The 137978-nt window shown below is 42.0% G+C and overlaps 35 protein-coding genes across 35 annotated transcripts; 15 read left to right on the top strand and 20 right to left on the bottom strand.

Moving 5' to 3' along the window:
• Positions 1-2431: 2431 nt before the first annotated feature.
• EAF02_004546 (uncharacterized protein) lies at positions 2432-5216 on the top strand (the record flags this gene model as incomplete). The annotated part of the gene is made up of 2 exons (XM_038900594.1): positions 2432-3711; positions 3761-5216. The coding sequence occupies 2 exons, from the start codon at positions 2432-2434 to the stop codon at positions 5214-5216; spliced, it is 2736 nt and encodes a 911-aa protein (XP_038759106.1).
• Positions 5217-7017: 1801 nt separating this feature from the next.
• EAF02_004545 (uncharacterized protein) lies at positions 7018-8978 on the bottom strand (the record flags this gene model as incomplete). The annotated part of the gene is made up of 4 exons (XM_038900593.1): positions 7018-8118; positions 8169-8373; positions 8437-8828; positions 8877-8978. The coding sequence occupies 4 exons, from the start codon at positions 8976-8978 to the stop codon at positions 7018-7020; spliced, it is 1800 nt and encodes a 599-aa protein (XP_038759105.1).
• A 13232-nt stretch (positions 8979-22210) lies between these two features.
• On the top strand, positions 22211-22801 carry EAF02_004544 (uncharacterized protein; the record flags this gene model as incomplete). The annotated part of the gene is made up of 3 exons (XM_038900592.1): positions 22211-22223; positions 22399-22497; positions 22596-22801. 3 exons carry the CDS (start codon positions 22211-22213, stop codon positions 22799-22801), a joined length of 318 nt encoding a protein of 105 aa, XP_038759104.1.
• Positions 22802-25433: 2632 nt separating this feature from the next.
• EAF02_004543 (uncharacterized protein) lies at positions 25434-26444 on the top strand (the record flags this gene model as incomplete). Its single annotated transcript, XM_038900591.1, has 1 exon — positions 25434-26444. The coding sequence occupies one exon, from the start codon at positions 25434-25436 to the stop codon at positions 26442-26444; it is 1011 nt and encodes a 336-aa protein (XP_038759103.1).
• Positions 26445-30852: 4408 nt separating this feature from the next.
• Positions 30853-31815, top strand: EAF02_004542 (uncharacterized protein; the record flags this gene model as incomplete). Its single annotated transcript, XM_038900590.1, has 1 exon — positions 30853-31815. One exon carries the CDS (start codon positions 30853-30855, stop codon positions 31813-31815), a length of 963 nt encoding a protein of 320 aa, XP_038759102.1.
• Positions 31816-32669: 854 nt separating this feature from the next.
• Positions 32670-35331, top strand: EAF02_004541 (uncharacterized protein). Its single transcript, XM_038900589.1, has 4 exons — positions 32670-33106; positions 33154-33434; positions 33481-34469; positions 34517-35331. Exons 1-4 carry the CDS (start codon positions 32829-32831, stop codon positions 35057-35059), a joined length of 2091 nt encoding a protein of 696 aa, XP_038759101.1. The 5' UTR covers positions 32670-32828; the 3' UTR covers positions 35060-35331.
• Positions 35332-35350: 19 nt separating this feature from the next.
• Positions 35351-36499, bottom strand: EAF02_004540 (uncharacterized protein; the record flags this gene model as incomplete). The annotated part of the gene is made up of 1 exon (XM_038900588.1): positions 35351-36499. The coding sequence occupies one exon, from the start codon at positions 36497-36499 to the stop codon at positions 35351-35353; it is 1149 nt and encodes a 382-aa protein (XP_038759100.1).
• Positions 36500-36998: 499 nt separating this feature from the next.
• On the bottom strand, positions 36999-40154 carry EAF02_004539 (uncharacterized protein; the record flags this gene model as incomplete). The annotated part of the gene is made up of 7 exons (XM_038900587.1): positions 36999-37240; positions 37304-37565; positions 37619-37755; positions 37810-38660; positions 38717-38754; positions 38803-38920; positions 38971-40154. The coding sequence occupies 7 exons, from the start codon at positions 40152-40154 to the stop codon at positions 36999-37001; spliced, it is 2832 nt and encodes a 943-aa protein (XP_038759099.1).
• Positions 40155-40723: 569 nt separating this feature from the next.
• Positions 40724-46285, top strand: EAF02_004538 (uncharacterized protein; the record flags this gene model as incomplete). The annotated part of the gene is made up of 2 exons (XM_038900586.1): positions 40724-44766; positions 44815-46285. 2 exons carry the CDS (start codon positions 40724-40726, stop codon positions 46283-46285), a joined length of 5514 nt encoding a protein of 1837 aa, XP_038759098.1.
• A 1365-nt stretch (positions 46286-47650) lies between these two features.
• EAF02_004537 (uncharacterized protein) lies at positions 47651-49398 on the bottom strand (the record flags this gene model as incomplete). Its single annotated transcript, XM_038900585.1, has 3 exons — positions 47651-47772; positions 47830-48865; positions 48922-49398. The coding sequence occupies 3 exons, from the start codon at positions 49396-49398 to the stop codon at positions 47651-47653; spliced, it is 1635 nt and encodes a 544-aa protein (XP_038759097.1).
• Positions 49399-50600: 1202 nt separating this feature from the next.
• Positions 50601-51329, top strand: EAF02_004536 (uncharacterized protein; the record flags this gene model as incomplete). The annotated part of the gene is made up of 3 exons (XM_038900584.1): positions 50601-50688; positions 50842-51054; positions 51103-51329. The coding sequence occupies 3 exons, from the start codon at positions 50601-50603 to the stop codon at positions 51327-51329; spliced, it is 528 nt and encodes a 175-aa protein (XP_038759096.1).
• Positions 51330-51881: 552 nt separating this feature from the next.
• Positions 51882-53075, top strand: EAF02_004535 (uncharacterized protein; the record flags this gene model as incomplete). The annotated part of the gene is made up of 2 exons (XM_038900583.1): positions 51882-51992; positions 52173-53075. 2 exons carry the CDS (start codon positions 51882-51884, stop codon positions 53073-53075), a joined length of 1014 nt encoding a protein of 337 aa, XP_038759095.1.
• A 629-nt stretch (positions 53076-53704) lies between these two features.
• EAF02_004534 (uncharacterized protein) lies at positions 53705-54925 on the bottom strand (the record flags this gene model as incomplete). Its single annotated transcript, XM_038900582.1, has 1 exon — positions 53705-54925. The coding sequence occupies one exon, from the start codon at positions 54923-54925 to the stop codon at positions 53705-53707; it is 1221 nt and encodes a 406-aa protein (XP_038759094.1).
• Positions 54926-56916: 1991 nt separating this feature from the next.
• On the top strand, positions 56917-57338 carry EAF02_004533 (uncharacterized protein; the record flags this gene model as incomplete). The annotated part of the gene is made up of 2 exons (XM_038900581.1): positions 56917-57049; positions 57109-57338. The coding sequence occupies 2 exons, from the start codon at positions 56917-56919 to the stop codon at positions 57336-57338; spliced, it is 363 nt and encodes a 120-aa protein (XP_038759093.1).
• A 1049-nt stretch (positions 57339-58387) lies between these two features.
• EAF02_004532 (uncharacterized protein) lies at positions 58388-58987 on the top strand (the record flags this gene model as incomplete). The annotated part of the gene is made up of 1 exon (XM_038900580.1): positions 58388-58987. One exon carries the CDS (start codon positions 58388-58390, stop codon positions 58985-58987), a length of 600 nt encoding a protein of 199 aa, XP_038759092.1.
• Positions 58988-59922: 935 nt separating this feature from the next.
• On the top strand, positions 59923-61515 carry EAF02_004531 (uncharacterized protein). The gene is made up of 4 exons (XM_038900579.1): positions 59923-60284; positions 60403-60871; positions 60930-61096; positions 61158-61515. Exons 1-4 carry the CDS (start codon positions 60210-60212, stop codon positions 61272-61274), a joined length of 828 nt encoding a protein of 275 aa, XP_038759091.1. The 5' UTR covers positions 59923-60209; the 3' UTR covers positions 61275-61515.
• A 347-nt stretch (positions 61516-61862) lies between these two features.
• EAF02_004530 (uncharacterized protein) lies at positions 61863-63787 on the top strand. Its single transcript, XM_038900578.1, has 3 exons — positions 61863-62105; positions 62290-62713; positions 62816-63787. Exons 1-3 carry the CDS (start codon positions 62040-62042, stop codon positions 63580-63582), a joined length of 1257 nt encoding a protein of 418 aa, XP_038759090.1. The 5' UTR covers positions 61863-62039; the 3' UTR covers positions 63583-63787.
• Positions 63788-63899: 112 nt separating this feature from the next.
• Positions 63900-64733, bottom strand: EAF02_004529 (uncharacterized protein; the record flags this gene model as incomplete). The annotated part of the gene is made up of 3 exons (XM_038900577.1): positions 63900-63939; positions 64079-64181; positions 64592-64733. The coding sequence occupies 3 exons, from the start codon at positions 64731-64733 to the stop codon at positions 63900-63902; spliced, it is 285 nt and encodes a 94-aa protein (XP_038759089.1).
• A 365-nt stretch (positions 64734-65098) lies between these two features.
• On the top strand, positions 65099-68416 carry EAF02_004528 (uncharacterized protein). The gene is made up of 3 exons (XM_038900576.1): positions 65099-66095; positions 66152-67573; positions 67631-68416. Exons 1-3 carry the CDS (start codon positions 65737-65739, stop codon positions 67923-67925), a joined length of 2076 nt encoding a protein of 691 aa, XP_038759088.1. The 5' UTR covers positions 65099-65736; the 3' UTR covers positions 67926-68416.
• A 62-nt stretch (positions 68417-68478) lies between these two features.
• On the bottom strand, positions 68479-70797 carry EAF02_004527 (uncharacterized protein). The gene is made up of 3 exons (XM_038900575.1): positions 70465-70797; positions 70283-70390; positions 68479-70228 (listed from the first exon to the last, which is right to left on the bottom strand). The coding sequence occupies exons 1-3, from the start codon at positions 70666-70668 to the stop codon at positions 68729-68731; spliced, it is 1812 nt and encodes a 603-aa protein (XP_038759087.1). The 5' UTR covers positions 70669-70797; the 3' UTR covers positions 68479-68728.
• Positions 70798-71334: 537 nt separating this feature from the next.
• EAF02_004526 (uncharacterized protein) lies at positions 71335-75181 on the bottom strand (the record flags this gene model as incomplete). Its single annotated transcript, XM_038900574.1, has 5 exons — positions 71335-72048; positions 72098-72292; positions 72351-73125; positions 73293-73339; positions 73796-75181. 4 exons carry the CDS (start codon positions 75179-75181, stop codon positions 72128-72130), a joined length of 2373 nt encoding a protein of 790 aa, XP_038759086.1. The 3' UTR covers positions 71335-72048; positions 72098-72127.
• A 1581-nt stretch (positions 75182-76762) lies between these two features.
• Positions 76763-77793, bottom strand: EAF02_004525 (uncharacterized protein; the record flags this gene model as incomplete). The annotated part of the gene is made up of 4 exons (XM_038900573.1): positions 76763-76790; positions 76862-77325; positions 77385-77580; positions 77657-77793. The coding sequence occupies 4 exons, from the start codon at positions 77791-77793 to the stop codon at positions 76763-76765; spliced, it is 825 nt and encodes a 274-aa protein (XP_038759085.1).
• A 1528-nt stretch (positions 77794-79321) lies between these two features.
• EAF02_004524 (uncharacterized protein) lies at positions 79322-81093 on the bottom strand (the record flags this gene model as incomplete). Its single annotated transcript, XM_038900572.1, has 4 exons — positions 79322-79400; positions 79456-80840; positions 80889-80967; positions 81017-81093. The coding sequence occupies 4 exons, from the start codon at positions 81091-81093 to the stop codon at positions 79322-79324; spliced, it is 1620 nt and encodes a 539-aa protein (XP_038759084.1).
• Positions 81094-83457: 2364 nt separating this feature from the next.
• On the bottom strand, positions 83458-84422 carry EAF02_004523 (uncharacterized protein; the record flags this gene model as incomplete). Its single annotated transcript, XM_038900571.1, has 3 exons — positions 83458-83706; positions 83848-83896; positions 83962-84422. The coding sequence occupies 3 exons, from the start codon at positions 84420-84422 to the stop codon at positions 83458-83460; spliced, it is 759 nt and encodes a 252-aa protein (XP_038759083.1).
• Positions 84423-85675: 1253 nt separating this feature from the next.
• EAF02_004522 (uncharacterized protein) lies at positions 85676-88339 on the bottom strand (the record flags this gene model as incomplete). The annotated part of the gene is made up of 3 exons (XM_038900570.1): positions 85676-86749; positions 86812-87897; positions 87956-88339. The coding sequence occupies 3 exons, from the start codon at positions 88337-88339 to the stop codon at positions 85676-85678; spliced, it is 2544 nt and encodes an 847-aa protein (XP_038759082.1).
• An 851-nt stretch (positions 88340-89190) lies between these two features.
• Positions 89191-91755, bottom strand: EAF02_004521 (uncharacterized protein; the record flags this gene model as incomplete). Its single annotated transcript, XM_038900569.1, has 1 exon — positions 89191-91755. One exon carries the CDS (start codon positions 91753-91755, stop codon positions 89191-89193), a length of 2565 nt encoding a protein of 854 aa, XP_038759081.1.
• A 2982-nt stretch (positions 91756-94737) lies between these two features.
• EAF02_004520 (uncharacterized protein) lies at positions 94738-97222 on the bottom strand. The gene is made up of 5 exons (XM_038900568.1): positions 96771-97222; positions 96508-96701; positions 95585-95718; positions 95404-95520; positions 94738-95343 (listed from the first exon to the last, which is right to left on the bottom strand). Exons 1-5 carry the CDS (start codon positions 97064-97066, stop codon positions 95023-95025), a joined length of 1062 nt encoding a protein of 353 aa, XP_038759080.1. The 5' UTR covers positions 97067-97222; the 3' UTR covers positions 94738-95022.
• Positions 97223-98163: 941 nt separating this feature from the next.
• On the top strand, positions 98164-99332 carry EAF02_004519 (uncharacterized protein; the record flags this gene model as incomplete). The annotated part of the gene is made up of 6 exons (XM_038900567.1): positions 98164-98217; positions 98277-98489; positions 98573-98795; positions 98844-98959; positions 99008-99182; positions 99235-99332. 6 exons carry the CDS (start codon positions 98164-98166, stop codon positions 99330-99332), a joined length of 879 nt encoding a protein of 292 aa, XP_038759079.1.
• A 1532-nt stretch (positions 99333-100864) lies between these two features.
• On the bottom strand, positions 100865-102524 carry EAF02_004518 (uncharacterized protein; the record flags this gene model as incomplete). The annotated part of the gene is made up of 2 exons (XM_038900566.1): positions 100865-101775; positions 101834-102524. The coding sequence occupies 2 exons, from the start codon at positions 102522-102524 to the stop codon at positions 100865-100867; spliced, it is 1602 nt and encodes a 533-aa protein (XP_038759078.1).
• Positions 102525-106540: 4016 nt separating this feature from the next.
• EAF02_004517 (uncharacterized protein) lies at positions 106541-108084 on the bottom strand (the record flags this gene model as incomplete). The annotated part of the gene is made up of 6 exons (XM_038900565.1): positions 106541-106949; positions 107009-107107; positions 107175-107261; positions 107321-107616; positions 107684-107763; positions 108000-108084. The coding sequence occupies 6 exons, from the start codon at positions 108082-108084 to the stop codon at positions 106541-106543; spliced, it is 1056 nt and encodes a 351-aa protein (XP_038759077.1).
• Positions 108085-110117: 2033 nt separating this feature from the next.
• Positions 110118-110632, bottom strand: EAF02_004516 (uncharacterized protein; the record flags this gene model as incomplete). The annotated part of the gene is made up of 2 exons (XM_038900564.1): positions 110118-110138; positions 110195-110632. 2 exons carry the CDS (start codon positions 110630-110632, stop codon positions 110118-110120), a joined length of 459 nt encoding a protein of 152 aa, XP_038759076.1.
• A 2883-nt stretch (positions 110633-113515) lies between these two features.
• EAF02_004515 (uncharacterized protein) lies at positions 113516-114148 on the bottom strand (the record flags this gene model as incomplete). The annotated part of the gene is made up of 1 exon (XM_038900563.1): positions 113516-114148. One exon carries the CDS (start codon positions 114146-114148, stop codon positions 113516-113518), a length of 633 nt encoding a protein of 210 aa, XP_038759075.1.
• Positions 114149-114651: 503 nt separating this feature from the next.
• EAF02_004514 (uncharacterized protein) lies at positions 114652-119552 on the bottom strand (the record flags this gene model as incomplete). The annotated part of the gene is made up of 5 exons (XM_038900562.1): positions 114652-115584; positions 115639-117020; positions 117063-117489; positions 117538-118838; positions 118862-119552. 5 exons carry the CDS (start codon positions 119550-119552, stop codon positions 114652-114654), a joined length of 4734 nt encoding a protein of 1577 aa, XP_038759074.1.
• Positions 119553-124063: 4511 nt separating this feature from the next.
• On the top strand, positions 124064-125639 carry EAF02_004513 (uncharacterized protein; the record flags this gene model as incomplete). Its single annotated transcript, XM_038900561.1, has 4 exons — positions 124064-124127; positions 124204-124533; positions 124657-125099; positions 125199-125639. The coding sequence occupies 4 exons, from the start codon at positions 124064-124066 to the stop codon at positions 125637-125639; spliced, it is 1278 nt and encodes a 425-aa protein (XP_038759073.1).
• Positions 125640-126295: 656 nt separating this feature from the next.
• On the bottom strand, positions 126296-129286 carry EAF02_004512 (uncharacterized protein; the record flags this gene model as incomplete). The annotated part of the gene is made up of 1 exon (XM_038900560.1): positions 126296-129286. One exon carries the CDS (start codon positions 129284-129286, stop codon positions 126296-126298), a length of 2991 nt encoding a protein of 996 aa, XP_038759072.1.
• Positions 129287-137978: the final 8692 nt, after the last annotated feature.

The raw sequence follows: 137978 nt of genomic DNA, 5'->3' as shown, positions 1-137978 counted from the left end.
TCACACTACAGATTGGAGAAGAAGGAAAGCAAAAGCAATGTTATATGTTGAGTGTCAGATTGAATATCATAGGTTCGGAATGAAAAGATTAGATGAAGGGAGTTATCCGGTTTTTTGAGTGTTTCCCAACTACAACCTACAACCTCCAAAAGTACATGATCTATCGCATTTTATCGTTAATCGGTCTCGTCGGTATCTCCAATACACATGACATACATGATATTCATGATTAATATGAGTAAGTTGAGTGGTTTGATAACGAACGCGTTTCCTATGAGAGCAAAGCAAAGCTCCATTATGAATTAAATAAGACGACTGGCTGCGCTGTCATCAATCCATCCATCAATCATCACCATCACCATCGACCCCATAAAGACTCCACTACCTATCTATCTTCACCTCCCGGACTAATTTGATTTCGACATAACAGAGTGATACTTGTTGATATTCGACACTTGACACTTGACACTTGACACTCGATATTCAATACTCTCGACACTTGTTTACTTTTTAGTCTATCCGTATCAAATTTAATCCATACTTGCATCAATATGTAAAGAGGGAGAGCATTAATTTCACTCTTCTGTTACATTCTCTTCTTCCTTTTTCTTGTTTTGCGACATCCATATATCTATCTAACTCTCTATCTGTATATCTATCCCACCTTTCTCCCCATTCGAAGGGTTTTATTTCATCATATATATCTACAGATACACACATATACACGTACATACATATACTTTGACTACTCTCCTTCCTCAATCTATACCTACCCAACTACCTACCTACCTACTTACTTACCCATTCCATCTCACATTGCATTGTTGATATATCTATATACAACATTTCTCAATTCCACAATCCAATCTCACCTCACCCATCCATTCAATCACTTCCACGAATATTCGAGCAAGTAGTTCAGCTTCTACTGCAGTTTGACAGCTGAGACTCACAACCACTTCGCCCTCATCATTCCGCTGGCCTCATCATATCCAAGAGGTGTTGAAAACACACAATTTGGGGACTTGACACGACTTGAGATCCAGGTGGTCATCAAAACCAAGGAAATCGAGCCCAAAAGATAAAAATACGCGAGGAACTTATTATTTCGAACTTTGCCATCGTCTTCGTCTTCGCCTTCGCCTTCGCCTTCGCCTTCGCCTTCGCCTTTGCCCGGATAGCCTTAGGTACAACTTAGAATTTGGGTTTAAGAAATCAAGAAGAACAGACCCTGATTCAATTCTTTTCCCCCCTCTTTCCCAATTCTCCAAGTTTTTCCCCAAGAGAAACCCTAAATTTCAATTCAACTCAATTATCAAAAAATTGGAAAATAATTAGGAAGGGAAAGAAAAGGATTGGATATCATTTTTCGAGGTATTATTTTCATATAAACTCGAACTGCGGCTCATTCCTTGCTCGTTCCTTCAAAAAACCCCCCAATCCAAATTCGAGACAATCAATACGTACGGAACGGAAACGAAAGAGTCATAAGTACCTATCTTATTTCTACCCGTCGGTCAAAACTCCTGCGGAACCCACTATCAACATAACTTATGACCTAGTTACTTATTAAAGTCTATCTCGAGTCCCCAGCTAAAAAGTACCCCCAAACTTTCTACGCTTTCGACCTTTTCTCCGTTTTCTACCTTTTCCACGAACCTTCGAACGAATTTCCTACCTCTTCACCCACGAAACGATCAGACCGCAACGAAATACTCCCAAAGACTTCAACATAATTATAATATTGGCATCGGATAGTCCTCGCAGATCATAAAAAGATACGAAAATGGCAGGGACAGAACACGACTTGCTTAGGCAAGCTACACAAGCAATGATGGCAAGGTATGATTACAAAATTTTCGATTTCGCGATTCTTCCACTTTGTCGTCATAGAATACATATACATACATACATACACACACACACACAATAGAGGTATTTATACGGCAGCGCTTCTTTGAAGCTAAATCACATCATACCTTTGGGCGACACAAAGGACAAAGGGGAATGTGGACAAATACTTCCTATTTTCTCCTTTCCCGCTCTTCTCTCCGTTTCTTTCAACTCCACTCTCCATTTTCATCTCAACGTCTTTTGCACATGCTGAATCACTAAACGTCAAAGTTGACGAGGGGTACGGTTCCGGTTGTAATCGGGATTCCTTATCGAAACGGCAATCGGCGTACAGGTACAACTTTTTTTTTCTTCCAAAAAATTAATCAGAAGCAAGAGGGAGAGGGAGAAAACATCCATGTCACAAGAGAGAGAAATTTAATATTGGTTGAAGGTTTTCTGATTTGGTTGCTTGCTTGTGAGAGAAGAAGCAATTGATCATTCCTTACACCTTTACCTCTACATCTTTCTTCAATTCTACAATACTTTACTTTACTCTACTCCACCCTACAACATCTTTCACGATCGTTAACACACAATGCCTTCACTTCATGGTCTTTGGTCGCATATTAATGTTACTTTGGCTAATCTGACAAATAACAGAGATGATGATGGTGATCACATCGATTCCGATACACCCCGCTCTGGTGTCGCGACCCCACAACCAGATCCTTCAGACAAGCGAACTCCTGGTATCTTGCATAGCTTTTATGGACAGGTTGGTTTAGGTTCTTCCTCAAGTCAAAATCCTTCGAAACATACATCACATACATCACAAAATCCTAACACAGGTGATCTTGAGAGTTACTATACTTCCCCACGACAGAGATTTGAAACAGGGGATGCGTTGTTAAAAGTCACTCCAGGTTCCCTCAATGAACCCAGGATTGATTGTGAAGTAGAGAAAGAAAACTCACTACTTCCACCACATGAACTTTTGGGTAGTTCTCAAATATCTAAGCAACAATATCTCTATCCGACACCGCCTGTTTCACATCCGTCCTCACTACATAAGGTGAAATTGAGTGATGCGAGTTTTGAAGATATTGGCAATAATGTACAGAAAACGGCAGCTCCTACAGATCGAGATTGTATTTCGGAATCAATTCCGTCACATGCAAGAGCTTCGTCTATGACACCATTGTCAAACATTGTCACTCCATCAAATGTTCATGCTGCACATTTTTCAAATCCAAGCGATACCCCTTCCGAGCACAAACTTAACACTCCTCCATTAACCCGATTGAATTCTGAATTCCACAAGTCACCATCTTATGATCGACTCAAGAAGCTAACTTGTGATGGATTAAAGAGCATACCATCAACACCCACTCGAGCTTTATCGAATCAAACCTCGAAGTCAGATCAAAGTGTTATGAGCACAAATTCTGAACATATCGCACAAAATGGCAAATCAGGCACGAGTGAGCGACCGGCTACTACTTCTCGTACTGATAGTAGTTTGGGAGGAGCAGTGGTACCACCAAAGGGCAAACTTACTGTGAAGATTAACGAAGCCAGAGGATTGAGAAAGAGCGTGGATCCTTACGTTGTAGCCGTTTTCCAACGAAACGAGCTGGTATCAAAAGGACCACAATCAGAAGAGGATGATGAGGATGATGGCAACTCACATAGCCCCGGCGGCATTCCGATTGGTGGCATTCCGATTACGCGAACTGGAAGTGACTCCGGTCGTTCCATGGCAATTCCAATGAAGAGTAGGCAAAGCAGCAATACTAGTTTGTCGGAATACAGAGATTTTAAGAACAAGGGCCGAAAAATGTTTACCCACCCAAAATGGGATGCTGAAGCTGTCTTGTAAGTGTGTCAGGATAGATTAGTGGCTCATCTAGCTAACGATCCTTAGTGATGTTGTTGGCTCAGATACAAGAGTCAATATAACCATTTACGACCGAGCTCAACAAGCAGAAGAATTTTTGGGTCATGTTGATCTTCAAGCCAATCTTGTTGAGAATATCGATGCTCCAGTTTCCGGCTGGTTTCAACTTCGTGGCAAAGACATGACATCGAATGCAGGAAATGTAGGCGAGGTTCACGTCGAAATTTCCTTCCAGCGAACAGAGAAGAGACATTATGGACCAGATGATTTTCAGATTCTGAAGCTTATCGGAAAGGGTACATTTGGTCAAGTCTATCAAGTACGGAAGAAGGATACAAAGAGAATCTACGCTATGAAAGTTCTTCAAAAGAAGGTTATTGTTCAAAAGAAGGAAGTTGCTCACACCGTTGGCGAGAGAAATATCCTTGTTCGAACAGCTACAGCCGATTCTCCATTCATTGTCGGTCTTAAATTCTCCTTCCAGACACCAACAGATTTATATCTTGTCACAGATTATATGTCTGGAGGCGAATTGTTCTGGCATTTGCAAAAGGAAGGAAGATTTGATGAGCAGCGTGCCAAATTTTACATTGCGGAACTTATCCTAGCACTTGAACATCTTCACAAACATGATATCGTCTATCGGGATTTGAAACCAGAGAACATCTTGTTGGACGCGAACGGACACATTGCTTTGTGTGACTTTGGTCTATCGAAAGCGAACCTTACGAAGAATGCCACGACTAATACATTCTGTGGTACTACAGAGTACCTTGCACCTGAAGTTCTTTTGGATGAAGCTGGATATACAAAGATGGTTGATTTCTGGTCTCTAGGAGTCTTGGTGTTTGAGATGTGTTGTGGATGGAGTCCATTCTATGCCGAAGATACACAACAAATGTACAAAAATATCGCTTTTGGTAAAGTTCGATTTCCAAGGGATACTTTGACTACCGAGGGTCGAAACTTCGTCAAAGGATTACTTAACAGAAATCCCAAACATCGTCTTGGAGCCACAGATGATGCTGAAGAATTGAAGAGACATCCTTTCTTCCAGGACATTGATTGGGATGCTCTTACCAAGAAGCTTATCACTCCCCCTTTCAAGCCAAAGTTGAAGTCAGAGACCGATACATCCAATTTCGATCCTGAGTTCACCAATGCTTTGAATGGTGCATCATCACTCAACGCACGTGCAGCTGCCCTTGCTGCAGGCATGGCAACATCAACACCATTATCCCCAGGCATGCAAGCAAACTTCAAGGGCTTTACATTTGTTGATGAAAGCTCGATTGAAGAAAACATGAGAGATAGAGTCAAAGACGAATACGAGGATCGAATGGATCAAGACCATAATGATCCAGAACGTGATTGGGAGGACCCATTTGATATTCCTGATAAATCACGCGTGGATCGAATGAGTGGTGTAGTGAGGAATCACAATGAAGATGAACGAATGTTCAATGGTGATGACTTCCATTGATCCTTTGTTTATTCCTCAACATGACCTCATCTTATGTATTTAAGGATCTGGTGCAGACAAGTTTTCTTTTTGTGTCAGCATACATATACAATCTTCCTTTTTATTTTCCAATTCGGGTTTGGTGAATGGAATGGGGCTCATGGTGTGGTGCATGCATGCTTTCCATTGTATCTTACTTTGTCTTTCATGGTCTTCTTTACTTGTTCGCCGATTATTTGGTGGGTTCATTACTGGAGATGATTGATCGATACATAATCTGGGGAATCTTACCTTACATCCGTTTACATACTTATGATGATATCTTTCGAGTGGTAAGAGCATGGGCTTGGCGTAATTGATGGATGATTGATTGCGTGTGCTTGTCTCCGCGCTTGATTTTTTGCATTGGGATGGAGTTGAGTTATTTGCACTGCATAAGGCGCATGATTTGTATCAATTTGCTTGCTTCTATATCTATGGGAGTATGGATGAGAGGATAAGGGTGGATTGATCAGTGGTGGTATGGATGAGTGTAGTGGAGAGGAAAAGAAACGCAACCCTCAAGAAGCATTGGGTGTAGTACGAGCATTGACGATTGCATTCTTATTACAGAACATGTTGTTCAGGATGTGCGGTGGGAGATGGAATGAGGTGTGTAGTGGAAATGGGGCAGGAAAGAGAAAAGGGATATAATATTGATAGAAGCTTTTAGGCATGAGCGATTAGAGAATGCGGATTATGATTAATGAGAGAAGGCAGAGAGGGGTGAAGCATTGGAAGGGATGGAAGAGAAGATGATATGAGAAGAAAAAAAGTCCTGAGAAGTTATTTATTTATCTATCGGATTGTATTGTATCATTCGTGTTTATGTATGTATGTTCATTGATTTGATCTTAAGGGGTAAGGTGTGAGGTTTCATGTGATGTGTGATATGAGGTATGATGTGAGATCTTGGGCATACGAGCAACTGATACAGGGATATCAGAGGGGTAGCTGCATGTATGTCGATTAGCAAGACAGTCTGTTGCCCTTCTGTCTGCATGTCAAGAATGCTTGCTCCGAACCATATCTCATGGTCAAAAATATACGGTAGTATCTGTCGATCACTAATCCATCTGGTTTGCATTTCTTTGTCCTCGAATATGAGGGAAGATCTATCGAAAGTTGTAGATCTTCAAGATGTCTGTCCCGAAATCTTCGGGCAGATTGTGCAGTAAGTAGGTAGGTACATGAACGTTCACTCAATCTTAATTCTTCGCCCACCCCAATCCATGGACTCGGAACCCTCGTAACTCTCACGTCAACTTCTAGAATTATATTGGGATTGCCTCAATGGATAGCAAAGGTTTGTGAGATCACATTCCCGGATGAGATAATTGATCTTGGGAGTCGGGATTCTTTCTCGGGTTTGGTTTGTTGTTGATTAATTACTTGATGGTTCCTCGTGTGCAAAGCGTGGTAGTATATTTTGTTTTTAAGTACTGCGGGATGCTTTGTCGGGAATTTTAACTTGTTACTTTGGCGAATTCGTCGACGCCAATGTCAGGTACTACGCTCGTTCACAGTAGCGCTGATGCACCCTCATAAAGACATCTAACTCACTGTTTCGCCACTGTTCTGTTCTTTAGAGATTTACAGACAGGAGGAAAAATATGGAGACTTACTATGTCTTGAGTATTCATACGACTTGTAGATGGGGTTTTGCAGGCTTGTCACAACATATCCGGAAGTCTAGATGTGACTTTCAATACTATTCTCATGGTCTCTCATTACATAGGACCAATATGATTTTACAATCCACAACAACGCAACCATCAAGTGCTCATTGCCTCCGGCACAATTTTCCGGTTGCATCCTCAACCCATTTATCACTGCCCACACATGTTGGACAATGGAATACATCGTCACCATCGTAAGTCTTCTTCACTTCTTTTAACTTCGGTAGACTCTCACCGTAAAAATCCTTCAAATAATCCGGATCAAATCTATCCGCTTCATTCATATAACATCCAGTATCAGGCGCCAACTTTTTCAACGCTCCGACTTTCGTGTATGTCATATCGTCCCTAATCTCTTGTGCGATGGCCTCGTCGGTATCTGCAGTCCATCCGCGCGCTACGACATTGTGTATGTATGAAGATCTCCATGCGGGATTCAGGCCTGAGCTTTCATCGGGAACAAACACTTGACCACCTCCAACTAGAGAGACAGAAGTAAAAGCAAATTGACCTTGTGATCCAGCAGTTACATTCAGCATCTCATTGAGATTCGTCAAAGAAGATGTCAGGGCTATACGGTCCAAAAGACGCCCACCGAAAGCCCCAGTTCCAACACCTGCTGCACTCTTACCACCTGAAAGTGTCTGGTAGTATTCTGCGTATGTAGAAAACTCTAGGTAGTTCGGGTTGATAACGAGACTTGTGTTATACTGCTCAAGTTTGGACATTAAAGTTTCAAGTATTTCCTGGGTTTCGGAAAGAGTCTTTCCTGACACGGCTATGGCATGTTGATAACCGGTTGTGAAATTTCCAAAAACAGGCGCAGAGTTCTGCACTGCCCAACTTCCATACCCAGAAAGACCAGCATCATTGAGATCTGGATATGCAGAGTATATCAATGCCAAGGCTGTCATGAATGCTGGGATTTCCGCATCGGTCAGTGGGGCAACGGCTAGTGTTTGTGCAGAAATTGATGTCGTTGGATACGCCTTGATAATTGTTGACACGACCACTCCATATGTTCCACCTCCTCCACCTCTAATGGCAAAGAAAATATCTTGATTGTGACAGTTATTTGCAGTAACAGTCTCTCCACTTGCAAGGACCACTTCAGCTTCGAGTACTTGATCGGCACCAAGACCATAATCGCGAGATGCAGGTGAGTGGCCTCCTCCTTGAAACCACCCTCCGATGCATCCTACAGTCTATAGCAATATCAGCCTTATATCGATTGATTTTTGGTCATTCAACATACCGGATCACCACCTCCTACAACAACTACATTTCGTTTCGTGGCCTCTGCATAGACATCTTCCCAGACATAACCTCCAGCAATCTTAAATGCACTCCCTTTCCAATTCGAAGATTTACAACCATCGGAAGGTAAATATGTATCTTGAAAGATGATACCTTGTCTAAGATATCTGATCCAAACTTCTAAACTACCATAACCAGTGGATCTATATGGGAAGAATTAATTACTTAGATTTTACTATTCGAAAGGAATAAGATCGATCACCTACCTACCCAGTAGGTCATGGCCAGTATTTCTAACCACCAACCTGATATTATTTTTCCTAGCAAAAGCTACTCCCTTAGCAACATCTTCAGGCATCGTCGCATTTACAACATATCGAGGAGCATCTCCAATCGAGCAATTTCCTGGAATCGCTCCTATCGCAAAATAAATTGGTGGGCAGGAATTTTTGATAGGGGTATCTAGAGCAATTGGATCATTTGCAACGAGCTCCTCGTCGGACAATTCTTTCACAACCCTAGAACATGCGTCTAAGTTTTGCTGTGGTCCCGGATAACAAACAATCGCTGCTGGTTTTGCTTTGATTAATTTCCCAGATATGGACGCGTTCAATGAGTGCCATGAGTGTTGTGAGGGCCAGCAGCCATCAGTTGGTCCCTATCACTAGTCAGGAATGGTATTGTCTATAGATCGGGGTAGATGTACACATTTACAGTCTCTTGAGTATTCCGATTTTATATGACCACCAGAATCCGTCGCCAAAATCAGAGACACGAGTGCAAAAAGACACAAAATGAATCGAAGCATTCTTATACCTGTTGAGAAAATTACCTTTATGTAAAATTCAAAATGGGATTTGGTATTGGGGGTTTAAAAGTACAATTCAGCACCTCGGTCTACGTGCAAATACCGTAATGAGACATATCACGCAAATCTACGCCCCAAGCATCAGAAGAGGAAAGAGACAAGCATATTTTACAGCCACCCGAGCTTTAACTTCAGCTGGTCGGATAATTAACAGCGCATCAAACTACTTCTATGTTGATACTATATAATATCATAAGAATAAGAAAGAAGCCAGTCAAATATGATACAAAATAGGAATAAATTATTTGGAGTATCTTTCAATCATTTTGTACAGTTTTTGATTCGAGCGATTGTCATATAAAATCGAAAGATCATTTTGAAAAGAAAATGTCTTTTGAAGGTGCGGTTTCCCCGTCCAGCTAGAGCTTCATTGATGATCGAGCGCTGACCTCGCAGCTTGGAACAGGGCGATTTCGTCACGCAAGTGCAATCTTGACATTAAATTAGATTTTGAGTGCCGCGAGAGTCGGGAACAATGACAAGTAATGGGTATTAGGTATCACGCTTCTATCGTGAGTGTCGCATTTGGGAAGGATTGAAGGAGTGCCATGCCATGTATGTCTCCTCGATTTAGCCGACATCCCGCTTCCGCGCACGGTCCCCTACTGCCCCTTTATGAATGTGTGTATTGTTGATCTTTCTTTTGGAAATTCCAGTTCTCTTAAAATTGATTAGTATCGTTCTCTGATTTACTATCTTTCTTCTATTTTTTGAGTCTGTCAACTTTCTTTATCTGTTGGAGAATTCTAGTCTGTCAAATCATTGAATTTTGAGCATCTTTTTGTACAGTCTCTTCCGTTTCGCTGGATTGCTATGCTATCCAATGCTGTCTTTATATTTCCTACATTTTCACTGCTCGTCATTGTTTTGTCTGAATCAAGTCTTCATCGACATGTTCTTCCTTATGGCCCTATATTATCTTGCAAGGTATCTTAGTAGTGTTTAAATTGTTACCATCTTCTAATCTAGACAAATCCAAGAGTCTACCGCTCAAAGGTAAAGGCCAATCATAGCTATCTCTTTTGATGTTTTTCGAGGCGGAGGATCAGCCAGGGCGCAGGAATTCCTAGTAATATTAGAGAAGATTCATTTCGACTCACTCGCGAGATAGAGCTCACCTTTATCAATTCGTATATCTCGAAGAAGAAGAGGCATTGCAAGATTTTCAAGAAGCGCCGGTCGATCAAACAAGACATCTGGAACGACAGGTGGATTAGATTTGGCTTCGGTGCCATAGAAACATGGATAATTCCTTGGGCATAAATTGAGAAGGAGGCATAAACTCGGACTTGGAAGAAAGAATTTCATGTGCTCGTTGAGACCTTCACTCCCAACCCGCAGCCGCGATCGAGGACGACCAAAAAACGAAGACGAAGATCCACGGGGGTGCAGAATGGAAAGTCATACAAGCGCATGAACTTGAATTCTTCACACCCTTACCATCATTTGATCAAGCATATAATAATATCAAGAACACCTGAAGCAAGCGTGGAATCTCAAACAAAAATGTAGTGTACATGCAGTATACTATATTCTGAGAGTTGCTTGTCTGTTTGTACATTCGAATTGCAAGCTTCTACTCTATGACTATCCATGCATACGGTGGTCAAGAGTAAACCTACTTTGCACTCATTTTGGGGGAATGATAGATACTTCGCTCTAGAATAGTAGAGATTTAAATCAACTCTGCAGTTGAAGAATAACTTACTAGGAGGTCTTCGGGTCTCAAGTATCAAGCTTTGCGACTATAGAGTTCCATATCCATATCCCCTTTCACTGTCTGATGCACCGTAAACATCTCCACAGTAGTTTGCTATAACTCGCGAGCGCTGTTCTACTCTATCGAGACTCGAAAAATCGACGATGAGATCAAGGATGAGGGCACGACTTAATATGTCTTTGAAGTATAAACAGCTAGCCATCTGAGGAGATAATTCGCAGGAGATGATGAGCTCATTCCAGCGGATTCCCCCTCCCACCACTTGTGAACTCTAGCTATAATGCATGTATATATCTACCATGTCACTTTTTATATGTTTATTTTTTATAGGTTTGCTTCTCCCACCCCCTCAAATAAGCACAACACACGTACCTAACATCTTAATTCCATCTCTCCCAGGCCCTCCGCAGGTATTATACATACATCACGCTCTACTTCAAGCGAACCAGAGAATCACAGCTTCAAAGTTCAATAACCTCTATCGATATCGAACTCCGCTTCCCTTCCTTTCCATGGCTTTTCCAAATCCAGTTAAACAGGTTTTTGTAAAGACAATCCCAACCCCATCAATACCATAGGAATTGAAGATTTCCGTACGTACATCTCACGCTGGGCACCTCTTACCATTAACATACCATTCTTATTTATGATTTCATTCACATACCCTAGAATTACAAATCCTGCCATACCAAAGCCATTCGTTTCACCCCCTCCTGCGTTCATACCATCAATATTCTCACACCCTACCCTACGTTCATAATGTATCGACATTCTGCTCCGAGTTATAAAGCAAATCTTACTTAATACATGGTGAAAGAAAGCTAAAGAGTCGAAGCTTCCTGTGATGAAACGAGAATCTTGAAGCGAGAAGAGAAAGACAGGCATGGTGTGGTATATGTTATTCACTCAGTATTCAACAGTTCGGACTGAAGTTTACAAATCAAAACCTCAGAACATACAATTACTGCTTAGTATTGAAAGTGTTTCAGATGTGAGATATTTTGAATGATTCGGTTAATTAGAACAACGAATTTTTAGAATCGACAATGAATTCTCCAAGATCACAAAATTAGAACCTGAGATGGACTACAGGCCGGAATATTGGAACACTGCGTTCATCATATTTAATTCGTCTATATATTGTTTGGATCCTGTATAAGGTGTTTGAATCTGAACGATTATTCTTATGTTGTTATAGAGAATCAGATGCGATTAATATGATATGTAGTAGGCACAGGCATAGGCATGGTGATTATCGTAAGACGAGCCGTGTTGTGTATCATATATGAAGTCTTAAATTTAGCTAACAACTGTAACCACCAATTATGATTACAATACCTCTCCTCCGTCTCTCTCATACACCCAACGGGATCATCGAAAGAAAGCGAAACGTGAAAGTTCCCGAGGTATGTTTCAAATATATCATCCATTCAACTTGTGTCGTGCTGTACTCTACGCAAATCTACCTAACTCTAGATAAACATCAATCAAATACTGTTTCAAACAGCAAGCCATGTCAGCTCTCAGCTCCTAGCTCATCTTATCCTATAATATAACAGCAGATGAAATATCACGTGTCTTCCCGTCTTTTCGTGTCACCATTCATCATGTGTACTCGATATATGTATGCACTTGCATTCCATCTCACAAAGCACACTCATTTTGTATTCCCTTGGCTGATCTCACTTTAATCCCTCGCCACCCTCCCCAATGCATGTGATGAGTCTTCGCCTCCCCAACTCAATTTCACGATCCCCCATAACCCGCCTCTATAATCCGCATGAACACGCAAGTAAGATCCATAGACTGTGGGGGTTACAATAGGAACTTGGGGGTTGTATCTTATACATGTATTCAGACTATGTACTCTATCCCGTCCTGACCGCTAGATCGATGAAACATAATTTGAGGATGGGGAAACGAAAAAAAGCCATAAGCTTATGATATAGAGCGGGTATGACGCGTGAAGTAAATAAAGTAGGTAAGTAGTGCGTAATAAGTGACAGACTCGAGAAGCTAAGAATATCCGGGGCAGTACAAAGACGAGTAACCTACCATACAGTCATCCATCTACCTGACTCTGACTCTAACTTCTAGGTCCAGTATCCAGTTACAGAACGAAGAATCACCAGTTGAAGATCGCAAGTGACTCAATCAACCATCACCGTCATATCATGACTTAAACTGCAAAATCATGTATCAGTCATATGTCATGTCATTTCTTCTCCTACTCTAAACCCACTCACCACTCAACACAATAACACAACACACTCCCGAGACTTCGATCACAAATATCCAAGAATCGAGGATTCCGAGAACTTTCCGGCTCCAGATCACACTAGTTAATCTTTTCAACGCCAAAAAGAGAACAAAAAAGTAGATATCCACTAGCAGTTGTTAGGTTCTTAAAGCCTAGCCGTCCTAAATAGTCTTGGACTGAGAAAAGGACGTTAATTAAATCAATCAATCAATCAATCAGAGAACAAAAAACGATAAAATAAATAAACGGAGTCAGTCACCTGTACCCGCGACGACGTGGCGCAGTTTATCCATCCATCTTATCCACGTCTTTATCCACGTCCTTTATCCATAGGGCTTTACTTGCTTGCTTGGTTACTTGCAGATACCGGTATTCACCTATCCTAACCCACTCCGCCCCATCCAACATCCAACCGGCGAATCCGAAGATTCCGATCATCAGTCAATCTTGTGGATGAACAAAAGATTTTGACACCGTACAGTACCCATCATATTATCTGTGACCTGTCGGACTGACTTCGCAAATCCACTTACATAATTTTGAGTAGGGCGATTCGTTCGATACGCATATGAAAGTCGATCTTTCATATCATTTAACTGGAATGTAAATTTTCTTACATTCTGCATTCTACCTGTTTCCAATTCCTGGGTTCCAGCCAGTAGATAGACGTCAGATTCCAATAGTGATGAGAAAAACTTATCCATTCGCTTGACGAGTCGCCTGTCAATAGGCTACCTCCCTCGCTCCCTAGTACATACCTACATATACACATAGTCTAGAAGACCATAGTGAAAGACACACATACACACATGCATACCCAAATCCACCTTTTGTATATCAAAGTGGAGAGGATAACCTACCTACCTACCTACATACATATCGATAGTGTCTACCGGCGAAGACGGGATACATATGTGTAAGTAAAATTCTGTATGTCTGCAGTCATGAATTAGTAGACTATGCATTCCAGACGAGTCGATGTCCTTGAGATTAGGTTGACAACTTGATATGAGTGGATGGATGGCTTTGATTTCCGTATCTACAGCGCGATCGAGTAGTTTGAGGTTACCAATAACGTGGAACGTGATGAGTGAGCGTGGAGCTAGTAACAGATACTTCTGAAATCTCGATTCTCTTCCTACTTAGTGTCTACAATAGGTAGGACTACTCTGACGATTTCAATCATTTGAGACTTCACACGGAGAAGAGTTGAGGGATGCGATATTCGGTTATTAAAAGAGACATCTATGTATACTATTATGATTACGATAGATCTACCATATACCATACAATTTCGTTGATTACCTAGCATTTGATCCAGAGTGCGGATGATAATAATATCATATCCAATCAAACATCTACCACAAATCCCATAATCTTCTTCGTACTCATCCATGGAACATACATCGAATTCTTGCCACTCCGATATACCTACCTAGGCAAGTAAGTATCATGCCCCTCATTTCACCCATCCACAACTTCTCACCCTCTCTCCGTTCCCGATGTACAGAGCACGATGTACGATACATTACAATGTCCACCCAGGCTGCGCAAATCATAGGATCATAGAACCATAGATCATCATAGAAACGGCACAGGCACACGAAGGGTAGAGGGGATCCATTATTAGGCTTCAATTTTTTTCTTCCTTTCGGGGTTTTCAATAGTTACCCCGCCAATGCATATACCTACATATTTTGGCGTGAGCGTGGGGGATTGGCAGAGGAGAACATGGATCGGATAGGATAGGATGGAATGGGATGTGATGGGATAGGAGGGGTAAAGAAGTGTATTTCCAACTTTATGATGATGATTTTTGAAAAAATCTTATTTTTGATTTGATAGAAACAAATGGGATTCTTTCCCGTCGTCGAGTAGAGGGGAAAGATTCTTTGAGATTCTATCGGTAATCATAAATCCTATCCCGTTATACATCATTAGGCGATGGAGAAGATGGACGATCCAGAGACCCTTTGTTCGCTGTACTCTGTAGATCCAATCCCAAAGTATCAGGATTCAGAAATCAGGGTTTCCGCTCAGCGAGCTTGCCATGAAAAAATTAATCTTCCTAATTTCGATTTCTAAAAAAAAGTAGTATCTAGACTCCTCTGTCGCTCGTCACTCTCGAATCTCCCATCGAGTGAGAAAGAACTTTTCCAGACTACTGACCTACTCCGTATATCATACATGCGTGGTTTCGAGCGAATCGAAACTTCAGAAGCCTCACATTGGATGCTTGGGGCTAGGCTGTGCGGAAGCTAGAGAAAGGCTAAGCGTGGATGATCTTTTGTTCACGAGGAGTCTGGAAACTCTCTCTCGTTGTTTTCGGATTGGGGCTTGGGGCTTTGCTGCGAGGGTGAGGATCTTGGATTTTGGGTTTGGGGAGTTTGGATGGTTATTTTTGATTGGATTGGATTGGATTGGGTTGGGTTCTTGGGAGAGATTAAAATATCGGATAGACGGATGAAAAAGAAGGGAATATATTGTACATACAAATATACATACATACATCATAAAAGAACCATCGGAAGAATATGAACAGAATGCAGAATAGAAGGAAGAATGGAAGCTTTTTGTTTTCCTCGGGTATCTGAGGAATCAATGATACAATACTACATGAGAAATTTTCCGATATACATCCGATCGAAAAATGATATCTATTCGGATATCAATAGCATCCATGGATACCCAACCAGTTTCACAAATCCGTGATAGGAAATATATACCTCTTACTTCTATAGTATACACTCTTCGTTTTGATATCTGCAATTGTCTAATTCGATTCCATAGATTCAGTGTTCAGTGTTCAGCAAAATGAACCGCATCTATCTATCTATCTACCTAAGATACTACCCAGAGTGGCAGAGTAGTAATAAGAATATCCATCCACCCATCCATCCATCCATCCATCCATAAATAACAAATTACTAATCAGGGTCCTTTTATTCCCACCCTCGAATCCCTTCCTGACTCTAGAATCCAATATACCCAAGTACTCCGTAAATCCAGTTACTCCCCAATCACAACATAGCACATATCGATTTTTTATTTTATTTTTCACACATTCATACCCTAGACATCTACATATCTAGGTCCCCCCCTCCCTCCCTCCTCTACCATCAAATGAAAATAAGACCAAAAATAAACATGGTCACTCACCTGGCCTGTGTAACAGCACAAGCATACCTCGTTCCTCCACGGACCTCCCTTCCTCCCTCCATACATTACATGACATGGTACTCCATACAAACCAATGCACCAGCGTGCGCAAAAAGCTTTTCGATTCACCGATTGATTCATCGATTTAAATTTCATTTCGACCCTCTGCTAACTATCCCGTGCCTACGAAGTATGTGTTCCTTCCCGACCCTGTACCTGTCTCTGTACCTAGATTTCCAGGTTCCCTATCTGTAACTGAAGTTCTCGAGTCCTCGAGTCCCATACATACATACTCCGTACAAATCATGGAAAATACAAGAATTATCCCTTCTCCTAATCTTTTTCGATAATTACTCGAGAGCACAAGATTCGAAATTCTCAGGGTCCTTTGGGGGTGTCGCTAAGCGATCCAATGGTGTGATATTGGATATTTATCTACAGTACAGTACTATTCAATACTTGATATTCATGATTAGATTAGATTACACCCTACCTATTCATCTATTAAGATTTAAGATGAAAGAAAGAAAGAATAAATCTAGATTCATTCCTAAAGAAAGCAAAGTAAAGCTAACTACCCACTCAAACAATAAAACAATTGAATAACTTCCGAGCCGACGCGGAAATTTCGAGATTAAGGATCGAGTATTCGATGATAGCGCTAGTTGAAACTTTTTAATTATTATTATTAATGAGAGGTGGTATTAGTTATAGAGTGGATTGATTTATATGTCTATATATTGTATATTAGGTATATATAAGTATATATTAGTATATATTAGTTCTAATTAATTATTTGATATTTATTTCATCTATATAAGAAGATAAGGCCCCGCAGAGGAGCGAATAGCCCCTGGCATTGAAGTTAAATTGCTAAATTCGGTCGCGACGATCACGCCGCTCAATAGTTCCTTATCTTAGCACGTCTAAATACCCTTAGGGAGGTCCAAAACAGACGTTAATTAATATAAAAAAAAAAAAAAAAAATATAAGAAGATAAGTATATATCGATAGTATTAAGTATAAGACGATTCGAATTCGAATACGGATTTAAGAGTCGAGAGTCTTTTAATAATTAGATATTTATTATTATACTATATAATAATATCCTAGATATATAATATAATTATATAGAGTAGAGAGTTCGCGAGAGAAATACTAGGCCTAGATATCTATCTACTATAATATAAAATAAGTCTAGATTTCCACCCTTCTCTAGATCTATCCCTAATCAAATCAAATCAATCTAACATACTACTCACCTACTTACCACCTCCCAACCTATCAACCTCATCATCAAACCCAAACGTCAGACAATCTCTAATAAATCAATCCCGTCACCTTCCGCATCGCATGTAACATTGTGACTTCTCTTCCCTTCCCACCCCTTCCACGTGCCTTCCTGCTTCAAACATGTGAGGAAGGGAACGATAGATAGGTACCTAGGTATAGGTAGATAGAACCGACTACGATTCGATTCCAGGATCACATATATTTCCGTGCATATAACCTCGGAGGTATGTAGGGTAGGTAAAATTTCATCTCCACTCACCTACCTAGTCACAATTTCACATACTTCCCGCGGGCGGTTGGCTGAATCATGAAACTTGAGTGATGGATGAATGGATGATGGATGGATCGGAGTATTTTTCTTAATAAGTTATAACGGGATTTATTTTGGGGTAGGGTATGTATATATGATAGGGTAGGGTATATATCATTCGTATGTATGGGATGGGATGGAAGAGTACAATGGTATCACACAGTCCACGTTCCCTGGTACTGGTACTCCGTCCAGAAACCGAGACTGGTAACCCAACCCAGAGATATCCATCTCTATGCGTAAAAAACGTGTACTCTGTATAGTCGATAGATAGATGACAATTTCGTATTCGATATATCGTATATCGTACATACACATACTTACATACATACATTATACATACATACTGTACTCACTTCACTCACACATCAATAATCTCACGGAGGAGAATATCTCCGTAAATATGTATACTGTACTGTACTGTACTGTACAGCCAGCAGATAGACCCAGATAGACCCAGAAAGATACTTTGTACGGAGTATAAATACCAATCCGACAGATTCAGATCCAGATCCAGATCTAGATGCAGATTTAAAGTGGCAGTGGCAGGACAACTTACAAGATGTACATACATACATACATACAGTGCATCCAGTATCCATCATCCAGCCTCCAGAATCATCAAAAACCTACTCCATACAATCAACCTACCAACCATCCAGCCCGTAGATGGATACCCCTCCCTCCCTCCCTCTCACCCCAAACCCACCTCGACTTGTAAAAATTTCGAGGGTCCAGTCCAGTACCCTCTTCTCTTCATACACCGTAGCGCCTCAAATTTCAAACACGTTTTAAAATAATCCGCGAGAAGGTCCAGGGTCTATTAGTCAGTCAGTCATAGGAACATTGAAAATTTACTTTAACTTTATATTATATTACATTACATTACCACTAGTATACTTTGTACTCTGTTCTGTCGAAAGATTTTTATCACTTATCGACGTTATCCGCTAGTGATTATGTAATGTGTGAATACCGATTTCGATTGGGATTTCGATTCTTGTTTGTGATGGGGTGGAGGGAGTGAGTGGGAGAATGGGAAAAGAAATAGGTACGTACTGTGTATAGGTATATAATCTGGGTACAGAGGGATATTTTCTCCGATGTTGTGTTTATTCTATTACAGACTGTAGTGTAGTATTTGAAAGAGGAAAGGAAAAATAAAAATGAATTAATAAATTAATAAATTGTATACAAAAGCATGACTATACTATTCCCGAAGATACTAATCATGACTGGGTTTGTTTATAATGCTTTATTAGTCAAGTCAAAGTATTGTAATCTGAGAGTTCTTGAAATTGTAAATTGTATTTATTTTGATAATGAAATATAATAGGATTTAAAAACTCCACCAAATTTATTTTTAAAATAAAATAGATGAATTTATAATTCAACTTCTAATTGTTATTATATTAATGAATTTTATTCTTAAATTCTAATTGAATAGTTTTTATATTTGATATAATTTATAAAGTTATTGATATTCTTACTTATGTACAGACTACATTTCCCGGCCATGATTAACATCTTAGGGGATACTATATCATATCATAATTGGGTTAAATCATATATACTACATTTAGATTAAATCATATCTATATCTATCTATCTAACTAGATATATTAAATATTTTCATCATTTCACCTACAATAGTAACTCTGGTATCTAGTTGAAGGATTTTTGTTTCTTCCCTCAAATCCCAAAAAATCAAAAAATCCATCTTTTTATTATTAAAAAAAGCTAACCAAATGTCATATTCATGCTATGCAACACCATACACACCACACCATGCAAAGCCCTGCTCTGCGCGCACCCAAATGTGAATTTGGTGCATATGGAAAGCTCGAGACGTGAGGCTGCTTGAGCGTGCGTAGCGTACGTGAGTGGTGACAGGCTAATACCGCCAAAAGATACTGTACTGTACTGTACTGACTGGAGCGAGCCAGTTGCGCCGGTTGATAGGTTTGATTCATCTGTCATACTCCGTATATACGGAGTACATACCGTACCTCGAGACGTGAGTCCTTCGTATCGGGGGAAGACAAATCTGGAATTGAATTGGATGACAATGATAATGACAATGATATTGACATCGATTGCGATGCAAAAGCCTCTTTGTCATTGTCACTGTCACTGCCACTGCCACTGCCACTGCATTGGACCTCTTGATGTTCATGGCTTTGGAATCGTTTTCTGTGGGGATCAGTAGCTGGTCTTTGCCTTTGGTTTGATTCAATAGTTTTTGTGCTGTGGGGATTTTTTTTTTTTTTGATTTTTTTTGAGTTTACTTTACTTTAGTTTAATTTAGTTTAGTTTCCGAATAAAACAAAATAAAACAAACTAAAATAAAATAACCCCATTTCCACACACACACACGCAAATTTTCCCGTTGCAGGAGGCAGAGAGAGCTAAATCGATATGGTTCGGTATAAATATGGACAAACATGGATATGGATATGGATATGGATATGGATATGAACACGCCGTTTTTCCTCAGGGTGGATAGGGAAGAAGGCGCAAGCAATGATAGCCTATGAAGTACATATGAATGAAGTATGAATGAAGTATAAAGTATGGAGTCCGAAGTAGTGAGAAGGTTAGTGAGTGTCAAATTGTCAATGTCATCTTGAATTGGTATACAGACAGATAGACAGAGACAGAGACAGAGACAGAGACAGGGATGAATCTCTCCCGATCAAGTGCAACTCCGTATACCTAGGTAGGTACGGTATTAAATATTAATGGATCTTTAGAATCCTCCAAGGGGTCTAGAAAGTCGAGGATTGGAAATCAAAAACTTTGCATAACTAATTTGCATATTTGCATAAAAATTTCCCATCAGCCGGCCGGTGTCAAATGATCTTCATTCATTTATTCTAAGTTTAGAAATATACTGACTGGTATGGGATGGGAAATTACAACTGGTAGGAAGGGTTGTCGCGATTCGCGAATGGTGTTACCGTTGTTATTGTTATTTTGTATGGTGCTTATTAGATGGAGATGAAGATGGTACTCCGGACGGGGTGATTGCGATTGATGGATGGAGCTGGATTGATCAATTGAATCATTAATATAATAGGGTGAGTCAAATAACCATGTTCCTTACCAGTCTATTCATTACTATTGTACACTGTACCACAATCATAAAAATGATACTATTCTCAGAAAATTGAGATGGCGCTGAAGAGATCTGTCAAACATCATTGGAAACATATACTTTCTTCGTATGTATCGGTCAAGAATGAATAGGTTGGCTTTTGCTTGTATGTATCAGATTCATACGTAACTGGGGCAATGGAGAGAAATCCGTCTCCCAAGAAACCCAGAAATCCAATGAATGACTCAATATAAGCGATGATTTTTGGGATGTGAGACTTTCTTCACAATCATAGCGGATCATGTTTACCCTTTCCCCAGCCTTCTCTTCTCGTCCCTTGACGTTGGTTGGTAGGTATTCTTACCTACATCATGAGCGACATACTTTTTTGTTCCATCTCTACGGCACTGCATACGGGTTCCCATGCTCGCCATGCCCAAGCCCAAGCTCCCAGCTGCAAGTGAAAAAATGAAAAATAAGCATCATCTTGAATGTTGAGAGGGGGTTCATTGTCGCATTTGGGACCAGTCATATGGAGATGTTGGTGAGTAGGCTTGCAGCTGGGCCCATCCTTTTGATGCCACGCTGGGAGTGTCAAGTTCATCTCTTGGTCACCATAAAATAAAGTGGCCGGCGTCCTCTCTCTATCTGTACATTGTGTAGCGTACGTACCGTTTCTAGTATACTAGCTAGTATACCAGCTAGTACACCAGGGGATAAATGAATAAAGTTGATTGGGAAGGTTAAGGTTAAAATTTGTGATTGGGATATAGTTTCCCGATGGGATTGGCTGCGTGAGGGAAGCACATGGACTGGTTTCACAAGTTTGGGGAGGGGGTAAATGGTAAATGGTAAATGGTAATAAATCTTGGAACTTGGATAACTCTGACCTTCCTTCTATGCATTTAGCTGCTTGGGTTGTGATTGGGATGATGAGAGGAGGATGAGTGATGGATGATGGATGCTGGATGATGGATAGACTGGATGACTCGCTGGATGATGGAGGATGGATGGATACATCGTGGGTTCTTCAATGACGCAATTGGTATACCTAGTAGTCTAACATCATCCTCTTCCTATTTTAATCAATCAAGATGTGAAGATATGTCATGATTGACGTATTCGCATCTACCTAGGTGAGTGAGCAAGCTTGTAATAGAGTGATGAGCCATGGAAGAAAGGCAAAAATAGGCAAAAGGTAAAAGGTAAAAGGTAAAAGGTAAAAAAGGTTTGGTATCAAATCTTGAATGGGAGGGGGAACAACACCATCATACACATTACACGATGATCAGATCAATGGCACATCTTGTTTTGCCTCTGGTCATTTGCGCCAATGGAAATGAAAGGTAATTGAAGGTTAGAGATGGATGATGGAGAGAGAATCATTGAGCGAGTGTGGACGAGTGAGGACAACCTTTTATTACTAAGGCATTTGAACCTTGGTACAGAGCAAAATCAAGAATCGAACATTGATCTGACCCACAAATATGAACGATGGAGCCAATGATACTTGATCCATAGCCCATTTCATCAATTCTCTACATGATGTCTTGACTTTGCACGGCTTGGGACAAAGAAGCAAATCTTACCGTGGTACGAAGTACTCATCAGCACCTGATGGTGAGCTTACTTTGCCTCCAACAAGACTACGCGTAGTTGTGGACGAGGTAGCTATCGACTACCCAGAGTATGAATGGGTGAATGGGTGAATGGGTGAGGTGAATGTTACTTGGGTACTGATACTGATAATGGTACTGATACTGATACTGATAATGGTACTGATACTGATACTGATAATGGTACTGATACTGATACTGATAATGGTACTGATACTGATACTGATAATGGTACTGATACTGATAATGGTACTGATGCTGATACTGATACTGATACTGATGCTGATTCTGATTCATCACCTACCTAGTAGACAGTTCCTGAACTCAACTCGGGGTTTGCCATGATTTTTGATTTTACTCATGCTCATTCCTCATTCCTTGACTACCGCCACCGTACCACTCACTACCAGCTCGCTCTACCACTTCTTGTAAGTTGTCACGGTGATTGATTTGACGCCCCTTGGATCTAAGTTCTAACAACCAAATCTTATCCTCCCTCACCCCAATTTAAAACCGTTGACCGTTGACCGTTGAAATGTTATGGAAAGTAATTTCCTCCCAATTCATACTCTGCCATCGCTGACCAGCGACCAGGGCCTCCAAGTTCCGGTGATTTATCCACGGTGTCTGCGTCGTCTACGGAGTATGTGTGATGATGTGAAAAATTAATTAATATGTACCCAAGGAAAAGTTACTTCTTTAGTCCGATCTAGGGAATGATATAAAAGGACCAGGACACATAAACCATTCAATCCATCCACCAATGAATCCATATGAAATGAAAGAATTGATTCCATCCACCAGTCATCACCAAGTGCCAACCAACGAAATCCTCCAATGATTTCCACCTTGAGATCTCCCCGAGTAAATGAATACCTAGTAATGAATACCTAGTAGTCCCCTTCACTCAATTCACCACTCACCACCCATTCTCACCTACCAGGGATTCCTCCACTTGAGCCACTCAATCATGAACCTTGCTCAACCCGTTTTAATTACCAACATTGAATGAATCGATTTTATTCATAAATCATAAAATGGGCAATTACAATGACAATTACCTAGGGAGGTCCTGTGTCTCCATGTAAATCATCCATATGATCCAATCACTCTCAAGCGCCTCGACAGATATCGTTGGGAAGAGGTAACCTCGACTTCTCTCCCAAATCCACTTTCTGCATAAATGGACTGGAACTGAAGATATGTACCTAGGAGGTAAACAAGGACAAGAACAAGAACAAGAACACGACCAGATTCTTTTAGTCCATTTTGCGAGTGGAGAGAAAGACAGGAAAGGAAACTCGGTTCTTCTCTTCTTTTAGTTTACCTCTTTTTTTTTTTTCTTTTCTTCTCCATTTGTTTTTCTTTCCTCTCTCTTCTCTTGGATACCCTCTCTCTACCCTGCAGGTATTCTCCTCCTCCACTTTTACGCACAAAAATTGATTTCACAACTTCTTCTCTGATTCGAAGGTCGAAAGGAATATCCATACGCCGGCCCACGGGTACCCTCACCTAATAATATTCTACCCTTCCTCTCCCTCCATCTCTTCCACCTCGAATACCTTTTCCACTACCACCACCACCACCACCACTTCTACCTCTACCTCTACCTCTACCTCATCTCTGTTCCATCTATTTTCTTCCTTTTCCTTTGAATAGGTTGGAGAAGTTTTTGAAATCATTCAAGTCCTCCTTGATCTGTTTCTCTTTCCAAAAGATTTCCATCCTATTCGACTGAAAATTCCATCTTCTTTTCTCTACCGCATTTTCCCATACAATCCGCTCAACATATACGACCTCGAATAATTTATTCTACGATCCGACACTCCCGTACTTCCACGCTCCCATTTCAACGTCAGATCTACAGGTCTACAGGTCCTACATTGCCTGTCTCTATTAGGAACAAGACAATACCATCACGAAAGGAAGTTGCATCGGTTGAAAGAAATCTCAAATTCATTCAAAAGATTATCCTCTGAAGACTTCATTGTCAAGAAAAGGTTCGTACTATTTTTATTCTATTTTTTTTATTTTACATACAACTTCAGCTTGTTTTGGATTCCTGGAACACCGTCATATCATTCACATTCCACCTTTCCGAATATACCACAACAACCTGCGAATGGTCTACTACGACGGCGTACAGACATACACACATCATTCGAATCTGACCACTTCCCTCGTATTAATTGCCATCCTTTTGTCATCTTGTCAAACACGTCAAATCATCTCTCTTTACAACAATATTCATTCATCCTCCGACCTCTTCTTTCAACTCTTCGGAGTGCTCCTCGACATTCTCCAGTTTATTTATTTTTGCCTCTTCGGCCATTCCCAGATACAAGTCGCATCTTTGTCACATCATCATAGTCTTTGATTTTGGTGTATCAGACTTAGCACAGACTTCATTTCACAATTAACATTAACATTTATTGAATGTTTACTAATAATTCTAAAGGATTAACCTAGAATTTCAAGGACTCGATATTCACTTTGCACTGTTTTGCACATTCGATTCGATTAGTCTCAAAAGTTTGTGTTTGGCTACCCGAACACTCGTCAACTTTCCACTTCAACTATTCTCGTACCATAAGGAATACTTGTTTCTCAATCACCCCATCCGCAATCATCTTTTCAGTCATACCAAAAGTTCTATTTAATTATCAACTTTTACTTTGAACAAAATCGATTGATGGCGCATACACAACAATAAATTTCAACCTCACTCTTCTACAAACATCCTTTGTCAACCCGACAACCACGATAGGATCTCTTTCAATCCGAAGCTTCATTGTTTAGTAGCATCAGTCAATTCGCTTGCTTGCTTGGTCAACTAGCACACTTTCTACTACTATTACAAATCTCAGCAAGAAATCCTTCTTCTTGCTCCCCGACAAGATTCCAGAGAATCTCGTCGGTCCCCTCGAAACTTCGCCCGTCATGGTTCCCGGAGGTGTATGTGCTCATCTGGAATATCAGATCGAGGACATGACAGACTATGTGGCAGAAATGACACAGAGACTTGTTGATCCCCACACAACAACTGTTGCACCAGAATTCCGCAAGTTCGTTCTCGGACTCCTTTCATCCACTCGTCTTCCTCACACGACCATTCTCCTTGGTATGAACTATCTTTCCAACCGCATTCAACAACACCCAAAAATTGTTTCAAGAGGCGGTTCGATGTGGAGACTTTTGACTGTTGGCTTGCTTCTGGGAAGTAAGTTCTTGGATGATAATACCTTTCAGAATAAGTCCTGGTCAGAAGTCAGTGGTATCGCAGTGACCGAACTCAACAACATGGAGCACGCTTGGTTGGAAGCCATCGAGTGGAACTTGTATGTCGATCTTGATAACAGCGACGCCTACCAAGCATGGTTGGCAAACTGGAGCCTTTGGTCTGCAGACAGAAAGAAGGTAAAGGCTGCTACTCTCGAGCGCCTTTCCGCTCCACCCACACCTTTGGCTCCTATCGATACCAATGTTTCGCGCCGTCCATCCAACGCCAACTACAGAGGCTACCCCAAGAGTGCTACACAAGAGCGACAACAATACATTCACTACGAACATCCTGCTTGGGCCAATCATTCATATCCTACCCCTCAGCATACACCACCATCTGCTCCTGATTCGGGTGTCACTACTCCAGAATATTTGAGTGCTACCAGTACGGCTCCTCAATATGATTGGAATGCTGCTGCGTACAGCCAATACGCGAAAGCGTGCATGGCTGCGGCAAACGCTCCTTATGTCATGCCCGATATGTCTACTCGATTCCACAATCAATGGCCTCACCACTATAGCCCTCACCATTACAGTCCTTCACATTACTTTCACCAATACAGCTTGAATATCTGGAACCCTCAGCCTTCAGAATATTCTTCGCAAGGAAAACAGCAATACTTCATGCCTCACCACGCATATGGAGGACACCAAGCCGTTGTTGGTTAAGTAATCCTCAATCATTTATCGATCTGCTTAGTTCTATACACCGGAATACACACGGCATAAATATTTGTCGTCACAAAAGTTCTTGTTTTCAATTATTTCCTTTTAGCGGCTTTCTAAAGCACATATTACGTTTACAAAAAGAGGTGTCGCCATCGGTCTACCTAGTTTCCTTTCATCAAATTCAAGGGTTACTCGATAATAAACTACACGGAATTCATGTCCGACTATCACGATCTCGAGTTGCGTTGCGCCTTCCGGTGGCCGCCTCGATCTTACGACTTTACTTCTTTTCAACCACACTCGACGGCGTTACATCAAGCGAATCTAGACATTTTCTTGTTTTCTTTTTTCTTTCTTTCTCAAAATGGGTTGGGCATGGGACCTGGAAGGTTTCTGGTCTGGTGTTTGGGTTTCCAGGCTTGGGATTGTTTACTAACTGAATTTCTCGCTTTTTCTTTACACATTTTGCTTTTTAGACCTTTGTGCTCAAGTTCAGAGCTATACAAAAAATTCATAGCAGTCACGTTTGGGCTCGCTATTGCAAAATGTAATTATGCACAGACTTTTTCTATTTCTTACTTTTTGGGTCTTGCTTCTCAAGAGCAGTCTTCAAAAAGTAAGCTTCTTGTACTATGTTTTTTGTTATTCTGGATCTTTCGCCGACTTCTCATTAATGTTGGAGAGTTGACTTGCACAAAAATGGCTGGGTATACGGGATGGATTGCGTTTGTTTTCGATTTCAATCATGTTTTCCACTGGTTCACAAATGACGAATAAAATCTATTCTGATTTTGATGAATCCAAGACATGGAGAACATCTGGGTGGAATGCAGGTGGTTAAGGCACGCAAATTTGACATCTTTTCATGAAAGATTGGGTTACTTTAGGAAGGAGGGAAAATTCTATTGCCGTCGAGGTTCGACTATCTCCTGGCTAGCTACGCCACACTTCAACTTTTCTCCTACAAAGATGGGTTTAGTCAAAAAGACATTTTGGCTTGTTTGCTTGCACGTGGCAAGTACTTCGTAACAAAAAAAAAAGGGCATGCTTGGGTCAAGGGGGTTCAATATCAGTTGGGGCTCTGGATACAAAGATGGATTTTTCTTTTCTTTTTTTTCCTTTTACGAAATGATTTTATGATGGGTTCTCGATATCCTGAGTTGTTACTCGATTTTTTCCGACTTTTTTTTTTTTTTCGAGTGGTGAAGGGTGGAATTGAATTGAATGGAATGGATCTGATTGTCTTCTACTTTCTTGTCTTTGTGGAAGGGGGTGGGAGTAAGAAAGTTTATTATACCATTTGGGAGGTTTGCATGGAATGGATTGGGATTGAACTTGATGCATGGATGGGCTATATAGATTGAGGACTTGGGAAATTGAGGGCTGTTGTGGGTGAAAAGATATGATAATTTTGATCGTCCCTCACTCATAACGAATGATATGGAGGAGTGAGGAAACAAACCTTTGAGATTCAAAGGAAGGCAAAAGACGATTGTGTAAAATCTTTTAGATTAATTAAGAGTTTATTGCCTTTGACTTTGTTATATTTGAATTGATAATTGTGATTGTGATTATATTTTGATGTGTTGAATAGGTAGACATAGGAACGAACTTGTGATGATGATATCGGTGTGAGGATTCTAGAAGTAATGGGAGATTTTGAGACCAGATCTATCATGTGATTGGTGATTGAGGGAAGTAATTCTTATTGCTAATAGATTGATCGATGGATCGATGATGGGAAGGAGAGTCGATGATGAGAAGGAGAGTGGTCGGTTGAGTCTAGGGAGGGGAAGAATAGAGAAGAGAAAGGGGAAGGGGAAGGGGAAGGGGAAGAATTGGTAGTACTGTCTGTAGTGGTAGTGGTTGTATGAAGTAGTTATATATTGTGCTGTGGTGTAATGAAAAATAAATGATGAATGAGGAAATGAATGAATGAAGAAATGAAATAAGGAAATAAGGAAATAAGGAAAATAAGAAATATAAATTGGATTTGTAGGTATTTATTTAAATGTATAAATGTGTAAATGTGTACATATGTAAATATGTAAATGTAAATAAGGGGTTATTGGGATTTTGGAGATGGAGATGGAGAGGGCGAGAGGGCGAGAGGGAGAGAGAGGGGGGAGGGAGACAGGGGCCTGGTGGGTGTATTAAACTATTTTGTGGATTGGATTGGATTGGATTGTGGTTTTTGTATGGTGTGGTGTTATATGTGAGGATGACATCGTATATGGGCTGTATAACATGGATAATCAGGATCGTCTCCTCTAGGATAGTCTAGTATAGCTTTATATTATCCGCCTGAGCCGTCTCTTTATGCTTTTTTTTCTTTTCTTTTAAGTGCCTGATGACTGATGAGTCATGAGTGCATGGTCTCGCTCGTATGTCGATTCTCTTGTCTCGCTCGTTTCTCTCGCTCGTTCTTATTAGGGCGTTTCTATGGGCGATGGATATCCGGTCCTGTAAATCTAAATATCCCCGTAGCGATCGATCGCCAATCTTGGCTCCTCTCCTCCTTCTTCTTGAATTAGGGTTAGGGTTAGGAAACTGAGAAGGATATATATTATAGAATTCTGGATACTCGTTACGAATTACATCATGATGACGATCACGATGATGATCACGATCTTCATTCAATCCTGAATCTGAGACGTATTTGGAAATTTTAATCGATTGTGAGAATGTAGGTGAATTTTCTGAGGGGAATGGAGGTGGGATGTAGATGTAGAAAATTGATATATTTGTTTGTGTAGGGGGGCTTAAGGGGGGGGGGTTATGGGTATGAGTATGTATGTAGATAGATGAGTGAGGTGAGAGTTTGGAATAGGGTATGCTGTGGTTTAACGTTATATGGGATATGGAATATGGATTGTTTGGATGTTGGTATACGGGTATATAGGTTACATATGAATGTATAGACTTCTTATCAGCTCTTTGTTCGTTGTACAATATTCAGTATGTATGGGGATGAGTGCGAAAGATCTGGATAGATTGATTTGTTATATGTTTGATCTGCTGAGAGATCTATTGAGAGTTACGAGGTGTGAATTCGAAATTTTCGGTAGAGAATTCTTATCTCACGGCTTGTGGTCCTGACTTGTTTTCATTTCCTTGAGTTTTCATCGTCTTTGTTAGGTAAAGGTAGGTATAAGTGATTATTACTCGTTGTCAGTCGCTACGAGATCTTGATTTGTGAGGAAAGTGAGACGAGTATATTAAATTATTGGAAAAGAGAAGGGAAGAGATTTGGAAGAAAAATTCCTTCTAACACACTTTGTTTATACTGGGGTAAATAGCAATTGGTAGTCCTATGGAGTAGATATTTAGATAACATGATGTTGCTGAAGGACTTACTAGATGGTATCTGCCAGGGTAATTCAATTTGAATTTCATAGTTGGTATAGGTCAATTTTACTTTTATACTATTGTGATAATCCAAACTATCATTTTTGAGCACCGGAGTGAGCTTTATTAACGAGAAAAGACCAATAGGAGAAGAAAAGTTTTATTTTCAAGACGTATTCTTACAAAGCGGTGGATGAGATGTTGGAGAATCAAGAAGTAAATGTGGGTATGGTGATAGCGTGGACTGAAGTTGACGACACGTAGTTTCTACTTGAAAATGGGTGTCTGAGAGGTAGTATGAATGACAAGAGAAGAGAAGAACGTATGAATTTGACAAGTGGTATCGCAATGCAAGTTGATAGTTTACACCGGTACTAGACTGGGACTTGTAGGAGTTTGGGTGATAAGAAGCGAGCAAACATCATATTTTAGTCAGATAATCATAGACTAGATGCTTAGTGTACTGCACTAGTTCACTATATTTCCTAATTGAATCTTTAAATCATAGCTAGGTTTAGTTGAAGAATGATCACATGATACAGGGAACACATATAAATTGTCCAATTCCACTTCATCCAGTTTGATTTTTGACTTGCCGAGACCTTCAAACTATTCTTACATTTAGTAACACATCGTTCGGCGACGACAATCTTTCATCATGTCTAAAGAACCGTATTACGGACCAATAAATTTACCTTCTACCATCAAAATCATATATTGCCCAAACACTAACTACTCTATTGATGTTGATCATATTGGTTGGAACTTCAAGAGCGTGGATGATACCACCACAATAGAAGCAACGAGTTTTCGATCTCGGAACAGGAAACCTAGCATCCTCATACCAAAACACAAACCTCTGGTGAATACTTATTACATCATCACAATTGGTAGTGAGGCTTGGAAAATTAGATATATATATGATAAAGTAATACAAGAATCGGCGAACTCTGTAGACGGAAAATGTGGCATAGCGATTCGTAAAGAGGGGGAGAATACTACCTACCATATCGACAATCGAAGGCAGATTTGCACAATTAGCTATGTGTATGTCACACCAATGCAAACGGGGATTCCAAAGTCTGAAGACGAAGAGCCAATTACCACCAAAAACCTTACACCTCGGGAAGAAATATCCAGATTTCCAATACGAAAGAGTGCTGTCTATGCCCCGAAGAACGCTGCGATTTTTATCCTCCCCAATGACATCTTAGACTGTATTTTTGCCTACCTTCCAAAATCTTCGGTTGTAGCATACACTCTTACTTCTCTCAAATTGAAGAATTCCCTCGGTCCAGAACACTGGACTAAAATCGTTGACGTCGTCAAGAATTCTCCGAAGGAAACTACTGATCTACTTGATCTCCTGTGCAAGGACTACGAGCAATACATCCCGTGTCACACATGTCTGAAGCTGCATGAACCATCTGCCTCGACGACAGCCAGGAAATGTTGGGAGCATGATAAGAAATTTGGAGTGGAGTCATATATTCACGCGCAATTCCGTTTTAGTGAAATGCAAATGGCTGCGAAGTTATATAACGAAGGCAAATACGAATCTTCACAACTTCAGCTACGTTCGATAGGCAGAACAGGAGATCAGTTGATTAACTACCATCGCCATCAACCAAATGACCCTTGCATCACTCATGAATTTCGCATGAACTCACAGGCCCGAATCATTTACCGTTCTCAGCACGTGTACTTGCTTCCTCATAACCTTCTAGATTCCTTAAACGTTTCCATTTATCCAGGTTATTTTATTAGACTACTCTATGACCATCACCGAACTTATGACTGCGAACAATGGTTGGATCCCATTTTTATATGCGGGCACATGGGACCTCTCTGTGGAGGTAGAAACTGGGCAGAGCTATTGTCCTTCGGCATGCAATGGGAGTGCCCAATTTGTGGGACAGAATTTCATGCCAATCTCGTCGGTTATGGGGGTGAAGGATTAGCATTTGTGGCTACGAAATGGATGGACTTAGGGAGAGGGTTGAATCAGGGTCAAGAATGGTAAAGGAATTTTGTTTTACAAGAGGTTCCTAAAGATAGCACGATGCTTACAATGGGTTTTAACGGTCCCATCTCAAGGTGGTGGGAAGATGTTGATGGAGAAAGCAGGTATGTGCCAACTTTAAGTAAGGCCGAGAAAAAGGTTCTGGGGACACCAATACGCAAGGGGACACGAAAGCACGGGAGCTGGATCACAGGCTATTTCTCTGTGGAGTGGTTCAAAAACTGGTTAAAAAACCTCAAAGGTAAATAGGAAGTATTAAAAATGTATAATACAATTCTAGAGAAATCAAATCATGTATGATAGGAAAACAACATATTAAAAGATATATCATGTTAACAGCCCAATATGACTACAATTTGAGGACATGATTTGTGAAGTTACACATTCGACTTGAAGCATTGCGAGCAAGTAATGAGATAATACAAAGAAGCAAACTCTGGCTTAGAAGGCCATTCCATGAAGTAGTAATGAAGGGAGTATAGGCATCTGGACCACTGGACTACTGGATATAGTGCTAGGCTTTTGAGCCCTTGATAAACAATAGAATGGATGCAACTTTGCAAGACCAAATTAGGTAATTTTCTCTATCCATAACCCCAATTCAGAGCCAATAATCAGATCTTCTAAAGTATCCAAAGCAGTTTCTACAATGGAACAGCCTTTTACGCCTGATGGTCGGCTCTCCTTCAAATCGCGAGGCACTGTTTGTCGTGAAATCTTCTCTATCATATCCGTGCCTGCAAAACAATGGGTGTGCTGATTAAGCACAGCCTGATGGCGATGAATTGGCGAGGCTGAAGTGTGGCTTGAGCTCCCTGCCGATGAGGTGTTTACATTTGTATACCAACCACAAAGTTGTCGACCGCAAGAAACCCCCACTATCACTGTTCAGGTCTCTAGTAATTTCAAGACATATCCTAGAATTGAGCTTTCTGAAAATCACAAATCATTCCAATTCGCACAGCGATATTTACCAACACCAACAAGACAGGTTCGCCCTGTGAGAGGATAAGATGGTTGCGCCAGCTGTTCCTGAGATCACCGAAGAGATCGTTCACGAATCCATCGATGCGCGATCTGAAGTTCTAGCAGCTCTGAGAGAATTGGGCCCACCAGATTTAGTCCAATTGATAAAGCAAGCCCCGAGAAATCCAGGAAAGCAGATTGGTGTATATCATCATGTCACCGGCGTCGATGCATCATCATCTGCAAGTTTAGCGGCATATATCAATACCCTTACCTACAAAGAAAATCATCAGTCTACGACAAAGATAGTTGAGGGCGTATATTGGTCGGTTTAGAAGTCTGTCAATGCGGAGTGTTACTAATCCCTATTAGTTGTTACAATGCCTTTTCTCGATTGGATATGCGCGTCCATGTCACAATTCCAGGAAGCGTTGAAAGTTATTGTATCGATGAGCGAGGCGACAAGAGGACAACAACCGATGAGTTATGGTTGGAAACATACTTGTGTAGTGTTCTTCGGGCATATTCATATGCGGATGATGGAAGTGGAGACACCATTCGAAAGATAATTGGAGTTAGGAGATTCAATCCAGTGACCACGACGGAGACAGAACATAGATTCCTCCAGGCTGCCGAACAGTTATTCTTTAGAGGTATGCCAATTGATGTGAGGGCAAAATCCAAGACTAACTTCTGTAGGCTGGCAACTTGGATCCGATTCGATCGTTCAGGTACCAAACAATGTCTCGAACCATTTAACAACAGGTCTTCTAAAATACTTTCAAACCACTGGGCGATACGCCTCTGGAATTAATCTATTTGAAAAGCTTCGAACCCGAAATATTGAGGTTTCCTCTCTTTTAGCCAAGGTCCTGTTTATGGGCAATGAGGAGGTACAAGCCGTTAGAGTATTACATGAATCTGTGAAGCAGTCGCCAATGGATTATGTTATGCTTGATACTCAAGCCGGGTTTTTGAAAAAGAAGGCAATGGACCCCAACAAGCCAGAATTCAAGACTGAAAGATTACAGATGGCCCTTGGTTGCGCAGATCGAAGTACCATTGCTGCGCCGAGCGAATTTGGAACATGGGCACGCTTAGCTGAAGTTTATGTTGCAATGGAAGATTGGGAGAATGCTCTTACGACTCTAAATTCATGCCCCATGTTTACATATCAAGACAAGGATGCACCTAACATGCCAGAGCCTAAGGAAATCCACCTTCCAACCCTTCCCGAGACTAGGTTAGATGAGATCGATAGTGAACCGGAGTCAAGGTTATCAGAACAAGTTCACCAAAGCCTTTTAAATCTACGTGCCGCTATGTATAAAGGTACTTTCAAGCGCGCTTATAGTATCTTAACAGAAATGACAGCAAAGATTGGCTGGGATCAACTTCTCAAGATTAGGAGTAATGTATTCGTCATGGAAGAGGAGTATAGAAGTGAAAAACAACCACCAGTTGGTCAACAAGGTGAATCCACTAAGCGTAGTGCAAGCACCGACGTACTGAGAGGAAGTCCAGGTCCTCGTGCAAATGGTGATGACCATTCCGACGACGAAAAAAGTACGAATGGCGATTCGGCAGCTCCTAAACCGAACGCCGAGGATGGTAACGGAGCCGATGATTCTGTAGAGAAGCCTTCACATACAGTTGCAGCAGAAGAAGTGAAAAGTGGTAACGAAGATGTGAGTGACGATCGAAAATTCCCTATGAATCCGCTAACGTTGAGCAGAGCGAGACCACCGAAGAACAACTTTCCAGATTCAATAACAAGAGACTTTGTGAGCGTTGGCTTGATAGTCTATTCATGGTTCTCTATGAAGACCTTCGTATCTATACTATATGGAGAACTGAAATGGCTCAGTACCGTGCACAACAAATGCAATACAAGAAATCGGCCGAGGAATGGGAAATTCTCGGCTCGTTAGCCGATAGACTTCATCACCAGCCGGAAGCTGTTGAAGCTTATCGCAACTGTCTTCAAATACGTTTCTCTCCCAAAGCATTGGCGGGAATTCTCGCCGAATTGGAGAAGAACAAGAACACTCGGGACACAGTTGCTAGTGTTATTAGACTGGTCACTTGGCAATACAGATGGTACTCGGAATTCTCACCAGAATTGCTGTACACAATACGCACACTGATAGAAGATGAAGGTGCTGTAAAGGTGAGGAGTATTATTCAAGCAACAAGCTTACCGCAAAACGTCTTGGACTTGACACACCACTATGCAGCACTTTGTGCGGCTTTTAGAAGTAGCGGCACCGAAGGATAAGAAGCCTACGTAGTAGAACTCGAAAATAGAAGTTTCGGGTGGTACACATGCGGTTAAGAGTGAGAGCAGGAAATGGAGGTTTTATGTTCTAGAACTTAGCGGGTTAAGATGGGTCTGATATCCAAAAGTTGATAGGAACAAAAAGTTCAACTTGGCACAAATCATGTATAGTATACTATAATTGCTTTGAGAGGTGGAATAATTAACGCATATACTTCTTTAATAGCTATATTTCCGGAACCTGACACTAGCTTTGTCTTCATCTGCGCTGAAGGGCAAACATCACCTCATTCAGGATTGAGAAGTATTGTTAGTTTTCCCTTTTCCCCTTTCCTTTTCCCCGCCTCTTCCTACTTTCCTTGTACTATGGTTATACAGTGACCTATCAAAATATTGATCTTTGCCCATTATCAGCTCACCTCTTCTCCTTGTCTTTTCGTCTTCCTTCTCCTCATCATTTGCAATTCTTTCCTGCTCCGCCTGCATTGCAGCCTCTCTGGCCCTCTTGGCTTTCTCATCCCGTTTGATTTCCCACTTTTGATACTTTTCCTCTTTCTTTTTCATTGCTTTTTCTACTTTAACCTTGTAAGAATTGCTCTTGCTCATTTCGCTCAATACATCCAATTGTTTGACCGCTATTTCTTTGTCTTCTTCGAGTAATTTTTGGTGTTCTTCGTCCGCTTTATTACGAATTTTCCTTTTAGTTTTCACTTCATTTTCTTGCTGTCTCTTTTCTTCTTCCGTCGCGAGTATAGCGTCCTCTAGATTCTTCAGGTGGGTTTTCGCTTGCTGATACTTTGATTCCTCCAACTCGTTCTCTTGAGTCTTCAGGCGGGTTTTCGCTTGCTGATACCTTAATTCCTGCAACTCGTCCTCTAGAGTCTTCAGGCGGGTTTTCGCATTCTGATACCTTCTGTCCTCTAACTCGGCCGCGTTGTATGCCACCACGAAATCGTAATCTTTGTGCTTTTGCTTCTCTAAAAGTCTATGTTTATCTTCAAGTCTCCTATCCTCCTCCTTTTCCTCAGCATCAAGCTTTTTACGTGATAGAGAGATATTCGACAGTAAACTCTTAGGTGCACGTTTTAGTTCTGGTCTTGGGTTCGTTACTGAAGCTTGAGATGATGAGCTGTCAGGCCCGTGATTGCTATCTTTCTCGCGATGGCTCTTATTGCCAGAATCTGCCTTACCCCCCCCTGCGGAGCTTGATGAGCTACCTACTACGGTGCTAGATGAGTTAGTGGATCCATCATGACTTTTGTGAATGCGATGTTTATTGCTTTCAGAGCCCGACCCGCCTTTCAGAGAAGCTGTACTTCCGACCTTGGTACTGGATGAAGCGTTCGTCGATGTCACATTGTTGTGTGTTGATGAACTAGCCGAGCTAGTGGTACTGGGCGTAGCAGATTTTCTATCCTTTTTCTTCAGTAAAACATTCATGATTTCTCGGATTTGATAAGATGGTATAATATGTGATTATCCAGATGCATTTGATGCAAATTCTGATTTCCTAACTACGGGTCAAATAATTTTATTTATACAAATTTGATCTGACGTCGGGAATTCTCCAACAGTATAGGCGGGCGCTTAATATTCATTGAGACTTCTAAAAACAGTACTGGGTTTGGGCCGGGGCCAAATGCAGTGGCGGGAAGGAACCACTGATAGGTTACGAGTGTTGCTGAAGGCCAGGTTCTAGATGAAAAAATGAGAGATTTTACTACCAACTTGAGCAAAATACAGGCAAATAACATTCTTGAAACAAAAAAATACGACATGCTCGAGGCCATTGGGTCAATTGATGGTCGCACATTGGTTCCCACATACATTTTTACATTTATTGCGAGATTCTGAGTATGCTATTTGACAATGAGAATGTTCTTTATCTAGGGATAAATAACGGTCGTGCTGGTCGATTTGTCGGCGTAAAACGTAGGTATCAATTCGACAAGGGCAAGCATGTTCCCAACTTTCCGCCTTCTATACTAAATACAACACTTGCCCCCAGTTGTAATGGATCTCCCTCCCAAATCACGAAATCTCTGGTTTCTTCTGTAACTTTCAGATCTAGAATTTTCTCAATATTACGAGAAACCAAGTCCACAGCCTCGCGTTTTGTGAGGCTGGAATATTTAGCTGCCCAACCCGCTTCAATCGCGAGATTGTGGATATGTGATTCACCTGTAAGTTTAGTTAGACCATTTAAGGCTGATCAATGATGGGAAATAGAGTCAGGAAACCTACTGCCTTCGCCTTCAATTGCCAATGCAAAAAACACACCTGCGTCCGTAAGAACTGCAGCAGGAGAACGTGTTAGCGGAGGACCAGAGAGAGCGTTGCGTTTCTCGTATATATCCGGGGCACCGCGATTTCGGGTCAGGATGAGTGGTGTTTTGGATTTTGCAATTTCTTCAGCTACAAGATGAGCGCCCGCTCCGCCTAGAAGAACGAGATTGAGGGACAGTGGGTGGTTGTTCTTTAGTTTGATGAGCTGGAGGATATCATACTGTAATTCTAAGTGTCAGTTTCAAAATATCAAATGAGGAGAGGTGAGCTAACTTCATTATCCACATGTACCACTAATGGAAATGATCCATTTGCAACAGTGTCAAACACGTTGTCTTTGCCAATATTCTTGATCAAAACATCTTGCAGCTTTGCTATGGCGGAGGATACTGTGGGTATGGACTCGAATTCTGTATATATGGTTTAATAGTGTCCTTAACTTATATTGTGGAGACCAGACTTACGTTTGGCCATTTGACCAATTGAAAAGTGTAAAGCAACATCGTCCTGGAAGATGCCACCATCGAGGATGTTGTGTTTACCGTTAGTTTTGATACCCGTACTCACACCACCAAAGAATGTCTCAGAAATTGGTGTAGTGATTACTTGGGTAACACCACCAAGTCTTGCCCTAGAAAATCCACGTCCATCCAGATGGATCCCGTACTTGGCGTGGATAATATTATCTGGCTGCAACAGAGCCAGACTTTTGTCAAGAGAGCCATCTGAGGTTTCAGAAGCTCCGAGGATTTCTGCCAAGCCTAGACTGGGTGAGTATGCAGTAAGCCCTGGCATTACAACACCTTCCTCGAGCTCAATAATAGTCGTGTCTTCACGGAGTAAAGTAGCACATTCTTGCTCCAAGCCTAGACAGACAACTTTGCCACCATCCAAAACCATCGTGAGGTTACTTGTTTCTGATGAGACATCCTGATGTGGCGTCAAATAGCTTTGTTTAATTCCAGTAACAGCAATAATTTGTTCCGAGTTGTCTAATTTGCTACACGAGCTTTGTTTCGATATCTGAGTAATTCGCGATCTTGGTTTCATTAAAGTGCGTTCGGTAGAATATTCAGCTGTATTTTCCGCGACTTTGACAGGGTCCAGAGTAGCTTTTCCATCAATGTAAACCTGTAAAGGTGTAGATCCGGCGAGAAGCGGATGGGAATCCCACACTACAAGGTCTGCATCATAACCAGGGCGTGCATATCCGACCCGGTAGTCAATTCCTAACGATTTTGCAGGCACACTAGTTACGGATTGCAAAGCAAGAGCTTCGGAGAGATTGAAAGCATGTGCAGTCGCGGCTTGGAACCTGATATATCTATGTATCAATAGTGGCTTCATGTTAACGAATTGAAGGAGACATACATTAAGTATTGTGCATTGGTAAACTCGAAAACGTGATCCTTTGAAATGTTAGCTTTGGTATATGCCATAAGAGAAGGGCATCTGACGGATTTGTATGCAACAGGAACCCCATTCTCAGCTAGAATACTCCCGCCCCATAAGTTGGCATCATAGGCTTCCTTCTTGTAAAACCCGAATTCGGAAAAGGTTGCAATGGTAATATTCCTATTGCACTATGAGAATGTAGCCACTCCAAATATACTTTCAGAACTTACTCTCCGCTACTCTTGATCAACTCGGGCACTTTCCAGGCTGAAAGGGCGTGGTGAAATGCTTGAATTCGAAATCCAAATTCCTTACTATGATGAATCATGTCTTCAAGGTCCTCAGGTTCATAACAATGTATGTTAACTCCAACCTTACCTCGCAATAATGCTACCGTAGATTCCAACTCTAATTCTTCCGGTAAGCCACCGTTCTTCATAAAGGCTGAAATGGTGGCAGGATCTCTACTTTCTAACGCCGCAGCAGCTGATAAGCACCAAGAATCTTGCTTTTCAATTAGCTCCTTTCCTCGTGTCATTTGCTTTCGAAACAACCAAGCATTACCCATTCGGGTATGATCATAGACAGTTGTCGGATTCTCGCCGCATGCCATCTTCATGTATCTTCTCCTCTCCTCGATAGGTACACCATGTTCAAATAAGACTTCTTCAACTACTTCTTCACCAGTTTCACCACCAGGAACGAAGTTTTTGACAAGAATTCCTTCACCACCTATAATGTTTGCCGAGCCAGGGATGAGAAGGGAAGTTGTAATACCGCCTGAAGCGATTATAGCAGTTGCCTTGTCATCCGTCTTGATAGAATCAATTGCACGAACGAATGGGGTAAGAGGACCCATATGAACTTCATTCTCATCGCCTGTAACAGAGAGTTCAGGCCAAGCGTGCAAGAAATGATGTGAATGCATGTCGACCAGACCTGGTGTAACATATTTACCTTCGAGGTCGACAATTTGAACATTGGAATCATAAACGATAGATTTAGTAGCTGTTGATACGGAATTGATGAGTCCATTCTCGAATGTTATATCCACAAAATCACTGAGAAGAGCTTTGCCATCGAACAGAGTTGCATTCTTCAAGACTATGGTCTGATTCTGACCACGAATAGAGTTCCAGCGAGGATTCTTTCGTGACGTGATTTCCGAATGAGAGTATTCTTTGGGCAATGTATGTAGATCTAGACATTTAGAATATCCCACTTCAAGTTGAGATATGTAATGATCTGAAAGCTTTGTAGCTGCTGGAGATAATTGATATATGTATCGGGGGAGAATGATAAGCTGCAAACCAAGAACGACAGCGACAAGGAGTAGAACAGATAATGGGAATCTAATTCGCGTTACTCTATGAGTAATTTTTGCATTGGCATTATCAACGACAGACTTGTACATCTTGAATGCCAATTTCCAATTTGAACAATTGACAGAAGACTACGATAATAACATGCATGATCATGATCAAAGGTACCAGCCATGTTTCTAGCTATTGATGAGATAACCGTCTGTCACCGATTGCAGGGGGGTGTCCGACCTCTCGGAAAAAAGGTTATCGCGGAACTCGAACTTGGTGAATTTGATCGACTATGGACAATACCTACCTACGAGTATTCACCCATTCAATCAATGTTCACTGTGATTTCCGCGTTGTTTCGACACGATAGCTAAAATAGATATCAACACCTATCGTACGAATACGAACTTAGACCCCGAAAGCTCTCCGTCCTGTGCAAATTGAAGTTCGACAAACACATAATCACAACTTGTGTCGCATTGTGTCGAAAAGCTGGACAAGAGCGCGAAACGGGCAATACTGTATCCTATCTAATCATTTGGCCAGACTGCTACGTCGAAATCCGTGACACTTGTACACGGCGCAATATGGCGTCGCGTATACAATAAATAACGAGACCTCATTGTTTTTAACCTTTTAAGCAGCACACCGTCGCGGTTCTTTCGTCAAGATGGCGACTTTTACCGCATTAAACATCGAACCAGACGATCAAAGCTATGATGAGATCGATAACACGAGAGAGATTCAAATAGAAGATGCTCTTAAGCTCTACACAGCTGCGCTTAAGCTACATGCCCAAGGTCTTCCTTTCTATCGAGAAGCTGCCGAAGCCTACAAGAATTTATTTCAATCGGAAATCTTCAGCTACCCAGAAGCTGTCACTGAATTTACAAGACTCGAAGAGCATCCCGAACTTGAGTATGCCGACTCTGCCATACCTATTGAACTCGATATCGGCCAAGCTGTCGCGGATGGCACATCCAGCACATTACCTCAAATCCTTTACCTCGCATACAAAAATCATGGACAATTCATTTTGGACTGTGTTAAGGCTCGCCTGCGAAACTCGAATGGCGTGATGGATGATGCCGCAACACTAGATCTACAAGCCAAAGTTTCAATGGATGATTTCGGACGTGCTCTAGCCAGTGATGAATCGGATACCGAGCTATGGAGACGAGCAGCTCGTATTGGAGCCATGCTTGGGAGTCAGAGAATTGCTCGATATTGTCTTGAGGCTGCTGTCGAGGTTGATGACGATCCAACCATTGCTGAAGTTGAACCTCAATCTTTAGAAGAAGGTTTTGCGGGAGAGCAATTGAAGAGTGTACTCGAATCTTTGTCTGATGAATTATCTCTATCTCATCCAATAATGGGACCCTACAAAAAGAATGAAATGCCTCAATTTTTGAAGAAACACATTGATCCATATCCATTCCTGCCAAATCCCACCAAAATCTTGAATAGGAGCATGGATAATGATGCACCATTGCAGATTCTCGAAGGCCGTGCAATTATCAACGTACCAGAAAGGTCATGGACAGCTATTGGCCATGAGATATGCCAAGCTTCAACTTGCCTTCCTGTTGTTGGTGTTATACTTGCTTTACCCCAAGGAGAGGACCAGTACTTCTCCCCCGAGCCCATATTGGGTGAACAGCATGTTGAAAATCAACCAGAGGTCGTCGACACTGTAATGTCGATATCCCCGATAGTCGAAAGTCTTGGGAATGGCACACCTACTACCAATAATTCTGATGAAAGGACCGGCGAGCCTGCTGGAACAGCTTCTGCACAACTCCCTGATGCAGCTTTGCCTACAAGAAAAAGGTCTCAGTCTGCTGCTGGCTTGCGCGACACCCCAGAAGAGGAAAACAGCACCCACAAGCGTAGCAGGCGTATCAGAAATCGCGAAATTACTACTACTGAAACTCCCGTCGACCCAGCAGCTCAATATGCCGAACAGCTTAGGACGTTTTCTCGTGCTGACGATGATGTTTTCAGATTTGTTGGGAATGTGCTCCAGAAAATAGGCGTTGAAGATTTAGGGACCCGTGAAGAGCTCCAAGTAGCTTTGGCGATTGATAAAGCCACCGAGCGCGATGATATCCGAACCAACACTGCAGTTAGAGATCTACGTGATATCATGAAATCTTGGGACGAAGCTAAGGCAGCAGTGTTTGAAAACGCTAATGTCGCTGACATCCTAGGAACTTCTGGAGGTAGTGCGAATGCTGGCTTGTCGGCTTTTCTCGAACATTCAAATTCGGCATCACAAAATATAAACAGCAAACCACCGCCATTTGCAGAATTCGGTGGGATATCACATTTTGCACAAAAAATCGAAAAAGATTGGATGCCGTTACAAGATGTAGTTTTTGAATGGCTTCGCACTGTTCTAGCAACTTATCTACAGCGTCAATGGAGTGCTGAACTGAAAGTAGCCACTGTTCGGATGATCAGTTTCCTTGACGCAGATATTTTCGATCGCGTTCAGTCAGAGTTGGAATTAAGTCGCTCATCTGGCGAAGCTTCCACCCACCTATCACAGATAGAGGAGATAACAGAAACAATATTTGAACTTCACCTCGACGTCTATACACGCATTACCAATGCAGATAGTATGGTTGGAATGGATATCAGAATTATGACAAAGGATAGGCTTGATCGTTGGGCAGATCTCTCGGCTTTTGTGATGCGTAGCCGGAATTCTGAGCAGGATGATGAACTGTCTCTAAGGTATTTGTGGGCTTCAGTCTTTTATGCCACAGTTCCTGAAGAAGTTTCACGCGAGCATAAAGTTCTTCTCTGGACTAGCCTTCGAGATATTCTCGACAAGGCTGGAAAACCACCAATTTTACTTCCGAACAATGCCGTCATACCTGAAATATCCACATCGGCGGCAGATCGAGAGGTCTCAAGCCTGACAACGATGGAATTCTTCCAAAATCTTTTCCAGCCCGATAAATCTGACCCGTTAGCAATTATCCAAACGCTCGAGCCAGTTTTGGATCCAGAATCCACATCTCAGTCTTTAGAAATGGAGATTGCTGATTCTCAAGACAGCGAGATCTCCAAGATTAAAGATACTACACCAGCGATATTGCGTGACATGTGGAAATTCTTGGACAGTGGAAGCACATCACTTCGTCTTTTTCTGTGGCAACGTCTGAGCGAAGCATATGCCAGCATCGGATACAAGACCAAAGTATTTTCATGTAGCTTAAAATGTATCGAGATACTGGTGGCAGAGTTTAGAAGTGAGGGTTACTTGAAATGTGATGAAGAGACTCGTCGCCATAAGTTGCTGGTATTATTCAAGGCTCTTGATCAGCTATTGGTTCCAGCATTGACTACAGCACTTAACGAAGCTACAACCTGCTTTGAAATTATCGACGACCGCCATATTAAATCAACATGCGCCGCATTGGCACAATTAAGCCGTATTCTTCACGCCGCGGCAGTCTTCGATGACGAAATTAGTGTTGGAAGTATTTCACTTCCACAGACTGGGGTCTACTCTATGTTTGGATCGTTTAACAATTTTGCGAACAAGGTCAAGGAAATGCAAGTACGGACGTGGGCTTTACAGTATGCTATGGTCAAAGAAGCTACAACTCAGAATCGTGATCTCTTTCCAACTCCTGATAATGATCTAGCGGATTTCCTTGCGCTAGTCCACTATTCATTAGGCTTGAGAAAGTGTTGCAAGGTCTCGAACAAAATTTTCCTTAAGATGATGAAGCAAGAAATGTCCCGTTTTAAGTACATTGACAGATGGGAAGACTATCTGGGCCAGGTATTGTTTGATCTATATGGCATCAAATTAGGTGTAGGCACATTTCTGCTCGATGATCATGGTTGTCCTAGAGAAAACTTGGATCGACGAACTGTCATGAATATTGCAGAACAAGTCATCTCACTTGCGAACAACATGCCAATGAAAGATCTTATGAAGCACGAACTCAAGCCCACAATTGAAAAGATGCAAACTGCTGTCGGTCAGCCCAAAGAAACACCTACCATGCTACATAACTCAAGAAATATCACGGAGTATCTGAAAACTCCAATCCGTCCTCTCGACTTTTATCTAGCCATGAGAGGCGAGGTAGAGATTGATTTCATTTCTGTACATACCCCAGAAAGCCCTCTTGCCGATAAAGGTTGGTATTATCTCTTAGGTATGCTTGCTCTGACAAAATACCGTTCAACGAAGCGAACCAGTGCTGGCTCCCAAACGGATGACTTGAATTTTGCAGCACATTTCATGAAGCTTCAGCTGCAATATACTGCGGATCACTGGGAAGCGTGGTACAGACTTGCGCAATGCTATGATCTGGAGCTAGAGGAAGAGGTGTTATGGAGCGCAGATAAAATGAACGGTGATAGACCACTTTTGGTTCGTTTGCAGAAGTCTTCTATTCACTGTTATGTTATGGCGCTCTCTACAGCAATGCGTTGCGCGGATAGTTCATTTGGAACGGCTGAAAAGCTGTCTGACATGTATCATGATTTTGGAATGCGCTTGTATGCATCATCTCGAGAGCCTTTCAGCATGGAAGTGTTCTGGGTAGGCGAAGAAAAACATATGAGCGGGGAACAAATAGGGATGTACAAGAAGACGCCTTTCGAGGAAATGAGTAAATACAAGTTGTGGAAATATGCAGCGGAACTATTCAAGCGCTCTCTCGCGGATCGGCCAGATTTCTGGATGTAAGTTTATTTCCATACTCGCGTCAAATTGAATGCTAATATATTTAGGAATCATTTTATGCTGGGAAAATGCCAGTGGAAAATGATAGCGGCCGCACAGGAAGAATATTATCAGCCCAATGTACCCACCATGGAGATGGTCTTGAATACGTTCATTCGTGCCATAGAAACATGCCCGAAACCAAGTAAAAGCAGTCAGGAGCCCATCCTGGAACCACATTATAAGCTTGCCTCTCTTGTTCATAAACTGGTAGCGCGAGGAGAAATGGAATTTCAAGATGCCGCTAAGCTTCTACAAGACCGACCATATGGTCCACGGAAGGGAGATCCTTTTGTGATTGAAAATGAAGAAGATTGGGAAATCTTTATTCTTGCTTGCTTCCGCCAGTTACGGAATTTAGACAAGCCACACTGGCATCATCGTATGATTGCTCGTGTAGCTAACGTCGTTTACGATGAGTCTAATCCGGATTACGAAAAAGCTTGTTTGGCTCGCAGTGAATTTCGAGAGTCTATATTCACCAAAACCATGTCTATGCAAGTTTGGAAACCAGAAGCGGAAAGACCAGGAAGACATTTTGTTTACATGCGACGTTATGCTCTGTTCATGGCCAGGCTCTTGTTTCTTACTGACGATAAACCAAATATGGAATTGTTAGCTAAGCGTGTCAGGAAGCGGGCAGTGGACTACTTCAAATTTGGCGATGTCTGGAATGAATGTTGTACAATTTATCTTAGGCTGATTCGTAAAGCTGCTGCTATACCTGCTAATGTCGACGAAGTCTTCAGAGGAATCTCCCAGGAGGTGTGGGAGGCCTACTCACAACGCCTAGACGATTCTATCAGAGATGGTAGTCTTTCACACCCAGCTCTTGATGCTTTGCGAGAGACTATTGAGTTGAAGAAACTCAACAATGGTCTTGCGAAGATAACTCCAATCGACGATATGATCAATGATATCTGGGCAGTCCTTTATATTCAGGTCGTCAGGGACACTCCTGCAATAGACGTTACGGCATTGACCCAATCCCAAATTGACGGAGAAGCTGCAACAAGACCGTCGGGTCCGATGACTCTCAATCATATTCTTACCAATACGGATGCCTCTACCCCGCTTCCTTCTGTTGAGGTGCCCAGACCTCGCAAACTCGGTATCAACCGTAAGGCAGTAATCACAAGAGCTGAGCAATCTATCAACCGTGCCGCTGAAGCAGCTAGACCTGCTGCCCCTAATCGTCCTAAGAATGCCGCGTCATCTTCTGTTTTGCCTTCAAATGCATCGCCTATTACTTCGTCTGCCCCCAGAATCGAGATACCTGTTGCAGCACCCCAGCAAAGCGCAAGAAGAGAGGATAGTTCAGCACCAGGCAGTGTACACGATAGTGCAGATGATGAGAGTGATTTGAGCGATGTTCCTGATATGGACGATCTGGATGGATCTTTAATGTTTCCGAACTTGATGAGAAGAAATGGGAGTGGGAGCGTAGGACATACTCCTACCCCGGGAAGTAACGGATAGAGTTTCTGAGGTTAATGGAATCAATCATATTTGCTTTTGCGTGGAGTTTGAGAAGGAAAATACCCATGGCTAAGCAGATGAGCTGCCCTTAGCCTTGTACTATATTAAAAGTGTGCCATACAAAACGATAAAACGAATTAATGAGCTTATTTCTTCTCGTCTTTTGCTATTGACTTGTCTATACGTATCTCCTCTGGAAACCCAAACTCCGAAAAATAGGTCTGGCTATGAAGAGCACAGCCGTGAGGAAATCCGAGCATATACTTGTAAAATGGAAGGTTCGCATATTTCAGTTTTTCAAAACTGGGCGCCACATCTCGAGATATCGCCTGTGAAACCTCGCACCCTCAGCTCGTGCCGAGGATGGCTTTCTATAACCTTGTTCATCCATCTCAACGAATCATATCACATGCTGCATCAATACTTCTTTCTTCTCAGTCGAAATTCCGTCTCCAATTTCGCGCGGTTAAGTATTCTTCGTAAATCAGTCCATTCTTTCAATCCATTTGACTGACCCAAATTCATTGCTTCGTGCATTAGATGCCTCTCCCTTTTTCACCCCCTCCTCGGTCAATCTCGGCACGTCGGAAGAACAACTCTGCATGTACCACCGACCTCCTACAAACCATCTCTAGAGCCCATTCCCTTTAATCTCCCTACATATATACATACATGCGCACATGCGTATTTAAACATTCATTAACATACCCAGTTCCCAACAGTTTCATGCACCACAACGTGACAAATGAAAAATGACAAACCCGTATGCACGAAGCCGAGCAGGGCCGCAGCACGAGAACTCCACGCCATGTGACCTTCCTTTTACAATTGGATTGCCTATGCTTGGTGGATTGAAACTGCAGCGTGCGACGCTAGATTCCACAATTTTGTTGATCCGGTGGGGAAAATGAACTGCGTGATGGCGGGAGGATGCAGGAAGGTGGATTGAAGCTTGGTGTTACGGGGATGGCATGGGTTAGTGGAATACTGCATGGAAGAGGTTGAAGCGGAATGGAAGGTTTCTTAAATGATAGGCATGTATGTGTTGTGTTATGTTGAGTTATAATGTGTTATGAAAATTCTGCGTTGGAAAGGAGGGGTGTTTTGCCGTTGAGTGATATGAGGGGTACCAAGAATTTCAGCGATAAATGTTCTCTACTTAACCGGTACATAGGCTCGAGATAGGTTCATCTAGCCAAGACTTCAAGACTCTAGGTAGGATGGAATTTGTTCTGTTTTTTTGGAAGTAGGTGATCACTTCATATTGCCAAGAATAAATATGTATATATATTTTATTGATGAATTATTCAAATAGGAAAGAGAATTGATTTTATTTAGGTAACTAACAGGTATTCAACTCTTGGTCTACCTACCAGTGATCTTACGCTCGTACCATCGAAGTGGAGGATACGTCACGATAGTAAAGACACCACTTAAGAAGATTCCAACATCACCTCCATAGGGTCCAAATTTAGCTGCAATTGGGCCTAATTGTAGTGTTAGTATGTTGAATGTACTGGAAGAAAGTAGTGATTGTTACTTACCGACATACCAAACCTGAGCCATGCCAGGCAGACCACCACCCAGATAACCAGCCAAAAGAGCCATAACAGCAGCCAAGCCCCATGGTAGTTTGGCGGGTCTATCCCAAGAGTTCAGATCGTAACCTTCTGTACGACGGAACCATTTATCTTCTATTAAGAGAATAAATGTGAAAGAAACCGTCCAATATCCAAGTAGAGAGACAAAGTCGCTGACGATACTGGATAAGTGTGCTCTACCAGCAATTGCGAGAACAGCAATTACAAGAGCATTGACAAACGACCAGATAAATCTTGGGATTGCATGAAAATAATGACCAAGCAATTGAAGACCAAGACCACTAGAGTAGTTCACAGCGACGTTGTTACCGATGACTGAGAAAACCAATAGGACAAGGCAGAACTTGGAAAATCGGAACGGGTGGAAAGACTCTAGAAGAAGACCACCAAGTCCATGGTCTTCATATGCTGTTGCCCAGGTTGGATTTTTTGATGAAGCCAGTGCCGCGTTTCCCAGACATGCACCGATAATAGTTGCAAAGATCGTTGGAAGGGAAATTCCCAAGATGGTAAGGAAGAAGATTTTCCAGCCCTTGGTATTGGCAGGGTAGTTGCAGTAGTAATCTGAAGCAATTGAGCACCATCCCGAGGCGGAAGAAAAGCATACAGCGAAGAAGCTAAGCCAAGAGCCTGAGAAACTAAGGCCAGAAACCTCGGATGGGAGACTTGGCTCCATCTTGGGAGCGACCTGGCCAATCAAGACACACATGATAATGAATGTCATGATCCAAGAGTATTTCTCCCATGTATGAATGATTCTGAACCCGAAAATTGATACAATATAACTGATGACTGCGATGATGATAATTCCCACCACGATTGTCATGGTGTAATCGGAGACGGCAGCCAAAATCTGACCCACCACCACAATATTGACCACGGCAAAACCTCCACCGATGACAACATTGAGAACTGAGCAGAGTTTTGCACCGTAGAAACCGAAGGAATATCGAGAGCATGCAATTGCACGGAGACCAAGCTTAAAACTCGTTAGCAGTATTCAAAAAATACGGAGTGCGCGTCCAGAACACTTACCTTTGGACCGAGAGTACCAGTATATGCAGTGCAAGCGGCTCCCAAAATAGTTGAAACAATAATGGCGCCAACTGCTTGGCTGAGGGAGAGACCATAGACTTCGGGATCCGTGCCAAGAAGGCCAATTGGTATGGTACCAACATGCATTGTGAGAGACCACCAGAGAAAGAAGACGTTGAGGATTGACGGAGGTTGCTTGTCTTCTTCGTGTATCCTATCAATACCTTGCGTTTCGATTCCCAGCTTTTCGTCGAGCCATTCTTCACCACGTCGCAGACTACGCAGGAAGCCTTTTTTCTCTCGAAGTTGTCTAGCCAAGACTATCTCCTCAGAGTCGCCCTCGGATTTATGACTGCCAGCCGCGATCACAGCAGGATCAAGGTCTTTTTCGAGGCGGCCGTTCTCCAGATCATGGGAATGTTTAACATGGTGAGCATGTTTCAGATCAGCCTGATCACCATGGACGAAGTCCGACATTGCTCCAAGGTTGTAAATTTAGGGAAGCAGAATGAAAAAGATGAAAACTTTCTGAGACGGGTAGGACAATCAGAGGGGGGACACGACCTAGTTACATATGTATGCAACGGAAAGCCAAGGCTTGACATTCTAGAAAATTAATTTAACTCATGAGGGGTGCCTCCCATATCTTGGGACGAATCAATTGAACGGAAAACAATAGGTGAGCTGTACGTAGGAAGCCTGATAAGAACTCACGAAGATGGGAGCTTTTTCGCAAGTGTTTGGTGATCTTCACTGGCTCGTGTAGATAAGCGTCCTGGTTGGTTCCTTCTTGGCAAATCTTTATCAGGAAGGTATTTTGTGGTTAGTGGAGCAAGGTACGGATGGGGAAATATCGCGGGTGCTCCGATTCCCATACTTGCAATTGGCCGAGGGAGGCACAGGATAGCAAGAGTATGGTAAAGGTAAAGCTCACAAGGAACAAAAAAGAAAGAGTATCTTTAAGTTGGGGTAATTATTGGATACTTGGAATGAATCCATCGGCGCACGCCGTATACCACGTTCTGGAAGGACCACCATACTACTAATGGAATATATCCAATCTTGTTGGACGGAAATGGATCCAGATTCAAACCTTAGGGCAGGGTTCGGGAGATAGTGGTGATACGAAAGGTAAGCCACATCCAATTTTCTGATATGGAAATCGTGAGAACCTTAAAAGACCACCACATATTGTTTGCTATTGGGTTCGAAAATGGAGGGAAGCAGATAAGACACTGGTATGAGTGGCATTTGGAGTACAATGCAATAGTTGGAGAGTAGAGCCACGAAAAGGATCATGCGGATGGCCGGAGTAACGGCTCATGTTGTGATGAGGAAAAGAGGAAACGTTCTAGTGTAACGAAACACTGGTTGGCAACTTGACAACTTGACATGTCCTGACTTCTGATAAAGGAAACGAGATCGTATCGTGTTTTGTCAATGCAGTGACCAAAGGGCTGGCGTGCAAGGATTGATGTGACCCGTGCGACTTGATAAGGTAGAGAAGTGGCGCGGGGGATCACGGGGTTCGAGCAGTTTATCATAAGGTTTATTGTCAACATCTATGAAATGATATGTAAAATACGCGAAGAGAGAGAGAGAGAGATACGATCGGACTCGTTTCTAATTTAGATAAGGTGTTCTAACCAATCTCGCTAATACGAGTTGCTACAGTAGTTATGTACTATATATATATACCTGAGTACTCTCAAGTGGCGCGTAGTATCGACCCGGATAACATATTCCTCCCAATTTTAAACGACCGAGGTAAGTGGAAAGGGGGAGGGATAGGTCCGAATAATCCTCTCCCACCGAACGCTCTCTAGTCATTCTCCATCCACTTGAATGATGCGGGTACATTCAGAACTTTGCATCTGCCCAGACAATCGAATCAGACTTGTTTAGTCTTGGTACGATGAGTATTGGCGCCAAGGAAGCTTGTCTTAAATCTGGGCGTGAACTACGAGCCAACTCGCAACTCAAATTCAACGTCATCAAACGTCTCATGGTACGCGATGGGATTGTTCACTCGAAGCAACTTCTCCCCGAATGAAATAGAGTTCGGCGCACGTCTTTTTGAGTTGAGAAGTTGGCCTCATCATCCACAATTACCTCGATCATCTAGTGGCAAATGTATTCCTCTGTTATGAAGCTTTTGCTGCTTGCTCAATCAAACATTAGTCCCCTTTCTCCTATCCCTACTCATATATTTGGGCCTTCTCTCGGAATCAACTCAACTGGGCCTTCTCGAACTCTCAGCAATAGCAAGTGCAACGCAACCTCAAGAGACAAGCTTATCTGGCACCAAGAAAAGAAATGCCATCAAACATAAAGAGACGATGTCAGGTTCCATCGGAACTTCTAGTGAGAACTTCTTCAAGGACCTCAAAAGCAAAAGATCATGTTGAAAAACTTCAAAGTGACTGAAACTCTGAGTGCGAAAACTTCCGCGTTTCTCTCTGCATATTGTAAACAGTAGCAATGACGCAAAGGAATCATCTCGACTTTTGCATAATAACTGCTGATCATATTGTCACTGTTTGGGCTGTCATTGTCTGATCTCTGCAATATGTCCAGTTGTATTGTATACACTTGATGCTTGAGGGGATCCAATTGATCGAAGTCAACCGAATTGTATTAAAAATGGCCTAACAAAGCTGTCGAGGCTGTGGTTGTGGTTGCCAGTAGTTGCTTCTAACGGTATACTGTCGCTAGAATAGATGAGGAAATATTCACTTTTCGGCCGTACAATCTATTGCACCTCAATTTCTGAAAGAAATTTGGACCAAAGATGTATCAACTCACTATCAATACAACACTGTAAACCTTAAGTTGAGGGGCTTGTATAGCTACAATTTCATATTCTTAAATGACACTCGAGCTTCGCAAAATCATTTTCAAATCCATCTCACTTCTCCCGTTTTTTGACCCTATCATTTCTCGCATCTCAGAGAGACAGAATGAATTGTTTACCCCCAAAGAAGCGCGTTTGTCTGAATTTGCATCACTATGCTATACCTGCCACCTCCGAGGACTCAGGTAATGCTGTTCAAGAACCTATCAACTCTAAGGTATGTATTTTCCTACTATGTGATGGTGGTCAGAACAAATCGCACTCCAACATGAGATCTTTGAAGCTGGGAGGATATAAGGTGTTTGAGTATGGAGTGCGATCCATCAATAGCTTCTCTCTTTTGCTTGTGTATTGAACATCGGAAATCATTTTGTGCAGACTACTGACTCCAAAGCAGGCCCGGCAGCGACGTAAAACTCCCACAGATCGTTTTTACATGTTTCGATGGCTTCCCAAGGAGCTTCAGCTTGAAATATGGAAGATGGCCGCTGCAGACATTGATGCGAAAATTATTACGATAGATACCAAAGTCCACCCCATCAATGAACAATCGCAAGTCAATCAGTACCATCGAGGTCCCGCATACATTCACAGAAATAGCGTTTCCGCCGACACTGAAATCACATCACTCGTGGCCCATTATCAAATTCCAAGCCTTCTCCACACCTGCGGAGATGCTAGAGAAGTAGGATTGAAATACTACCGCCCAGTATTTGGCCGCGAAATAGGCGGCGCACCTATCTACATGGCTATAGACCATCGTCGTGCTCCGGATACATTTTATTTCAACAACCTGAACGCTCTAACAATGCTCCGCTCACGCACACGAAATTTCAACAGGGGTGTTAAAAATGATTTGGATTCTATCAAATCTGCTATAGTGTGTATGAAAGTGCACAATGGCCCTCGCAGGAACAATCGAGGTCTCCGTTGGATAACATCATCGCTTCGAGAGATCAGCACTTTATGGATTGCACGGGATGAACCGTGTATTTGTAGCCAGAAGCACACCACAATGGCATCAACAGTAAGGCAGTTGCCGCACTTACTAGCAGAAACCATGATTGAGCAGCACGCTACCTTGCAACAAAAGAAGAAGCTTGAGAGTCGTGATTTTTGTATCGACGAGATCATCAGATGTGTAGAGAACCCAGGACATTCTGTTACGAACTACGGGTTTAAGATCCCGCAGGCTAGAATCACGTCGGTAGATAAGCTGAAGCAAATTTATGAGAAGTCGGTTGGGAGAGGGGCACGATCTCTTGCTACTCTCGAATATCTTCAAAAGATGCTAAAGTAAAAGGGTCCTGTAATCTAGGACTGGTCTATCAGTGGAGGTGAGCCAAGCGAAGCAAAGAAGAGCTGAGGAAAGGTTGCTCTGGTTGATGGTGGTAGATTCAAACATTAGACAGTCGTACCGATAGAGTCAGATTCGTCTAGGGGAATTGTGTAAATGGCCAGCGGACAGGAGGATGAGAGAGATGATGGGGAAGCAAGACAATTATATGGTGATGTCAGGACAAGGCATCTATATTTGTACACACTTTCGATTAGCACATCTATGCATGTTGAATGTGATTGATTATTCAATTCTCAATGTTCATTTCATTGATATCATGTTTCAATGTCCAAATCAAACTTCATCAATGAAATGATAATGTATTTCTACATGTGAAACCCCCTGAAAATTTATGGAACCCCTACTACAATCAAAATCCTGCTGATAATTTCACTCATTCTCGATACATGAGAGCTTCCGATTAAACAACACTTCTCCTACCAGAGCCTGCCCTCAATCCAAATTTAAAATGTAGTATAAACCCGAACCTCCAATGCCCAATTAACTTCAACGTATTCCCAAACACTATGCTCCGATGTGGTAAGTCTCTCATCCATATCTTTGCAATGCGAAATCTCGATCCTGGCGACTTACTTCGTTCTTTGCCGGTCATCATAATCCTCCAATGCAAAGATTTTCGCTAGACCCGTGATTACAAGTCTCAAGCAATTTGACTGCAAAGGAACATGAAGGTGTGTGCTAAAAGCATCTGCACTTTCAAATCTACTGCCGCAATCACATATCAGATCTTTGGCATAGAAAATATCTTCTTTTACTTGCTCAAATATTGGCTTCAAGCATCCAGAGCCTCTCAGTGAATTCCAATGTGCTTTGAGCGCATCCATTCTTGTGAAGCGCCAGCCACATCCATAACGCTCATCTCCAAGTTGACCACCACATTGAAATTCCTTAGCATTTTCATGCAGGCGCTCGTGGCGGCGACAGTCTTTGTGTCTTGGGAAACCCTTTCTGCAGGTACTGCACTTATAAGGCTTCTCATTTGTATGACTCCTTGTGTGGTCACGGAGTGTAGTCCCCCTTGTGAATGTCTTGGAACAAACATTGCACCGGTGGGAATCGCCTTTATTTCTGGCTTTCGTGAAGCTAGGCACCGTCTCAGAGCCAGATGTTGTTTGAAGCGAGATCTCTTGAGGTGCGGAACATAAAGGCTGAGTATCAAATGGAGCCTTGAGCGTTGAGTTTGCGGTTTGCATTTGGGTTTCAGCATACTGAATGGCAAGCTCTGGGCCTGTTGATCCGCTTCCATAAAGTACGGGCTTCTCGCCTATATATTGATTGATCGATGAGTGATCAGAACTCTGAATGTTTTGTGGTGGTGCGGTGATAATTGTGCTTTGCGCAACTTCATGAAGTATGGAATAGTCAGCCGAGTTGCTGGCCTTTTCACTGGAATTTCCCACGCCAATGTCTACGCGGCCTTCATTGGAATCAAGAGTCAGATCTATGATCTCAGATATCCGTAGACCTGACGCTTTCTTGGATCTCCGAGACTGATTGAGATTCTGTGAATGTATTGACGGCGAGTTAGCCACTGATTGGAGGGAGCTGTATTTTTCATGGAAAGCAGCGATCGCCTTTTCGTTTAAAATATTGATGTTGGCATTGAAATCGTCCCTCCAAATCATCAGAACATTCAAACTATTCATTGTCTCCAATAATGCCAGTTTTAGATCCAGAGACTCAAGTAATTCTTGCGTTGTGTAGCATCTGTAACGTTCTAACAGGAGCTGTGTTGCAGGAGCTTGTTCGAGAATACTTCTCTGGTGATTCTTGGTGTTATCTTCGTTCATGATGTTCAGTTGGCTGATTCGAAATCGACTTCAAATTTCTTGGAGCATTGCTTTGTTTTTATCAATTGAGACCTAGTTTCCTACATATGCATCGTCTTGACTTTTTGAAATGCATCGCATTATGGCGGCCCGTCAGGACCAGTCTGGACACAGAACACAGGAACCATGATGCGCTTTTTGCCTTGAATGCTCGAATGGGCTGTGTTATGTATGATGTTGCATGATGCATGGTACATTCAGCTGTAGTTTGTGGTCTTTGATGGGCGCTTACTTGTAATCCATGCAACATTTGCATCGCCAGGATCCAGAGAACTTGCCCTCTCCACATTCGCCCGAAGCAATTGAAACAATTGAAAAGGCGATGCACACTAAACAGGCTGAAGAGTTCATTGGCTCTTTACCTACCCGGGTCACACGCCGTATGTAGGAGGAGATTCGAGTTTTTGCGTTGTGAAGATTCTAATAAGATACGTATACGGCGAATGATGAGAGAGGTAAGACCTGACTGAATGCATCTCTCTCAGAATTTCAAAGTGCCTCGCCATATATCCTGACCACCATTCAATTTTCAAGGGACTAGGTGATGCAGCATCTTATATTTGATGATTAGTATATCGCCTTTGTGGGTGCCCGGCTACCTTACTCCTCATTAATACATTAATTTCTAGATGATGCATAGATTTGGTATCGTGAATGTTCGAAAGTTCTTGTCACATTACCGGACCAACATCCTCAGGGAATACTGCTTTGTTTTTAGAGTAAAATTAAATCTATCAAGAATGTCTTCACATTTTAGAATCAAAAAGACGGCGTTGGGATAGGGACCCAGGTAAAATTCGAATTTGAAATGTGTAAATCCGGATTACTCAACGATGATTCAGGAGGAAAAGTACGATGGTGTTGTGGCTCCGTAACAATGACGAATTTAGGTATGCTGGTATGGTAGTGTTTGAAAGGTTTCGTCGTTCCTGTTTTTACGTGTACTGCGTGGATAACGGACGGTAGACATGTTTGGAATGACGGCGGGCCCTTCGAATTGCATCGCCAGCCCTCGTGTTTGTACCGACCGGTTCCTGAATCTAAAATATCACCAGCCGAACATCGCCTTTTTCTACCTCGACTTTATTTTCCTTTCTCACCCTGCGCTACGAGCAGATAGCGAATCATTGATTGACAACTTTCCGACCTTTGTATTTAAATTGTAAAATGCATCGCCAGGCCAAACCTTCATCTCGTGTCGCAGAGTTCCAGCCAAACCTAAACCCAGATCCCCCGCACGTCGTTATCTAGAATTTCGCTACAGTTTTATGTCTCTTTTGACTCGCAATTTTAAAAAGCGTCGCCTTTCTAGCACAAGTGGATTGATTATCGACTGACCTAACATACTAAAATTGACATCGCCTTTAATTATTGCAATGAATTGCGTTCAGTCCATATGAACCCTGCTTTAAATGACTTCTGATTCTGCTCAAAATACATGGCGACGCAAGTTATCATTCTTCCGCCCAAATATGAACAGGCAGTGGCTCCGGTTGGCGTAAATGGCGACGCATCAGTCAGTATTTTTACTCTGTCAACATACGAATGTCAATGGATTTTATGCCTCTGCTCAAAAGGCATGGCGATGCAGTGGTATCCTCGATTTGCCAATATCCATGCTTCGACTAAGTCGAGGATCTTGGTGCATATATACTGCAGACGAAATCCTCTTTCCTTCTTACCTTTCGAATAGCATCCACAAGACATAATTTCTATACAACTCTCACTGGCAAATCTGCAAGATCTGGTTCCAACCCCTTCACTTTCACACATCTCTCTTGATAGACACCTCGAGATAGAAAGACTCCATTACCTACCTCTGCTATTCGCCACACAATCGTTATTGTCCGTAGCTTCGAAAAGAGCAAATCCTTCACCAGACCTGTTGAATACATCAATAGCAGCGAAATACCATTTTCCCCAACCGACCAGAGACCCTTTCCTTCCACAACATGCCACCCTTACCTATTCAGGCTACTTGGAGCCCGGATGTCATCGCAACTGTAGTGTATAGAATCACCATGGTCTTCGTGAGTCTCACGTATATCTGGAGAAAATATCGACAACCGCTTAGAACAGATGATTGCAAGTACCTCAAATCCCTCTATAATGTGCTTTACTAACTGCTTCACAAACACCCACAGTCGAAGTCAAGTCCGACGAAACTCCTGAGCCCTCACCCGCCAATTCGATCGACTCGAACGATATTTTGCAAACTGTACAAGCTGCTGGGACGGTGGCTGCAATGTTATTGGGTACCACGGATTGTGATGGTACCTCGGATACTCCAACAATCAATGTTGAGCTGCAAGCAGTACAGAACGCGTCTTCGAATCGACGACAAGGGTTCAACAAATCAAGTAAAGATGGCTGAGATCCCCAAGAGTTTCGATATGTATGCACCGCGTGTCATTACCGGTTTCTCAGAGGACATGTGGATGTAGTGATCAAGAGCGATGCGTGTATGAAGAGGGGCTGGGTTATGTTATATGGTGTTCACAAAGCTTTGAATGACCGTCAATTGTTAAACTTCTTCTTTCTTAGGTGTACCAAAACGCTGGTCACCCAAATTTACTTCTGTTAGCTTTTGATTCTCATTCTTGGTCATGTGAATATTGCGATACAATACCCGATGTAGGTGCTGAGACACAAAGGAAAAAGAATGGCAGAAACTCCAAAGTTTAAAAAAAAACCACATGAACACAATTGCGTAAATCATTCCGCTCTATACAAAACTTTTTGCAACATTCCACGATATATTAAAACATACCATTATGCAATAACACCGAGAATTCCTTCCCAAAATGAAGACATTACCGAATTCGGACGAAGAATGATTCAATAGAGTTCAGTAATGATCTCAATGAAGCTTGGGGGCACTAGCGCGGGGTCATAAGACGATGACATGGGACATGAGCATTTGTTCAGGGAAAATGTCTAGAATGAACACTTTTTTACCTATAAACTCTACAACCAGATTGAATTTATTTTTTGACATACCGGACGATAATCATTACCTTTTCCAACTATAATTGAATTCTTTTCCTCTCTTCGACATTCACTTCCGTCCGTTGAAAATTTAAGTCTCGCGGTATTTGCAACTTTCAACGAAGTACTTTCGGACGAAATACAAGGAACTTCCATTCGAACGAATCCATAACTCTCTTTGAGGCCTTATGGTAATTGCAAGAGTCAACAAAACAATTTGAATAATTAAGACAAGAAGCTTTTCGTTACAATTGATCTTCGACTGTCTTTTCAAAATCCACGGCACTTGAAACATTCGATAGAGCAGTACGAGAAGCAAAACTCAGCAACCAACATACAGTTAGACCTCTGAACTCTCAGAAGAATACAATAACAGTAGGTATAGTGAGAGTAAACCTATATGACGAAAGAAATATGCTGAACGTAGACAGAAAGATGCAGCACTTGAAGTACTTTATCGCCATTTTCGGCGTCTTGCTCTTCCTCTCAAGCGATAATGTAGTTGAAGCGCGCCGCCACAATCGTCGACAATCTCCTTGCACCCCCTCTTCGGTCCCGAGCTCTTCTCTACCACCCTCCACCACTTCCAAGCAACCTTCCACCACTTCCAAGCCACCTCCAGTGTCCACAACCCCTTCTACAACCTCAATCAGTACCTCCGCTCCCACCTCTCCACCATCTTCTCCCGGCCCACCAAACCCACCTGTCTGCAACATGCAATCGCCCGGAATTTGTCAGCTTGCCACTAAGTCTAACTTCCCCACTAGACCCCTCGTTCAAGATGCCTGGATCTTCAACCCATCCTGCAATGTTATCGGTGGAACAACTAACATTCCTTTGTATAAGACATTCTTTTTGGCTTCGCAATTGCCTTATGGAGTAGTGATGACAGGAAATAGTCCTACAGCATCTCCAAGTTTCGATTATGCAGGCGGCCATTATGGAGTTGGTGGTACGGATGGTGGAAATCCAGGTTGGTGGTGTGCAATTGAGGGAGATGGTACTTATGATTGTTACGCGCAATTTAAGTGTTAGAACGCGGTGAAGGGGTGACGCTCCTGTTTTTTTTTAAGAATGTCTGTGACGTTTGAGACGTTAGGTGGCAAATATAGATTGGGTTGAAACAGGTTGAATTTGCTTTGGAGACGATTTGCTGAGTTTGCGCATAATATTGGCTGAGGTTGCTCATGGTTGGAAGATAATAAGAAGCGGAATATAAGATTGAGAACGCTATTAGGTTGATATAACAGATACCGTTATTAGCATCCGATTTTTCCAATATATGCGTGAATTCTTACAATAAAAGACTTCAATAATTCAGGACGTGCTCTAGTACTGACTGGAATGAACATCCCAAAGCTACCTACGCTCAGAGGTCCAGCTCACTAGAGCATCCGGAAAGCTTCACCGATGTAGCTCAAGGCAAGATTCATAGCGTCTACCCGAGAATGTAGGAAGGAGAGATTCTTATTGTAATCTTCGATGCCCAAAATATCATTAGAAAACTCAAAGCCCTGAACAATCTTCGCGAGGAAACACCGCATTCTAATCTACTCCGCGCGACAAAATGCGGGGACCGACCTTACCTAAACGAAAATGTTGGGTTGCGATGATTTCTACATATCTTACAATCCATCGTTCTCGAAGATTTCTATTATAACTAATCTTGGATACCTACCCACCATACCTAGGTAACAGAAACTGTCGAAACGCTTTCATTCTGTCATAAAGCATAGGTATGAATTCGAAGGCTAATGGAATAATGCAATAGTGGCATATTCTTCAAGCTACGCGTTAAGTGAATCTGTACTCATTGCAATCTATTTGACATCAAGTCTTGAAAAAGATCAACGCATGAATTTATTGAATACTAGCGAATGATTTCGTAACTGAAACTAACATTATTGCCGATGAAGGAGTGGCTCAATGGTTTCGGGGAAAGGCAACAATTCGTTCCTCCCCTCTTTCACCTCAGTCCTTCCTCCATAAATCCATTTTCAAGTATTCTTATTCCAAATTGTCGCATTTCAGAGCCATCTATTTGTTTGCTAAATCATTATCATATTTTGGTTGGTTGGAGAGAATCATACGAGAGCGAACAATATCCAGGCATATAATTCGTGGTACGAGTAGTCCTATCGGAAACTAAAAGATCATCGATCTTGTCTTTGTCTCTGTCGTCATAATTCCCAAGGAACCCACCGTCCAATTCACAACCCATTTATTTCTGTTACATACTCGCCGCCCTCCCCAAACCATGCCTCTACCGTTCGAGATCCAACGGCGGCGCTTTATGCGGACAGCAAACAGCAAATACATTTACGGCAGAGTGGTGAGTTTCGCGCACCTTCCATTTGATCCCGTCTCTACTTCTGGGCTGGATTGCCTAGTGATTTTAGGCCCGAACCAATTTCCAGCTTTCAGATGCTAACACAAATCCGCAATCACAGCCTCTCATTCACACAATTATCTTCTTCATCGAACTCATAATGGTCGGGAGACTTACCGCAAAATTCAATAGTTACTATGCTGCCCGTCCAGTACTCACCATGATGGTGACAAACGCAGTACTGGGTGGCATAGCTGATACAGTGGCACAATCTATAACAGCAATCAGACAATCCGCTGTGCGAAAACAAGGAGGTTTAAGGAAGGATGATTCATTGGCGATAGAAATCCACGAACTCGACAGGAAAAATCCGTTCAACGATCGTGATCTTATTCCTGATTCCAAGATTCTGCCACCACCTTTTGATTTCGAGCGCTTGACTCGATTTATGGCGTATGGATTCGCGATGGCGCCTATACAGTTTAAATGGTTCCAGTTCCTATCAAAAGCATTTCCAATCACAAAATCGAGTGCTTTTGGTCCCGCAATGAAGATGGTTGCGATGGATCAATTAGTCTTCGCACCAGTCGGTATGAAAAGTCCATCGATATCATCAAAAGCTTATTATTGATAACTAACTTTTCGCAGGCATCGCCAATTTCTTTATCGTTATGACCGTTGCAGAAGGTGGCGGCAAGAGAGCGGTTGCTCAAAAGCTAAGAGATATGTATCTTCCAACACTAAAGGCTAACTTTATGGTTTGGCCTTTGGTACAAATCATCAACTTCCGTCTTATGCCAATTCAATTCCAATTGGTAGGTTCTTTCTCCAAGCAAAATCTTTCCTCCTAGTACTTAATGTTAACGATTTTAATAGCCATTCGTTTCGACTGTTGGTATTGCATGGACAGCTTATCTCTCCTTATCGAATGCAGCTGAAGATGCTTTGGAAGTTCGATCAGCCCCGGTATCACCAAACATCAGATTATTGTAACTCTAGACCCGAGTATGCGAAAAGGAAGGCACGACGGACAACTCGGAATCAGCGGCATTGGCAAGGGATGGAGTTCTAGGTCTATGGATTTTGGTCTGAATAGGTCACACTGGACAATATATCTACGATTTTCATTTTCATATCTGGTTGGGACATTCAAATGGTGTTTGGCGCCTGGATTTTTGGAGGCGAATATCACGATTTCTTTATAGACCACAGATATACATATCGTATTGATTCTACTTAAGTACAAATTTATTAGCAATAATAACTTTGTCTGAAATCTGGAACTATTGGTTGGCATTTGCTCTTTGTGATATTTCACTTGTCTACCCTATGAGCAAACAAGTTTGACAACATGGGTAGGTATATAGAGACGGCAGCTGCATAGAAATTGCAAATGCTTCATCATTCAAACATCCAAGCATATGTCCGCGTCTCAGAAAGCTTCACACCCTGGATTTCACGTTCAAGTATAATCAATAGGCAATGAAGTGACGGCTTAGATTCCTTGGAATCTGATATCAAAAGGTCACGGATACTCCCGACAAGCTGCCGAGGGGAGGATCCAAGAAAACCACCCCACCATGATAGAGGGGCATTCCATCAAATCTCAACTCACGTCCCTTTTGTTTTAAAGCTTTTGTTTCTTCTCAACCAATTTCCAAATTAATACCACCTTTGCAATCAAAACTATAAGAAGCTCATTCCGGATCTTCTTTTTCTAACTATCACTCAATACTTTAAATCTACTACTACAAGAAGATGTCTCTTTCAAACAAGCTTTCCATCACCGACGTTGACGTCAAGGACAAGAGGGTTTTGATCAGAGTATGTTTACAGTTCTCTTTACCTGTCATTGAATCTCCATCATATAATCCTATGTTTCACTGTATTGAGTACAAGTCATACTTTTTATGTTCAAGAATTACTGGAAGACTAGAAAGCCGCGTTCTACATACTAAAACGGCATCTAAAATAAGTCAACTAGCTAATTAAACTGCCTACCCACTAGGTCGATTTCAACGTCCCTCTCGACTCTGACAAGAACATTACCAACAACCAACGTATTGCAGGCGCAGTCCCAACCATCAAATATGCCATCGACAATGGTGCTAAAGCCGTTATCCTCATGTCTCACTTGGGACGTCCCGATGGAAAGGTCAACGCTAAATATTCATTGAAGCCCGTCGTCCCAGAGCTCGAGAAGCTTTTGGGCGGAAAGAAGGTTGAGATGGCACCAGATTGTGTAGGAAAGGAAGTTGAAGAAATCGTTAACAAGGCAATTGGAGGACAAGTTGTGTTACTTGAGAACTTGAGATTCCATGCTGAGGAGGAGGGAAGTTCAAAGGATGCAGAGGGAAAGAAGGTTAAGGCTGATAAGGAGAAGGTGGAGGAGTTCAGAAAGGGTTTGACTGCTTTGGGAGACATTTTCATCAGTGAGTCATTTTTTTTTCCGGATTTATCGCGGATTTTGGAGTTTTAATGTCAAGCTTCACTTCGGGCGTTCAAACGGGCGTAGGCTAATCAACGGCTTCAAGACGATGCTTTCGGAACTGCCCACAGAGCTCACAGCTCCATGGTCGGTGTTGATCTCCCACAAAAGGCATCTGGATTCCTCATGAAGAAGGAACTCGAGTACTTCGCCAAAGCTTTGGAGAACCCTCAACGACCATTCTTGGCCATTCTCGGAGGAGCTAAGGTTTCCGACAAGATCCAATTGATCGACAACCTCCTCGGCAAAGTCAACAAGCTCATTGTTTGCGGTGGTATGGCATTCACATTCAAGAAGACATTGGAAGGTGTTAAGATTGGTAACTCTCTTTTCGATGAGGCTGGAAGCAAGACCGTTAAGGATCTCGTTGAGAAGGCTAAGAAGAACAACGTTGAGCTTGTTCTCCCAGTTGATTACATTACCGCCGACAACTTTGCTAAGGATGCCAACACTGGCACTGCTACTGATGAGGAGGGTATCCCAGATGGATGGATGGGACTTGACTGTGGAGAAAAGAGTATCGAACTCTACAAGAAAGCTATTGATGAGTCCAAGACTATCCTCTGGAACGGTCCACCAGGAGTCTTCGAATTTGAGGCTTTTGCCAAGGGTACCAAGGCTACTCTTGATGCTGCCGTTGATGCTGCTCAGAATGGAAAGATTGTTATTATTGGTGGTGGTGACACCGCTACTGTAGCTGCTAAGTATGGAGTTGAGAGCAAGCTTAGCCACGTTTCAACTGGTGGTGGAGCTTCTTTGGAATTGCTCGAGGGCAAGGATCTCCCAGGTGTTTCTGCTTTGTCGAGTAAGTGAATTTGGAGGTCACGTTTGTAGAATGGTTCGGTTCTGATGGGATATCAGACCGTTCAAATAAGTCCAACCTATGATTATAGGAAAATTCGTTGGATTCGGAGACAGTATATGATAGTTCGATTCACGAAGGGATATTTGGAATGACGAAATGAATAACAAAAAAACATTATTACAGAGAAATGCATATCATGATCATCTCCATTGTATGCCTATCATCTTCTAGTAATTTCTACCGTGATGTGCTGTATGTGAAATGATGTCATGCCCTTGAACTCCCGATTGAATGTGAATCACCCATGGAACAAAATATTTCCTGCTCATCTCTTCTTGTTTGCTTCGACTTTCTTCAATTCTTCCCTATAAACGAAATATATTTAGTATTTGGGCATTGTAGGTGTAGTAACAAACTGCGTGAACGAGTGCGGCATAGCTGGTAGGTGCAAGATGGAACGAGGGAATCAGGGTGTGGCATGGAAAATGACATGGAAATACATACTTCAACTGCGCGGAGAAATCCTCCGAAGTATCATCGTCATCCCAGCTCTCTTCCCACAAATGTGTGTTGTCGCCGGGTACTTCTGTGTCTTCTTGGCTCCAGTCTAGAGGGGTAACCGTGTTAGTTTTAAATGTGTAAATGTCAAGATCTTGTTCCTGTATGATGTTGGCCCTTCTTCGATGTATGGCAACGGAGAGCGAATTTGAGATACAGAAGGAGCTGTGGGATGCAGACGCATATCTCTGCAGTTCCAAATCTGTATCCCGGCAGCACTGTACTCTGCGAGCAAGCTCGGAAAGCTACTCTCTCCCTCCCGTGTCTTCCATCATCCATAGCCCATTTGCCAATCCTCGAACTTCAAGATTCATCAGACACCATAACGCAATTGTGGTCATCAATTAGGAAGCCGCTTTTTACACGGCTCACTTCAGTGCTTGACTCTATTGGTAATCATCACTTGAACCGCTTTCGAATCGCCGCCAATACCAAACATAGATTAAGAGATAAACCTACTCTCAACTGGGAAGTCCTCAAACTCATCATCTTCCTCCAATGTGGTAACGGGCTTTTGATCTTTCGACGCATCGGCGGATGATTTATCGGCGCTGATGGCCTTTGTTGTTGGGGCGGCGCCAGAGGTTGGTGCTGCGGACATGATGGGTGTTTTAGATTTGGGGGGTTAAGTTCGTAGATTGAGGATGGGAAATATTGTAATGTGGTGTCGTATTCGTTCGGTGCGAAGGTTGAATTGTATGGGTATGGATTTGCGATGCGAAGGTGGTTTGGAGTCTTGCACTGTACAGCAGAGTGAATTCGCATAAGGCAAGCTCGCAAGAAATCCCTGGCCTGGTAGATTAGATAAGCTAAGGACCAATCAAGCTTAGTCAGTTAGTGCTCCATACCTACCTACCTAAAAGACCCTTGCCGCTTTGCTGTTCCGCCCGCCGCCTCTTCTAGGCCTGAGCTTTTCCAATGGATGGATCCAACAGTTACATTACTACATACACAACCTCGACCACCCAGGTACTCGGATGTACTTTAACCTGAACAAAAATGGATAGATGACGGCTGCCCCCAAGTTCTCTCTCTGATGGTCATAAATACGAAGTGCGAAGCTTTCGAAAGTAAGCTACGGATTTAATCTTCACCTTCTTCTTTCTCATCTTCTCCTTTCTTTTCCTTGAGTTTGATGTGACATTGTGACTGAGACTTCGGTTGATCTGGACTATTATGAGAAGGATCTCTTTCCTTTTTCTTTCTTGACCTTTCTTCTGATTGTCTTATTACCTCGTTGTACGTGTATGTGAAACTATTAACATCACCATCATCACCATACTTGCCCCAATTCACTGCCCCGCATTCTCCGAGCGCCAGGTTTTCGAACTTTCAATACATCAACGTCGTTTCACCAACAGGATTAACCATATCCGAGGCCCTCCGGTTTAATCACCTCTTGAGATTTATCTTGGACGTTAAACTGTCTTGGACAGAATTGAATGTCCACGAACTTTGTAAAACTCTTTTTTTCAGATACAGAACCCATGATCCCCTGGCCAGAATAACAGTCACTTAAGGTCGCGAGGCCTTCACACATCATACACGAAAAAAAAAACCGCATATTATACACCCGCACAAACACATACAGTAGAACAGCCAAAATGAGCAGGTGGTTCAGATCAGCCGTAAAGGCAGCACCTACAATGGTTGGAGAAGACGAGGAACAGCATCTAAGGAATGTCGAGGCTGCGATGTTAAAATTGTTGAACGATGACATCGATGAAGCAGACAAATTATTGAAGAAAAACGATTCTTCATACCATCATTTAGGAAGAGGAATATCCGGATTCTTATCTGCGATGATGGGGGTAGAGAAGGATTTACTCAAGGAAGCTGCGGTAATCTTACTAGAAGCCGAGAATAAGAGTTGGGAGGATATGAAGAAAGCTCAAAAGGAATCCACGGCTTTCCAATCAAACATATATCCACAGGGTACAGAGTATCTGTTGTGTTATTCTGTGTAAGTATTATTTCCAATGGGACGTGGAGAATTGGTGCTGATACAATTTATGATAGGGCTCAATTGACGAGTGCGATCACTGCCGTTCTCAGCGGAAGTATCACAGAAGCAGTCAAGGGCTTTTACAAATTGAGAAAGGCATATCTTACATTGGACGGAATACTGGAGATAGAAAACAAATACTTGGAGAAGATGGCGAGTTCCAATTCGAGCACGACTTCACTCACTTCTAGACCTCCGAGCCGAAGGAGTACTTTGCCAGCAGTTACAGTGGATGATATTGCACATCAAACGGCAAATCTCTCCGTAGGAGACCTCGATGAGAAGATGGACGAAAACAATGCTTCATTTCCGGACGTCTCGAGGCCACCTTCACCTCCCTCGGTTACGAACCCCTATGATATCGACCCGGCGCTTGCTGAAAAAGTGTTCACCAACCGAACAGATATTTTCATCCATTCTGGAGTTCGATTGTGTTGCGGCCTTTTACTTCTTGTTTTCTCCATGATTGAAAATCCAATTTTCAACAAAATATTGTACATTGTCGGATTCAAAGGGGATCGAGAACGTGGAACCAGACTCCTATGGCAAGCGACAAGATATCAAAATTTCAATAGTGCCATTGCTGCTCTTGCTTTACTTGGATATTATAATGGATTGGTTGGATTCTGTGATATTTTACCCACCGATGCAGGAGCTGACGAAAACCTTACGGGATATCCAAAAAAGAAATGCCAGGCGCTTCTAGCTGAAATGAAAACTCGACACCCTGATTCTAGGTTGTGGAAACTAGAGGAAGCTCGCATGTTATCTTATAAACAAGATTTAAAAGGTGCCCTTGAAATTCTGGAGGAGAACTCTAAGAGTAAAATGAAACAAATTGCTATGATCAATACATTTGAGATGGCTCTTACTACCTTGTTCTTCCACGAATATCAAAAGTCGGCGACGGCATGGATCAACTGCAGCGAGCAGAGTGCTTGGAGTCCAACGTTATACTACTACATGGCTGGTGCTTCATACGTCGAACTTTATCGCAATACTCGAGTCAGCGATCCTACGGCAGCTAAGATCTTCAAGAAAAAAGCTACCGAATTTCTCCTGAAAGCTCCACCTCTAGCAGGCAAACAAAAAGTAATGGCTAAGCAACTCCCTTTCGATATCTACATAGTAAGCAAAGTGGGTAAATGGGAACAAAGAGCCAAAACATGGAATGTAGATCTGGTAGATGCAATCGGACCCAGTCCTTTTGTTGAAATGATATACTTCTGGAATGGAGTTAAGAAAAGTGGAAATGTGGAGTTGCAGAAATGCTTAGATCTTCTCGAAGAGGGTAGAATGACGTGTCCGGAGAAATGTAATGAGGATGAGGATGATAAGGCAATCCATCTTTTGCTACGTGGATGTGTGATGAGAAATATGGGGAGGTACGAGGAAGCGAGAAAGATCTTGACAGGGGAAATTGTGGATTCTGAAAGGTATTTCTCTTCTTCATATCTGTGTTTATTTTGAACGCCATGACTAACGTATACCAGACATGCACGTGGCGCTCTCAGAGATGACTGGACTCTTCCCTCCGCCTACTATGAATTAGCATGTTGCTCCTGGCACGAGAAAGATTTGTCCCCAGCGGGAGATACAGTTTCGGAGGGGAAGGTTTCCGATGGTAAATTAATAGAGTATCGGAAGGAAAAAGTACTCGATTGTGAAGAGAAACTACTCAAGTTGCATAGTTGGCCACAGACTTACGTTTTTGAGGCGAGAATGAGCTTTAAGATTAGTACTAGTTTGCTTACAGTCAGACGAGAGAGGGGTTTGATTGGTCTTTAAAGGAGAAACTAGAGATCGGGGGATGAGATGGGCGATAGAGATAGATAGTTGAAAATATGGGGGGGTCAAAAGACGTTGGATGTAGAAAGAAAGGACCTCCGTCGGTTCGCGTTGGCATTTATAGATAGATGGGTTGGTTTTGGTATTGGAGTTTTGGTTAGCGAGGTGGATGATTGCTGGGACTGGATAATGGAGACACGAATGATATCGTTGTGATCTGAGAACGAAGAATCAGTTCTGAACGGGTTTTAGGAAGAAAAATGGAATTGAAGAAATGAGTAAAGATAGATGTTCGCAAGATTAGATAAATTGAGAAGAACGAGATCAACAGATTCACTGGGAAAGGGGAGACGTTCAATGTATTTCATGTAATGTAGCGATGGTGGCTTACATATGAAGACATTATACCTGAACTTCTAGATAGAAGTGGTCCCAAACCAACTATTGGTACGTGGTTCCAAAATCACATTCCTATTCCGGGATTCCAAGACTGACTTGGACGACCCGTGGACAGCATAATACTCTGTGAAATAAGGAGCAATCGATATGTTGATCTCATCATGTCTTACTCTTAAAATCTCAATTTGGTATTTTCATATACACTCAAAATCCGCCCTAAATACAAAGCCTGAAAGATGCATCTGTGCATGTCGTGTAACAGGTCCAAAGAAAATCGCTTGCCAAATCCATTAACCGATTTCCATGAGATGATCATCTCTTCCGTTCATATCGTCACCTCATAAAAGTTTATTCATTCCTCCTTGCATAAGACACTGCAATGATCACTAGCTTTTACCATCCCTCTAAACCTCATTACTTGGGTATTCAACACTTCCAATGGCAACGAACTCTTCCTTCAATGCTCTCACGCTGACGAATCTACCCAATAGATTCATACTTCCTGCCTTATCGTTTGTTCCACTAGCTCTTGCACCTCCAAAGGGTTGTTGTCCAACCACAGCGCCGGTACTCTTGCAATTGACATAGAAATTACCTGCTGAATTTCTCAATGCTTCTTCCGCATATCTAATCGCGGCTCTGTCGGTCGCGAAAACTGCGCCAGTGAGTCCATATTCAGATGTGGTATCAACGAGCTTGCAAACCGACTCGAAAGCTTCAACTGGAGCCGAAGAATCATCGTAGACGTATACTGTAAGAACTGGACCGAAAAGCTCAGTAGAGAGAAGAGGGTGTCTTGGGTTGGTGGTTTGGTAGATAGTTGGATGGATATAGTAACCGGTTGAATTCTCGTGCTTGCCTCCTACAAGAAGTTCGAGCTCGGAGTCGGATTTGGCGTTGTCAATGACTCCTGAGAGTTTCTTGAATGATGGTTCGTGAATAACTGGGCCGATAAAGTTCTTTGGATCCTTTGGAGATCCGATTGAAAGTTTGGATGTTTCTTCAACCAGCTTTTCCTTGAATTGAGGCCAGATGGATTTGGGAACATATGCTCTTGATGTAGCACTACACTTCTGTCCTTGGTACTCGAAAGCGCCACGAACAGTGTTGAGAGCAGCATTCTCTATATCAGCTGAAGAGTGGATAAGATGGAAGTTCTTTCCTCCAGTCTCCCCTACAATTCTTGGATATCCTTGATACCTACCCTCGGCAACCCCGTTTGCGATTGATCCATAGAGCTTTCTGAATACACTGGTACTTCCGGTGTAGTGAAGAGCAGCCAATTGCTTATGTTCCAAAACAACCTTGGTAACTTCGACGGGGTTTCCTGGCACGAATTGAATAACATTCTTAGGGAGGCCAGCCTCGAGCAAAATGTTGTACAATAACCAATTTGAAGCAATGGCAGAATCAGATGGTTTCCAAACCACAACATTTCCCATCAAAGCTGGTGCACCTGGCAAGTTACCCGCAATTGCTGTGAAATTGAATGGAGTAACAGCGTAGACGAATCCCTCCAAAGGTCTGTACTCGAGTCTATTCCAGACACCAGGCGAATGATGTTCGGGTTGTTGCGCATACAATTTTTCGGCATATTGAACGTTGAATCGGAGGAAATCTGCCAACTCTGCAGCAGAATCGATCTCGGCTTGCCAAGCATTCTTTCCCTGTCCCAGCATTGTAGCAGCCATAATTTCATATCTATATTTGCCAGAGATGAGATCTGCGGCCTTTAGGAATATAGCGGCTCGGTCTGCAAAAGGAAGAGATTCCCACTCGGGTTTTGCGGCGAGGGCAGCATCGATTGCGGAGGAAACATCGGATGGGGAGGCATTTGAATAGGTTGCAACTTTTGAGGAATGATCGGCTGGGTTGAGCTGGTGGGAGACGGAGGAGGTTTTAATCTGTAATTATTGTTAGCTTCATTTACTAGACCGTGAGAAACAACCAAGACTGACCTCCTTACCTCCGACTACCAAAGGGACTTCCAAAGGAGCCTTACTTTCCAGTCTCTCCAATGCCTTATAAAGTCCACCGCGTTGTGCGGATCCCTTAGCATAATGATGCTACATCGTCCATTAGCATTCCCGTTGCTCTTCTGAAAGAAAGTTATAACTTCTATTTTCTGGACAGAACTTACATTTGGCTCATTAACCACCTTTGGAATTTTAAAGCTAGCAATTGTGGCCATATTGCATCTATTTCCTGTACTTGATGTGATGCTACTACCCAAAGTGCTGGTGCGGGGTAGACGTATTGAAGCTTCACATTTGTAAGAAGCAATCAATGAACAACGATTAATTGTCTGAAAGCTTCTAGAGCTTTTGATATTTCTTGCGAGCATGATTGATGAATGGAGACTTTGCGAACCAAAGAAACAAAGAAAGAAGATAAAGTATAATTAGAGGATATGCCTACCTCGAAAAGAAGAGCAATCGGTGTTATCACGTTTATTTGTTGTATGATAAGAACATCGATGCGCCGAACAACGGGCAATTATATGTTTGAAGCTGTAGCTATCAGTTCGGTTTCTTACGGCTTTAGCACAATTAGACGCTAAAAGTAATCTAAATTTATAGAGGGGTGGATAAGCCCCGCATTGATCTCAACGGATAAGTCAGGAACAGAATCAATTGATGAAATAGTAGCGAAGATTCTCTTTCCATGATCGGAGTAAGGAGGTGTATTGTGTTACAAAAGTTGATCTTTCATGTCATTGTCGGCTGAATCAAACCGAATGTATTGAAAATCGAAGGTATCAAGGATATGAAGAATTACCAAAGCCGTCTTGGCCCACAATCTTAAGTGAATAACAATATTATAGTGTCTCCACCGGGAATGAGTTCTTTGGAGTTACACTGGAGATGCTGTATTGGTTTATTGGACAGATGTATCAGACCATAACTCCCAGTACCTTTGCAAGTGCAATCAGGAGGTGTAGACTATCATTCGAATATTTCGGCCGCTCATGGTCATGTTCAATGATGGCTGTCCCACGGTGCGCGGAGCCCTCTCGGTTCAGATGAAGGGGTAAATTCGCGAGAGCGGAGAGGAGTGAAAAAATAAAAAGCACGCTTTGTACGATACAAATCACACACCAAACTATATTCTCTAGGTTTCAAATCTGAAGGAATATTTGATTGTCGAATCTGATCTGGAAGACTGAGAAACCCCATTTGGGCTAAGAATATTCACTGAGAAGTCAATCTCCACCAAGTGGCCTTCTGCCCTCCAATTCATTATTGCTGATTGAGTATATACTTCTATAGCTATCATCCGAAGTCAATTGACTTACGCCAGATGCTCTCACCGATTGCTACGTTTTGTTTCAGTTATCGTTCGAAATTCGTCAATTGCTCGCAGAATTCCTCAAAATCCGGGTAGAACTTCTGGCTCTGTGATTCGAGGATCTGTGGCTAGGGCGTAAAGAAATTTGTGATCTCGCGTCGTCAATTCAAGGCTTTCAACTCCGACTCATTGAATTTGAAGGTCTAAGTATATTGTTTGTCGGTCTTTTGTTAATTGATACGGGGCGAAGACTCTCCAGCTCAATCTCATCGCTTAACACCCCTTTATGGCGATGTGGGATTACCATGCTTACAGCCCAGGCCACCAATATTATCAATGTTAACGGAACTGTGACAGCCCAGTAATACCCAAAGCCTTTTTGTATTATCATGGAGCCGTCAGGTGTCCAAGTGAACACTGGCATTGCAAAGACTGACTTTTTTTAAAAGTTAGCAATAGTAAAATGAGGAGCACGAGTGACGCACTGCAATGAAAGTTCCCGGCAAGAAAACCATTCATAGAATAGCGATCGTTTTCATGGCTTTTGAGTCTCGTTTTGTGTCTATAGCAATGATTTTCATGACCTCGCTATCCTTCCTACTCGCTTTTGCAAGGTCGGTTGAAGCTTCCGTCAAGAATATGGCACGGCGAGCAGAGGCTTCTGCTTGGAATTGTTGAATCTTTAAACCAAAGGTAAATAGCTGGATTAGACAATGGTAGATCATTTAAGGAACTTACGACAGAAAGTAGAGCATCCCTTCTCATCTGTAGATACTCCATCTTTAAAAGCATATGCTCGCAATGATCCCTCAATTCTCCAATTGTCTGCTTCCCTTCCTGGTCCAGTCCATCTAACACCTTTGTTGCAAACAATGCTCCTTTGATACAGACTGAAAGTCCAGCCACACTATACTCTGCTTTGCTCAAATCGGTAGTCGTACCTATGAAGTCTATGTGTAACGGATCTATTGAGGAAACATAGTTTTCATCACCTTGATTGTTAGAATTTTGTATTTTGTCGGTATCAACCCATCTATTGTGCTGACCGGTAACACTTTCAATTGCGTTGATATCAACTTCCGTATTGTTGATTCTGTCATCTAATTGCTTTAATTTATGACGTATGAATAGCCTAGCGATACACCATGGCTGACTAACTCCCAGATAGGAATCGACGTTGAATGGTAAAGGAACGATATCTATGTCCTCGTGTGCGATAAAGAGGCCAGTGGTTATGCGAGTACTAGAGCTTTTACTCAAAGTAAGGAGATTCCAGTTATTGATGGCAGATCCGAGTTTGAACGTGAGGGTTGTTAGTAATTCGGTTTGAGAGCTTGTAGAAGTAGTTTTGAAAGATCGAGTGATCCCACTACGGTGGATTTGAAGAAAGTTGCTTGGAATATTGAAAGACGAAGCAGATAATATCTTAGAATAGGAAGTTTTGGTGAAAGGTAAAGCTACTTTCCAATCGTCGGGTAATACAGCATCTGCGTTACTCCAACCTTTTCCAGCACTATATGAATTAGCCACCAGATTCAAACTAGACTGTGCGGTCAATAGTCTCGTACTCCATCTGGCATGAAACTTCAAATGCCCTTTAATGTTACCCTGGATTCCGGACAATCAAACAAATCCCGAAAAACCCAGACAATAAAACATTCAGATGAGAACTATACATACAGAATACGAATACCACTTTCAGGTTGATTACCATCGATGGCTAGATCCTAGTGCGAGTCAGTAGATAACCTTGTTCGTCGCTCTCAAACATTGTTACTCGATTCAAGCAAATTTTGCAGCTAAAACTCAGAGTGTAAAAATTCTATGCGCGAAGAATTGACTTTCATTTCACGTCGAAGCTGTCAAGGTTGAGAGTGTGGAAGGAAATATATAAAAAAGCTGACTTCGCCGAGTGCAGGGGTCGGGAAAAGCCTCAATCCTACAGCACATAATGGCATCAGCCTCCAATTCATGTGATGCGTAGCCAAGAAAAATCGGATTATAGGTTATAGCAATTAAGACTTGTGACAGGTAAAATTATTGCTGACTCTAATTCGGGACATTTGAGGTTGAAAAGTGCCATAGGCTATTCGCAATTTTACATTGTTATACGTTCAATATCTTTCACAGTACAGTAGTCCAAACAACGCTACCACCCTACCAGACTAATCACTCCTCCTTACAACCCCCGGAACAAACCACCAAGCCCCCATCATACACCCCAACAGCCCTAAAACGACTGGTTGCAAAACTCTAGCTCCTGCCCCATCCCCACCATCCAAATTCGCCGCCAAAATACCAGTCATAGCTGGAAATATATTTCCACCGGCTTGCGCAATCACAAAAATTATACTCGAGGCAGGTGTAATGATTCTCGACGGAAGAAGTAGTTTGGTATGCGTAATTGCTGCTGGGAAAAATGGTCCCAGAAGGAATCCGAGTAAACATACAATGACGACACTGCCAATTAGACTGGAGAGTCTCCAGCTAATGATCTGGAGAATAATGCATAGCAAGGAATAGAGGAGGATCATTGGCTTTTCACCGAATCGATGAGTAGGTTCGATGAGGAAGAGACGACCGAGTGCGTTTCCTGCGTAGAAGAGAGTGGGAAGGTAGCCAATCGATGAAGCTTGGATTCCTGAATTGGGCGCGAGAGTGAGGAGGTAAGTCACTAGCCAACCGCCGATGGTTATGACGCTACCCAAATGAAAGAAAAAGAAAAAACTGATAATCCAGACGCTTTTTTCTCTCAGGACTTCCCCAATATCTCTCCACATTGCATTTCCTCTTCTTGCATGATCACTTTGTTCACTTTCTTCACCTTGTTCTTCGCTATCTTGATCATGCCGCGTTTTGGTCACTATATCTCTTGCAAAGGCCCAAGCTACCACACAAACATTCAAGCCTGCAACTCCAGCCAAAGCCCCATAACTCTCCATCCAGTGCACCGGCTTGACAGTTGCAATGCCAGTTACAGCCAATGGACCAAGCAAACACCCCACACTATACGCCGCGTGTACCACACCCAACCACCGATGTGCCTTGTCACCAACCTGGGCTATATAAGTATTTGCTTGAGCATCTTGGTATGCCTGACCTAGAGCCGCCAGACCAAAGCTCACTACGAACAATGGCCATGGGGACCCCCAGATTCTTATAAATTGAGTCAAAAGTTGCAAACTCGCACCTAGAAGTAGTATCCCACCAATGCCCAGACGTAGATGGGTTTGGAGAAAGGGAATAGTAATTGCCGCAATTACCCAGCCGAGAAAGCAGGAGAGATATAGAAAGGCGATGGATGATGTGGAAAGCGAATATGTGTCTAATATGTAAGGGATGAGAGAACCGAGACTACCATCATTGAGACCGGCGGTGAAAAAGGCAAGGATTGATGATGTAATTTTCAAGATCAGGGCAAAATTCGATGTTGATTCAAGAGGAGATGACGATGGGTCAGACAGGGGGCGAGATGGTGTATTTTGTGATGATGAAACTGCCTCTGGCCTAAGTACGGAAAGGGGGACCTCGGTAGAGAGACTTTGGTGAATGGTCTGCGTTTGGGACATGATGTAGCTACCCTTCTAGGGAGGAGCAAAAGTAATAGGTGGTAAAAAATAACATACAACAGTGGGGATTCGCTGGTGGTCACCCACCCAACTACTAATCCACCGATCTGAAGCTTGTGTATGGCAGAGCGGACGGGATGCCCAATTCTCTTCAGTCTATGGTCGTATGTATTAGTTCGGATTCTAACAATCAATATATCAGCTGTTGCACGAAACAGAACTATCATCAATAAAATGCTAGATGTATATATATATATGACATAATTGACAGTGACGTCACGCTGTTGACAGCCTCTACGTAACCGAAAAAAGCGGCGGAAATTGACCACTATTCAAAAGAACTTCAACAACTAAGATCTCTTCTCGATATAAGTTTAAATAATAGAAACATTTCATATCAATACAAAAAGGACTCAAATTTTTGTATGCTTTTTTCAAATTTCAATATTTAATTTGAAATGAATTTATAATCTATTAAAAAAGATCTTTGAAACGGTACTCAATTTCCGCCGCTTTTTTTTTTGGTTACGTAGAGACAGCTCAGCCTCTCATCGCTTGACGGCCCGACATTCCAGGATGCATACATAAGGTTAATGTTCGGGCCATAATCTACCACCTTGATGGCGACCTTCCGATTGGCAGATTGGTGATGCAAGTGAACTTGCACGTGGCCACACAGAGCCTGAAACTCGGAGGGGCCGGCTCGGGCGAGAGAGCATGCTACGCGTATTTCCTCCTCCTTCCTCGCTGACATTGTCCTCGACTTTTATGGCTTTCGATTATATGACTTCGGATTATATAATCAAAATGAGTATAATGCATGGTCAGTTTGCTTGAGCCCTGAAACTCTTCTATTACTATTTGCAGTACTTTGTACTGACATGTAAGTTCCAGGTATACACTCTCAATAAGATACTGTGAATACATCATACTTACCACCGAGAGGAAACAAATGATTGCAAGCTTTGTACGAAAAAAGCAGGGCAAAGGCAGGACCAATAGAAATTGAAGCAATTACTTCACGCATTCGGAGTTTATGATTGAGGTGGCCAAGTCTCTCATTATATTGCCCTGACGAGGGCCTAGGCTGGCGCATCCACTAGGGACCGCCCATACACAATCATCAAGATCATGCACACAACTAAAGCTACAGCATCTCCATGCATCCCAACAGAAATAAGAAAAGTGGTGCGAAGAAGTCGCCCGACCAGTAGATCCATCTGTACCATTTCCTTTTCAATTCCAAACGCAACGAGTAACATACCCACAGAGTAAGTCAAGCAATTTGTGAGGGTTGATAGCAAAACAGTACAGAAAGCAAGAAAAAGCAAACGCGAGTTCCTTCCGCTAAAAAGAACAACATCGAAGCGAGATAGCAAGGGGTATGACTGAGAAAAGGATAGAAAATTAATCTCGCGTATCATCAAAAAGATGGCCAACCTCGTGTGTCGAGGCGGAGGAATTTGGTGCAAGCATCGCAAAAATCTCCAAAAATTGGTACCAAATTTGATGGAGATATATGATCAATCTCAAAAACAATTGACGCCGTGCCGAAATACCTAACATGGAACATGCAACACTTCAGATGGTTTTTGGAGATTTGAAATTTCTATCTTAGAAGTCAGTAAACCTGTGAGAGAGTAGGTCAGTAGTTCATGGAAAAGGGAGGAAATGGCTGACCCAATATCCACAATGTCATCCACATGGTTGCATAATGCCACGAAAAGGTCAAAAAAAAGTTTACCGCCACTCTCCATTTCTGTCTGCATGGTTCCGCTCCTCTTAAATGTCTTACGACATCTGATAATCAAGGCAAGATAATGAGCGCGTAGTCTAGAGTCCGTGTCTGGCGTGTTGTCATAAGCATACCGAGCACTGCGAAGAATTGTAGCAACCTCGATTCCACTCTGTAAACCTTGCTTGCGAAGAGCAACGCGTTTGAGTTCCTCGAGACCATACTTCTCCGCAGCGCAGTATATGACAGTATCCTTTAAAAGGTGTTCTTCCACGCTGGATATATAACTTGTAGCCTCTACCGACCCGCGGCCACCTATATTTTCGGGGTTGGGTGAATGATCTGCATCCTCAAGCTCCCAAGAGTTTCGGCGTTTGTTGTGAATCAAACGTGGATAGTAGTCACCCTTCTGTAAATTTGTCAGTATCACCGAGATGACTGTGTACTTCATGCCATCGGTAAACGTACGTAAAGGTATTCGAGAACACAGGAGAAGATTTCAGGTTCTTCATCGGGTAAGGTGATCCTCTTACTCTGCGCCTCGAAGAATTGTCCTCTCATTGCCGTCGCAAAGTATGGAGACAATGACAGTACATCTTCATGCGCCGCAAACAGTCGTCCTTCCTTACCAACTGTAAATGTTACAATTGGTGAGGTCAAGCTACTATAGTGATGTCCCATCAGTTTTGATTCAACTCAAGCCACAGTTCATATTCAACAACATGATCAGCCTGTCTTACCTCGCATTGGGTGAGCCTTGCGAGCTTTGATCGAACGACTTCTGCAATTTCGACAATTTTGCGGGATCCCTATATGATTTCTTCAATTTGATGTTCTTTTCCACACGATCATTCGATCTATGGGAACGCTTGAACATGGCTGCTTCGGGTATATTGTCAATTGATCGATATATGGACTTGGAAGGGTAATTGAATGAGTGTCGAAATTAGTATTCGGATGTGAGGGTAGGGAGAGAAAGGTGATTGATTTGACACACAAAACGAAAGATTGACAGGGTCTCGGAAGAAATCTCAAAATTGTACTAAGTGACAGTAATGAGATTCTTGAATGTTGGTAGTCGACCCGAATGGTGTGGTAAGGAAAGGAAAAAAACGGTCGCGAGGGCGCGAAGAGGCCTCAATATATATATTTATCCATTGACACACGGCGGCCAAACATTTTCTTGGCAGGCAACCAATGTGTATCCCACGTGATACTCGGTCAGTCCAATTGAGGTTCAAATGGTAGGGATCAAAATATCTTTTTCATTTGATTCGTTCTACTCAATGCCGCTCAGCCTCAAGTTCATATCGTGATGAGTCCATTCGTTGTTATGTGTAACATTTTGTGATGCCTATCATAGGCTGAATTTCCCGTCTTCGCTGTCCGATAAAGCCTGGCAGTGTAGTCACATGCACGCGGGGTCTCATCACGTGTTTATTTGATTCAAACATCAACAACTCGATTTTAGCTATATTCCATGTTCAAACGAAGGATGGTCTAGTAGCATCGGAGCTCCTTACTATTCGTCTTTAAGATTAACATTGATACTATCGAAAAGCGACGTACTCCGAACACTTTGTTTCTTTAAAGCGTGCGAAGTGAAAATTGTGAACAACGTGCATCAAGGTTCCAATTCCTGACCATGCCGTAGCCTATGTGAGAGGATTCTGGCGCCTGCTCAATGAGTGCAGAGGCTATCTCTCATCAAGTGTAAAGTTGCTCAACTGAATGCCGACTCTTAATATCAAGTATATCTAGGGATGCTCACTGCTCAGTGCTTCTAAAGCGCTTAAAGTCAAACACGGCAGAATGAGATTGTTATCCTCATAGAACCACCATACATAATGAAAGAAGATCTGGATTTGTTAGAGGTGGCTCCATGGAGCAACACTGTTGTGTAGCAATATGAACGTAGATGCAGCGTGAACCCGTCTTTTTATTTTTTTAGAAATCAACAACTAAAGTCGCATTTTGAAATGAAATATCCGTACATATCATTCATGCTGATCAATTATACTGACTTCGTCATCTTAGATTTTTTGACTGAAGGGTAGATGTGTCGTCCCAAACCACAAGTACGTATGCCATGATTCTGGTATACACGCTAATGGTCTAAGGGAGTGTATGCAGAGCGAATAAATTTTGTTGAAACGGGTAACTATCAGGCGAGAGAAAGGAAAACGAACTCGGGGATGGGGTCCTCATACACAATTACACGCAAAGTGTGAAAGAGAATTTGTGCCCCATGAAGGAGCAAGTAATAAGTTTTCAAAAAAAAAGAACCAAAAAACTAATTCCTAAATAACACACAAAATTGATTATACGTCCTACCGTCAATTGATGACTCCACTCAGATGAGTGCTCACACGTCCGATTTCTCAACAGTAAATACCTACTAGGTCTTATGCTACGATCCAACCCTGATAGTCATTCTCATTACTTCTCGCCAATGTTGCTGTGTACTCTGGCATACCACCGGCCCTATGATAATATTAATGTCCACAAAGGAAAGCAGAAAAATAAGGGAGAAACTTACCAGTTGAGCGGTTCAACCTTCCTTCCAGGAATATTTGCCCCCTGATACCAGCTTTTTGCCAGCGGAAACAAAGATTTATTCCAAGCTTCAGTCATCCTCCTATGCCAATCCTCCTCCGCTTCACTCTTTGCCTCGAAGTAAGTCAAATTTTTCTCGTTTAATCCCTTTATCGTGTCCGCAAGGTATTCCGCTTGGAATTGAGTACAGCTCGGTCCGTTCGAGAATGCAGTAGGTGCTTGAGGCCCGTAAAGGAAGAACATGTTGGGAAAGTTGTTCATTGCAATACCCATAGATGTGCGTGTTCCATCTTTCCATTTCTGGGCAATGGTACTACCGTCTATGCCTTGGATATTGAGTTGGGCCAGCGATCCAGTACAGGAGTCGAAACCCGTGGCGAGAATTAAAACGTCGAATTCTACTTCTCCTTCTTTGGTTTTGATACCCTTTTCGCTGACTTCTAAGATGGGCGATTCGTTTATATCGATAATATCAATGTGTGGCAGAGAGAAAACTTCATAAATGTTTTGTTCTAGAGAAGGGCGTTTGGTTCCCCATGGATGAGGTGGAATCTCTGGTGCCAAGAGCTTCTGTTTTTTGGGGTCGGGAATTCGTTTGAGCACTGATTTGCGCCAAAAATTGTAGGCCTCGTCGTTCGCGTCTTGCTCGAAAAGTATGTCTTTGTAGTTGTTGAGCCAGAAACGGAAACCGCCTTTCTTGATCAGTAGGTCATGGAAGGTGGCTTCCCGTTCTTCTGGCGTGTCATCGAAAGTATTTTTTTCTAGAAATGTATATGGGAAGCCAGCAAATGTATGTCGTGTTTTCTCAAATTCTTCTTCATACTTGCCCTCGGCCTTCTTTCTGGCTTCTTCTTCTGGGTCAAGAAGTCCTTGATTCATGGGTAAGGCGTAATTGGGTGTTCGTTGATAGACGGTAAGATGATTAACAACGGGTCCAATGGTTTGAACCACCTGTATACCAGTTGCTCCAGTTCCGATTTGGCCAACTCGTTTGTTCTTTAAATTAACACCATGTTGAGGCCATGTTGCTGTATGATATATGTCCCCTTTGAAATTACTAAGTCCGTTAAAAGGGGGGGTGAAACGACGAGATGCAAATCCTATACAAGGTATGAACCATCGGCAATAAATTTCGGAACCATCTGAGCATTCCACAAGCCATTGATTGCGTTGCTTTTCGAAGGTAGCTCCGTCGACATGCTTGTCGAACTCAAGGTCTTTCCGAACATCCCATTTCTTTTCAACGTGTTCAAAGTATCGACGAATCTCGCTACCACCGGGAAATTTCTCTTTGAATGTAAAGTCCTCCCATAACTCTTTGTCGAATAATTGATAAATTGGGGCATCAGAATCGACTCGAGCGCCAGGCTATTGTATATTAGCTTTGGAGCCATGCAATATGCCCAGAAAACATACATAACAATTCCAGTACCAGATACCTCCACTCTTCGAACCTTTCTCATAAATCTTACAATTGAGTCCTTGCTTCCGAAGCCTAATTGACTTGTGAGCGACAACGCATTCGATTTCAGAGATGGACTTACTTATTCAGCATAGTAAAAGAGCCAAATCCAGCTCCTACTAGTAGCACATCTACTTCTCCAATCTGTAATGAGCCCATGATTAATTGCTCACGCGCTTGCTGTTGAAGAAAAAGAATGACGATCAAGAGAATCAAGAGTGAAGGTGACCTCGGTATTGAGGTATGAAAATCTGAAGGGGTATCTTGACGTGGCTAGGTGTTACTTATCAAATTCAAGAAATAGAAGCTGAATATGTAATACAGATGGTTCTGATTTGGAATAGAGGGTACAGGGCAGTGATGTGTTCCGTCTTTAATGGCAAGCCGAATGTTCCAATTACATGCACTAGTAACCACAGCTCAAATTCTCAAGCCATTTGAGGAGCAAAGCATCCTCGGACAGATGGGCTCAGCTTTTGAAATCCCACCCATTTGAGGAGTAAAGTAAGGTATGATCGGACAAATGGGAATTCACATCACAACTTTCCGCGCATGCTAACGAGTAAAGGATTGAAGATGATTAGTATATTGCCAACATGAAGAACTAATCTGAAACAACACCACTACAAAATCACTGCATTAATTAGCTATAAGACTTGAAGAAGTAACGAGATCACTGCGGATTTACATCCGCAGTGGTGCGGGGTAATACTTAGCCCCTCATTAAAATGTTATTCCCGTGGGGTAGCGGGGGGGCACTATCTAAAGCTAATCGTAACCGAGTACGACGATAGAACTAGAAGGCAAGTATTGACTGCGTCCGCTCTCAAGGATACTTACTACCCATAGGTCACATGGAAACATGATCTTAGTTTGTTATGTACCGAGGCGAGCGAGACCAACAATGAGACAATGAGTACCGGTCTCGCCGGTGTCATGAATGAATTCCAGAAATAGATTCCAAGGCTCGGATCGTCGCTCCTTGACTCCGCAATGGGATATGCCCTGTTATTAGTCACCTGTGGCTACGAGTTTTTAGGAAAGTTTCCCGAGCTGTGTTGCATTTTGCCGTTGCTTGATCTGCATGAATCTGTCAATATCAATGATTCTGGTCACTGCAGATATAATAGACTTTCGCAAGAGGGCCCGTGTTTGATGTCTCTTGGTCGCGTGTCGATATAATTGTGGTACAGCCACCATAAATTGCAGTTTTGGTGGTATTTCGGAACGATATTGAAACTCTTGTTTAGTCGGAGCATCAGTTTGGACATTCTTCATTGTCCTTGGATATATGGATTGACAAAAATAAACGCATGACCAAAAACATTCGTTGAAGAAGTCAGTTCAAAATGTTACTGTGTAGATTCGTGCCATCATTTGGAAGAGTGATCTCGTCAGTTATTAGTGTAACAGAGAACCTACCACAAATAACATACATGATGGTCAGCCATGATAGCATGTAAGGGATCGTCCGTCACTCTCTACTAGCTGGTCTAGAACTTTATGCCTTTTCATTACATGTCGATGTCTGCAGGTAGCCTTTCCGCTTGGCCTATCAATCCCCACCACCTATTGGTTACCTATCACTCGTACCAAGTTTTGTTACAAACGCAGCTCTGTAGGCGTAGCATTAATAATCAAGGGATAGTGGCAAAATGAGCCTATTATGCTTCATAGAGGGGGGAAAAAGGATTTCGGCTACCCTTTCATGGCCTCAGTCCAATGATTTACCAATTGCTCCTATATTATTGAAGAAAATTTTACTCAATCGGACGAGAATACACCTTCAAGTGTTTCATTGTCTCACAGTTTCTCACAAACTCTTAATAGTGGTTAAAAATATAATTCTTGTGAGGATTATGTTCGCATGCTCCGATGGAGCTTGCCTAGTTGCAGGTAGAAGTGGCGTTTGACTTTTCCACTTTGTGTTAACGTATAATTTCCTTTTACCGCATTCAAGATATCTGGTTGTGCCAAACCTGCCCCAATGGATGGGTATGTAGCAGCCATTTTGGTCCTCAAAGAAAGGGTCAACAAACTCATTTCCCAATTCCGAATTCACCGACTTATTTCCCACTGAAGTAGTCATGGAGCAAATATGCATCTTCGAGGGAGTCACACTTATGATTGGAGATCCCCCTGACGACCACAAGATCATCAGAATCACAATGCGCTGTTTTGATGATTCTTTTATCATGGTTTATAGTCCAGCTCAAGTAGCTATATCACCATATCTCCTGGCACAACACGACGAATCCCTAAGTTAACTGAGGCGAATCTCCCCCAGACCAAAAAAACTTGTTGCATTTGCTTAATTATGTTTAGCTATAAATTGAAGCATGGCTATCAATGGTGTCTTGACTTTTTAGTTCTGCAAGTGCACGTCGTTGATTCAGCATTGACTGAAGATAACTACACCTAGAAGTGAGGTTGAAATACGCATTCATGACTTTTTGTCTTGAGCTCGATCTCTTGAAGGCTATAATCTACAATCCAAACCGCATTATTCGATTCCACTCAAGTTCAGCCCTCCACAATTCCCCTCACAACCTTATCCAAATCCTCTTTCTGTACCCCCAGCAACTCATTCGACATCTCCTCATACTCTGTATAATCACCACCATATCCTTTCACAGAATTAACATATCTAATCAACCCCATCGCACCACTGAAACCTCCCCTTTCCATCTTCTCCATCTTCTTCTGCTCTTCTGCATCAACATATGAAACATCCCACTTTTTATCCGTCGCCTTTTCAAGAGAAGCGAGAATCTGGTTTCGCGAAACATAAAAATTGGAGATGAAGAGATATTTATTGGCGGTTTCTTCTGGATGAAACAGTGCTTTTTTGAGAGCGGTGCCAATAGAGGCCATTGTCGTGGTTGAATAGGCATATTTACCTTTGTTTTATACGACAGCTTTTTGTTCTTTTAAGTCGAAGCCCATGAAAAGTTTTACAGCCCTATTGTCCAAATTGATCAGTCCCAATTTACAAATAGAAAGTAACGCGATTGATCTCCCACATACAGTTCAAAGAATGGGCCAGTGACAAACGCAGACCAAGTGAACCCTTCCTTTTCTTTCCCCTTCAAATATTCCACAGTGTCCAGCTTATACTTAAAGTACTGCGGGATGATTTTCATAGCTTCATCATTTCTCGTATCACTTCCAAACTCAGATGGTATAAAACGTTTTACACCGGCTTTGCTAGCTGCATCTATAACTGCCTTTTGCTGCACATCAGCAGCAGCTGTTGCTTTAGTTGAAATGACTACATCTTGTCCTTTCAAAGCTACCAGAAGTTCATCTTCTGGATACTCGTCACTGACCCGGTGAACAAGGAGATGGGTTGGGAAGACGGATTTAGATGACTTGCGAGAGAGGATAGAAACATTGAAGTTGGGGTCGGCGTCGAAAGTAGCGAGGATCGAGGTCCCCAAGTTACCGGCTGCACCAATTATGATGATATTTTTGAGTGGAGAAGACATCTTTGGTGCGCTGGATAGAGAAATTGTACTTGTACTTGTTCTTGTTCCGTTAGAACTACCTAGTGGTCTGGGCGAAAGTATAACTGAACTTACTAATTTCGCCATTTTATCCTCAGACTGAAAGTATCGAAGTGAGTTGGTCCAAAAACAAGTAACCGGGAATATGTCAATGTTAAAACTGAACTTAATAAATGCTTCAGAGATTTCTTTCAAAAGTGTTCGTAATTGAAGTACTAATGTTTGGATGCAGATAGATTTGAAGAGGAAATTAGGCCAAATTTATGGAAAGCCTCCCATCCAAAATAAACGAGCAGCGTTTGATTTGAAATCAATTAAAGATCTGACAGGTTTTCGGATAACGCAAAGCAAACAACGCGGACAGTTCAAAGTCCCGCAATTCCAAAAAATTGGTGCGATGTAGAATGTGGAAGAGAAGACATTCAGATTGATGGGTCTAATTCCGCAATGCGTTCATAATGGGATGTCTGATGTGGTAGCAGCATGTAAAACTCACCCCCTACTGCCTTCAAAGACCACCACCAACCTGGTCCAGCATACTTGTTAACCCTAGATCTTTTCCAATTCGCTCCTGGAAAGTTGGAGTGTAAAACTTTTACATTCTTCCCATCAACTGAGTGTACATATTTTATGTTCCCATCATGAAGGAGGATCACTTGTGTATGGAGATCTAGCTTCCCCATCCTCCCTCCAGCTCTTTACTAAGATCCTCCACGAATATCCGACATGTCCTTATTTCAGCTTCCCATTGATTTCTCATACTGTTATTCATCCACTTGGACCATCAAGGCTATTCTAGCTATGCCCCAAATTCCTTTTTGATTTAGCCTCAGGGCATATAGTTGAATTCGGTAGACCACAATGTCACGAGCATAAAATTACCAACCCAATTTACCTCGCGCCATGAATCCTCTCAACACAACGACCATCTCAAAAGGAATCATATTCGAATAAGAATTAGCTATCAAATTACATAAGGAGTAAGTACCAAAAACAAATCCCAGACAGGTATCGAAAACAATTTTTGACCAGGAGGATTATTCCATTCTATCCATTCCAGTCCCCACCAAGTCTTATGCATCCAATCCAATACTGCCATTCGGCCCCAAACCCAACTCAGTCCAGCCCAGGACATGCTATCCAAGAGAAAACTCCGTTGATTGATTGACTGATTGTACAAATCATCCCAGACAAGGCCGGGCCCCCATGTACTATTCCATTTACTCCAACCGCAATTAAAAATCATCATCAGCAAAATCCCACTTCCTCGGCGCCAGTTTTCTAACTCTCTTAGTCGGACTTCCTGGATCTACATCTCTTTTCTTAATCCTTAATCTTGCACTCGCACTCCTAGCGACTCTAATTTCGTCATCCTCAACCTTCAATCTCGCCATACTGTCCCGCAATTCCAGTCCTTCATTCTTGGAGGCGTCATCTGGAATTGGCGATGCTGATTTATCCATAGCATGTGTTCGACTCTCCTTCAGGATTCTATTTGAAGGCTTTCGAGGTTTCGTCGGACTCCTGCTACTCAGCTCTCTCTTCAATCTCTCAACTTCCCTCAACAACTTTGCGTTTTCCATTTCGAGTCCGAGAGTTGGGTCACCGTCCTGATTTTCCTTATTTTCATCCCCAGCAATACCAGCCATTCCAGCGATGCCTGCACCTAAACCTCGAACCACGACTTCAACCTTTCTATCCCTCCATTCCTCTTCCCTCTCTCCATGCTCCTCTAATCTTATCATCCACTTTCTACCTTCTTCTTGGATTCTCCTTTCCATTTCCTCGTAGCATTCTTCTCGAATTTCCATCTCTAGTTCCAACATTCTGTCTTCCATACTTTGAAGATGTGCTTCACTTTCCATTCTCAATCGTGACTCGCGTACTAATTCGTCGCGTAAACCATCGATTTCCTCAGACATGCGTGCAATTTCTAATGCCGCGATTTCCATAGTTTCCCGTTCGGTATCGGTAGGTGTCTGATGTGAACCATCACGGTATCGAGAGAAAGTAGGAGAAGTAGGGCTGGTGTAACTTGGATGTCTATCAGACGATTGAGATGATCCGAGAATGGTAGCCGTGATTGATGGAATTCTTGGAACCGTGATCTCTTTCGCCAAAGCCGAGTATCGTAGGATTTGCGAAGTTGCATTAAAGTCCCCCAATGGATCAGCCGTAACGATCATGATCGCTTTTTGAGGATTTCGATGATGGTAGGTTGCTGAAGAAGATTTTGCGCCATGAGATGGGAATGAGTTTGAGAAAAGAAGTTCGGTCAGTTTACATTGGCGAAATGGAACAAGATTTGGCTGTTTTCTTTTGGTTAAATCTTGAAGTCTTAGATAGAGATAAAAAAGTGAATTTAACGTACCTTTGTATTGTTCTCCAAATCTGATTGCATCTGCAAACACTGCCCCAGATACATCAAACTCTCATTAATCTTTCCGGCCTCAGCTAGTGTAGCACCAGCGGTTTTGGTATCTCTAGCTCTTTCACTTCCAGCCAGATCTACAACTGTAAGTGAACTTCCTCCCCAAGTGCCTGGCATTCTCGATTTTCTCCTCTTCTTTACCTCGACACAGAAAAAGCCATGAGACCTAGATGATGTACTGTTAGAATTAGTCCCCGCGACTCTTCGTTCATTGAGACCAGCTTCCAAAACCATGAGAGCATCTTTCATGCTACCGCAGATAATCTTTCTTAGTCCAGCAACCACTTTTCGTTCGGGTGATTGCTCCGTAGGTTTAAATAGTAGTGGCCTTCTTCTAGATTCCTTTGTAGATTTGTTGAGTGACGCTGGCGTTAGAAGATCGAATATCCTATCATTATAAACTTCGTACATCGAGATCAGAATCGCATACTCCGCATGATGATCAACATCGACCGTAATTCCTGTAATATCCGGACTGCTTGGCAAAGCTGATGGTCTTGTAGGTATCGTTCGTCTCGGAGGTTGGTAAGAATCGCCCTTTTGAGGAGTTTTAGCACTAATCATTTTCCTGGCTGCTGTTGCAGTAGCTTGCATAAATGAGGGAATAAAGGAAGTCATCGATACTGTCGATTCTCCTGGAATTGGCACTGGCGCACATCCTGGTGTTTTACTATCATCTTGGTTGACTACGATCCTGATGCTCTTAGGACTTCCTGTTGCCTGGAATGGGGGCAAATATGGATATAATTTGGTTGGACTTGGGTGGTAGGGAATGGGCACGCGTACCACCTGGGGTGTTGGGGCTCTGGAGCTTCCTCGAGATGAAGCTGGGTCGAAGTAGTATGTATCTAAAAACATCTGCGCAGACATAACTTGGGCCTCTGATGGATCTGATGCTGCAATTGAACCATGTAATCCAGGGTGTGAATTAACATCGAGAATGTTGCTGTCAATAGAACGAAACAGTAAATCGAGGGCAAGTTGTGTGAGTCCGCGTTGACTCCGAGAACCAAGAATTGTATGACTCTGCGATAGTTACATTAGCACATACACAATTTGTACATGATCAAACCAAGATATCAACCTTTCCAGAGCCAGTGACTCCCAATGTAGCAAGTAATCCATCTCTACCCTCTCCACCATTTGGTCCCAATACACCTTCTACCAAAGGCAGCACACCCGTTCCTTGGAATACATCCAATTGTGAACTTTCTTCTTCAAAGACCCGAGTAAAAGCGAATCTTTCCACTGCCCTGCGTCTATTGTCATTTGGTGGATTCAATGTAATGTGGGTCGGAGATGCCGTTCCATCTTCAAGTTCTTCTTCAGTGGGTTCTTCAACTGTAAGAAAGCGCTCTGGTATTGGTAACGTGGGGTACAATTGTTGAGTTGATATTGGAGGAGGTCTTAATCGTAAATAAACTTCGAATAATGAAGATGTTGAATTTATTGCAGTCGGCGATTCCATGATTGGGAGAATTTGGAAAAGTGTTGTTTCTTGTGCTGATCAATGAAGGAGGTTTAAAAAGTCGCGGGAAGATTATTTGATGTGCTAGGTAAAGGTAAATCTGGGGTAAAATGTTGTCAGGGCAACCGAAAATAAGCAATGTGAAATTTCCCGGCATTGTTACCCCTGACAATGCCTCTGCTCTGTACCCATGCATATATATGCGAGTGAGTGAATGATGAAACTGTATCAAATCGAGTACGACCTAGGCACGTTTTGTATTTTCATGAGCATCCTAAACTTGCACTTCCACGGCTGTGGCTCCCTAAGGCTAATGGAGCGCCATTCCATTGTGAGTCGGTCATCTGGGTAGATTAAAGAAGCATAAAATCACTATCAAATTCATATATCCTCAAACAACTTCAATGCCAACACACACACTATCTTTATTTGCATACCTACTACAGTTATCTTGTCTCCCCATACCTTCAAAATCATCCTTCTTGCTTGCCTCCCTCCCCCTCCCTCCCCCTCCCTCCCCCTTTCTCGGCCCAGCCCAGTCCAATCCCAACACTCCCTACAATCCTATCAAGAAGTTCAAATTTAATATACAGTAGTACCAACGCAAAAAAATCTTTCTAAAGTCCCTCCATATTTGTATATGCCCCCATATAAATGCTACCTCATAATCATCGTAATAAAACGCAAAGAAAAGGGGCCCAGGTTCCAAATTCTCTTTTTCCCACACACACAAATGAAAAACAAAGCCAATGACGCCTCGAAAACTCACAATCCCACCAAACACCATATGTTAGGTATACATTCCCCAATTACTCCCTAGGACATATGCCTGTCACAGTAAATATTGTCTCTTAATTCTCTGCACTCTTGGTTTTCTTCTTGGAAAAGAAGGTTCCACCTCTCTTGGGTAGTACTTCCCCGTTAGCAATTGCTCTTTCTTCCGCGTAGCCTTTCCTGCGTTCTGCTCTTCGTGCCTCAATGGTCTCCTGGCTGATATGCCCGAAACCATTTCTTCGTCGGAAGCATGCGTCCATGAGTCCATTCGCATCGACGAGTCTTCGAGGAATAGTTTGTACGACTTGGAAAATTTCCATTGGATCGGAAACAGCCCTGATTTCCTGTTCTCCTACCTTAAAGATTGCTAAAGCGATGCGGAAAAGAGTCTTTGATCCTTCAAAGAAAAAGCTGTCCCAGACGCGAAGGGTAGTTTCAATTGGAAGAGTGCCAATAAAGCATGACATGAACCAAGCTGTGGTACATAATGTAATGGGAGGAAGACGCATGGATAGCCTGCCATCTCCTGCCGTACCATCAAGTTCTCCTCCAATCTTCGCCCAAATAGCCGGCATTGATTCTTTGATACTTGTCATCAAGACTCCTAAATCAAACATTGCGCCTTCTAGATTAACCTCGTGAGTTCCTGGCAAATAAACTCTCGTGATAATATTCAACATCCAAAAACTCTTCTCTTCATCCATAAACAGCAACAACAAACCCGCCAGAAAGTTCAAACTCTGGCAATACCCTATTTTGGGGTTATAGATACTAAATGCTTGCAATACTCTCCGCAACGACTTCAACATTGGGGTCTCCGGCTCCTTTATACTCGGCTGACTAGTCCGTTTTTCTGAAACAGGAGGAGGATCCGGCTTAAATTTGATATTATCCGGGAACGTGCGATTGAGATCCCGCTCAATAATCTCGTCGTCCGTCTCATTAACCGCCCCTGCAGCTGCTTGCTTCACCAAGTTATCATAAACTCCATAGTGCTTAGCGACCATAGCCGGACCACCTGCATACCAAAACCAAGCTTCACCGCGCCAATCAGGCGGTATCCCTTTGCGGACGAAACGTTTGACTTTTGCTGATTTTGGTGGAAATCGAATTGGCTTGTCGGTAATCAAACTGTGGTCCTTGAGTAGTAACACCCATTTCTTTCTTCTTCGCTCAACGTATTCATTATAAGGCCCACTCCAAGCTTCATATTCTTCCAAAGAAACGTATTGTGTCTTTTTCTTGAAACCATACCTGTCTCTAGCTGGGTCTGAAGCAATTGGTGTTGGTGGCGGTGGCACTACCGCGTGCGGTTCGAAGTATTTATCCCGAGTCTCATGAGGCGCTCCTGCACCATCAAATTCTTTCGACCCCGAAAAATCACTTGAAGGAAGATTAGGGGTAACTGTCGCACTTTGTGCCTCAAAAGCTTTGCCGTGGAATATCTCCGTGGAACCTCTAATTGAAAATTGCGACGCATCGAGAGTTTGAGGAGGAGCAAGAGAATCATCCATTGCCTCTTCCAACTTCGATTGCCTTCCCTCCGAATCTGGGGTCATTGGTCGAAACTCGTCGTCTTCATCAAGGAACTCCTGTCGATATACAGATCTGGGCTTAATTTCCGCACCAATTTCCAGGAGCTTATCCTCCAAATCATTATCTTCGACCCCCGAGTCCAGAAAGCCACCTTCATACATGCCAATTGCATCATCCACACTCATTCCTTCGTCTTTACCCCCAAAGAAAGAAGTGTGTGAACTACTTTTCGTCAATACACTGCTCCTCTCTGTCCCACTTGTTCCAAAATAACTCGAGTTTGTAGTCAAAGCAGATCTGAAGCTTGCTCGAACTTCCTCGTCATCAAAGTTTGTTGGTCGAATCGGGGGCTCTCGTCGATATATGGATGAGTTATTACTGTCGGGTCTATTGATTCCTGTTCTTGGCCTAAAATTTGCTTGTGGGATATTGCGCTGTCTCGCATTATTTAGATCTACAGTATGATAGTCCGGGATTGACGCAGAAGGTCGCAGGCTAGGTGCGGGTGCGGGTGCCGGCGGAGGTAATGGTTGGCCTGATTGTGAAGAAGATGATGAAAATCCTCTATCTCTTGTACTGAAAAGTGATCCATTGTTTATTGTTTCCTCATCCTGTGATGGTTCTACATGAAATGTCGAGGCATGAATCAAAGGGCTAGGAGACTCATTTCGTTTCCGCAGACTGGCTTGCCGTGGTCTAGAGAAATTGTCTACTACCTTTTCCGGGGTCCGCCTGCCAGTGGAAGAATGCGATCGCACGTTACTAAGTTGTCTCAATCGTGAAGCCTCTGAAGGCTTTCGTCGAAGTTTCTGCTGTGGTGGAGCAGTTAAAGATCGGGAGGGTTCATTAGATGCTGAATGATGCGAGGTTGAGGGTCTTTGTAGCGGGATAGGAGGGTTTTGGGCGAGGGGGTTAATGGGCAAATAATGATCTCGAGTGGATGGTGTTGGTGACTTGGGTGGAAATGGAAATGGGCGATTTCCAGACCTAGAAGTATTAACAGATAACTCGGAAGCTTTAGATGACGTCCGAGGTCTTGTTGGATACAGGTTGAATTTCTGACTTCGTTGTTGTCTGATCTGCACATGCGGACTCCTGTTATCCATGTTGTTGGAAATGGGAGAAGACGTTTCAACGCCATAATATCCATTTCCCATATTCATCGTCAAGGCCAAACTAGTAAGCCCCTTATCGCGACTATTCCATTTAAACCTTCAAACTCTCCCCATATATATCAAGTAGCGTTCGAACCACCTCACCCCAGGTCTTTTGACCCCGATCTTATTCGGAAGGACCCTGTAGTAATTGAAATCGTCAACATCAAAGCAAGAGGATTCTTTCGTCCGAGGATACTTTTCTTTCTTTCTGTCGAAGAAAGAGGCTAGTCTTGCAGGTGGTACAATTATGTTGTGAAATGGTGAATGGTAATTGTCGGGGTAGGCATTCGGCGAAGTTGATCCTTCGAGTATCGAGGTATTGGGGGTACCAGTACTCCGTATATTCTCCAATCTCCAATTTCCAGAGAATGGCCAATTATTCAGTGTTGTTCCAAATGTTCCAGTATCTTGTCCTCGCAATTCAATTTGTGTCTCCAATGTTTCAAATGTTAGAAACGATTTTAGTTAACGAGAGTGTGAAGTAAGTATGAGAATAGGAAATGGAGAATGGAGAGTTGAGTATGAAGTGATTCAAGTGAAGTGAAGTGAAGGCCAGGAATAGAAAGAATTATGCAGGAAAGTGGATATGATTAGGGATTAACCAGCAAAGAAGTAATAATGAATGAATGAATTAATCAATCAGTTAATTAATTGATTATTGGAGCGAGTGAGGGATTGAATTTATGAAGCTATGAAGCAGTGTGAAGGAATGAAGGAGATATCAAAAGTGTCTTCCGTCGTAGTGTTGATGTTGTAGTAGCAGTAGCAGTAGCAGTAGCAGTAGCAGTAGCAGTAGCAGTAGCAGTAGCAGTAGTAGTAGTAGTAGTAGTAGTATTCTACTTGCTTGTACTCCCGTTCGTATTGTATTTTGAGTGAAGAGAAGCTTAAGGAAAGGATTAGGTAGTGAATGACTACTCCTGAGTAATAATTGATGGTATTTTGGTATCTTGGTGTTCGGGTATGGTGCAGTATGGCATGGTATGGCATGGGATGTACGGAGTTGTCGGTTGATCCACCCTTTCCAACTGAAACAAAGGCAAAGACCCAAAATTATGAAGGTGTATGAAATTCTCGCTCCACTAATGAAACGAAGGGGAGAAGGAGGTTTGATGTTGAAATTTGAGATTGGAGAATGAATGAATTTGATATATGAATAAACTGCAGGTGGTACAGATAGACAGATAGACAGATAGACAGATAGACAGATAGACAGATAGACAGATAGACAGATAGACAGATAGACAGATAGACAGATAGACAGATAGACAGATAGACAGACAGACAGACAGACAGATGGAAAAGCTAGAGACCTAGGTAGGTAGATGAATGATAAAGGAAAGGTTTAAGAATTCGAAATCTTTGGTTCAATTCATTTTATTTCGTAAAATGGTCAAAGCAAGTAAATACCAATACCTACCTAGGTAATAGCAATATAGTAATAAGAATAGTAATAAGCAAAAAAGAAAAAAAAAGAAGAAGAAAATTTCAAAAATCGATGTTGAAGATGGACAGATTCATAGAGTACCTAGACAAACAGAGAGAGATACAGATAATATACCCGGTATCCAGTATCTCAAGCAATCAGAATACTCCATACAATTTTGATTTATACCTACGTTCCATATTTTATTTTATATCTTCGAATTAATACTGGCCAAATACGCCCGTTGTACGCCAATGTATGGCGATCTTCTTACAACAAGGTACCGTCCTCTACCTTTTATTACGATTACGATTCCCTCTGTACCTATACGAAGTAGGAGGGAGGTACTAGGTAGTGTAGGTCCTCTCTCTTGCTTTGAACTCTGGATTGTACTCGGGATAGATGTATATAAAAACCTAGTGTTCGTCAGTTACATCCATCCATCCATCCATCCATCCATCCATCCATCTAGTCCAGTTCCCGCTATGTCCAAGAACTAGCCGATAATAAAACCCAATTCAAAGGACCTTTTCCTCAATCCCCTGGACTGCTATTCGTTCAATTGATTCCATTTTCCAATTAGTCCATCCCCATCTACCCGTCGTTCTATCATCAATCAATCAACTCCTCCGTGCCGAAGAGTATCCCCATCTCGAAGGGTAAAAGAAAAAAGTAAAATTGATCCTAATCTTAATTTGGGTGTTCCGCTGCATCAATAATCCTGGTTGAGATTCTTTGGCCAAGAATTATCATGTCTGAGTGTTTGGGAAGTGGTCCGGTGGAAAAGCTTTAATAAAAGCTACTGAGAAGGGAATTCAAGGGAGAAGATGAAGTAAGCGAGATCAAATTGGAAAGTAAATATGTAAAATGTATAAAAGATATAAAATATCTACCTACATATGTCATGATTAACAAGCTAATCATTATTAATGTGGTACGAGAGTAAGATAAAGCTTGCTAGTCAGGAAGAACTGATGGAAATTATTTTAATTTATCTCTAACAATATATGGAAAATTCAATCAACACTCTGATGAGGAGATTTAGATGATATATCCGACTACATACCTCTCTCTACCTACGACATATCTATTACATATTGACTACATATCTACTTCATATCTACCAACAAGTATCTCATTCATAGCTACCCCGGTCACTTATTGTCATATCAAATGTCATCAGATATCTACCTAGCATCTTCTTCAATTTCATCTCTTTTGACTTTATCTTCCATAACGCTCAACCCTCGTCTCCCTTTCCCCTCTAGTTCTTCTCCCTCCCCAACTTTTACCCGCCGTCTCAATGCTAGCAGAAGAGTAAGGAGGCATGAGCGTTTATCTCTTCTCATATCCGTCGATAATTCTTGTCATTATTCCGAAAGAGTGGAGTCAGTATTACGACGGAAGAAAAAGTAAGAATCAATTTGGTAAAAAGGGCAAAGATGGCGAAAGAGAGAAAAAAAAGTATGGGTTGTTAAGATGCAAAAGTGTACGTTTGGAGATGATCCATCCGTTTCGAATTCAGCTCAGTTTAAATCATGCAACATCTTCCCCGGAAAAGCAATGTATTTATATTCCCGATTTTTTTGGCTGTCTGATACGGTAAAAGTAATTTCTTCTATGCACCCTTAAACGCCAATGCCAATCATCTCGCTGCTGAAAATCGCTGTCGTTCATCGTCATATGTCTTTGACTTCGTCTCATATCGTTTCCCTTTCGAGATCATGCAACCTCCATCCTTTCCTTCATACAGCGCCGATTTGCTACCCCTAATTCATACTTCCGCCCAATCTTCATTTCTTCATGGCGTATTTCTTTGTATTTTCCTTCGCTTCCTTTGCAAAACCATCCGCGTCATTCTTCAACTTCTCCGCAATCGTATTTTCTAAAGGGTCATCTGGGTTTGGAGTGATTAAAAGATTCCTGATCGCCCCGAGAATAGCTGTAATCTTTCCACTAGGCTTCCATTTGTCTTGCTTCAACTCATCCACGCAAATTGATCCTTTTTCATCGAAGGTAATGTTGGGGTGGTAAATGCGAGTTACGAAGTTGACCACGGGAGGTTTGAATGGGTAGTCTTTGGGAAGGACGACGTTGAGAACAAATAAACCACCCTGACGTGCCAAGTGTTAGTGAAGAGTCGAGCGACAAGCTGTGTAGATAGAAAAACATACGGCATATGGTGTTTCGGCAGGACCTTCCATCTCGACCTTCCATTGATGCAAGTCTTCCTCCTTCACTAAAGATGTGCTGATGCCTGGAATGGGGTTATCGGTCACTTCCTTGAACTCCTAACATACATTCTGTTAGACCATACTCTGCTTCAATTTGGATTTAGGAGTAAGAGTTACGAACTTTGGCGATACGTCGTGCTGCCATCTTGACGGTTGAGAGCTTCGAAGGTAGCTGCAAATTATGGCGGGGTAGGTATGTTGATATGGGGGAGGGAGGGAATTCGAGAATTGCAGTGGAAGTTGAGGTCCTGTTTACTTTGTTATTATAATAGGAATAAGATCGGTATTTGAGGATTCTTACTTATAAGAAATAGAGTGGATATCGATCTCTAAGAGTTATTAAGAATTGTAAGAGCGAGCTCTATTATAAAGTTACTTATTCTGTTTTGTTATTGAGTGTTTGATATGAGGTGAGTGAGAGTGCAGTACTTCATAGAAAGCTATCGTAACCCAACCCAACCAAATTCACTCAAGGTTCACGTCAGAGCTTGAAGATAATCGGCATTTCCATCCCTGTTGTTCCGAGGATAGAAAGTGCAAGGCTGAGCATTTTGCCGGAAGGCTACTTTTACGGAATCATCATCATGCTGATGATTAAGTTATCGGATGCGGAAAGTAGGTGTTGCACTAGGTAGCTGGAGTGTTTAAACCTTTGCGAAAATTGAAGTTTCAAGAAGGGTGTGGGTTTCTGCAGCCAGGAATTGTCCTCAAAAAGGTACCTAGGTTGAGCTCGTAGAGGTCTCCAAATCTTTGTCTTTATCCATTGTTCGAATCCCTCCGAACTGAACTTGGTTGATATTAGATAGATATACAGCAAAGTCTACAGAGAAGAGAACCCCAGTATTCTCCAAGTTCCGCAAATTTCATTGCATGAACCCACCTGCACGTCTATCACCTTCACAATATTGACAGCAAAACATCCTCACAATCACATGTGCGTCGACTCTTTCAGATCATGTAAACTTGGGGTATCATCTTTTTCTGGGTGCCATCCTAAATTCAGCTATTCCCTTGGTTATTCTCTCTGTAGAACTACAACCAAACCCATCATTCCCAACATAACAGTCTTAAGCCAAGGGTGCTCGCTGAGTAAGATAGTAACATATCCCACAAATGGTATATATCCCACTACACTGCCAATGATATCTTCTCTCTCAATATAATCTTGTCCACGCGCATACAATTCTGTATCATCTGCCACGTTGTTGTCTCCCTTTGTCAATAACTTCGCTTTGGGCCTATGGTCACAAATATCAGCATGAGAGTCCGTGGTACTTCCACCGCGCCAGTGAAATAGAGGCACTTACCCTGCGCCAAACTTTCTAACCAATCGATGCACAATAGGTATATCCTTTCCCTTGACATTGTAAACCACAATTTCCCCAACCTTGGTTTCTTCCAGTAAATTCCTGTTCCATAGAAATAAGAGATCTCCACGCTGGAATGCAGGTTCCATGGAGCCAGACAATACGACAACAATTGGCGATGGAGAATCTGACGCTACTGAAAGACCTTTCCACATCATAAACGCCGTAGAAAGAATGAGGGCGAAATTCAGCACTTGAGCCGCTGCCTGGCGGGGGTTCTGGAGAAAGGAAAGCATTGTCGCAATGCGCAATCCCTGGGTGAAATCTGGTAGGAATTCAAGCTGTGAGAATCAGCAGATTGATTGCCTTGAGACAATTCAAAAATGACGGGTAGTCGTTTCGTGATGATGATTGCGATCAAAAGTACGGACACATTTCTTACAATTGGAAGTTGTAATTGAGGACACCTTCTGAAGGTAAGGATTAGTTATGCTTGGTTTATGCTTGGTCTATGCTACTGGTCCGTGCGTTCTGCATCAGTCCGGGCAGTGAGGCAGTCTCATTTCATTGTCTTCATCTGGATACTGGGTACCTAGTAGGTACGGACTAATTGAGAGAATCGGACGCTTGACGAAGCTACCTTTCATATAAATGATATTGAGTACACAATTACCACGAAATCGAGGAAAGGACTCATGTATCTCATCAACACGATAGTAGGTAAACGCAGAGTCTACCTCCCTTCTCTTTGACTCTATCGTATATCATTTTGAGAAAGGGAAGGAACGGAAGCGTCCCGAAACATCAACATGTGCCAGTGTCTGAATGCTTGAGACTGTTGACTAGCTGTAGCTCACGACTTCGGACTGGTTTATTGTGCATAATATATTGCACATCAAGCTGCATTACGACAATCAGCCTCTTTCTGGACAATCGTCTATCTAGTTTGCTATTGAAGTCATAGTAGATATCACGACCCTCCTCTTCCATTTCTATTGTATACTCCCGAGAACTCATTTGATGGGTAATGCCTTTCCAGTGCACCCTAATCGTGTTGTCCTTATAACCTTGCCATTTCTTTTTGGCCGTCGTGTCTCTTCGCGCCTGCCATTCGTGTCGTTGAGAACGGGAAGTGCAGGTCCTCACTTACTCCTTCCTGCGTTGCACTTTCCCATGCTAATTTTTTTCATATCATGTTTACTTTCTTCTTCCCCTCTGTTTTCTTTCTTTCTCTTCATCTCACATCACAACACAGTTCTTCGCAAATCGTCTTCTCTGTCCGTCGTTTTAATTACTCGATTCATTCATCCAATTCTCGTTTTGGTCACTTTCGTCTTTCGCCTCATACCTATCGGACTTCATTTATCTTTTTCCCCAAATCTTTCCCCTCAAAATGTCTTCGTCCACCGCTTTGCTTCCAAGCGGAAGTCACAAGAAGAATGATCATGTAAGTTGTCTCGAAACGATCCCATTCGTAATTCTTTGGAGGCCCTAATTCAGTCACAGCCTATCTTTCTTCGTGCTTGCCACTCTCCATGGCTCAACGTCTCTCAGAAATCCCTTGTTATGTTCAGAGGAGCCCTTGCAGCATACTTCTTGATTTCCAGTCTTGTGATCCTTCACTACGAACTTGAAATCAACAAAAATGGCTGGCTGGTCGTTTACAACCTTTCGAATATCGTGTACGGCTTGCAAATCCTGTACGCCTGGGTTGCGTTTGTAAGTATTCGTCCTTGATTCCTTGTGCCACTTGCATTTGTATACATTCTCAATGCTCAGTGCTAATCTTTATCCACTGACAGACCTGGACCTTCATGCATCTCTACTACCCGCATAGCAATGACAACAATTGTTCGACAATCTCTGCCTCTGTTAGGAAGTTCCTCTCACCATCTCGCAAGACCGCCAACACCAACGAAAAGTACCTGTTCAGTGTCTTTCATTGGACCATTCTTGCTTTCCCTCATGTCGTTACCTTCATACATTGGGCAGTCATCGTTCCACGGAATGAAACATCGATCCCAGGTAAGAACTCTTTCATGAAATCGCAATTCAACCCTAATCAAAAATTAGGTGATAAAATTTTTCATGATAAGCTCACAACTTTCTTCGTTTTCAGCAAGTATGGTTTCAACTCCGTCCTTGCTTTGGTCGAGCTCTTCATCCTAAGCAGCATCAAACGATCTGACGTAGGTTTTTCTGATTCCGTCTCACTTATTCTGCTAAATATGTTTCAGCCTGTCTGGAACCATGTTTTTGCTCTTGCTGCACTTTCTCTCGTATATGTTGGCTGGGCAGCTATCGGCAAGTACATTGTGGGAAAATACACCTACTTCTTCTTGGATCATGAGAAGACTGGATGGGAATATTACTGGGCATCAGTTGCCGCTTTCGTCGTTCTTGTTGAACTTTGTAAGCGCCCCCCCCTTAACTTGCGATCATGTAATCTTGCTAATGAATTTAGTCTTCGTCTTTGTGTATTCCCTCACGGGCGTTCGTGAGTCCATGACCAAGAAACAAAATGACGATAAGAACACTGGATACCAAAGACTTCCCCAGTAGAACTTTGCAACCCAGAAAGAGAGCCGAGAGAACTCTAAGCACAATCGTCGAGGGGGAGGAGTCTTGCGTAGAAAGATTAAGAAGGATCAAAGTCTTGATGGACAGCAATCCTAATGACTTGTCCAGGTATCATACTTTTTGACTTTGCTTTGTTTGGCATTTTATTTGTTTTGTTTCCTATTCTGTTTTCGGACTGTGGTATGAAGGCCTTTGGGTTCTCTCTCTGTAATTATCCTGATTCGCCCACTTTGCTTTAGCTTTACTTCGATACCTACATGAACTACTTCTTGACTTTCGAGTTCATGTGTTCTTTGTATGTGTGATCATGGAGTTGAATATCGTAATTGGCTTAATTAAACTGAAAGCAAAGCGTTGAGGATGTGTACAAGTGATATGACGGACACCCACATTTGATGCGGCTGTAGTGATTCATCAACGTTTTCCCATGAACTTGTTGACAGTAATACAAATTTGTGTCGTGTCTACTTGATCATTGATGTGGACGATATTACCTCCGTGTACGCCAAGATAATAGTAAATACACATAAGAATCAACAAAATCCTAGCTAAAAACGGGTTGCGGGAGTGAGGACAGCGGGTGGGACTGAGTTTCGATGTTGGTTGAGGAAGATGGGGAAAAAGGGGCAAAGAAGTGATAGAGAATGGACAAGAAGGGGAAACACTCGATATGAGTGGAGGTTGAATTTGCAGGTTCAAAGGCATTGAGATACTTTTAGTTCTACCTTTACTTTGAAAGCCATCTAGCCCGTCACACCACACATCATCACTCGTTAACAATGATGTAAAAGTTTAACTTGTTTTTGAATTGCTGCTAAATACATGATCTTTCGCTAAAAGCTGACACCCGCCACATATCCCCTCCATTCACAATCCGCGCTATTAACACATTGCTCTAGAAGAGAATGATGGTAAATAGAATACAATACTGCTACAAGCAGACCCTATTAGGGAAGTTGTTTCACCGCGTATTTTGTATGCTATTGCCAAAGTATGGTCCAATCCCCTTGACGTGATCTCGAACATCTTCCAACATCCATCCTCGAACATCTTCAAACGTCCATCCTCGATACAAGTTACAGCCATTGGAGCTTCATCTGCAGACTAACATGTATCATAATTAAAACCATTTATGAAAATCTGTTGCCATTTGAAGCAAAATCTCTGTATGTTCCAAGGATTAGATTGAAAAGGAAAAAAAAAGCGGAATTGAGCAAGAACTTTTTGTCATATACCATCCACTTCAACAGACGGTATGTGTGCCTATTAGCACAACCGAAGTCTATGAAACTTTTATGTATGATGACCATGCTTTTGTCTATTGCCAATTCATCCATCGTTACGCTAGATATACAAAGTACAAAGAAAATAATTAGACAAAAAGAAATTTGAGGCCAGGAATGACAGTCAAAAGGTGTCATGCCGTCCATCATCGTAATTAATCATTGTCCAGGAATGATTATTGAGCAATCGCAAGCTGCGGAAGTTGGAAGCAAGATGTATGCAATAATTTTTCATGCATTGCTGCGACTTCTCTTGTGCTGACGTCCCTGAGATGCACCGCTCGATTTCCGCTTTCGGTTTGCGACGTCACCGGCGGGACTAGAGGGCATGAGGGTTTTAGGTTTTCGTCGAGGGGTTAAAGAGCTTGTGAGAGAATCGAGGTGTCCATTCTTAACACCTTTGATTGTGGAGGTTCCAAATGCTAGTGCATCTTTGGAAACAGTATTGCTGTTGATGAGGTTTTCGTTCTGTCGATTAAGGCGAAAAGCACCGACGTTGGTATTCTTGTCAAGATGGACTAGAAGGGGGTGAAGGCCATCGGACGTCGTTGGGCGAGCAGGGGTAGATGACGGCGTTTCGGCTAGATCGTCTACAGATTCACCTTGCTCCTCATCTAATGCCTCATCCATGTGAAGCAAGTCGCCCCAATCAAGAGGTTCATTCTGATCATCGCTATCGTCATATGATGAACTACTCGTCGGGCGAACGGCATTCTCGTTCATGAAAACGGAATTTTCGAAAAAAGCTTCTGGGTTACCAGTGTGGTAAGATCCAAATTCGGATGGGGTATCTGATACTGCGCTCATCATAATGTTGGCTTGATTGCTAAGGACTGGATTGTACTGTTCCATGCTGCCGTTTCTAAGGGGTGAGGGTGAGCTAATATCCTGAAGTCTGGTAGGGTCGGAAGAGTACATTAAAAGGTCCTTTCCATGCTCGTCTAATATAACAAAGGGTACATCAGTATTATGATACCAAGTAATGACATCAGGTTGTCCCTTTTTGCGCTGAATTCGAAAACCAAGGCATGGTGGAGGTGGTGGTGAATTGCCTCGAGGTGTAGACGCATCTATTTCTGGACGATTCTCTCTCCAATCTTCATCGTCAGTTGTATCTCCACCCGAGACATCGCTAAGATCAGCTACAACACATGGTTGTTAGTCCTCGGCTCAACAGCTATGCTTGTTGAATTCACTTACATTGATACCCAGATGCGTCTGATTCATCACTATCACTTTCTCCAGAATTACCCGAATCATTGTCTTCGTTTCCCCATTCTAAATCTGGATCAGAACCATGATCGTCATCATTGTATGTGTCATCCTCCAGTCCTCTTGCGATACGAGGTGGAAGTGCGTCGGCACTCAAGAATGGACCTTGAGCGGAGGTCGCGGTGTCGAATAGATCAGGGTGCCACATATCCTCATCATCAGAGATGCTGCTATCTGTATCGTCGTCGGTGACTTTATTAACCCTCTTGAGATCACCATTGGAACGAATTTTGTACTCCTGGATCATATTATCCTCGAAAAACCTAGAGTTATCGGCCAGTTCTTCTGGCGAATCATCAATTCCTTCCCAGTCTTCAAACTTCATTGTTGCTCGAGGTGTGTCTTGTACATCAGTATCCTCCTCGACAGTCTCTAAATCGTCATCTTCTTCAGCCGATTCGAACATAGCTGCTTCTTCATACTTTTCAATCTTAGACCCCCCGGTTCCCCCAAATACATCGGGCTCGTCATCTGAATCATTGTCTTCAGAATCACTGATCAAATCCACAGCAGCATACGAAGAGTCGGAGGAGTAATCTGTGACCTTTTTGGAATTCTTCAACTTAAGCTTGATCTTAGGGGGGGTCTTGAAAGACTGTCCTTGTGTGTTTCGAGACATTGTGTTTGTGTTTAATATAATCTGCAAGAACAATTTGTTGTGGGGTCGATTGCGTGTGACCGAAAGTATCGGCGGTGAGAGGAAGGTTGCAGATGGGTGGAGTGTAAAGGTAATATTTTGTGGTAAATTATGACTCGTGCGTTGTAAAATATGACAATCGAGTCTATGAGAGTTGGTCTTGGATTGTGTTTAAAAGTCAATTGAAAGATTCGATGTTGTGTAGGTTGTCGGTAGGTAAAAGTTTTGATTTTGGTTCGTTTGGTTGATGAGAGCCTTCTCACCCCTTGGGAAATGGCAAGGGTTGAGCTCGATCAATAATGGTGATTGAATTTGAAACTTTCGAACAACATTAGACCAATTTGTTGTAAGTCGGCTGGTAAGACAGTGAAAGTCTAGTGATTTCGTCAAGATCGAATGGTATAAGATTGGGAATTTACTCGTTGGCTGAAGGGACTACAGACATGCCCGGTTGAGCATGCTGTAGTGGGTATTCACTGCTCAGCGATGGCCTGCGGCATTGTCTCGACGTATTGATAATTGTGAGGATATACTTATTTGAATAAGTGTAGGGTGACTTCGTTGTCTTATGTTGAATTTGGGTTGTTGAGGTGGAAGAGTGAGAGTGAGAGGAAGAGGAGACATAATTAAGTTTTTGGAGGGGGTGACAATTTTCATAAATTGACGCTAACGATTGCAAGTGCAAAGTGAATATTACTGGGAGAGACTAGGTAGCTGACTGGACTGGACTGGGTACCAAGTACGTACTAGGTAGGTAATTGAAATGGAAATTGAATTTTTTTTTTCTTCTCTTTTTTTTGGTTTGAGCTTCTGCTAATAAATTGTGCGTGCGCGTCGATAATCCTTGCAGAAAAATAATATGGGGATTGGTCGACATGAACGTTTCAACCGAAATTGACTGATTGGTCTATAACATTGGATATGATTGGTTGATTCAGTCACACCTCTGTCTGTACCTCCTACCATCCAGCAGGTAGGTCGTGCTCTTTACTACCTTTCACTTGGGCGGGTAGGTAGGTTCATCGCTCACCGCTACTATCATTGATATCAAGAGACCATCTACCTACTCGAGAGTACCTACATAGTTACGTGGTCCAACTCCGAACAGTCATTGTCGTAGGAGGAAAAAGTATTCTGCCTCCACGGCAGTGGCCCCCGGAGGGTCAGCGAAGCATCACTCTATCGACTACTCAAAAGTCACTTTTTCCAGATGATAACATGGAGTCATAATACTCAGGTGTTGAATAGAAAGAGTGAATTAGGTTTACCGGATGGATATTCTGACCTCGGCCAAGACGAGAAAAAGTAGGTACACAAGAAAGGAATCAGTTTCATTCGTCAACAGCTAGCCTCTATCATTTTGATGGGAGTCATCTAGGAAGAATTCTTGACTCCAGATCAAGGCATTTGCTTCACTACCTAGGTAGTCAATTTCTCGGAGTCATCTAGAGAGATTTTCCAAAGCTAGATCAAGTCATCGATGCATGATAGTATAGGGATGCACAAGCTAGGTCGAACTAAGATACATATACATGTATGACAACCTTGGAAAACCTGCAAGATTGATATGCACCAAATCGTCGCATTTGGTATTCGTCAGAAGGATAGAAATTTACACTTATATGGAGATATGGAGCCATAGAACGCAAGTAGTCATCGAAAAATCCTGTGCAGTGTAAATCTCCCAAGTATGCAGCAGAGTTGTATGATGTAAAGAGAGAAAACCAGCAGGGAATGGGAGAAGAAGTGGTGTTATTGGTGATAATTGGAAGCCTCAAAGTTAGAATATCGAATTATTCATGGCAAAAGAGTCAGTCGATAGCAAATTTGGAAGTGGAGATTTTGATGCTACGGCGGGGCAATTGTATACGATGTACGGAGTACAACGGTCCAGTCTCTTCTTCTCTCCTGTGGATACATTTCCATCCCAAAATAACTAACGCAGCATATCCCTAGCAAAGAATATTATTCTTCTACTCCGTATCGTACATGCAGAACATCTGTGTTCCCAATGAGGCCATTGACAGAAGAGATGAATTTGTTATGCGGTATTGGCGGACATTGTTAAAATCTTTCTTTCTCTTTACCACAGAGGACTTTAGCTCAAATCGACGCTCACATTCGTAAACTCCGGGAAGAAACTAACATCAAGATAACAAGGTGTTCGCAAAACCAGCACGCAGTTGGTTGTGAATAGGAAATGGATTTTGTCTAAAACGGGATCTTCGGTTTTTGAGGTAGGTAGATAGGATACCTAGGTAGGTTGGCGAGTGGTATCGCAGATCTACGGCATCTAACGTCATGGCAATTTATCTAGTTCGTAGGAAGGCAGGAATGCCATAGACTTAATGATTCATCGAGAATGTGTTTCATCCCGAGGGACTGGAGGAAAGAATTTTATCCATTCCTCAAGATATCAATGGATATCCGGAGTATGTAATGTACGTATATTTGACTCTTGAGGCTGATTGATGTGTGTCTCAGGAATCAACTCTGCCCCTGTTACTCGGTTGCCGACCTACCTACCTGGGTTACTTTACCTTACCTTACCTTACCGGACGACTCGTGCTTTTTAGTCAATGGTAACCTTACCTAGTCGTATCGTATAGTAGTGTAGTCATACATGGTACCTAGTTACTCTTGAACTATTTCTTCTGTTTTGGGGTTGAGATCAACGATAGACTATCTGTACACTTGTCTTTACACAAAGAAAAAAAAAAGAACCCCTCTTCCATTCAACGTTAAACTTCTAGCCCCTCCATATCACATCATACCTTAGGTATTGACAATAATTGCTCAAAGTGGATGAAGTGGAACCAATCAAAGTGGAGTAAGGGTCTTGCATTTTTCTTTTCTTTTTCCCGTTTAGTTTATTCTTTTTGCCAGACCAAAAGCGGTGAGTGGCCAGTATGGGGAAAACTATTGCGATTACATAATCCTTTTTCGGTACATTGAAACTTCACCAGATGAACACAATGCCAGTGAGTGGCGTCTGGTATATCTCAATGACAATAAATCCAATAACATCTTTTCATAGCTCAGTTGTCTTCAAAATGCTGCATCGACTTCGATAATGATAGTAGGATGCAGTATGCAGACTCCCCTCATTCATTCTTCGCCTGATTTTCTTCTTCCTTGTATTCATCCTTACCCTCGTCCTCATCTCTTCCTTCCTCCTCCTCTTCCCCCCTCCTCTTCCTTCCTCCTCTTCCTCCTTTCCCCGCCTCAGCCTAACCTTGCCATCAACATCTTGGTTCAAAATATTGTTTCCATCGTAGCAGCAACTAATATGGCCACAATGATCACTCATTAGACAGTGTTCGTGGCTCCGAGATCCTTGAAGTCGATCCCAATAGAGGGTTGTTGGGTTTTCTTTGACCCTGACATGGCTGGCTTTCCCTTTGACAATGATTTGGATTCTGGCTCAGCATATCTTCGTGGTTCTGAAGTATGAAACTTACGCCTTTCGATCACGTTTGTAGTTTGCGATGTTGATGGCCTTCTTCGAATCAACACTCGAGGTTTGCTGAAAGCTTTGTACATCCTAAGGTTGGTTCCAGGATTATGGGATACCGGTCAAGCGGCTTGATTTCCGGATTCATAATTGTTTACATGATATCCGTGGATTCAATACCTTCTATTTCTTATTTGTGTTGGTACCGGAGGTTGTGTGACTATAGTTATCATCACTGGCCCCTTCGTAGTCTTATTCGCGGCACAAGAAGAGAGTTGAATCATTTGAGACAATATCTACCGATTTTCCCGTTAGAACGCTCGTGATACTGCTACAAAACTTTGGTTTCGCCAATCATAAGTACAGCCATTGCCATATTCTGCCATTACAACTAAGCAAATGTTTTTTTTATCGTTATTGTACAAGATTCTGCTTCTCAATTTTTGTGGTCATGCGCTCGTTTATTCTTCATCAAATATTTAAATTGTTCTCCCTGTGATTCGACAACCTCTCTACAGATATCTATCCGTCGATTATCATCGCTTCACCTTGTTGGTGATATCGTATTTTCGCCTATCGTGGAACTCTCCTCAGCCTGAGCATGTTCCATGCTACTGTCGACCTTCTGGTTTTCTTTTCTATTCGGAATGTTCTCATTTTTATCCAATTCTGTCACCAATACGGTTCCACCACGAGACGTAAGATCGAGACCGGGATACATTTTTGGAGCTGGCTTAACCTTTTCTCGAGGTACCTTTGAATCATCCACCGTATCGGATGCTTCACTGCTTTTGGGGTCAACAGAGTTCTCACCCCGAGAACCTTTGCATCTGCAGCAAAACAAATTTGTGGTTATCAAGCCAGCTCTCAAAAAAGACTGCTCATATGTGCGCAGGAATTTTGAAAAATGCCAGGCACAAGCAATGATAAAGCCAATGAACGTTTCGGTAATTCTGTCGAAATTGATCCATTAGATCGAGACATAAACATCAAAGGTGGGACTGATACTTACGTAACTGACATTATAGGTACCAACCACCAAGTGTTGTCCCCGTGTGCACTACCGTGAATAACACGATACACAACGCTCATTACTGATGCTACAATAGCACTATCTGCAACGTCAGTCATTGAAACCATTATTTAGTTCAGAGCAGGTAAAGATAGATCAAACTGACAAGAATCCAGTGGCGAAGATCAACCCTGCACCTAACTTCTTCCTCCGAGTCATCTTCAATTTATTGAGTGCAATTATCGGTAAAACGCTAAGAGATGGAGGTATTAGCAATGATACGACAGGAGGACTAAAACCCATTTCCCTCACAATAGATAACAATCAATGGCTAAGCCAACTACAGCCGTCGGGATGCTAAGAGCGTTTTGTTGAATCATACGTGAGGTGAACAGGTGCTTCACCCATCCTTCGCCGCCCAGTGGAACAGCCAAGCATATCCCGGCAATGGTAATCGCAGAATACCATACGACGGTGAATGAAAGCCCGATTAGACACGCCATCTTCATCCACTTCATGCTACGGATTATTTCCATATATGTCAAAAATATGGTTGTCTTCACTAAGCCCAGAGTGAGAGGAGTGAGCCATGGTAATAGACCAGTTGTCTACAGACTTATGTTAGTTGGGATACGAAGAGCTCATTAATTAATGTGACAGCGCGAGGAGACGTACAATCAAATTGCGGTAGGATAATAGTTGCGAAACTGGAAAATCCCAATTATGAAGCCCGAAAGTTCCATTACCTGTGGCGGCTAAAATAAGGTTAGTTACCGTCAGTGATTGAATTGAGCCAGAAGATGCCATGCGTACACAATATCACAACGACATAGAGAGTGACAGCAACAAGCTATTATTGAAATTTACAAGTCAGTATGATCCAGCCTTTGTGAATTTCCAAGGATTTTGCATACTACTGTAAGACTAAAGGTCACTACGAAAAGCCTGTCAGTTGTGGGTGCTTTCTTAAGTAGATTAAGGGAAAAATCACTATCACTCCACCTCAGCTTCACAGGTCGCATAATCCAAAATACCACCCAAGCTCTCACAATTATACATATTATCATCAAACACATCATAATAGTAGGAATAAGTATCAGTATCTCTCTGTGAGAATCGGGATTCTCCTAGTTGGCAGTAACGCCCGGTGGAGGCTGAAATGCTGCAATATTTTCAAGCGTGGAGGAAGGTAAATTGGAGAAAATCTCCCCCAGATTTTCTTGAGGCATTCTGGGCATTAGAAACGCCCATAATTTTTGTAATGGAGCCATGATACTCGAATTAAGATGAATCTTCGGCTGAACGATACAGTATCTAAAGATTCGAACAGGATATACTGATTGAGGGTGAACTGTAGATGACTTGTCTCTTTAATTATCTCGACAATACTAGTCACAACTTGCTACATGTACCGGGCCGGGGCTCTTACTTCACAAGTGTGAAAGGATCAGACGGTTTCTTTCTGTTCTCTTGACTTGGGATAGTAGACAAAGAGTTCTCATCTAGGCTTATGTATTCGATATCGCGTGATGGGATTTCAAATCTCTTCGTCTATTTGGTGTTTTCTCACCGCATGTCATCATGGGCAGCCATTGAAATCTTCCCTAAAAAGGCTCCGGCTCCCAGTTCCCATTTTTATTCCAGAGGGAGTCCAATTTCTCCCCATAATCTATATTGTACTCTGATTGGACACGTTCGTGTGAAAATAAAAGGACAGTCAAATAGTGATTCGGGGCTAAAACTTGGCAGGGAACTATCCCATCTGACGTGGGAATCATTAAATTTTTTGTTTTCTATAGATGTTCCAAAGCTTCTGTATATCGCTAGGAACAGGAAAACGCTTTTCATTCATCTGACTTAAAAGATCTAGACCAAGTTGGTAGGTTAATAATCAAGCACGACAAAGAGATGGCCCTTCGAGAAGTAATCCAGAAAACCCCAAGTTCCCTACAATCAAAGAAAGTACTCTTTCTGGAAAGCGTGCTAGTAGACCTTGGCTCCTTGTACTCCTGGTACTCGTTAACAGTACCCAAAGAAAATGATACCCAAAAGAAAGAAATCTACACGACATTAGATCTGGTCTTGGTTAATAAAAATCGCGCTCCAAGAAAGTGGCAATGACTTTCGCACTTGACGACTGTCATCTCAACTTGAGTGGTATAGTTCAAGGATTTTGATGAATAATTGAAATTCTTTGACTGGTCTTCTTTCTACTCGCTGGTTTGAAAGCCCAGTACACACAGTCACAGCCGAAAAAGTAGCGACTGAAGATGTTATACATCTGGTCTCATTGTAACCAACCAATCTTGAAATTATATATGGATTGTAAGATTACCAAACCTAGGATTGATTAGTTTGGTAATAAGATCAAGAGATGAACCACCGGGACGATCGATGTTGAATCAATAGCCGAAGAATAAGTCTAACTACTCAGGGACAACTTAGAGTTAGGCAAATGAATTCACAAAGATTTTGACATGAATATCGGCCCTGCGTAATTGACGACGTTCCTGAATTTACAAATCGCAATCTACAGATAAAATTTGGATGACCCTTTTACACAAAAAATTCATCACGAAGGGCAAATGATGCACCGATCTAAAAAATCAGCAGCAAGATGTTTTCGCTGACTTTTCATTAAAGGGCCCAGACATCTTCTGCGTAAGATGTGTGGCTTTCCTTCGTATCATCATGAGTGCCTTCGATAATTTTTAATGTGCTACTTAAGTTGATGTAAGCCAAGGCTCTTCCTGACTTGCATTTTATCAAAAGTCAAAGTAGTGTTCAATAGTTTGGCCATTGAGTAAGATTTCGTTTTATGCATTTAATACGGATTACAAGTCACGGATAAATTATAGGGATAATTGTATGTGCGAAAAAAAACCTGTCTATTATTCAAATTTTATGTGTTCTAATTATTATTCATAGTCGTTGATTCGTTATTGTCGTTATTGTCGTTGTCATCGTTGTGGTTGCTGATCATGAAGTCATCAATTGTTAACCCATCTAACACAGCCGTACGCAAGAGTAGCAAATCTAATCAATCCTGTTCCATCCAGGCCAATGAGGCTTCTTTGCATCTGTCATAATTCTGCTTGCGACGAAGTGCTCATGGATCCTCGGTTTGATTCTAATCCTATTTATCAGCATTTACGTCGCTCAGATAGAAGGGCTGTTGAGACTTACATCCCTGACGGCATAATTGTAATAACAGTTGACATTGGTTGCAGGGCTATAGAAAGCCTCTCCAGTGCCTTTGATGGCCGCAGCTGGGCCAGCAAAACTGCTAATAGTGGCCGATGCAACAATCTCTTGATAAGTAGCCAATGTAGCATTTTTTGGGATAGCGGCTGACAATTTGAATGGGGTTTTAATGGCGATATTGAGGCCTTCAAAGGTCACCGATTTTTTAGCGTTGATGACACCGACAGCTTGTGGTTCTGGGTAATCTGGGAGAAAATCTGGGTAGTACCAGAACGCGGAGGCGTAGGAAGCATGTGTGAGATTGTTGTAGCAGTTGGAGAGAATGTAGAGCTCGGCAGTGTCGCGCTTGGTTGCGGGGATTGGAGAGGAGACAGAGATGGCAGTGAGAGCCAAGAGGCCAGTGATCAATGAGGCAAGCATGTTTGGCGATGTGAGGCTGATAAGGAGGATAAGGCAGATCTTATTAGGCGGTATGTGATGTAAACGAATAGTGGATAGAATTTAATTTCTCGTCTTGGTGATGATGGGGAGAAACATTACACAGAGACAACACTTCCTTATATAATTCTCAAGCAGCCCGCCTTGGACTCATCGCGCGAGGAATAAAAGAACCGCCTCGCCCATTCTTCTCAGTAACTTGGATCTGATGCTCGTGTCCAAAAATGGCCTGACGAGCTTCGGTATAGCAAGTACTAGGTTAGTTCACGATAGCGTAATCGCAAAATCCGCAGTCAGGACATGCATTCCTAAGTCCCCATGCCTTCAACGAATGTCAAGCAAACTACAAATCATGAATACCACGATGGAAAACCATACCTGTAGATCTATCGACCCACTATCTCTGCGATTACTTTTCATATCTGCACCGGAGGTTGGGACTAATCTGGCTTGGAACTAGGCTCCGAGTTCCGAGAAAATCGACGTGCAGCCTGCAACATATGCCCTCAGCCGATATAACATTTCTGCACTGCACTGCACTGCACTGCACTGCACTGCAATGCAATGCATCTCGCATACATCTAGTACTGTGGACAAGTAAACAACTCACTCTATTGCTGCACTTGCGAATAGAAACCTGTTCATAGAAGCTGAACCATATGTAAATTGTAACCATTGGGGAAAGGCGTCCGAATGGCTTGCATCTCGCTTATAGAATACTAAAGTCTGTCTATTTAATGAGCCTATTTAGTATATGGAAGAAAACAATAAGGAACGCAATTGATATCATGGTCCAGAGTTTCCCCACTTAGAAACAACTACTTCAGCATTCCAGGATAAAGAAAAACGAAAACTAACGATGGATGGATGGTCCACTTGCTTACCACAGCCAGCCTGGAAGAAAAACGTCGGAATTATCAAACCCCCTGTTTCCGCTTGCCCTGCCACGAAGTAACTTTTTAAAATTGTGGTAAAACATCGGATCCGGTATATCATGAAGCTTCAATAAGGTTTTGATATTGACTCCGACCGCTTGGATCCTACCTCGGCTTCACCCAAACAAAATCATACAGGAATTTGATATTTAGATATTCAATCACGAAATCAGTATTCGATTCCATTATAACGTATTCAAGACATAACATTTGAATACAGCAAAACCTCTCGATAAGGACCCCCCCTATAAGGATAACCTCTTTATAAGAATATATTTTTCAATCGCAAAAATTTTCAGGGCTAAAAAAGGCCTATATCTTTAGAACCTTTTTATTAGAATATCCTTATATTTCTCGATCCCAGGATCACGTATATATCCTTATTGGACCAATAGAATCATCAGGATTAGCTATCACATAATAAATATACTAGGGTTTTCAAGAGATTCAATTGAAACTCTAAAAAATGTCACGGAAATGGCCCGATCGGGACTAATCGGAAGGAAATTACTACTATATCGGGATTAAGCGGGACCTCTATACAAGGATACCTCTATATATCCTTAAAAAAGACTACAAAAAACCGGTATCCTTATAGAGAGGTTTTTGCTGTAATTCAAAGGTTTTTTGATAAATGTATCTGAATCTCGATTCTAAATGTTGATTGTTTGATTTGATATTGAATATTAGAGAGTGGGTATATTCCTAGGTGTCTCGTTTTTGCGCCCATATGAAGCTCGGTTACTGGAATTGTCCAAGATTTTTTTCTAACATATCCATGAAAGATGTATCGACGCCTCTGTGACAAGTAACTTTGATCGGAGCAAAATAAAAGTCAGTTGTTCGGAGAAAGCACGTACTTGGATGCTGCAAAGCTGTGGCTGCATCGTGTAGCCCGTGTGAATGTGTGTGTGAGAGAGTGTGTGTTGTGTGTGTGTGTGTTAGTAGCCATGGTATAGGATGTATGATGGCTGAGAATAGACTGCATCTAGGATCATTGAAATGTCGGTCTGCAACAGCTGTTCATGGATGGAAAACCTAGCACAGTATAATTATTTTGCAGCCAAAAGACTTCTTGATAATGAGTTGTTTCCGACAAAGATGGGTCGTTGTCGACTTCAATCCCATGAATATCGGCGAGTTCCAAATGAAATGCAGCGACGAATTCCGGCTTGAGCCTGGTTGCGGTTGAAGAAAAGTTCATGAGGGATCCATCAAATAAACGCCAATGCTGATCGGATCTCGGGTTCTATGGAAATCAAGACGGATTGCGAGACTCCCAAGGAATATTTGCAGGGAATCGCTGCAACGTACTTCATTTGGAAGGTGGGTTTTCCCGTCCTTTTGACAACGGTTCGAAAAGTGCTGTAAGATTGGCCGGTTTATTTTTTCAGAGTACTGCGGTTGGCAACAATATCCGGGAGAGTGGGAGTGCGAGTGGGGTGGGAGTAAGAAGGCATTGGAAAGGAATTATCTTCAACTTCATTGATATTGATCGTTATCATATGTCTAATCTTAGTTGCCAAGTTTTCCCTCTGCATTCTAATGTATTCATCGGGAAAAATTGGTGGTTCCATATCGATAAATTCGCATTATGTTGAAAATCCCATCCCGGGGGAACCCTATCTTTTCAAGCTCGTCCGAGATTTGGAACTGCTCAATCTTGATTGTTGTGAATCATTGAATGGTGCAATTCGCATGTTATTGAAGGCTACTCATATTCATAGACCACAATCATCTCACCATTGTGATTTTTAATAGCCCACACTTCATTTTGGAACATAGAGGCTTTTCGTTCTAGACTTCAAACAAAATCTTCAAATCCTTAGACTGTTTGACGTACCGGATTCAATTTGAGTGTTGAGTTAATCTCGTTTATGAAAGCTCACAACTAGACCGCGCCTGCTATGTCATATCCACTCCTAGAGTCCTAAAGACAAGAACATTTCACAGTAAGGTATCCCAAAACTTTCCCAAAGCGACCAACGTATCTATTGCATTCGTCTTTCTCGCCGTCTTCCCGCCGCTCAAGCATCTCGGAGATACTCCTTTGCTTCGTTACCTCCGCTTCTTCATCTCTCATTGGCTCTGGTCCAAGTCCTCTGTCTCCAATCCGTCGTTCATTAGCATCAAGATTCACACCCTCAAATATCTTCTCGCCGTCCTCTCTGGTTTCTCCCACAAAGGCAACAGATCTTCTCTCTTCGATTCTTGACGTCCTTGATCCAGCACCCGATCCAAACCCGAAATCACGGGCTATGTTCAAGCCAGGTAAGTCGATACTAGGTTGACCAAATGTTTCTTCCTCTGGGAGTGAAAGTGTCAATGACGTTTTATATCTCAATGCACGCTCTGGTTCTCCGAGTCTGCGAATTTTCTCCGGAGAAGGTGGGGATGAAGCTGAAGTATTTGGTGTGAGATTTGCATTAACTTCTCTTGTTTCTGCGGGATATCTAGTGGGACAACTCAATGAAGCTGTATGAAGAAATGAAGCTCCAGGGGTGGAGGGTCGAGAATGAACCCGTGTTGGAGGTTTAAGGATTGGAAATCTTGAATCAATCATATTCCAGAGTTTTTTTATTTGCTTCTCCGACGCTGAAATTTGGATTTTCAGTTCTGGTGTTTGGAAAAAGAGAGGCAAAAAAATAAAATAAATGAGTTGAAACACGAGGCTCATTTGGTTATTAGAGCAATCTGAGCTAAGACATATGGTGTTGTGGTGAACCCATCGATGTTACATGTGTCAATCAATGTCTTTGTCCTGGGAAATTGGTGTGACGGCGTTCTCCCACGAAAGATCGAAGCTTGAGTATCCTCCCGAAATATTAAAGCTGTAGTGAATTGGCATCTTATGTGGCTAAGAGTCTGCTTCAACTAGACTCACTTTGCACCTCATCAATTCTTTTGATGATTTCCAAAGAATTGGTAACGTCATTGGAACTTGTCGAAAATATTCCAGCTCAGCCTCTAAGTGGCTGCAATGGGCTTCGATTGCTTGCTTTACGAAACTTTGCTAGATATTACAGGGCAGGGAACTTCTTCATCCCGGTAGATTAAAATGTTACCTTACATTACCAATAAGCTCTGTATGGCTCCCACACTAATCGCGGTAAAGCTAACCATGTAACCCGCGATCGTAAAGGCATCCTGAATACTATGCGTATAAACTGCCCAAAGAATTCCAAGCAGTAAGCTTCCAATCCAAGAAATAAAGGCGACTATCCAAATGCTTTTCATGTCCCAACCTTCCACAAACTCTAGTCCCCAGCCAAAGTTTGTAGGTTGTCCTTTTTTACAAGAAAGTTTCTCCTTCAACTTCTTAGGGAATCGGTCAAGACACACAGTATCTTCGTCGGCGTGATCAGGATGCAGAAAGAGGTGCATGAGATTATTTTCACCAATGGGAGGAATCACTTCGGGAGGTGCGGGCGAGTAACGATATTCGATGTGGTCGGGAGGTGGTTTGACATCTTGTTGACGCACGTCGATGAGAGAGCTGCGGTACATCTCGAAGTGGACAAATTTTATCGATCTGAGAGTCTTCAATGATATCAGGCTCAAGAATCGACTTCTCATTGATTTATAATTAGTTCGAAGTATAGTGAAGAGTGACTGATCAGATTTAGGTTCAAGATTGTGAAGACCCAACTGCAGAAGTCTAGTGGCGTAGCGACCAGATGGGTAACATATAAGGAGATATACATTCTCGACTGGAAGCGGTATTGGTCTTACGGTGTTTGGATTGTTCGAATCAAGTTGATTCTTTGATGGTTCGTGGGTGGGTAGGCCAGAGGAGAGACTTTTCCTCGAGGAGTTCGAAGACCAGACAGTGAAAATGGAAGATAAGCTTTTCGAAAAAGATTTGCTGCAGTCACTGAAACTTGAACTTCGGTTTGTGTTGGTGCTACCAGAGTCATTATTTGTGAGAGCTTGCTTAAGTCGATTTGCTGCTCCAGGACGAAGTTCAGTGAAATCATCATAAATTTTCTGTCCACATTTCTGCGGTTGTTAGTTCATGATTATAAGTTTCTGGACTATCGCATAAAAACTCACACAACGCCATTCAACCCGTGTCTTTCCAATTGCAACTGGCGGTCTTCCGCATGTCGAAATCTTATTAGAAAATAGTGCCAACTTTTGCCAGATTGGTTGGTATACCCCCCTAATTATCTCTGACCGTGTGTCTGCTAAATACCGTTGGAAATCGTTCAATGCCATGAGCTGAGTTCTGTTTTCCCCTACATCTTTCGGGGTTGCAACAAGTTCACTCTTGAAGTCATCAGATTTTCCGGGTAATGCAATCGCCCAGTTGTTTGTCTTTGAAGATAAACTATTTCGTCGACTGGCTACCATTGGTAGCTGTGCTTTCTGTGGATGAATGAAAATTCGTAGTTTCTCCCGAAACAATTCGAAGGCTTTTGAGTCCTTGACAAAAAGTTCAAGATGTTGAAAGTCATCGGAAGCATCTTCAGAACTCTCAGATCCACTATCCGAATCGTCATCTATGTCCAAATCGCACTCTATTTCTTCTTCTTCAACATTCAAAGGGGCAGCTCCACTGGAGTCACTGACATTTTTTGTGCCTTTTTGTTCCTTTTCTGTCCGAAGAGTACTGCAAATCACATGTGCAGAGTTTCTTGCACGAAAACGAACAAGATGTGCGGCCTGTCGCTGTTCTCGAGTTTGAGCTTCTTTTCGTAGTTCGACAGCAAAGCCCTTCAGTAGACGGCTGAGATTCCGCTCAAATCGTTCCCGAGACATTCCATTCTCCTGCAACGCATCTTCGCAGAGTGGCTTTATGATCGCATCTTCAAGGAGTAAACGAACTAAGCGGTCAGTTGCAGTCTGAGATACTGAAAAAGATGACATCGAGGACCCCGTAGCAAGTGACATTGCTGAAAATATACTATCTGCAACCGATACCACGGAATCCGTAGTGGAGAACTCAAAAGAGTTGTCGCTTTGGTCATCAAGTATGTCCTCGATTGGTAGTCTCGAATGAGAATCATTGTTTGCGCCATTTTCAGATAATGTCGATGACGAGAGAGTTGAAGATCCCAGGCCTCGATCATTTTGGTGGCGGGTAAGAAGATCACGAATTGCTTTGATATGTACTTCTCGATACATCGCTAATGTTGTTCGTGGCCAACCTTTTTCGTGCAACATGCTGTAGACTTCATTTCCCAGCATTGTTATCGCATGATCCAATTCATCGCCATCCATTTGCCCTAGCCACTGTGACTTTTCTAATATTAACTTTGCCAAATCAATTGCTGTCTCCGCTAGTTTCTCTTTAATGTCTTGCGAGTCAACAATCTGTGAGTTCGCCGGAATCTCGGGAGTATGTATCCATGTTTTCCCTGAACTTTGCTGTTGGGACAACTTCACAATGTCTTTCCTTCTATTCTCAGACGTATATTGTTTCATGCGCTCTTCTTGTTAGGCCATAACAAAGTCAGATGCCTTCAAATTCTTACCTTGAGATGTTAGTAAATTCGTATTTACATCAACAGTATCTCTAGTCAACTCGCCACGGCTTTCTAATCTATGATCATGAGCAACAACAGTCCAATCATGATAATTCTCTGACCGTCGAAGTCTCTTGACAGTGTTTGTATCGTAAGAACCCGCATGATTCTGGTATCCGGCCGAACTATTTTCTGCGTCTAAAGAACATTCGAGTTGGGTACTTTTGTGAGCTTCGCTAGTTGGACCCATGGTCTGGTCGAACTCATTAGCTCGACCAGAACTTAAAGCTTGTTCGTTAGTTGAAGCTACAATATAATTTTGGCTTTCGATAGAGATAGAATTAAGGATTTCTGGACTGAACCCATGTTGCCATCCGTCAGTAACAGCTTTTTGCTGCTCATTGGCCATGAGATCCCGTTTGGCGATCATGTCACCCTGTTTCATATTAATAAAAGTTGAAAGAGCATGGAATCCTCCACGTACCGTATCCTCCCTACCAGACTCATTGTATAATCTCTTAATGTGAGGTAAATCTGACAAATCGCTGGATTTCAACTCTGAAATAGTGCGCTCCGCCAGAAAATTTCGCTTCAAGAATTCCCAGCCAAGTTCAGTCAAAGGACGGACATCTTGGATAGTTGTTCTATATAAGGGTATGTTGGCTAGCAAATCCTTGATTAAAGGTGGATCAAGTTCCGCACAACGTCTCTCGATCTCTGCCCTTCTTTCAGCTCTCAACTCCGCAATTTCGAGTGCAGTTCTTTCCGGCATGGGCTTTGTGTATCCATATCCATCGTGACCTAATTCAGTAGATAGCTGACTCGAACTCTTTCTGTGGGTATCTCGGTTTGATTGAATACCCATGTCAAGCATTTTACTCCCCATGGCATTCTTCCAATGTGTGAACTCTTCAATACCTAGAGATTTACTGGCAACTGGAGATTTAGATACAGGCGTGGAAGGTGCCTCATTGCCCCTTTCTATAAGCTCGGCGCTGCCTTTATTTGATCGTGATACAATACCATCCCCATCTTCCGAGATATTTCGATGATCACGCAACCAGTGTGCCAATTCTGACGAGGAATTCTTCTCAATAGCAGCCATGAAAAAATTGATCTGCGAGGATTTATCAGAAGAGGTAGGGTCAATTCCAAAGCTCTTCTCGAATCTGAGATAACGGTAATGGCATTGATCAGCCGTCTTAGTTCCAACTACCGTTGAGACAGCGGGCCAATCTTCCAATCCGAGTCTGGCAATAGTTCTTAGCAAAGAAGCATCTTCTGAGGTCGACCATCGCACAATATCAAATTGATTTTGAGAGTTGACATTGTGCGAATCATCAGTGTTTCGAAAAGCTTTCCCAAGATCTCGAATATTATTGCTGGTAAAATTCCTCGTACCTGTGAGGTTATCTCTTTGTTTGAAATCAGATTGCAAAATATTTATTCCTGCAGCCCCATCTTTGACTGTATCTGGAGATGACTCCACTCCCGGAGCTGTCGATTGTCCAAAGAGTCTTTGCGCTTCCTGAAGCTTGCCCTGCTTTTGATAAACATGACCGAGCCTGTTTGCTGTGTTGCGAGTTGTGGGGTGATTGCTTCCCAAGTATCTTTCAAAATTAGCCAAAGCTTGAACATACATCTCCTCAGCTTTAGTCATACTACCCTGCCGGTAATAGATGCGACCAAGGTCGTTTATTACCGCACTGATTAGCATTTGCGTGGGACCGGTTGCATTTTGATACCCATTTAGAGCTCGTAAATACATGTGTTCAGCTCGACCAGCTTTCCTTGATCGAAGTAAACACGAGCAGTATTTTTCACGGTATCGATTGTGGAAATATCGTCGGGACCTAGTTCTCTTTGCTTGGCCTCAAGAGTTTGTAGAAGAGCCTTCTCGGTCTCCATCCATTGCAACTCCGAATCAATATTAGAAATCGCTGCAGCATGCTCTTTTGACTCATCTGCTTTGAACTGTTTTATCCTTCGACGATTCCGGTTATCCGGATCCACTAACAACGGCGTTTCCATATATTGTCGTTTTTTTAGTCGTCTCTCCATGTCCTCACACAGCCTATTGATTTCATCTCTGGTTTCGTCTGTTGCAAGATATCTTTTTTGTGTTATACGTCGCTGTAGGTCATCAAATTCCCTATGATGACGGCTCTTCATTTCATCGAGAGTTTCAAAGGCTTCTCTTGTCAAATCATCGCGTTTTGACCGAGCTATCTCTACAGGGACAGGTTCACTTGCTGCGGAAAGCTCTCGATTATTTTCGGCGACTTGATCTGGAGCTGACCGGCATGGTACAGGGCTAACATCATGATTGACCGCAGCAGGGAGCATCTCTGAAGATATTGGTTCGCGTCTAAGCTTCACCCGAGTAGAGTCATCTGAGTCCAACTCTGCAGGATCCAGACGAATTTGAGCTGTTTTCAGCCCTACAAAGTCGCGAGGTTTCGGTTCGCGATGGGAGGCAGAGAGGTCGTATCTTTGCATTTTTAACGGAATGCTGGAAGCTTTAAGTACCTCTGGCTGCTGCTCATATCTAGTCTTTTTGCAATTCGTGGAAATATGTTTCTATTTATAAGTCAGATTCAACAGATTCAATAGATTCGATTTGAATTTTCAGGTATACTAGCTTCAAGATCGTCATTTGTCGGAAACATTCCCTCACATTTATCACAATTGAAGGCCAGCCCAGTCGTATGCTTGTATTTATGCCATCGAAGATCTTTAGCCCTATAAAATGATCGAGGGCATTGATCACATTCGAAGGGAAGCGGCAACTCTACGTAGTCTGTCTGGACATCGGAGCGTATTGCCTGCGAACCGTCATTGTGACTATTGGCTGAATCACGAAGATTGCCTGATGCAGTGCTGTGTGAGGCTTCGCGCCCTCGATCTCCCGCTCCATCGCCATCATCAAAATGAATCACGTGGTCCTTCACCTCCGGTAATGTCTCCGGCAATGGCTCTGGAAACGAAAGTTCAGCGTCAGACATCGAGGAAGCTGGCTGATAATCACAATTCCGACAATGCGATACAAGCGTTAGTGAATTTTGGGAGGGTTGATAAACAATTAACGATTGAAGCAACAAAGTAGACGGTCAAAATCATATGTAAACTATAGGTGGGGTGCTGAGCACGATTTCTTCAGCCGTCGAATGCTTATATGCATTACATGGGGCTGTGTGGAGTGCAAGGCAAGTTGAGGGCGAAAAGGGTTTCCCATTATGCCCAATCGGTGGTCATCGAATCGAGGTAGTGTCACCAAGCAGTTACCCCTACGGTTGATGAAGATCATAGAGTCATCAGATGAACCGAAAAATGTTTGGTTCTGGAGCAAGGAGACGAGGGTCTGGCGAGCAAATCATTCGAATATAATGTTAGGCAGCATGTCGACGTCCTGCGATGAAATTTAATTTGCAGGGAAACATATTCCAGAACACAATCATTATTACCAGAAGATGTGGAAAGATTGGAATCTTTTAGTAAGATATGATATGATATGATGTGAAAGAATCCAAAGATGCATAATTTTTCTGGTCATAGATTTTGGGTTTATGGGAATTGTTGATGTTAGAAAGATGCGTCCACCTGGTCGAGATTATTCATCTTTTACTATTAGGCTTTCTTTCACACTGTCTGTGCGAATTTAATGACACTAGCGAGGCCCACGATAGCCTGCCTCGAGTCTACCTCAAGGTTGACCTTAAAATTGTCCAAAGAAATAACTCCATATTGATGAAGCTTAAGGCGTTGGCTACAAGGCGTTGGCTACGCTACTCTCTGAACCTCAAGCCACGGACTATATTATATTTAACCTTATCCGACTTAAATTCATTCTCAATCGTTTCATCGCAAAAAGCCAAACATGACACCAATCCCAAGAGTCCGAGTCCGTCTTATGTAAAGATATACAGAATCTTCATATATGAACTAACGTGGTTTATCAGCATGTGCACCATATCAGCATGTGCACCACTTTTACCTCAATTATTATCTTTCCACTTCAACACGCGATTTATCAATAATTCATTATGCAATCGAATAGTAAAGAAGCACAAATACTTTTAGCTATTGGAGCTATTCAAAGAAACAAAAAACTGAGTATTCGGAAGGCTGCTAAGCTATATAATATATCATATACAACACTCATCCGCAGAATAAATGGTTTGACCCCTTGTATAGAATTCCGACCAAAAAGTCATAATTTGACTATTTTGGAAGAGAAGGTTATTATTCAATATATATTTGATATGGATGATAAAGGATTTAGTCCTAGAATAAGTGATATAGAAGATATAACGAATAGTATTCTGGAATCGAGGGGTAATAAGAAAGTTGGAAAGCTTTGAGCGAATCAATTTGTATAACGATATCCAGATTTAAAGACACGTTTTACTCGTATTTATGACTTCCAAAGAGCTCTCTGCAAAGATTCAGAGCTTATTGGAAAGTGGTTTTGATTAGTGATGAATATATAAGCCAAATATAGCATTCTCAATTGCGATTTCTATAATTTTGATGAAATCGGCTTTATAATGGAACAAATATTATCGCATATAGTAGTTACTAAAGCCGATCGATACAATAGAAATAAAGCTATACAACCTAACAATCAAGAATGGGCTATAGCGATTATTTGTATAAATAGAGAGGGTTACAATATACCTCCGTTTCTGCTAGTTAAAGGCAAATATCACCTCTCAAACTGGTATACTGAAAGCGGTTTACCATACGATTGGGTTATAAAACCTACTCCCAATGGATGAACAGATAATAAAACCAGTCTTAAATGGATTAAGTATTTTGATAAGCATACTATAGGTAAGAAAGTAGGTGGATATCGTATGCTAATGCTTGATGGATATGAAAGTCATTAATCTATAGCTTTTCGGGAATACTGTAAGGAAAACAATATTATACTACTTGATTTATTGTCTTATTCTTTGTATTTAACTCAACCACTTGATATCGGTTATTTTAGTTCTTTAAAGCGTTTGTACAGTCGACAGATCGAGAATTTTATTAAGGCACATATTATCTATATTACCAAAATCGAGTTTTTCCAAGCTTTCAAAACTGTATATATTAAAGCAATATCCATATCAAATGGGAAAGCTGGGTTCCGTAGAGCTAGGCTCATTCTATTTGATCCGGAAGCTGTACTTTCAAAACTGGATATTCGAATAAGGACTCTATCAAATAGATCAATCTCAACCAATCCTGGAATATGACAATCTCAAACACCTTATAATCCTATTGAAACTCTTTTTCAATTTACTTTAATCAAAAGTTGTATTACAAAATATCTAAGCAGTTTCTTTATACTTATATTTGAGATGGTTGCAGCTTTGGCTAAAGGTATAGAGCTCCTAGCTTATACGAATACACTTTTAATTGTTGAGATTCATAATTTTTGTAAAGCAAATAAAGCATTTAGTAAATATCGCAGAGCTCAAAAGACTTTGATACAAAAAGGAGGAGCTCTTTCAGTAGGAAATGGATATGATATATTGAAGCAAGAGAATATAGATGATCAAATATGACGCGATGAGTACATAAATAATAGTTCTTCAACAAGAAGGCAATCTACTATATGACAATGTAGTAAATACAGTAGTGTTTTATATAATACACGAACTTGTTAATTGGATCTAGTATTAATTAATCTTTAGATTGTATATAATTTGATTCTATTTTATAGCGTTGTTGTTATTTTATATTAATATAATGTGGGTAATTGAGGTAAAAGTGGTGCATATGCTGATATGGTGCACATGCTGATAAACCACGTTAGCAGAATAGAGCCTAGCTTACTCAATCATCAGTCACGTATCTCTATATTGTAATAATATTCAATAAAAGATATCTTTTATTATTAGAATACTTTTTTTAATTATTTTTTTTTCATTCTAATAATTTTTATATTATTTTTATTGAAAATTTTATGACTTTTATTTCTTTTGTATTTTTTGATAAAGCTTGCAAAGTTTTTCTAACAAAAAACATATATTTATAGTTTATTTAACAAAACAAAATAAAACTAATCTAATAAATTAAAATACAATTTTATAAAAAATCTGATTTAAAAAGTTTATAACTTTTAGTTTTTTTTATTTATTTCTAATAAAAATTACTAAGCTTTTCTAATAAAGTACTGTTTGATTTTAATAATCATCGTCTCCAAAAATTTCCATACGATCACAACGATGTTCATTATATATTCTCACACTTAATAATCCTCATCAATATTTACAATCATAACTATCTCATTTTGTACTCACCCTTCCACATTTTTGAGCCATGGCAGCCCTACGAAAGGCCCAGAAAGAGACATTCCATGCAAGGGTATGAGAACATGGAGACTTGACCGTTGAAAAATGGAAGAAAAAAGGCAGAAGACACAGTCATCATCTGGATTCTGGATACTGAGATGTCGATTCATCGAGCAACATACCGTGAATGTTTGTACCTGCATCAATTATTACAACCAATGAAATGATGCTTGTATAATATTCATCGTTGCAACAAGAACACATTCACAACTTCAGGAGTCAACCTTCATATCAAAATAGATGAATGATTCTCCCAGCATATACGAAATTCGGATGATTATCCTGATGTGGAGTGGAACGCCTTTATTGCTGTAAGCATAAATGGTACTGATACGGAGAACCACCCCCTAATGCGACATTTGAACGACCAAGCTTATTTTTTGACTTTGTTTCTCCATGACTAGTGGTCATCATCAAAAGATAATTGGCTTCGCCAACTCAATGTGTGTGAATGTTGAACGGGCGCAGTAAGCCACATTTTACATCAGAACAATGGACCATGACAAGCAGAAGATGTTCTTATATATTCCACCTGAACCTCAAATCTTGGTCAACAAATTTTGTTAACAACATGCAGTTTATGTCATGTTTGAATAATCTCTAGATAATTTTCCACTCAATATGCATTCATGATTGTTCGTTTCATCGTATTGAGTTTTTGTTAAAATGAAGTTCCCTAATATTGCGATAAGTTTTGCTGTGCTCGGCGGACTTAGGGACTTGGCATGCGGTAAGGTTAAGCGCAACCCCAATGCTTAAATGACACCACTACCGCCACCAAAGTAACGACTAATAAAGCTTCACAGTCTCTGCACTCGCGGTCTTTGCTCCTTCAGATGGTCCAGTCTATTCCCTGGGTATTCCTCCGACAACGGTTTCGACTGGCACTGGAAATATATATTTTCAACTCAGCGCACCAGATTCATATCAATGGGCTGCACTAGGTATTGGGCGCACCATGGCCGGTGCACATATGTATATAATGTATAGCGATGGCAATGGAAACGTTACCGTTAGTGCGAGGGCTGGAGGACAAGGTCACGTAGAACCAAAGGTTACTGGAGGACCAGGAAGCCAGGTGCAATTGCTTGCGGGTAGTGGAATTACCGGAGGAGTGATGAGAGCCAATGTTCTGTGTAGGTTATGCTGTAGTACCCGGAGACTTTAGTTGTTTCTGAGCTTCGGAAACAATCTGAAAGTATTGATATGGGAAATTTTATCAATAATCAGTTCTGTGTAAGCTGATGGACATTAATTAGGTACGAACTGCCCTCTTCCTAACACAACATCCACTGCTTTACCATGGATAGCAGCTTGGCACTTGGGCTCTCCAATCGACAGTACTTCGACTTCGTATACTATAAACCAACACGACGATAGTAGCTACCGGCAATTTACCTATGATCTCACAACTGCTGTGATTGAATCGGATGAGAACCCATTTTTATCTAATGGTACAACTGCATCTACATCGGGAAGTGGAAGTGAAGAGCATGGAATATCGGCCTCCACACTCAACGCCTATAGTATTGCCCATGGTACTATAATGGGTATTACCATGGTTATTCTCTTCCCGGTTGGGGCAATGCTCATGCCTATGTTTGGAAAATGGTGGATTCACGCAGCCTTTCAAACATTCAGTTTGGTGATGCTGACTGCTGGTTTCGGATTGGGTGTGAAGTTGGCAATGTCCAAGGATTATGTATGTATTTTCGTACATCCACCATTGAATTCATTGATTTCTTATGGAGTCTTCAGATTCGATGTTCAAATTCACAATGAAATAACTGACGTACAATAGCTATTCAAGAATCAAGGCAAAACGCATACAAGCTCTGGTCTAGCTCTCTTTGTCCTCTTAATTATTCAAGCTATCATGGGCCTCATGCATCACCTCGCTTACCGAAAACAACACGTTAAAGGATTCCTGGGATTTATACATATTTGGTATGGCCGTTCTATACTCATTTTGGGAATTATCTGCGGTGGCTTAGGATTGCAATTGGCGAGAAACACTAAAGGTGGTGAGATTGTTTATGGACTCGTGGCGGGGCTGGTCGTCATGTCTTATTTTACGATATTGGTGTTGAAGAACATAGGAACGTTTTTGGACAATAAAGTGATAAAGAGTGGAAGTGGAGAGGAAGGAAGAAACATTGGAGAAAGAATCCCGATGAAGGGTAGGATACCGGCGACGATCAAGCATAGTAATGAGCGATTTCCGGTGACTAGTCGGTTATAAAGATTTACTTGTAGCAGACATCGACTTGGAGGAAAAAACCCCTCAGGCATTGCGAAGTGTGTAAGTTTGAGAAGAGGATACTTCATTTATAAAGCAATGAGTAATCTCTAGAATGGCGTCATCAAACATGATGTCGGCAATGCGCGCATACACATGCTTCAGAGCACACTTGGGATTAACAGAAATCATAATATTTCAGTACTGAGTCTACATTTGTGTACCTAAGTAGATCGACTTCTCAAAAGAGTCCAGTAGTAAATACGTTTTGTATCTACTAGAAGACTATATCATTTACCTCTAATGATTTCCCTGACACTATACCTAGGATCCCATTCTTCACTGTACGCCTAGCCGGCTTCTCAACAGCAATTTCCAAGTCGATCTCATTTTCTAACATGGCTTTGAATTTAGAACAGAAAATGCAGATTCACCGCAGCTCGGACCTTTAAAAGGATGATTGTCTTTTCTATTGATCTCTCGGTATTCACCGATTTGACTTGGAAAGTGCAATGCCATTATTTCATGCTTTCTGGATCTATATTCGACAAAATAACTAATCTCCAATTCATTATTCCTTGCATCACTTCAACCTCAAGTGTTGTTCGAAACTTCATTCCGCTCTAGTATGACTTTTCCACCCTCAAAAAGAGTTTACCTCAAGCCCACTTCAACACCCAATCACTGCTCCATGCTCCATCACTAGTGACATTAGACAATTCTTTGCTGTCGAGTACTTGGCTAGTGGAATTATATGTCCATCCACTGAGAACAGCACCATTCAATGTAACGCTATTAACACTTGATGAAATACCTATGATGGTGATATTTGCAAGTGGATTATTATCAACGTAACTACCTCGACCTGATGCATAAAGTGAATTTTGCGTCATTAGGAAATCGACCCAAAGAGTAGCATTTGGAACCAGAGATTCTCCGTCATCTAGGTAAAGTTCGCCACTAGCAATTCCTTCTGAGCTGGATGCAATCAACAAGCCCCATGAATTATTTCTACATTCACGAGTTGTCAATGCAGGCTCTTGAATTGGAATAATGGCGCCACCCCGAATGTAAACAGGAATATGACCAAGTGGTGCATCAATTGTGATGTTTTGACCAGGAGATGAAGTGATAGCAGATTGATTATACCAATCATACCAAACCTGCCCTTTTCCCGATCCAGGGAATACACCATCGACGGTAGTAGCCCCTTGCTCTAGTACGGGTATCACCATGATATTTGGGCCGAGTAAGAATTGTCGATCTGCAGACGCTAGAGTGGGATCATTAGGAAATTCCCAGGCAAGAGCGCGCATCACGGCTGAGCCAGTTGAATGAGCCAGGTAGAATGTAGTATAGATATATGGTAGTAGAGTATATCTGATTGCAGTGGCTGCCTTAGTTGCATCAATGACGGATGCCCACACATAAGGTTCTTGGGAGGGGGCGGCCAAAGTATTATGATTTCGGTAAAAAGGAAAAAAGGCAGAGACTTGCATCCAGCGATTGCAGAGTTCCTCGTCAGAGTTTCCAGAGAAGCCACATGTATCTGCGCCGAACATAGGAATTCCAAATAAAGAGAATGACAGAGCTTGGGGGATGGAGAAGAACATGTAGGCCCACAGGGAGTAATTGTCGCCGCCCCAATGTCCGGCCCATTTCCCGGATCCTGCAAATGTAGAACGACCAATGATAAATGGACGTTTGGATGGAGAGACGTTAAGGAGAGCATGATAAGTTGCATTCAAAATTTGGTGCCCAAACAAATTATGATAGTCGTATTCTTGAGTCCCACCGTGATGCATTGCATTTGGTGACACGGCATGAACATCCAATGAACCTAAGAAATTGTTGATGGTGTACGGAGGGTAAACTATATCGCGGACCCCTGGTGTGGGTGTTGTGCGGATGTAACTCGTGGATGAGGACGATAATGAGGCGGTTGATGTAGCGTAAGCGGAGGACTGACTGGCAGAAGCGGAAGATGCAGCTGCGGCTTCAGTGGCATTTGTAAGATTGAATCCTTCTGGGTAGGTAAAGTCGATATTCCCTGGTTCGCCAGGTAGAAGGAACGGTGGATGGACGGGATTGAGAGTAAGATTATCGCTACCACATGATCCAACACAAAAAGAAGAGACTTCACTCATATCAATCCAAATGCCATCGAATGAAAAGTCTGAATGCCATGCGGTCAGCTCGTCTGACCACCATTGGTGTGCTCCAGTGCCATTCAACACGGATCCAATCCAATCAGGAAAGACCGTGTACCCAGGCCATACACTTCCTATGTATAAACTACCATCGGGGTTCAACATGAAACTGTCAGTTTCATTGCCACGGTTGAAAGGAGGGTATGCATCAGTTTCATTTTCTGGATTAGGGATATAGATTGCGGAGTCAACAATTGGAACAATATGTTGTCCATTGCCGTGAAGTTTTGAAATGAATTCAGCACCTTCAGAATATCCAAATCTGACTTCGTCAACTTCAAAGTCACGGTATTGATTCATGTAATCAATATCCAACCAGATCGTTTCTAATGGAAGGCCAAAGTTTGCGAAATTGTCTACTACTTTGCCGAGTTCAGTCCAGTTTGCGTAACCCCATCGACATTGGTGATATCCGAAAGTAAAATATTGTTGCATCGCTGGGAGTCCAACTGCACTCATTTGATATGCTTTGGTAACTTTTTCTTGTGTTGGGCCAGCATAAAAATACAAATCAATACTACCACCGAGAGTTCTCCACGTTATGTTTGATGGTTTCATCAAGACTTCCTGGCCATGAGCATTTCGTTGATAGACACCATGAGTGTAAGAAACGTAGTCTGCGGTGACATTTGTTGCATTTGCGACATATGTCATGTTTCCTGTACTTGCATCAATCTCGTAGTATCTTGTGTCAAGATAGATTCCGTGGTTGCCGTAAATGTTTGCGTCGATATTATCACCAACATCAGCGGCCCAGAAAGTACGAGTAAAGTTATTGCCCATACGAAATCCATGGATGGATTCTCCTAAGCCATAAAGATTGTAATTTTCTGGCAGGGAACTAGCAAATTCGATGAATTGGGTTTCGTAAATCAATTTAGTGCCGTCGGTAGAGAAGAGAACATCGCCTGTGGATTGACGCAAGATTGAAAACGAGAAGGTTGGATCGTTGCTCCATAAAAAGCTAAGATCACTATCCAGAGTAGTAGAGTTCGCATCGGCATCAATGGAGGGTTTCTCTACAAGAGACTCTGGGAGAATGAACCAAGAGCTGTTCGAAGGTCCCACATAAGTAGGAACAATCTCCACATGAAGACGATCTTTCGATTGATATTCTACTGTCAGATTGAGAAAATCTACATCCGTTCCATAAACATTGCAGGCATCACCAGCTAATGACAAAAATGCCGTCAATCCGTAACTAGTTCGCTTGATATTCGATGCCGTATAGCCTGGACAAACATGTTGCGGATTTAGTGCTTGCGGATCTTGAATATTTGGGATAACGGGTGCGCTCGCATCAACCGAAGCGGGAAGTGTATAAACGGAACGATAACTTGTGGTAGTATTTGACTGTGAAGATGTTGGACTTTGCGCAATTGTTGTGTGGAGAATTGCTGTGGCAAAGGCAGCAATTATGATACCAAGCCTACCCCCCATTGTTCCTCGGACGGGTTTAAGGTAGTGATAAACAAAGTCAAGAATAAGAAGCAGGAGAAAAATAGTCCATAGACCAAAGTATGGTGGAGAAACTGATGGCTGAGAAAGAAAGGTGGTGATAGCTTCCGGAGAGCAATCGAGTGAGTTTATATAATATAACCATCCCTCCTCCGCACTCCGCCTTTCGCCAACCCCGCCCAAGAATAGGTTCCGCATTAGATAGATCAACGTCATGGAAGAAAAAATAAACTTACTAAATCGAAGGATGTGATGTTGTGAGGCCTTGTTAGCTGCGGATAGAAGATTGAGACCTTCAAAATAGAGCATCTACAAAAGGGCCGAAATGTATGCAAGAAGTGATGGCATATACTTTGGACGAGAACATGCTGATGAATGTAGCAATGATCGGCAGGTCACTGTTTTTGAGAGAAGAATGTGATATTGAAGTATACTTGTAAGAAGTGCACTCACAGTGAAGTAGCTGGTATCATGTAGTAGGTGGGTATGTTGGGGAATTGTAATAATGTGGTTCGAGTGTGGTTCGAGTGTGGTGAAAATGAGCGTGGGAGTGCGGGAAAGTGGGAAAGTGGGAAAGTGGAAATGTGGGGTTAGCTAAGGCCGGGGAACGAGGGGAATTAGTGTAAAGCGGCAGAATGGCAGAATGGCAGAATGGGCCTAGCACGTGCTTAGGTCGTACTGCGCTGGTAGTCGTACTCATGGAGCTGGAGTACAAAGTATATCCGACCGAACCTTATTATGATGAGAAAACTGCATCGAGAATTTCTGCGAAGAATACAGCGAAGAATGTAGCGAAATGGAAACTCCTGCCCCTGAGACCCGCGAGGTCCATATTGACAAGGAAAGGCATCGGTACTGTACCTATACCAAATCACCCAAATCGAGTCCTTTGTCAAAAACCAAGAACGAAAAGCACTTACCTACGTAGGTATGTATTGAGTATACTTCGATACTCCATTCATTCAAAGTAAGGTACCAGGTAGGTACTAGGTAGGTATATTTACTACTGATTGTTCAATGGTGGCAATACTACCCAGTACCCACCTAGTACCTACCTAGGTAAGCTTACCAAATCATGCTAATCTGCCTACCGAAGGAAAGAATGATAATCATGTACTCTTAGATTCCAATCCTCTTCGATACTTCTCGTGTCAATGATGCGCAAATCATTCAACACCGACATTGTCAACTTGACATAGGTAAACTAACAGATAACGAACGTATCAAACTATCGGACTATCGATAATCATATCCTTGATATGCCAGTCGGACCGGCACATCATTGCCAACAATTTTATACTCTTTGGTAAATTGTGAGCTTGCCTAGTATCCTACTTACTTTTGATCAACATTAACTTCCTCTGTTTAGGATTATTGTTGTCCAGAATTCGCTACATTCTTCACCCAATCTTGAACACACGACAATCGAGTGGAATTCTTGCGAATTTAAACTATTTGTTCTTTGCGAACGCAGAGCGAATTGGCTTGCTTATTGTGCGACTACGGAACAATCAAACTGCAGACTCCGAGCTCAACACAGAAACATTAACGAGCATCATGTATATCTCGCCTTTCGTCTTCGACATTATTAAAGTCTTCTGGCATGCGGCTCTGAATCGCGCCGTCTAGCTGTGGAATTGGAAAAGATATCCAACTTGATTGCCATTTCCGCAGTTCACACCCCGACCGAAACAAACAAACAAACAAACAATGTAGAAGAGTTCAGGGAAGATAAGTATGGAGTGTAATACTGTCATGGAAGAATATATCGCACGATTTTCTCGGCCTCAGCTGCCTTGGTGACTTTTGGTCATGAGAATTGATACCCGATTTCTCAACCTCAAACGCCGCAGACTACATGAAAAAGTGCTGCGTTGGATGATTTTCGAATTCCTGTGAAACCCATCCATAAGCATCTGTCTTATCATCATGGACGTGTTAACGAATCACTTTTCTGTCGAAGATCTGCATCTGGCTTTGGTTGCATCAAGCAGAGCAACATGCCTGCCGCTGACTATCGGACTCGGAGTCGATAGCATGCTGGTTGACACTTCTTACCGCATATTCAACGTTACCTAACACTTGGCTTGCCTTTAATATTGCCGATTTTTTTCAGATCAAGATGTCACAATGGCACCACTTTGCAGGAAAAGCTCCAATTCTTTCCAAAATCGAGACTGAGTCGCTTGCTTTACTTTTGATAACGGTAGCCTTTATTGTCATATACTAGCTATGCGGTCAACTTATACCTCGGTGTATTCCACAAGGTACGTTATAAGTAACAAGAACATGGTTATCCCGGTAATCCTATTTCACCAAAAGATGAACATCCAAATACCGATGTTCGATGTGGAGGCCCCTGTTGAGAATCGTTTGTGTTCGAGACTATCTGATAATTTTTTGCTTACCAACGTCGATTTCATGACGAAAGCCAAGCGGTATTCATATATCCTTAACCTACATCTTCGATCTTTTTACTGGGAATGAGCTCGGAGCTCCACAAGTCCTATGACTTTTCCCGCAGAGCTTTCGGACTACCATTTATAACTCTCTCATATAAGATTTTCATTGGGTGTCGCTCAATCTACGAGCGACTGGTTTTTTTATATTTTTTTTAATTTATTTATTTATATTAATTAACGTCTGTTTTGAACCTCCCTAGGGGTATTTAGACGTGCTAAGATAAGGAACTATTTGAGCGGCGTGATCGTCGCGACCGAATTTAGCAATTTAACTTCAATGCCAGGGGCTGTTCGCTCCTCTGCAGGTAGCGACTGGTTTCAATGGCTCATAGTACGTAATTATCTACTGTCAAGCTACATTGTGACAATTTGACACAAGCTAGTAACTTGAAGCCTCCACTAGTAGGTGTACGGATTCACAGGACACTCGAGAAGAAAGTACAACATCACATAAAAATTCAATTAAAATTCAATACTTTGTTGAATATTTATTGAAACTTTTATTATGGATGTATCAAGTATAAAAATATAACGTGATTTATCATCGAGTGGACCACTTTCACCTCAATAAATATGATCAACTTCAACACGTGATTTATCAATCATTTATTATGCAATCTAATAACGTGTTTTATCAGTGAGTGGTTCATATCAGTGAATGGGTCATTTCGAAAATCACCTAAATCAAGCTTCTTAAAATATTAATATTTTAATAACCAATCATTATTTTCTTGAATAAAAGATCTTAAAAAATAATTAAAATCTAGATTTTCTATTGATCTAATTTTTATAAAATAGTTTTATCATTTTCTAAAAAAAAAAGGAAATTGTCACGATTTTCGTTACAAAAAAACTATTTTTATAATAACAACTTTATAAATTCGAATTTCCTAAAACTAATTAGATTTTTGAGATTCTTATATATTCAAGTATTTTGTATCAAATTTTCAGAAAATTATATCCATAAATAAAGAAAGTGCACGGTTACGCACAGACGAATTTTGTATGTAAAATAAGTGACCCATTCACTGATATGAACCACTCACTGATAAAACACGTTAATAAAGAAGCATGTTTGCTTTTAGCTATCAAAGCTATCGAAAACGACAAAAAACTGAGTCTTCGAAAGGCCTCCCAACTATATAATATCCCTTGTACAACCCTTCTCTATAGAATGAATGGTTTAACTTTGTCAGAAATAGACAGCAAGTTACGCATAATCTATAGAGTAATATGGAGAATGTATTATGTATATAGTTATCACCTTAGAGCGGAAGGCTCGGAAGGGGGAGTTTTGTAGTGGTGTGCACGTGCCACACACGTGCCGTACATGTGATTTCCAACAAACTTTATGTTTCGAAATTCGAGCGAATCGATATAAACTTATAGAATTAGAAGAGGAGGTTATTATTCAATATATCCTTGATATGGATTCAAGAGGTTTTTTATCTAAATTTAAAGGAATAAAAGATATAACGAATTATATTCTTGAATCGAAAGGTGTAAAGTGTATTGAGAATGATTGATTGATTGATTGATTGGATTAATGTCCATCTTCAATCCAAGACTATATAGGACAGCTAGGCCCGACGGGCCTAACAGGTAACTTTTTAATTTACAATATTGAATATGATTTAATTGAAAAAGTGAAAACAAATATTAGGAAATAGTACCTGCTTATTATACGCATTATATATAATAAGAAAATTATAAAAATCAAGAAATTATAAGAAGATCAAACCCCTCTCTCATTTCCTTAACTACTTCTTTTTCATTCTCTTTTCCTCTCTCCTCTTTTACTATTACTTTTTCCTCTATTATTTCTTATTCAAGAGTCCTTATTAGATACCATGCCTGTAACACTTTGCCTTAGAAGAACTGCGAGAGCAGAGTACAATTTATCCTTAGAATCTATAACTACAGAATCGGGAGCAAAGCGCTTGTAGAGTATTCCTATATACTAGCTATGTATATATGATCGTGCATATACACAAATATACATATAAGCAATTATAATTGTGATTGGATGTGATTTGTAATATTATTTCCCCTTTCGAAAAAGCTTACCCTCAAGCTTTACAATTACCTAATCTATAGATATATCAGCAATTCTAATAAAGCGTTATTGTTTATATTGTAATATAGTGTGATAAACAGACACGTATGTAAATTTTGCTTTTTTTGTAATAAAAAGATATATAAGAAACGAAGGAAACCGTTCTGTAGTCTAGCAATAATACAAAGCCTTTGAAGTATATAGATTACCCGAATTTCCCTCTTTTTTTTAAATCTTTTCCGATTACTTATCTTTTTTATATCCCTTAATTAATAATCAATATATTTTCTATATCATTAAGAAAACGCAATAGTAAAAGCAAGTTGTTATTAGTATAACTAAAGCAATAGGAGGATGTGTATATAGTAATAATATTTTTTTTTTTTTGTATTTGCTTTGTTAATATATTTTTTTATAGCTTATAGTGAAGAAAGCATTTACCTTTTCTATTATATAAAGTAAGTATTCTATTGAGAAAAAGGAGGAGTCGAGCTATAACAGAAATAATAGTAATTCTATTAGCGAGAAGGAGGATGATAAAGAAAATAGATTGGATAATGAAGATATATATAAATAAGGCTTTCTTTTAATATCTCTGGCTTGCAATTGGCTTGCTTAATAAATACAATTATAGATGCTGAAGGCAATGTGCTTGAAGGTAGGGTCGATTTTCAATATGCTTATTGAATATATCCATTTTATTGTTTTTTGAGATAGAATTCAGAGGAAGAATATAATTCTTTAATTAATTATATTAACAATTATGAAAAGAAATTTACTAATAAATTGACTGTAGCAATATATTATTTTTATAATTTTGAAAATGATAATAAGATAGTTAAGAAAGATATTCTAGAGGCCTTATATTAAAATCAATCTAATTACAAATTCGATATACCTTATTATAAAAGCATTAATTTTGTTAATATCAATAAATAGGGATTTTCAAATAAAAGGTTACCAAAAAAGACAGTATTACAGTGAGAATAATATATTCGGAAAAACAATTAGATTTATACTGGCTGTATATACAATTGTATTTCCGATAAGGGAGATAGTATCTGTTATCGACTTCCTGAACAATCATTTGGTCAATCTCGCTGTCTGCTTTATCTGACTGGTAAGTATAAGTATAAATACTTATCTAATTGTCACGGGGTGACACTAAGCCCTTTCTGTCCTGTCCTGTCCTGTCCTGCTATATATGTGAGAGTAAGGTAGAACTTCCAGTTCTACCTCCTAGTCTTTTGGGCGTTTAGCTCAGCGGTAAAGCTTCTGAATACTCCCAGAAGTGATCCCGTGACACTAATAGGAATATACACAAGATATTTCTTTAATATTGATTGGCTATTACTGAATATAGCAATATAATAAAGGTAAGTTACAACTTTACTAGCTTTTAGTAAAATTAATTTTTGAAATAGTTTGATATATAAGAGAAGCTAAAGAATCGCATTTTAAAAAAAAAGTTTTCTTTTATTCTTATTTGAGAAGCTGTAAAGCATCACATAGTGAAGACTGTATTGCAAAAAGACGAATTAGAATAGCAGCACCAGTTCATTCTAATTCAGATAAAAACAGAGCTTTTAGTAGCTTACGAGTGGTTGAATGCAATTGAATATAGGCTTAGCTTTATTATTGTATATGCTGTAGCCAATAGTCATCTTATCTTTCGGCTTGTGATTATTTTATATATACTTATTATCGTACAGGACAATAGCATATCACGATGGAGGGGAATGATTGGACAATAATGGTATAAGTATAAGAATGTGTATATCTCCTCATCTACAGTTAGAACTGATCTCTTCTCGTAGAGAAGAGATCGGATTATATACTGGGTGATCTTCGGGTACCGATCACGGGAGCGGTGATCGGTCCTGCGGCCGATCCGGTTATCGTTGTTCCGCTCCGGAGTATTCTATATAATGAATACCTGATCATCACATGATCTGATCCACGTGGTCTACAACACCGTTTCCGTCACACACCCCCCAGATCGCGATGATCTGCATAAACAAACAAAGGAAATTAGCGCAGTTGCGCCTTGTTGGAGCCTCAATGTGGTCTAGATCATACAATGAAACCATCTTATCCCTACCATGGCAGGGCTTTGATGTCCATTCCCTATATGATCGGTATGAGAGTGTGATACAAAGGAAATTTTGACGCGCCCCTAGCCGTCGGTAAGTCGTTTGATTCAGGCATTATGGGGTGATATCTCTCATTTTCCACCATATTGCCTGAAAATTTTCAAAGGATCGCGGGTAGATGCTTTCTTGAAGCCTCACTTCGCTACGTATGCCTGCTGATCTGCCGTTACAAACAGAGAATACAGGTTCTGATCCTCGTATCCGCGGATGTATGCTGCAATGTCAGCATTGTTATCCGGATAGGGTAATTGAATTGATGATCATAACAATGGTGGCGTTAGGTTGCCAGAGACATCAGGAGGTCCAGGCGATCTCTGATCAAGTGATCTTGCCCACGTGCAGGGCAGATGTGATCTATAATACACGCCCTTTCCTTCGAACTCTTCTTTCTCTAGACATCAACACCATCATGTTTTGTTTCCTTTCGAATGGATCACCCGTCTCCTGACAAACGTGGTCCTGGTCGGCCCAAAAACCCTGAAAAGACAGGGCGCCGTGGTCGGCCAAGAAAGCATCCCTCTGCTGTTCCTTCTTCTCCTTCTACTCATGATGAGTTCTCTTCTGAACCTGCATTTGAGCGTGGTTCACTTCCACCCCCAAGGTCCCCTGCTCCGGCAGCGACTAATCCTCCGGCAACACCATTGACTGCTCGTCCGAGTGGTCTTGCTACCGTTGATCCTGTCCCTGCTCCTGTGAGCCCTGCTGCTGATCGACCGTTGACTCAGCAGCCACTTCTTCCCGAAAACCTTCCTGGAAATCCCTCGATTGGTTTTCCTCAACTGCTCCCTTCTGCTCTGCCGTCGAATGATGGCCTTGCCGATCCCAACTATGCTGCCTTCCTTGCTTGGATGCATCAAGCCCGCCAACACCCTCCACTAGGAAGTGCTATTAACCCCGTATTTCCTTTTGCCCCTGTTGTTGTTACTCCCCCTGTTCCTGTTCCTGTTGCTACACAACAAGGATCTCTGCCTGTAGCCCCACTAGAAGTAGGTATTGTCATTGCCCCTGGGTTGACCACGTGCTGATTCGAAACTAGACATGGTCCGCTCGAAAGCATGCCTTGTGTGGTACTGCCCCGGGAGTTTGTCGTGACAATCCTGAATTGTGTTCCTTCTATAACTTGGAAGGAGTGATTGTTCCTGGTTCTCAAGAGGCTATTGCGATTCCCGCAGGATCAAGGGAAGGTTGCCAACTGGTCAAGATCAAGTGTGAGGATCCGGATGACTTCGGAATCCCCAATCCTCTCGATGGCCGATCTGGGTTGATCACCGCCGCGCCTGCTAAGCACCGTCCTTCTCGCGATCCGGACAGCTACTTTCGCGCTCCCTCTCCCTCGCACAACAGTCCCGATGAGCATGGGTTCTACGATCTCCGTACTTCCGATAGTGATCCCGATGACGACTTGCCTCTTGCAGATCTTCAGTACATGAGGACTGAAAGTGATCCGCCAAGGGCGTCTGCCAAAGCTCGGTCCTCACAACCTGACGAGTTCACCAAAGGGCCAGTGAACGATCGTCCGTGTCTTGGCTGCATAAAGTCCTTGGTCTCTGGGCAAACGAAGACCTCAGGTGATTGCCACAAGGATCTCGGCCGCACCAAGAGCACTCGTTGCTGGAGTTGCAAAACACACGTGTGTGAGGTCGCTTCGGATGCCATAGTCTCTGTGGGAAAACTTTGTGCCGATGCTTACAAGGCACAGGATAAAAAGGTATGTACTTACTTCCACCCCCGATCGATCATGGTGTTGATAGCCAAGCTAGAGACTGGAAAAGCTCCGCGGAACCCTTCGAGAGCTCCTAGCAGAGTCTGAGGCTCGCAAGTCTTGCTAATCGTAAAGCCACCACGATCGATCTCACGAGAAAGGACTCTTCCACCAAGAAGCATGTTCCTAAGGATTCGGTTCCGAAGGCTTCTGTGAACAAAGATAAGTCGCTAGCCCTCGTTCGACGTCTTGAGAACGAGGCTCGTGAAGCGAAGAGGCTTGCCGAGGACAAGCAGGCGCG

This window comes from Botrytis sinoallii, assembly GCF_014898435.1.
Source record: "Botrytis sinoallii strain Bc 23 chromosome Unknown BSIN_007, whole genome shotgun sequence".
Taxonomy (NCBI): domain Eukaryota; kingdom Fungi; phylum Ascomycota; class Leotiomycetes; order Helotiales; family Sclerotiniaceae; genus Botrytis; species Botrytis sinoallii.
This window is presented reverse-complemented; position numbering and strand designations above follow the sequence as displayed.

Excerpts from the sequence above, each read along its gene's own strand:
- EAF02_004541 (XM_038900589.1), top strand. The coding sequence starts at position 32,829 with ATGGTTGCGCCAGCTGTTCCTGAGATCACCGAAGAGATCGTTCACGAA. Across the intron at positions 33,107-33,153 it reads ATAGTTGAGGGCGTATATTG|TTGTTACAATGCCTTTTCTC; the intron begins GTCGGTTTAGAA and ends AATCCCTATTAG. Across the intron at positions 33,435-33,480 it reads CGAACAGTTATTCTTTAGAG|GCTGGCAACTTGGATCCGAT; the intron begins GTATGCCAATTG and ends TAACTTCTGTAG.
- EAF02_004531 (XM_038900579.1), top strand. The coding sequence starts at position 60,210 with ATGCCTCTACCGTTCGAGATCCAACGGCGGCGCTTTATGCGGACAGCA. Across the intron at positions 60,285-60,402 it reads AATACATTTACGGCAGAGTG|CCTCTCATTCACACAATTAT; the intron begins GTGAGTTTCGCG and ends CCGCAATCACAG. Across the intron at positions 60,872-60,929 it reads ATTAGTCTTCGCACCAGTCG|GCATCGCCAATTTCTTTATC; the intron begins GTATGAAAAGTC and ends AACTTTTCGCAG.
- EAF02_004530 (XM_038900578.1), top strand. The coding sequence starts at position 62,040 with ATGTCTCTTTCAAACAAGCTTTCCATCACCGACGTTGACGTCAAGGAC. Across the intron at positions 62,106-62,289 it reads ACAAGAGGGTTTTGATCAGA|GTCGATTTCAACGTCCCTCT; the intron begins GTATGTTTACAG and ends CCTACCCACTAG. Across the intron at positions 62,714-62,815 it reads TTTGGGAGACATTTTCATCA|ACGATGCTTTCGGAACTGCC; the intron begins GTGAGTCATTTT and ends AACGGCTTCAAG.
- EAF02_004528 (XM_038900576.1), top strand. The coding sequence starts at position 65,737 with ATGAGCAGGTGGTTCAGATCAGCCGTAAAGGCAGCACCTACAATGGTT. Across the intron at positions 66,096-66,151 it reads TATCTGTTGTGTTATTCTGT|GGCTCAATTGACGAGTGCGA; the intron begins GTAAGTATTATT and ends AATTTATGATAG. Across the intron at positions 67,574-67,630 it reads GAAATTGTGGATTCTGAAAG|ACATGCACGTGGCGCTCTCA; the intron begins GTATTTCTCTTC and ends AACGTATACCAG.
- EAF02_004527 (XM_038900575.1), bottom strand. The coding sequence starts at position 70,668 with ATGCTCGCAAGAAATATCAAAAGCTCTAGAAGCTTTCAGACAATTAAT. Across the intron at positions 70,391-70,464 it reads AGGTGGTTAATGAGCCAAAT|CATCATTATGCTAAGGGATC; the intron begins GTAAGTTCTGTC and ends TGGACGATGTAG. Across the intron at positions 70,229-70,282 it reads TGGTAGTCGGAGGTAAGGAG|ATTAAAACCTCCTCCGTCTC; the intron begins GTCAGTCTTGGT and ends CAATAATTACAG.
- EAF02_004520 (XM_038900568.1), bottom strand. The coding sequence starts at position 97,066 with ATGCTTTCCTTTCTCCAGAACCCCCGCCAGGCAGCGGCTCAAGTGCTG. Across the intron at positions 95,521-95,584 it reads CAGCACGACGTATCGCCAAA|GAGTTCAAGGAAGTGACCGA; the intron begins GTTCGTAACTCT and ends AATGTATGTTAG. Across the intron at positions 95,344-95,403 it reads CTGCCGAAACACCATATGCC|GGTGGTTTATTTGTTCTCAA; the intron begins GTATGTTTTTCT and ends TTGGCACGTCAG.